The 131,340-nt window shown below is 33.9% G+C and overlaps 1 protein-coding gene across 1 annotated transcript; it reads left to right on the forward strand.

Moving 5' to 3' along the window:
- Positions 1–43,406: 43,406 nt before the first annotated feature.
- Positions 43,407–121,466, forward strand: LOC142236207 (uncharacterized). The gene is made up of 8 exons (XM_075307473.1): positions 43,407–44,834; positions 45,020–45,127; positions 61,092–61,170; positions 83,903–84,873; positions 96,364–96,498; positions 100,763–101,454; positions 109,637–109,816; positions 120,208–121,466. The coding sequence occupies exons 1-8, from the start codon at positions 44,531–44,533 to the stop codon at positions 120,346–120,348; spliced, it is 2,610 nt and encodes an 869-aa protein (XP_075163588.1). The 5' UTR covers positions 43,407–44,530; the 3' UTR covers positions 120,349–121,466.
- Positions 121,467–131,340: the final 9,874 nt, after the last annotated feature.

Here is a 131,340-nt window from a genome sequence, read left to right on the forward strand (position 1 = left end):
AACCAAATTTGACACGCATAGCTACAATGCTAATTCTACTCCCTGTGCAAAATTTCAACTAAATCGGAGCAAAAAATTGGCCTCTGTGGTCATATGAGTGTAAATCGGGCGAAAGCTATATATGGGAGTTATATCTAAATCTGAACCGATTTCAACCAAATTTGGCACTCATAGCTACAATGCTAATTATACTCCCTGTGCAAAATTGCAACTAAATCGGAGCACAAAATTGGCCTCTGTGGGCAAATTAGTGTAAATCGGGTGAAAGCTATATATGGGAGCTATATCTAAATCTGAACCGATTTGGCTGATATTTTGCAAGTTTTTCGAGACCCATAAAATATTCGGATGTACGGAATTTGAGGAAGATCGGTTGATATACACGCCAATTATGACCAGATCGGTGAAAAATATATATGGCAGCTATATCTAAATCTGAACCGATTTTTTCCAAAATCAATAGGGATCGTCTTTGAGCCGAAACAGGACCCTATACCAAATTTTAGGACAATCGGACTAAAACTGCGAGCTGTACTTTGCACACAAAAATACATCAACAGACAGACAGACAGACGGACAGACAGACAGACAGACAGACAGACAGACAGACAGACAGACAGACAGACAGACAGACAGACAGACGGACATCGCTAAATCGACTCAGAATTTAATTCTAAGACGATCGGTATACTAAACGATGGGTCTCCGACTTTTCCTTCTTGGCGTTACATACAAATGCACAAACTTATTATACCCTGTACCACAGTAGTGGTGAAGGGTATAATTAATAATTTTCGGAAATAATTGGTTTCATTGGTTCATTAAATTTTGGCTTAGATGTAAAAAAAATAATTCTATATAGTATAATTATAATATATGTAATTATAATATAATAAAAAATAAAATAAGTAAACAATAACACTATAAATCATTGATTGCCTCAATTAAAAATTAATTAAGTTTTTCGGCCAAAATAAATCCAAATTTTAATTGAATTTATATTTTGATTTGATTAAAATGTTAATTGTATCTGTTAATTTTTTAATTGAGTACGTTTTCAACTTCAGATTTTTAATTAGAAATATTTTGGCGAATTTGTGTGGGTAGCTCATTTGTATCACGAGCGAGAGTGAGTAAGTTTTTAAGTTCGTACTCATTCGTGAATTACATTTTTTCGTTTGTTTTGTAAGTATAATAGTCGTGAACGTGCGTGAGTTGCATTTTACATCGTGAGCGTGCGTGAATAGTTTTTTTATGAATCGTGTGTGTGTGGAAGTACGTTTCATTGTTCGTGAACGTGCGTGAGTAGTTTTTTTTTCGAATCGTGAGTGTGCGTGAATAAGTTTGTTGTTCGTGAACGTGCGTGAGTTGATATATCCCGTCGTGAGCGTGCGGTAGTCACTATTCTGCAATCGTGAGTGTTTATCTTTGCAGGATTTTGGTTCGTGAACGTGAGTGAGCGTGAATCAATAAAAACCTTCGTGCGTGAATGTTACGAATTCATTCGTGAGCGTGCGTGAGTGTGAGCAATTCCAAAACGGGCGTGCGTGATCGTGCGTGAATGTTACGAATTCATTCGTGAGCGTGCGTGAGTGTGAGCAATTCAAAAACGGGCGTGCGTGATCGTGCGTGAATGTTACGAATTCATTCGTGAGCGTGCGTGAGTGTGAGCAATTCTAAAACAGGCGTGCGTGATTGTGCGTGAATGAGATTTTGAATTTGTGAGCGTGCGTGAGCGTGCGTGAAAACTCCCTCACACGCACACCTCTACTTTGTATTAGAGGTGTGCGCGTGACACGAAATTCTCGTGACACGCATGAATCACGTGAGTCGTGAATAAAATCCAAAGCAACTGTCGTGAATGTGCGTGAATGGGACTGAAATAAAAATGTCGTGCGTGAGAAATAAAATCGGTTCGTGAATGTGCATGTATAAAATTTCTACAAAATCACAGCTCACGAAAAAATCTAGATTTAATTCATACCCGTATGTTAACTGAAACTAATTTAGCTATCGAACTATATTCAATTTTTGAATTTTGTTACCTTTGCTGATTTCCGTTTGGAAAATATAGTGAGTATCGTGAATTGTCGTGAGTGAAATTTCACTCACGCGCACACCTCTACTTTTTATACAAACCATGATTGAGGGTACAAAAGATTCGGCCTGGCCGAACTTACGACTTCGAAACTATTCGGTAAGCAAAATTAAACCCATTACGTGCAAACACCAGTTTCATTTTAAATTCATTCGAATATGCAAACACGCAATTATAATTCGCACGATTTCCAATGATTCTAATTATGCGATAATATGTGAAAACCAGTACAGGCCAGACTGTTTTTTTTTTCAGTGTACCTTTAATATTTCAATAATTTCGTTTGGGCCAACTATTGTAGTTTTCTGTACCATTCATATGTTCCAAAATATTTTGAATCGTTTATACAAAATTACATTACTGACATCTCTGGTAATTGATTAAGCACTTATCAATTGTATAAAATTCTCGGCTTTGGTGTATTGCACCCACACACACACACATACATACAACACAACTCTACATTTCCGATCCTTGTATTTGTCGTTCGCAGATTTTTGCTTTTGCATTGGGGCTTAATTTAATTTCCCTTAATTAACTAAATGTCAACAGTAAAATACTGGCTGTTGACAACTACTGTAATTACAACAAATTCAACATTTGTTATATAACAAACGACAACCACAATAGTAACAATAACTGCTGCAACAACAACAACTAATGGTTGGGAAAACGTGAACATTTTATATTCGCCAACAGGCAGACGACATTTGTGCAATTTACTCGACACAATCGAATGAGAATAGCGAGAAAGTGTTCATTTGGAAAATAGAATGCATCTCCGTGAATCCATCTAAAGAGAGACAGAGAGAGAGAGAAAGAGATAAGAAAAGCAAAGAATTTCTATGCTCTGTCAAATGAGAGAAAAAACGTATACCAAAATAATGAGTAAATGGGAATATGTACTTAGCCCATATAATTTAAGCCTTCAACTCATCAAGGATGAAATGTCTTAAAGAATATAACCTACCTCTCCTACACATGTTCTTAAGTTTTTTCTCGATTGTTATACGAGGGAAGTGTGGGGGGAGGGAGGGGTATTGCACTATTCAAAGGTTGTCGTTTTCTAAGCAGTTTTTGCTGTCTTAGTCGTAGCCGTTTGCGTTCACTCAACTGCAGTTAATTATAATTAAGCCAAGTTAACACCACCACTTAAGTTGACTTTAACTTACTTCAGCTCAAGCATACAATGTGCGACTCTGCAATTTTTAGTTATAGAACTGTATGGGACAAAGCATTGTAAATATGAAAACCTGAGCATACCACTTTTTGTGGGCGTAAGATATTTCCAGATATTAAATTGAAGACAAATCGGATAAAAACTACAGATCTCTGGTTACAAATTTTCAGATAAATGTGATGAAAATTACTGCTTAAATGTTCTCAAGAAATTAAATATCAAAACGTGGGCTATAAAATATGGATAGATATAAACCAAATTTAAGATATGCCTGGCCCACAAGAACTCGAATTGGGAGACCAGTCTTTATGGGAGCTATATCAAAAACTGAGCCGATACAAATCAAAATTCTTCAAAGCATGTCCGGTTCCAAAGATTTTGTCTTTACTTTAAAAAATTTGGTATTGATTCCGAGCCAAAGAAGCGGAGAATACAAGTAAGGATACTTTTAAGCCACAATGCTCTTTTAAATTTGGGTTTTGTGTACTTGCTTCTAGGAAGCAAATTTTAATTTGTCGCTTTTTCAGCTTTTTATACCCACCACCATAGAATGGTGACAGGGTATAATAAGTTTGTCATTCCGTTTGTAACACATCGAAATATCGATTTCCGACTATATAAAGTATATATATTCTTGATCAGGGAGAAATTCTAAGACGATATGACCATGTCCGTCTGTCTGTCTGTCTGGCTGTCTGTTGTAATCACGCTACAGTCTTCAATAATGAAGCAATCGTACTGAAATTTTGCACCAGCTCGTCTTTTGTCTGCAGGCAGGTCAAGTTCGAAGATGGGCTATGTCGGTCAAAGTTTTGATATAGTCCCCATATAAACCGACCTCCCGATTTGGGGTCTTGGGCTTATAGAAATCGTAGTTTTTATCCAATTTGGCTGAAATTTTAAATCTAGAGGTATTTTATCACCATAAAGAGGTGTGCAAAAAAGGGTGAGTATCGGTCCATGTTTTGGTATAGCCCCCATATAGACCCATCTCCCGATTTTATTTCTTGGGCTTATAGAAACCGTATTTTTTATCCAATTTGCCTGAAATTGGAAATCTAGTGGTATTTTAGGACCATAAAGAGGTGTGTTAAAAATGGTGAGTATCGGTCCATGTTTTGGTATAGCCCCCATATAGACCGATATCCCGATTTTACTTCTTGGGCTTATAGAAACCGTAGTTTTTATCCAATTTGCCTGAAATTGGAAATCTAGAGATATTTTCGGGCCATAAAGAGGTGTACCGAAAACGGTGAGTATCGGTCCGTATTTTAGTATAGCCCCCATAAGAACGATTTCCCGATTTAACTCCTTAGGTTTCTAGAAACCGTAGTTTTTATCCGATTTGCCTGAAATTGTAAATATTCTGGTATTTTACGCTCACAAAAACGTGTATCGGATTAAGTTTTTATCGGTCCATTTGGTAATGCCTTCATATAGACCGATTTCACTTCACTGATCATGAAAATTGCTTGAAACTCAATGTAAAATTTCCAGATTTTATTTCTCGGGTGAAAATCTACAGATTTAAGATTTCAAATCAACACGTTATTTTATAATTTTCTTGCACACTTACAGGAGATGTTTATGATTCCTCTAAAACTCAAACAAAAATGGTTTTTATAAATCCGGAATCTGATATAGTCTTCATAGGTAAAATATTTAAATTTATCTTCGTGAAGTGTACTGGTTGAAGTGAAATGCTTGATCTGTCGTCAAACCCTCTGAAATTTCAAAGGAAACCCTGATATTTGATTCATGGTGGTGGTGTTTAAGATTCGGCCCGGCGGAACTTACTGCTGTATATACTTGTTATATAGTACCAACCTTCAAATGATTACTTGTTTTTCTTCATATGCTATCAAAGTCCTTTAAAAACGAGTTAACGACAACTTTCTTTTTTAAATTAAGACTTGACTTCCAGTAGAAATTATGCTATGTTTCAAGTAAAAAACTTCATTAAAATAAAATTTTGAAAAATATGTTCTATATTTGAACGATTTTTTGCTTTGTAGGCAAGATGCAAAAGGACAACAATTTTAAAGACAATTCCATTAAATTTAAAGAGTTTTTCTGAATTATTAAAGTCAAGTTGACCTTAGCCCAAACATTTTTTTGTCATGTTATGATACCAACTTTCAAGTCAAATCACTTAATTATAAGGACAATACGACTTCATAGAAAAGTTTATCGATTTTTGGACAAGGAAAAAACTTTATATTAGAGAAATGCGTCTTCTATGCTAAGCAAAATTTGCATTCGTATTTTAAAGACATGAAATCTTTGACTTCACAACAATATTTTTTTCAGTGTTACAGCTCTTTGCGCCTAGAGCTATGACAGTTCTCTAAAAAAATTTCTTTATTATATATTTGGTCGTTATCTATACTAAAATTGTAAAGGGAAGCTAAAAATCTTCAGTTCCAAGTAAACTTTTTTTTAGAGTTTATGGATTATGCCCTCTAGAAGTCAAATCGGGAGATGAACGGATATATCAAAACATAAACCGATATAAACCGAATTTAGCGTTATTATTAACCCTTTCGACCGTAAAGATGCCTATGGGCAACTTTTTGTTTGTTTGAGACTCACTGTCAGGGTTGTTTTTGTTTTTGGCCATAAAACTGTAACGGTATCGAAAGCTACAAGTGTTTTCTAGTTGACTAAAAAAACAGCTAATTTAGTTGTTAATTAGTAAAATGTTTTTCATTAGTACACAGAAAAAAATTTCCGTAGTTAAACTAACGCCAAATTTAACTTATTTTTATTACAAAAAAATTTAATTTTATTATTTTTTGCGAAATTTTACAATAGTCCAATGAAATTTTCGTTTTTTTAAGTATGTCTCAAACATTTGGAGATCTAAACGCGAGTATAAAGTTCAATGACCGTACACATACGTTCATTTTTATACCCTCCATCATAGGATGGGGGTATATTAACTTTGTCATTCCGTTTGTAACACATCGAAATATTGCTCTAAGACCCCATAAAGTATATATATTCTGGGTCGTGGTGAAATTCTGAGTCGATCTAAGCATGTCCGTCCGCCCGTCCGTCCGTCCGTCTGTCGAAATTACGCTAACTTCCGAATAAAACTTGGCACAAGTAGTTGTTATTGATGTAGGTCGGATGGTATTGCAAATGGGCCATATCGGTCCACTTTTACGTATAGCCCCCATATAAAGGGACCCTCAGATTTGGCTTGTGGAGCCTCTAACAGAAGCATATTGCATCCGATCCGGCTGAAATTTGGTACATGGTGTTGGTATATGGTCTCTAACAACCACGAAAAAATTGGTTCACATCGGTGCATAATTATATATAGCCCCCATATAAACCGATCCCCAGATTTGGCTTGCGGAGCCTCAAAGAGAAGCAAATTTCATAAGATCCGGCTGAAATTTGGTGCACGATGTTGGTACATGGTCTCTAACAACCATGCAAAAATTGGTCCACATCGGTCTATAATTATATATAGCCCCCATATAAACCGATCCCCAGATTTGGCTTGCGGAGCCTCAAAGAGAAGCAAATTTCATCAGATCCAGCTGAAATTTGGTGCATGATGTTGGTATATGGTCTCTAACAACCACGCAAAAATTGGTCCACATCGGTCCATAATTATATATAGCCCCCATATAAACCGAACCCCAGATTTGGCTTGTGGAGTCTCTAACAGAAGCATATGTCATCCGATCTGGCTGAAATTTGGTACATGGTGTTGGTATATGGTCTCTAACAACCATGCAAAAATTGGTCCACATCGGTCCATAATTATATATAGCCCCCATATAAACCGATCTCCAGATTTGGCTTGCGGAGCCTCAAAGAGAAGCAAATTTCATCCTATCCGGCTGAAATTTGGTACATGATGTTGGTATATGGTCTCTTACAACCATGCAAAAATTGGTCCACATCGGTCCATAATTATGTATAGCCCCAATATAAACCGATCCCCAGATTTGGCTTGCGGAGCATCAAAGAGAAGCAAATTTCATCCGATCCGGCTGAAATTTGGTTCATGGTGTTGGTATATGGTATCTACCAACCGTGCAAAAATTGGTCCACATCGGTCCATAATTATATATAGCCCCCATATAAACCGATCCCTAAATTTGGCTGGCGGAGCCTCAAATAGAAGCAAATTTCATCCGATCCGCCTGAAATTTGGTACATAATGTTGGTACATTGTCTCTAACAACCATGCAAAAATTAGTCCACATCGGTCCATAATTATATATAGCCCCGATATAAAGCGTTCTCCAGATTTGACCTCCGGAGCCTTTTGGAGGAGCAAAATTCATCCGATCAAAATTTTATTTCTAGAGAAAATTTTGTCAAAATTTTATTTCTATAGAAAATTTTGTTAAAATTTTATTCGGTTCATGATCATGGTTGCAACTCGAGCCATAAATAATCTACCAAAATTTTATTTCTGTAGAAAATTTTGTCAAAATTTTCTTTCTATAGAAAATTTTGTCAAAATTTTCTTCCTAATGAAAATTTTGTGAAAATTTTATTTCTATAGAAAATTTTGTTAAAATTTTATTTCTATAGAAAATTTTGTCAAAATTTTATGTCTATGGAAAATTTCGTCAAACTGAATTATATACGTATTTGATCGATCTTTTTTGATTAAATATATACACGTATGGACTTACATACAATTTAGAAGACGGTGTTAAGATGTTTAAAGATACCTTGCCATCGGCAAGCGTTACCGCAACTTAAGTAATTCGATTGTGGATGGCAGTGTTTAGAAGAAGTTTCTACGCAATCCATGGTGGAGGGTACATAAGCTTCGGCCTGGCCGAACTTACGGCCGTACATACTTGTTTTTTTTTAGACCGCCAGTTCAAATGACATGGGTTCAAAACAAAGAAACAAAACATTTTCGTGAATCACGTGTGGCTCACCCGAAGCCATGAATGAAATTTAAACTAAATCTCGTGAATGTGCGTGAACGGGACTAAACAAAAAAGTGTCGTACGTGAGCGTGAGTAAAAATCAAATTGTGTTCGTGATTGTGAGTGAGTAAAATTTCTCCGAAATCACGCTTACGATAAAAATTCACGTGCACGATCCAACGCACGCTCACGATAAAATGCACGTTAATGAAAAAATTCAGGTTCACGATTAAATTCACATTCACGATAGAATTCCCACTCACGTTAAAACAATCACACTCACGAACAAACCCACGTTCACGATAAAATTCAAGCTCACCGATTTTCATGACCTTCACGGATTTTATCACGCATGAGATTTTAATAGAGTCCATTGTTTGCTTGCGAATTATATTTTAATTTTGCTAATGGTTCCGTCGTGATTTATGAATGTTACTTACTCATCAGTAATTGCAGTGAGTCATCAGATTTGTCGGGAATCACAAGAATTTTCGTGAATAATGGCAATAGTTGTGTCACGAACATTTTCGTGAATCAAGGATAGTGCCGTGAGTCACGAGAAATTTCGTTAATAAGGAGAATTTTAGTGAGCTACGGAAATTGTCGTGTTCCGAAAATATTCGTGAATCACGAGACTTGTCGTGAATCATGCGGAAGCGTGAGGTATAAACGTTGTTCGTGCGTGAGCGTGCGTCAGTGTGACTTTTCATTTCGTGAATTTGCGTGAGCGTGAATTCTTACCCACATGGCGTGCGTGAGTACAAATATTTCTTCGTGAATGTGCGTGAGTGTGAGTGGAATATCACTCATGTGCCAAGTTCAAGCATATATTTACTGCAATAATAACAAAAACTTTTAAAAAATCCAATAAAACATAACACGTCTATAATTACAATTGCCCAAAGTTGCCCCCAGGCAACATTCTCTTCCGCCCAAACGAATGGGCGTGGCGACCAGAAATTTTGGCTAGACGCTTCTTAAATGACTTCATCATGATTAAAAGAATAAAAAAATTTTAGCGATACCGATAAAAATTCGTGGTCGAAATGGTTAATGAATTGTGGCCAGGCCACTATGGATTGTGTGCAAAGTTCTACTATCACCCACCATCGAATTACTTGGGTTTTGGTAACAATTTCTGATGGCAAGGAATCTTCGAGATTGTATCTTAATCCACATGGCATCTATGTAAGATAAAAAGACAGAATAAATACCTTCGGAGTATATAAATAATTATGAACCGATATGAACTAATGTTTGCATGGTAATTAGAGGGTCAAATTTGAACCGAAATTTGTTATTTCATGAAGCTTCCGAAATTAAATCTTGAGGGGTCGATTTATATGAGAGTTATATATAATTATGGACAGATGGAAACATTTTGCACCGGATCGGATACGATTTCCTCTCCCAGGAGGGGCCATAGGCAAATTTGGGGATATGGGTATATATGGGGGGCGGGGTTATATATAATTATAGACCGATATGGACCAGTTTTCGCATGGCTGTTAGAGGATTAGTATATTAACATCACGCACCAAATTTCAACCGGATCGGGTGAAATTTTGCTCTTGCAAGTGTCTTCGCAAGATAAATCTTGGCCATTCCTAACAATGGTCCGATATCGCCCATATGGAATAACATCTGACCTATATCAATAACAACCACATTACCAAGTTTGAAGTTGATAGCGTGATTTCCAAATACGGACATCGCTAGATCGACTAAGAATTTAACGACGACCCAGAATATATTTATATTTTATGGGGTCTGATATAAATATTTCGATACGTTACAAAGGAATTGACACAGTATAAAAATCTAGATTTAAAATTTCATTAAAATTGGAAAAAAATGTTTAGCTTTTCTTTCTAATGAAATCAAATTGGGAGATCGATTTATATGAGGGCCATATTAAAACATGGGCCGATAAATACCTAATACCTGCGTATACTTTATATATGTGCCGAAATCGATATTTTGATGTGTTATAAACGGAAAGTAGAATACAGTATACCTCCATCGTGTGGTGGTAAGTATATTAAATAGGTTCCGGTATTTTAATTTCCAAGTATGTACACGGATGAAAAAGACTGTTTTTCATATGTTTGGCTATAAACATTATATGTTTGGAACACAAATTTTTAAACACAATATTTTTGAGTGCAAGCATATAATGTTCATAAACTAGCATAACATGTTTGGGACAAATATGTTAATATGTTAGAACATATTATGTTTGGGACATAAAATGTTTGTAAATATAATATGCTTGGATGCAAACATATATTAATTTAGAAATAGCCTATAAACATATATGTGTTTAGTAGCTTGGAGCGCTATTTAACAGGGAGCGATATTGAATTAAGTTGGTGGTTGTTGCTTGTTATTACAAAATTAACATTTTATTTTTCCTTGGGCAATTGATCAGCTACTTCTTTGATCCTTACAAACTGTGTGGTCCGCTGTTCGAATCCCCGTCCGGCAAAAGGTAAAATTAAAATAAAAAATCATACAATTGAATAATTTCTTCTACAATGTTTGTATTACAGAAAAAGGTGCTAAGAACTAAAAAATCTCGTGGAAGTGAGAAAGATGTGGGGGAATATACAATTGGGCAGAAACAAAATTTTGAGCATTCAGGTCGAAAACCTATGTTGTTAGCACCTATATTACCTGTTTACTTTCATAATTCATTATGATTGTAAATATATAAATAAATAAATAAAATTTTGAGCACAATATTGTTTGGGAGAATTTTTTAAGCATATAATATTTTTGGGTGCAAAATGCTTCCAAACATGTTATATGTTCACATAATAACATATTGTTTTTTGGAAGACAACATTATTGAATTTGGATGCAAAAATACAAAATGTTTGGAACCTAGACTACCCAAACATATATTGTTTAGACCAATATGCTTTCAAACATATTATACATTGGTAGAGATCAAACATATAAATGTTTGGGCAATACCCAAAAATATATATGCTTGAAGCAAAATATGTTTGGGAGTATATGTTACAGAAGCGATTTTTTGTGAGCGTGTAGGAAAGAGCTCATGTTAGCTGTAAGTGGCTATTCGTTACTCTTACCTAAATTTTCATCATCGCAATTTTCATTTAAAGTCCCATATAGTAGCAGACGATTGTTCACTCATTCAGTAAATTTAAGTTTTCCGAGTGTTTTACTTCAACTCCTTGGCGGAAAGACAGAAAGTCAACCATATGATCTCACACCTTTGCACAAATAAGAGTTCTTTTTATCCTTCGAAACCTCGTTTAAATCCTGTGTACATCTGTTTACCAACACACATGAACACTTTCCTATGTGGCTGTTGAAGTATGGCTATATACGGAGCTGTGTTTTTTAACCATTTTTCTCTCCTCCTCCATTTTAGCCACGTGTATGCCTCCTTTTGTGTTCATTCGATTCAGGTGAGATTTGGCGTTTCCTTGTTTGTGGTGGTGGTTGGTTGGTGGTGTTGAAGTTGATTTAAAGTTGTTGACTTTCTTCCGCTACGTTTACCTAACGTTTAAATAATTTACTGCAAATGTTGAACTGACACTCCATTTTATTGCTTGTCTTAAGGATGGCTGTTTTGTCGAGAATTTTCCTTGTAGACTTGGTTGCTTGTGGGTGGCTGTGGCTTAACTTCAATATGAGTGGCTTTTCATTGGAAAAGTTAGATTAGAGTTTTGTTTTTGTGGAGGATTACAAGTTTAGGCTGGGGATTCGTTTTCATTGGCGGGGCAGCAGATTTTAGCCGAATTTTACCGCAGCCACTGTATTATGAGGAATACTTTTCAAAAACAAGAGGCCAATCAGCAGGCGATATTGCGAGAATACCACAAGGTGAATTGTGATCACCTTAAACATGTTTCAAGAGCATAATTCTTCATGGGGGAACATGCAACATTATTGTCGCAAACATATTGTTTTCTTGGCAAAGTCAAACATGCTAGCCGAGATCATAATTTCCGTGAATATAACATTGTTGCGACAAATATCACTTGTGTTACAACAAGAACGAATTATTCTCTTATCAATTGGTCCTGTCCGTTACTATGTTTAGCTCAGTTACAAAGGACCTACTTTTTATAGCCGAGTCCGAACGGCGTTTCACGTGTTACCAGCATTACTGAGAGGGTTAAATCAACCGCTAAAGGACTTTTTGGTGTTTGGTCCAAACTTAAAACCAAAACACAATCCATGGTGGAGAGCACATAAAATACGGCCTGGCTGATTTTTCGGCCGGACATACCTCTATTCAGGCCCTATCAAAACAATATTCAAGACGAGGGCAGACATACTCTTTACTGCAAATATGAAAATGTCGGTAAATTTTAGAATATTTTTCGCCAAATTCAAGAAAATTTATAAGACATAATAATTTTTATGGCCTGAGCCACACTATGGAACAGGGTACTATGGGTTAGTGTATATGTCTGCAACACCCAGAAGGAGAAGATCAGATTACAACCCTATTGATTTTGGAAGAAATCGGTTCAGATTGAGATATAGCTCCCATATGTTATAGTCGGTCTTTAGACTTCTCATACTTGAAAAAATTTTAACTTCAATTATTTTTTTTTATAAAATATTTCAATTTCAAGAACTTTATTAAATCTTAAAACTTCATTTGTGTATAATTTTCTTACCTTTTTTAGTTCATTTAGTTAACTCCAGGGATGGTCCGAATGACCATTTTTTAGGTTTTCGAAAGTGAAAAAATTGTAAATGTCGAAAATGTCATATGTCTGCAAAAATCAATATTCGTACATAACGTACACTGAAAAAAAAAACATGCCCGGTTCCGAAGATTTTGTCTTTACTTTAAAAAAATTGGTATTGATTCCGACCCAAAGAAGCGGAGAATACAAATAATAATACTTTTAAGACACAATGCTCTTTTAAATTTGGGTTTTGTGTACTTGCTTCTAGGAAGCAAATTTTAATTTTTCGCTTTTTCAGTTTTTTATACCCTCCATCATAGGATGGGGGTATATTAACTTTGCCATTCTGTTTGTAACACATCGAAATATTGCTCTAAGACCCCATAAAGTATATATATTCTGGGTCGTGGTGAAATTCTGAGTCGATCTAAGCATGTCCGTCCGTCCGTCTGTTGAAATCACGCTAACTTCCGAACGAAATAAGCTATCGACTTGAAACTTGGCACAAGTAGTTGTTATTGATGTAGGTCGGACGGTATTGAAAATGGGCCATATCGGTCCACTTTTACGTATAGCCCCCATATAAAGGGACCCTCAGATTTGGCTTGTGGAGCCTCTAACAGAAGCATATTTCATCCGATCCGGCTGAAATTTGGTACATGGTGTTGGTATATGGTCTCTAACAACCATGCAAAAACCCATATCGGCCTTTAATTATATATAGCCCCCATATAAACCGATCCAAAGATTTGGCTTGCGGAGCCTAAAAGAGAAGCAAATTTCATCCGATCCGGCTGAAATTTGGTACATGGTGTTGGTATATGGTCTCTAACAATCATACAAAAATTGGTCCATATCGGTCCATAATTATATATAACCCCCATATAAACCGATCCCCAGATTTGGCTTGCGGAGCCTCAAAGAGAAGCAACTTTCGTCCGATCCGGCTGAAATTTGGTACATGATGTTGGTATATGGTCTCTAACAACCATGCAAAAATTGGTCGACATCGGTTCATAATTATGTATAGCCCCCATATAAACCGGTCCCCAGATTTGGCTTGCGAAGTCTCCAAGAGAAGCAAATTTCATCGAAGCCGGTTGTAATTTGGTACATGGTGTTGGTATATGGTCTCTAACAACCATGCAAAAACCCATATCGGCCTTTAATTATATATAGCCCCCATATAAACCGATCCAAAGATTTGGCTTGTGGAGCCTCTAAGAGAAGCATATTTCATCCGATCCGGCTGAAATTTGGTACATGGTGTTGGTATATGGTCTCTAACAATCATACAAAAATTGGTCCATATCGGTCCATAATTATATATAACCCCCATATAAACCGATCCCCAGATTTGGCTTGCGGAGCCTCAAAGAGAAGCAACTTTCATCCGATCCGGCTGAAATTTGGTACATGATGTTGGTATATGGTCTCTAACAACCATGCAAAAATTGGTCGACATCGGTTCATAATTATGTATAGCCCCCATATAAACCGGTCCCCAGATTTGGCTTGCGAAGTCTCCAAGAGAAGCAAATTTCATCGAAGCCGGTTGTAATTTGGAACATGGTGTTAGTATATGATCTTTAACAACCGTGCCAGAATTGGTCCATATCGGTCCATAATTATATATAGCCCCCATATAAAACGTTCTCCAGATTTAACCTCCGGAGCCTCTTGAAAGAGCACAATTCATCCCATCCGGTTCAAATTAGGAACGTGGTGTTAGTATATGGTCGCTAACAACCATACCAAAATTGGTCCAATCACACAAAAATTGGTCGATATAGGCTCATAATCATGGTTGCCACTAGAGCCAAAAATAATCTACCTAAATTTTATTTCTAGAGAAAATTTTGTTAAAATTTTATTCGGTTCAAAATAAAATTTTCATCATTTTCAAAATTTTATTTCTATAGAAAATTTTGTCAAAATTTTATTTCTATAGAAAATTTTGTTCAAATTTTATTCGGTTCATAATCATGGTTGCCTCTCGAGCCACAAATAATCTACCAAGATTTTATTTCTATAGAAAATTTTGTCAAAAGTTTATTTCTATAGAAAATTTTGTTAAAATTTTATTTCTGTAGAAATTTTTGTCAAAATTTTCTTTCTATAGAAAATTTTGTCGAAATTTTTATTTCTATAGAAAATTTTGTGAAAATTTTATGTCTACTTTGTCAAACTGAATTATATACGTATTGGATCGAACTTTTTTGATTTAATATATACCACGTATGGACTTATATACAATTTAGAAGATGGTGTTAGGAGGTTTTAAGATACCTTGCCATCGGCAAGAATTACCGCAACTTAAGTAATTCGATTCTGGATGTCAGTGTTTAGAAGAAGTTTCTACGCAATCCATGATGGAGGGTACATAAGCTTCGGCCTGGCCGAACTTACGGCCGTATATACTTGTTTTTTCTTCATATGCTATAAAAGTTCTTTAAAAACGAGTTAACGACAACTTTTTTCCTAATTAAGACTATGTTTCAAAAACGTCTTTAAAATAAAGTTTTGAAAAGCATGTCCTATATTTGAACGATTTTTTGTTTTGTAGTCAAGATGCAAAAAGACAAAAAAATTAAAGACAATTTCATTAGATTTAAATTATTATTCTGAATTATTAAAGTCAAGTTGACCTTAGCCCAAACAGTTTTCCTTTATGCTTATGATACCCATTTTTAAGTGAAATCACTTAATTTCAATGAAGTCGTATTGTCCGACTTCATAGAAAAGTTTATTGACTTTTGGTCACGGAAAAAACTTTATATTAGAGAAATACGTCTTCTATGTTATGCTCAGCAAAATTTGCATTCGTATTTTAAATACTTGAAATCTTTGACCTCACCACAATATTTTTTTTCAGTGTACGAATCTGTAAATTTCTTAATATTAATATTTTGAAACTTTTTCTCATAATAAGATTTTAATTTTTAGTTTGAAAAAAATGAAATTAATGAAGAGTACAATTGCAAAAAAGATGGTTTAGGGAATTAGTAAATAACAACGATTTAAATTTCATTTCAGTATAAATTTCAATTGACTTTAGTGCCCTTGAGAGTTCACATTCTTTTGACTGTTTAAATGCTTATTATTAACCATCGAATTAGATTAGCTTAATTTAACATTTGGAATATATTGATTAGTGTATGTAGTGAATAGGTTACATAAAACCATAATAATCATAAACAAGTATATAAATCAGTAAATTCGGCCGGGCCGAATTTTAAATACCCACCACCATGAATCAAGTATAATAGTTTACTATGAAAACTCTTCGTCGTAGTGGGTTACCGGATGATATATAGAATTGAAGGGGGTTTGATGACAAATCTTCTCCCAAACGAGCCAGCTCCCGAAGACAAACTTTAAAGATTCTACCTATGAAGACTAGATAAGATTCTGGATTTATGAGAACCAATTTTGAGTTTTAGAGAAAATATAAACATATCGTGTATATGTTGAAATGACGCCTTGATTTAAAATCTTAAATCTGTAGATTTTTCCGCATTTATTTAAATACGATGAGTAAAATCTGGAACTTTTACTTTCAGTTTGAAGCAATTTTCATGATCAGTGCGTCTGCTATACCCTGAAAGAAGTGTTTTCTTTTTTGAGAAACGCAATTTTAGACAAGCAAAGTTTTCTTTTGACACAAATTTTAGAGACAATCGTTGAATAAAATTTTATTATAGATTACTAATTTCCAGCAAATCGGATAAAAACTACGGATTCTAGAAGCCCAAGAAATAAAGCCGGGAGATCGGTGTATGTGGGGCTATACCAAAACATGGACCGATAAGCACCATTTGCTACTCACATATTTGTAATCTTAAAATACCTCCAGATTTTCAATTTCAAACAAATCAGCCAGAAAATATAGTCTCAAGACGCCCAAGAAGTAAAAATCGAGAGATCAGTCTATATGGACCGATATACCTCAATTTCAGCACTGTTATTTGTGGTCTAAAAATCCCTCTAGATTTCGAATTTCATGCAAATCATGTAATAAATACAATTTATTGTAGCTCAAGAATTTCAGGCAAAGCGGATGGTAAATATAGTTTCTAGAAGCCCAAGATGCAAAATGGGAGATCGGTCTATATGGGGGCTATACCAAAAAATGGACAGATGGGCACCATTTTCGGCACATCTTTTTATGGTCCCAAAAGAGTTCTACACTTTCAATTTCAGGAAAATCGGATAGGAACTATAGTTTCTAGAAGCCCAAGAAGCAAAATAGGGAAATCAGTCTCTATGGGGGCTATATCAAAACATGGACCGATGAGCACCATTTTCGGCACACTTTTTTATGGTCCTCAAATACCTCTAGATTTCCAATTTCAGGCAAATCGGATGGTAAATATAGTTTCTAGAAGCCCTAAAAGCAAAATCGGGATATCGGTCTAAATGGGGACTATACAAAAACATGGACCGATGCGAACCATTTTCGGCACACCTTTTTATGGTCCTCAAATACCTCTAATTTTCAAATTCAAGCAAATTGGACAAAACTACGGTTTTTATAGGCCCAAGACTCCAAATCGGGAGGTTGGTTTATATGGGGGCTATATCAAAACATGGACCGATGCGGACCATTTTCGACACACCTCTTTATGGTCTCAAAATACCTTTATATTTTCAATTCCATACAAATCGGATAGAAAATATTGTTTCTAGAAGCGTAAGAAGCAAAATCGGGAGATCGGTCTATATGGGGGCTATACCAAAACATGGACCGATATGGACCATTTTCGACACACCTCTTTATAGTCCCACAATATCTCTAGATTTCCAATTTCAGGCAAATCGGATGGTAAATATAGTTTCTAGACGCCCAAGAAGCAAAATCGGGAGATCGGTCTATATGGGGGCTATATCAAAACATGGACCTATACGAACGATTTTCGACACACCTCCTTATGATCCTAAAATACCTCTAGATTTTCAATTTCAGACAAACCGGATAGAAAATACTGTTTCTAGACGCCTAAGAAGCAAAATCTGGAGATCGGTCTATATGGGGGCTATACCAAAACATGGACCGATATAGCCCATCTTCGAACTTGACCTGCCTGCAAACAAAAAACTAATCTGTGCCAAATTTCGAGACGATAGCGCCATTATTGAAGGCTGTAGCGTGATTACAACAGACAGACAGACGGACATCGTTATATCGTCTTAGAATTTCTCACTGATCAAGAATATATATACTTTATATAGCCGGAAATCGATAATTCGATGTGTTACAAACGGAATGACAAACTTATTATCCCCCGTCACCATTCTATGGTGGTGGGTATAAAAATGAAACATGAATACCACATATTTAGCTCTTACAAAAAAAAAACACATAGCTAAATAATATACCATCATCGTTATTAAGGCATATACATAAAACACACAAAAAATAAATATCCAATGACTAACGTAAAGGAACGATCAAATGTCAAAGGACTCATTTTCTTTTATGCATTCGGCCAGTGTCAGTCATCTATACAATTCATTCATTGCATTGTGAACAGTAATAGAAATAAAAAACTCTCTCTCACACACACTCCCGCATATATGTCTACAACATATTCTTTACTTTCTTTTCTAAGAGTTATCATTCATCTATTTGGGTTTTCATTTTGCCATACATGTTTTGCATTTGCCTTCGACTGTAGCTGATAGATGTGTATGTGTGGGTGTTTGTAATGGCGATGATAGTAAACATAAAAGAAGATAAACTCAACAACATTTTCGTATAGGATTCTCAAACAAGGACATTTGTCCGATTGCAAGCAAAATAGAAATGAAAAAAAAAACATTCACGAAATAAAGGGGCATTTATAAACAAGTATGCATGGTCAGAGGTTCTGCCAGGTCGAATATTATATACACTCCATCTCACTTCTATTAAAAACGGTCATCTACAAACTAATTACTTGGAACATTTTTTTTACATTATAACAGGTTGGATGATAAGTCCCCGGTCTGACACATAGATGGCGTCGCTAGTACTAAATGCATATTATTTTTATATAGTACCAACCTTCAAATGATTTGTGTCAAAATTTGACGTCTGTAGGTCAATTAGTTTGTGAGATAGAGCGTCTTTTGTGAAGCAACTTTTGTTATTGTGAAAAAAATGGAAAAAAAGGAATTCCGTGTTTTGATAAAATGCTGTTTTCTGAAGGGAAAAAATACGGTGGAAGCAAAAACTTGGCTTGATAATGATTTTCCGGACTCTGCCCCAGGGAATTCGACAATAATTGATTGATATGCACAATTCAAGCGTGGTGAAATGACCATGGAGGACGGTGAACGCAGTGGACGCCCGAAAGAGGTGGTTACCGACGAAAACATAAAAAAAAATCCACAAAATGATTTTGAATGACCGTAAAATGAAGTTGATCGAGATAGCAGAGGCCTTAAAGATATCAAAGGAACGTGTTGGTCATATAATTTATCCATATTTGGATATGCGGAAGCTCTGTGCAAAATGGGTGCCGCGCGAGCTCACATTTGACCAAAAACAACAAAGTGTTGATGATTTTGAGCGGTGTTTGCAGCTGTTAACTCGTAATACACCCGAGTTTTTCCGTCGATATGTGACAATGGATGAAACTCCTGAGTCCAATCGACAGCCGGCTGAGTGGACAGCGACCGGTGAACCGTCTCCGAAACGTGGAAAGACTCAAAAGTCCGCTGGCAAAGTAATGGCCTCTGTTTTTTGGGATAGGCAGGAATAATTTTTATCGATTATCTTGAGAAGGGAAAAACCATCAACAGTGACTATTATATGGCGTTATTGGAGGGTTTGAAGGTCGAAATCGCGGCAAAACGGCCCCATATGAAGAAGAAAAAAGTGTTGTTCCACCAAGACAACGCACCGTGCCACAAGTCATTGAGAACGATGGCAAAAATTCATGAATTGGGCTTCGAATTGCTTCCCCACCCACCGTATTCTCCAGATCTGGCCCCCAACGACTTTTTCTTGTTCGCAGACCTCAAAAGGATGCTCGCAGGGAAAAAATTTGGCTGCAATGAAGAGGTGATCGCCGAAACTGTGGCCTATTTTGAGGCAAAACCGAAGGAGTACTACCAAAATGGTATCAAAAGATTGGATGGTCGTTATAATCGTTGTATCGCTCTTGAAGGGAACTATGCTGAATAATAAAAACGAATTTTGACAAAAAATGTGTTTTTCTTTGTTAGACCGGGGACTTATCAGCCAACCTGTTAAGTGAGTCCATAAGGAGTACAACGAAATTCCCTAATGTCGCGATCGGTTTATATACCGGCAATGTATAATTAGGTCTACCTTTGTGTGGTTATTACACGCAAAAAATAATTCGTTCCTCCCAAACGAAATTTTATACAAAAAAATATCGTTTCCCATCTGAAGTTTGTGTCGAAGAAAATAATATACTTTTTGTGATAAATGTTGATTCTTTTAATAGATGTAAAACCAATTTCATAAATTTCATAACTCAATTTTTGTTTAATTTCTGTATAATTGCATCTCCCTTTAATCTTTGTCACTTCCGCGAGGTACATTTAGTTCCTAGCACCTTTTTCTGCAAAACAAACAATGTAGAAGAAATTATACGATTTTATAATTTTGTTATATTTTACCTTTCGCCTGGACGGAATATCAAACTATCCACTGGGCTACGTAGCTGTATGTTATTGTCATCATCAGATAATTATGGCTATAGCCATCCATACACAAGCAACTCATACACGAACTGATGTAAAGAAACTTTAGTTAACAGAAACATACCCCTTAGTTGGCCACTTTTTTTATACCCTCCATCATAGGATGGGGGTATATTAACTTTGTCATTCCGTTTGTAACACATCGAAATATTGCTCTAAGACCCCATAAAGTATATATATTCTGGGTCGTGGTGAAATTCTGAGTCGATCTAAGCCTGTCCGTCCGTCCGTCCGTCTGTTGAAATCACGCTAACTTCCGAACGAAACAAGCTATCGACTTGAAACTTGGCACAAGTAGTTGTTATCGATGTAGGTCGGATGGTATTGAAAATGGGCCATATCGGTCCACTTTTACGTATAGCCCCCATATAAAGGGACCCTCAGATTTGGCTTGTGGAGCCTCTAACAGAAGCATATTTCATCCGATCCGGCTGAAATTTGGTATATGGTGTTGGTATATGGTCTTTAACAACCATGGAAAAATTGGTCCACATCGGTCCATAATTATATATAGCCCCCATATAAACCGATCCCCAGATTTGGCTTGCGGAGCCTCAAAGAGAAACAATTTTTATCCGATCCGGCTGAAATTTGGTACATGGTGTTAGTATATGGTCTCTAACAACCATGCAAAAATTGGTCCATATCGGTTTTTAATTATATATAGCCCCCATATAAACCGATCCCCAAATTTGGCTTGTGGAGCCTCTAAGAGAAGCATATTTCATCCGATCCGGCTGAAATTTGGTACATGGTGTTGGTATATGGTATATGCAAAAACTGGTTTACATCGGTCCATAATTATATATAGCCCCAATATAAACCGATCCCCAGATTTGGGTTGCGGAGCCTCAAAGAGAAGCAAATTTCATCCGATCCGCCTGAAATTTGGTACATGATATTGGTATATGGTCTCTAACAACCATGCAAAAATTGGTCCACATCGGTTCATAATTATATATAGCCCCCATATAAACCGATCCCCAGATTTGGTTTGCGAAGTCTCCAAGAGAAGCAAATTTCATCCAATCCGGTTGTAATTTGGAACATGGTGTTAGTATATGATCTTTAACAACCGTGCCAGAATTGGTCCATATCGGTCCATAATTATATATAGCCCCCATATAAAACGTTCTCCAGATTTGACCTCCGGAGTCTCTTGGAGGAGCAAAATTCATCCGATCCGGTTCAAATTAGGAACGTGGTGTTAGTATATGGTCGCTAATAACCGTACAAAAATTGGTCCAATCACACAAAAATTGGTCCATATCGGTTCATAATCATGGTTGCCACTAGAGCCAAAAATAATCTACCAAAATTTTATTTCTATAGAAAATTTTGTCAAAATTTTATTTCTAGAGAAAATTTTGTTAAAATTTTATTTCTGTAGACATTTTTGTCAAAATTTTCTTTCTATAGAAAATTTTGTCAAAATTTTTATTTCTATAGAAAATTTTGTGAAAATTTTATTTCTATAGAAAATTTTGTTAAAATTTTATTTCTGTAGAAATTTTTGTCAAAATTTTATGTCTACTTTGTCAAACTGAATTATATAGGTATTGGATCGATCTTTTTTGATTTAATATATACCACGTATGGACTTACATACAATTTAGAAGATTATGTTAGGAGGTTTTAAGATACCTTGCCATCGGCAAGCTTTACCGCAACTTAAGTAATTCGATTCTGGATGGCAGTGTTTAGCAGAAGTTTCTACGCAATCCATGATGGAGGGTACATAAGCTTCGGCCTGGCCGAACTTACGGCCGTATATACTTGTTCGAATATAACTTTTTAAAATTGAAAAAATTGTTTGGGAAAGTAGGGAACTTTTTTATCCTTGTAGGGTAAACCGAACATTTTCCTGGCAATACTGACTATGAGCTATAGTCAGATTGAGACAAAACACCCATAAACATGTACCCCTTAATTTTCTTAAATATTCAACTGCGGTTTATTTCCCAGATCTAAAGGGTGATACGGTCAAAATTTGGTCAAGGGAAAACGCGTGTAAATCGGTGAAATCGTTTATTTAAAAACTCAAATTAAATTTCTTTTTCAAGTTCAATTAGTATAAAATTCAGGAAAAATATTCAGTTAGGCTTTCGCTTTTCCAAATCCGAATTGCCGGGCCTCACGCTTGACACCTGCCATCAGATTTTGTACAGCCACCTTGTCCACCTTCTTCGCCGCAGAAAGCCAGTTTGCCTTGAACTGCTGTTCGTCCTTAGCAGTTTTTTTGGTCTTCTTTAGGTTCCGCTTGACAATAGCCCAGTATTTCTCAATTGGGCGGAGCTCTGGCGTGTTGGGAGGGTTCTTGTCCTTGGGAACCACCTGCACGTTGTTGGCGGCGTACCACTCCATGGCCTTTTTACCGTAATGGCAATATGCCAAATCCGGCCAAAACAGTACGGAACAACCGTGTTTCTTCAGGAAAGGCAGCAGACGTTTATTCAAACAATCTTTCACGTAAATTTCTTGGTTGACAGTCCCGGAAGCTATGAAAATGCTGCTTTTCAAGCCACAGGTACAGATGGCTTGCCAAACCAGATATTTCTTTGCGAACTTTGACAGTTTTATGTGCTTGAAAATATCTGCTACCTTTCCTCTTCCTTTTGCCGTATAAAACTCCTGTCCCGGAAGCTGCTTGTAGTCGGCTTTGACGTAGGTTTCGTCGTCCATTACCACGCATCAAACTTCGTCAGCATCGTCGTGTACAGCCTCCGGGATCGCGCTTTGGCCGTCGTATTTTGTTTATCATCGCGATTTGGAGTCACTACCTTCTTGTAAGTCGATAGTCCGGCTCGTTTTTTGGCTCGATGCACGGTTGTAGACGATACACCCAGCTTATTTGCGGCATCTCGGAGAGAGAGGTTAGGGTTTCGCTTGAAACTACCGGCAACTTTATTTGTCGTCTCAGCGGCTTCCGGTTTTCGATTTCCCCCCGATCCAGACTTCCTGGCTGTCGACAAACGTTCCCCAAACACTTTAATTACATTTGTAACGGTTGATTTGGCAACTTTTAGCGATTTTGCCAGCTTTGCGTGCGAGTAGCTCGGATTTTCGCGATGCGCGAGCAAAATTTGAATACGCTGCTTTTCTTGCTTGGACGGTATTTTGACAACAGAAGAGTGAATTCCAAAATCAAAATAGGAGCAACATTCTACACACACACACCTTCAAAATGAGGGGTTTTAGGTTTTTTAAATGCAAAATTGAAAGAAATACGTCAAGTTTATATTGACCAAATTTTGACCGTATCACCCTTTATATCAATGTTACCCCACAAATGCTTATCATTACTAATTCAGTAAGGGTGGTTTAGGGTATGATATAGTCGGCCCGCCCGACTTTCTACTTTACTTACTTGTTTTTTCGTATTTTTGATTCTAGGAAACAAATTTTAATTTATTATTCTATCAGTTTTTTTAATTTCCAAATTGAGACTCTACTTCAAGTAGAAATAATATGTTTTAAGTAAAAACGTCTTTAAAATAGATTCTGGAATACATGTCCTATTTTTGAACGCTTTTTTGCTTTGTAGTCAAAAGCAAATTTAAAGTCCATTTAATTAATTTTGAAGAATTTTTCAGAATTATTAAAATCTTGTTGACCTTAGTCAAACAAACTTTTCTTGAATGTAAAGATACCCATTTTTAAGTCGAATGACTTAACTATAAGAACAAAACGACTTCATTGAAAAGTCGATCGAGAAATGCGTCTTCGAAATTGTGGGAGTTATTGTGAAACAAAAAAATTGGGCAACCGTGCTTCTGCTTCCACTGTGCATCAATTTTTGTGTTCGAATACTTTGATCATACTAATAAGTAGCCCAGCATTGTTAGAGTTATCGTCACCATCAATATCAAAATCATCACCATTAGACCATGAGAGTTATTATGGTCGTCAACATAGGACCATGTGACAGTTACTGTCGTCCAAAAAACAAACTCACATTCGTCCATTTATCCATTGAGGACTTTATTCATACATGAACTTTTACATAAATTGCCATCAAGATGACGGCACGTGCAAATGCGATAAGTCTCTGGAAAGTGGCTTATATGGTTAAAGGGTATTTTTTACTGCCAAGAGAAGAGTCTGGTCATAAGAAAGGGAAAAAGAAATGGAATGAATTCAACAGTTGCCTATCTGTAAAACCAGGCATTCACAGGATACGTTTGTACAACCAATAATAATCGCCTGTAAAATCGATGGATGTATTACGATGATACGTATATGGACATGGAGTTGATGGAAAGCATTGACAAATGTTATGTAGCCCTTCATTGAAATATTAAAACGAAGGAATTTTTCATTTTTTTTCTTCTGCTTTTAAGACCACTTTGCCGCGAAAAGCCATAGAGAGAAGAAGTCACCAATTATTGCGAAAAGATATAACAACATGACAACAGGGGTCATCACACTCCAAAAAAGAGGTCTGCATTTAAAAGCAATTTAAAGGAATTTTTACAATACTTCAGTTAAAATTATCCCAGTATGGAAACGATTCTTTTATTTTAATAATTTTGTGTTTACTTTAGTTTCGTGAACTATAATACAAACAAGTATATACGAAGCTTATCTACGCTCCACCATGGATTGCGTAGAAACATCTACTAAAGACTGTCATCCACAATCGAATTACTTGGGGTGCGGTAACATTTGCCGATGGTAAGGTATCTTAAAACATCCTAACACCGTCTTCTAAATTGTAAGTTAGTCCATACGGGGTATATATTAAACTAATTAAACTAACCGCTTAATTACGTATATAATTCAGTTGGACAAAATTTTCTATAGAAAAAAAGTTTTGACAAAATTTTCTATAGAAATAAAATTTTGATAAACTTTTCTATGGGACTAAAACTTTGATAAAATTTTCGATAGGACTAAAATTTTGATAACATTTTCGACAGGACTAAAATTTTGAAAAAAAATTCTATAGAAATAAAATTTTGACAAAATATTCTATAGAAATAAAGTTTTGAGAAATTTTCTATAGAAATAAAATGTTGACAAAATTTTCTATGGAAATAAAATGTTGAAAAAATTTTCTATAGAAATAAAATTTTGATCAAATTTTCTATAGAATTATAATTTTATTGTTGTTTTTGATTTCAGCTTGAAACCATGCATTGACTAAACTACAAGTGTAGTTTAACCAACAGAGGAAAAGTATGCTTGTCAAATTTATCTATCAGAATAAATTCGGGTAGTTCACTAAACCCACAATTAATTACACTTGAACCTCCCGAAAAAAGGTTTTTGATAGTCGGCTATTGCCTAAGCAATTTCGCAAGCATATTTCTAATCCTTTGCCTTGAAAATTTGCTTAGACAATAGCCGACTATCAAAAACCTTTTTTTCGAGAGGTTCAAGTGTAATTCATTGTAGTTTTAGTGAACTACCCGAATTTATTATGATAATTGGTTGATAGTTTTGCTGCAAGTAGAGGATGCTGATGAGGAATGTGGTAGTTCCGAAACAGATGTCTATCCGACCATCCAAAATACCGCAGAGCAACTTTCGTGCTGCATGCGATTCCTGAAGAAAATATTCTAATGAGGATGTACCCAGCAACAAAATTTGGAAGTTCTTCCAAAGGCACAACTTTAAAAGCACTTCCAAAAGATGCACTCCCAATGATGTTCTTTATTTTAACTACCCATGAAGTTATTTATCAATTTTTATACCCTCCACCATAGGATGGGGGGTATATTAACTTTGTCATTCCGTTTGTAACACATCGAAATATTGCTCTAAGACCCCATAAAGTATATATATTCTGGGTCGTGGTGAAATTCTGAGTCGATCTGAGCATGTCCGTCCGTCCGTCCGTCTGTTGAAATCACGCTAAATTCCGAACGAAACAAGCTATCGACTTGAAACTTGGCACAAGTAGTTGCTATTGATGTAGGTCGGATGGTATTGCAAATGGGCCATATCGGTCCACTTTTACGTATAGCCCCCATATAAACGGACCCCCAAATTTGGTTTGCGAGGCCTCTAAGAGAAGCAAATTTCATCCGATCCGGCTGAAATTTGGTACATGATGTAAGTATATGGTCTCTAACAACCATGCAAAAATTGGTCCACATCGGTCAATAATTATATATAGCCCCCATATAAACCGATCCCCCGATTTGGTTTGCGAGGCCTCTAAGTGAAGCAAATTTCATTCGATCCGGCTGAAATTTGGTACATGGTGTTAGTATATGGTCTCTAACAACCATGCAAAAATTGGTCCACATCGGTCCATAATTATATATAGCCCCCATATAAACCGATCCTCCGATTTGGCTTGCGAGGCCTCTAAAAGAAGCAAATTTCATCCGATCCGGCTGAAATTTGGTACATGGTGTTAGTATATGGTCTCTAACAACCATGCAAAAATTGGTCCACATCGGTCCATAATTATATATAGCCCCCATATAAACCGATCCCCCGATTTGGCTTTCGGAGCCTCTAAGATAAGCAAATTTCATCCGATCCGGCTGAAATTTGGTACATTGTGTTAGTATATGGTCTTTGACAACCATGCAAAAATTGGTCCACATCGGTCCATAATTATATATAGCCCCCATATAAACCGATCCCCAGATTTGGCTTGCGGAGCCTCTAAGAGAAGAAAATTTCATCCGATCCGGCTGAAATTTAGTACATGGTGTTAGTACCTATATGGTCTCTAACAACTATGCAAAAAATGGTCTACATCGGTCAATAATTATATCTAGCCCCATATAAACCGATCCGCCGATTTGGCTTGCGGAGCCTCTAAGAGAAGCAGATTTCATCTAGCACTATGGCCGTTAACAACCATGCGTAACTAGGTCCATATCGGTCTATAGTTATATATAGCCCTCAGATAAATCGATTCCCAATCACACAAAAATTGGTCCATATCAAGTTCATAATTGTATATAGCCCCTATATAAGCGACCCCCATATTTCAATTCCCTACGTACGGTGCAAAAGTCCATATCGATTCGTAATTATTTGTAGACTTACATACCTTTTTGTCTAATATATACCACACTCAAAAAAAAAGTGAACTCACTATTTCACTAAAGCCAATTTAACTATATTTTAGTTCATGAAATTATTATATTTGGAGAAAGTTTCATTTACTCTAATAATTTTTTGCGTACGTTAGTTAAATGAACTAAAAGACGGTAAAAAATTGTACACAAATGAAGTAAATAGTTTTACTAAATTCGTACTTCTCACAAAATAGTTTATTATTTCTTTAATTTTGTAAATTTTACTACAACAGCGTCCATCATGAACTTCGTATGTCACTAAAGACGTTCTTGCAATTTTGAACTCCAATTTTTTCCTTCAAACTACAAAATTTTCTTTAAAAAGTGAAAAAAATTATTTATGTCTAATAAATTTTCTTGAATTTGTCGAAAAGTATTTACTTATTTTTGTGATATCGGCGTGATGCCAGCGCTTGTAATACTGTTTAGTTAAAAATTTCTAAAACTATTCAAAATTTTCTAAAATTAAACAAAAGTTTTCTTCCTTGTGGGTTCACTGTTTTTTCAGTGCACGTGTGGACTACCTCACAATTTAGAAAACGATTTAAGATACCACAACCCAAGTAATTCGACTGTGTATAACTGTCTTTCGTAGAAGTTTCTACGCATCCATGGTGGAGGGTACATAAGATTCGGCCTGGCCGAACTTACGGCCGTTTATACTTCTTTTGTTTCAAATAGGTTAGAAACAGAGTAAGAATTAATAAAATGGTATAAATCATTTAAATTTTGTCGAAATAAATGCTAAATTCAATCTCAAAAAATTGTGAATTTTTGAAAATATTTAAGGTCAAAAGTTTCCAACAAGCTTTAGAATACATTAAAAATTATAACAAATTATAAAAATTATTTATTTGACAAAATATAACAAAATTTTTTAATTTACATCCAAAACACTGAATTCGGATTACACCTAAAGAAGTGATGCAAATTCAGTGCAACGGCTGTTGAAATGGAGGACTTCCGTCCTATGACAAGCCCATGTTAAATTCATCGCTTCTGCGTCAATTTTGCACCACTTCCGGATCCAAAAAAACATTTTCATTACTTTTTTGGCGACGCTTTTTTTGCTGGGTATATTTCATGTCCTTAAAAGACGAATACGAATTTAGCTTAGTATAGAATATAAAGATATAAAGTTTTTTTCCTTGTCCAAATGTCGATAAACTTTTCAGTGAAGTCGTTTTGTCCTTAAATTTAAGTATTACGAGTTGAAACTGGGTGCCTTTATGTTTAAGTCGAGGCTGAGTTTGGAAATTTAAGTTGTTTTTGAAAGAACATGAAGAAAAAAGCTGAAAATGAACATGAAGAAAAAAGCTGAAAAGCGAGCATCATACGTTTACAACTAAAATTGTTTGATTAAACAAAGTTTCTTTAAATGCGCTTATGTGTTCACAACACACTGCACCATAAAAATGCATGATTAGCTCTACGCGATAATTGTGTGCTAATGATTATAAGAGCTACATGACCCAGTGGATGGTTAGGTTAGGTTAGGTTAGGTGGCAGCCCGATGCATCAGGCTCACTTAGACTATTCAGTCCATTGTGATACCACATTGGTGAACTTCTCTCTTATCACTGAGTGCTGCCCGATTCCATGTTAAGCTCAATGACAAGGGACCTCCTTTTTATAGCTGAGTCCGAACGGTGTTCGGTCGAAGAACCTTGTGTATGCAAGGCGGGCATGCTAAACATTGCACCACGGTGGCTCCATCCGGTGACCCAGTGGATAGTGTGTTGGCTGCCACGGTGACCCAGTGGATAGTGTGTTGCGTTGCAAAGTTTGTGGTCCGATGTTCGATTCTCCGACAGTAAATCTGGTAAAGTGATTGTCAAATTGGTCAAGGCATTTATATCCCCAAAATACATTGAATATGAATATTGTTCCCTTAAATTAAAAGCATTCTCTTTTTTGACACACATTCACTCTCTCTCTCTATCTGAAACATTTGCAGTTAACAAATTTATTCTCCCATTTTCATTTAACTTAACATGCATCTCATTGTTATGATGGTCCAACAGACTATGGTAGTTTTCTTCCATGGCATCATTAAAACAAGAGCCCATTGATATACCATTCTGCAACAATTGAAGTATTTTTTTTTTTTCATTTTAAGCCTAAATTACACAATGAGCTGGTGGATCGTTCTCCAACACAAAGAGAGTTGAGAGTGAGGGGGAAAAATAAACATATTTCTGTTAACAATGATGAAAACCCTTTCAAATGATTGATAAAAACAAAAAACGAAAAAAATCGAGAACTCATCCATAGTCCATTATCCAAAGATGGCTTTTGTTGTTGTATTGTTTATGGCTTTCATGGCATTGTCATTGGCCGTTGTGTCTGTTTTATTGTTCCAGAAGAAATATGCATTAAAATATTGTTGAAAAATTGATTCACAATCCATTTTCATTTTCTTGTTTTTTTTAAGATAAATATCAAAAAATTTATTCACAAGTAATATAAATAGATTACACGTAAAACAAATGAAGAATATAAAAATGGCAAAACCGTCTGTCCGTCCCCTTTTGGAGTACAAGAAAGGGGAAAGAGTCGCCTATATGTTACTGAATCAGTGGGGTTTGAGACCTGAAGACTCGTAATGAATTTGATGTGCATCTGGACCTTGGAAGACATGTATTGCTGTGGACGTAAAATGTTACAAATAGATGTGAAACCTGAACCGATTTGAATAGAATTTTGTACACTTCGTTAGAGTTTCAATAGTAAACACAACAATAAGTATACTTGAATATAAAGATTAAAGTTGTCATTAACACGCTTTTAAAGGACTTTGGTGTCACATGAAGAAAAAAGCTTAAAAAAACGAATAAATTGATGTTTCCTAGAATCAAATACGCAAAACTCAAAATTAAAAGAGAATTGTGTCCTAAATGTATCCTTACTTCAATTATCCGCTTCTTTCAATCCACTCAAAAAAGTGAACCCTATATAGGCTCTAACGCTAATTTAATTCTATTTTAGTTCTTGGTTATATTTTGAGAAATTTTCCTTGACCTTAAAAATTTTTATACCAACCACCATAGAATGGTGATGGGGCTATAATAAGATTGTCATACTATTTCTAACACATCGAAACATCGTTATCAGACTATATAAAGTATATATATTCTTGATCAGGGAGAATTTATTGGACGAAATAACCATGTTCGTCTGCCTGTCTGTTGTAATCACGCTACAACCTTCAATAATGGGTTATCGTTCTGAAATTTGGAATAGATTTGTTTTTTGTTTGCAAGTTCGAAGATAGGTCCAGGTTTTGATATAGTCCCCATATAAACCGACCTGCCGATTTGGGGTCTTGGGCTTATAGAAACCGTAATTTTTATCCAATTTGCCTGAAATTTGAAATCTAGAGGTATTTTGGAACCATTTGGAACCTCCCAATCTTATTTCTTGATCTTCTAGATTCCGTAGTTTTTATCCAATTTGCCCGAAATTTGAAATCTGGTGGTGTTTTAGGACCACAAACTGGTGTGACGCAAATGGTAAATAACATATGTATCGGTGCATGTTTTGGTATAGCCCCCATATAGACCGATCTCTCGATTTTACTTCTTGAGCTTCTGGAATCTGTAGCTTTTATCCAATTTACGTGAAATTGGAATTCTCAAGGTATTTTAGGACCATAAATAGGTGTGGCGCTGATGGTGAGTATCGGCCCATGTTTTGGTATAGCTACCATATAGACCGGTACCCAATTTTACTTCTTGGGTTTCTAAAAACCGTAGTTTTAATATAATTTGCCTGCAAATGGAAATCTAGAAGTATTTAAGGACCACAATTAGGTGTGTTGAATATGGTGTGTATCGGTCAATGTTTTGGGAATAGCCCCTATATAGATCTACCGGGCTTCTAGAAACCGTAGTTTTTATACGAGTTGCTTGGAATTGTAAGCCCTCCATATATACCGATTGCACTGCTTGAAACTGAAAGTAAAATTTCACTCCTCGTAATTATTTAAATAATGCCGGTAAAAATCTACAGATTTTAGATTTCAAATCAAAGTGTTATTTTGCCATTTTCTTGCACACTTATACGAAATGTTTATGATTCTTCTAAAACTCATTCAAAATTGTTTTTTATAAATCCAGAATCTGATCTAGTCTTCGTAGGCAGAATCTTTAAATTTTTCTTCGGAAAGGTACTAGTTGAACTGGTCTGCTTGGGAGAATATCTTTTATCGAATTGTGAAATTGGCGTGACATATACGTTTGTAATACAGTTTAGTTAAAATTTTCTTAAATTAGCCTAAATTTTCTAAAATTTTCCAAATTTTTTTTTCCTGGTGGGTTCACTGTTTTTTTTTTGAGTGTACTAAAATCATTAGTGTCAAGACAAAATCTTCGGAATCGGGTATGTTTTTATACCCACCTCCATAGGATGGGGGGTATATTAACTTTGTCATTCCGTTTGTAACACATCGAAATATTGCTCTAAGACCCCATAAAGTATATATATTCTGGGTCGTGGTGAAATTCTGAGTCGATCTGAGCATGTCCGTCCGTCCGTCCGTCCGTCTGTTGAAATCACGCTAACTTCCGAACGAAACAAGCTATCGACTTGAAACTTGGCACAAGTAGTTGTTATTGATGTAGGTCGGATGGTATTGCAAATGGGCCATATCGGTCCACTTTTACGTATAGCCCCCATATAAACGGACCCCAAAATTTGGCTTGCGAGGCCTCTAAGAGAAGCAAATTTCATCCGATCCGGCTGAAATTTGCTACATGGTGTTAGTATATGGTCTCTAACAACCATGGAAAAATTGGTCGACATCGGTCCATAGTTATATATAGCCCCCATATAAACCGATCCCCCGATTTGGCTTGCGAGGCCCCTAAGAGAAGCAAATTTCATCCGATCCGGCAGAAATTTTGTACGTGATGTTAGTATATGGTCTTTAGCAACCATGCAAAAATTGGTCCACATCGGTTCCTAATTATATATAGCCCCCATATAAACCGATCACCAGATTTGACCTCCGGAACCTCTTGGAAGACCAAAATTCATCTGATTCAGTTGAAATTTGGTATGTGGTGTTACTATATGGCCTCAAACTCCCATGCAAAAATTGGTCGATATCGGTCCATAATTATATATAGGCCCCATATAAACCGATCCCCAGATTTGACCTCCAGAGCCCCTTGGAAGAGCAAAATTCTTGCCATTCGGCTGAAATTTGGTACGTGATGTTAGTATATGGTATCCAACAACCATGCAGGAATTGGTTCCTATCAGTCCATAATTATATATAGCTCCCATATAAACCGATCCCCAAATTTGACCTCCGGTGCCTTTTGGAGAAGCAAAATTGATCCGATCTGCTTGAAATTTGGTACGTGATGGTAGTATGTGATATTTAACAACCATGCCAAAAGTGGTCCATATCAGTCCATAATCGTACATAGCCCCATATAAACCGATCTCGTGATTTGGTTTTGGAACCTCTTGGAGAAGCAAATTTCATCCGAGTGAGTTGAAATTTGGTACATTGTGCTAGTATATGGTCGTTAACAACCATGCCTAACTAGGTCCATATCGGTCTATAGTTATATATGGCCCTCAGATAAATCGATCCCCAATCACACAAAAATTGGTCCATATCAAGTTCATAATTGTATATAGCCCCCATATAAGCGACCCCCATATTTCAATTCTGGCTCTCTACGTACAAAAAGTCCATATCGATTCGTAATTATTTGTAGACTTAACTATACATAACTTTTTTGTCTAATATATACCATGTATGGACTAAATCATAGTCTTTCGTAGAAGTTTCTACGCAATCCATGGTGGTGGGTACATAAGATTCGGCCTGGCCGAACTTGCGGCCGTATGTACTTGTTTTTTTTTTTAAGTGTGTAGTTATTTCTATTTTCTAAGTGTACTAAGTGTACGGTGTCAATCCCTAAAGAATGTCTATGTAAAATGTGTTATTTATCTCTTTAGATTATTTTTTGTATGCTTTGGGATTGTGTATTTTAATTTACATACAGTGGGCAGCAAAAGCTAAATTTTAATGCCTAAAATAAGGGGCTGCCGCTTTACTTAACCTACCCCCAGAAAAAAGACAACGAATTTGTTTATAGCCGATTTAACTCTATTTTAGTTAATTATGTTAACGTTATTTGATTTTAGTTCAATTTCGCCAAATGTGAGAAAATTTTTCTTATATTATTTTTTTTTCTTACTTTAATGACATGAACTAAAAATGAGAAAAAATTATTAAAGTACACAATTATGAAAATAGTTCACATTTATTTCTAAAAAAAATTTCTTCAATTTGACAAAATTATTAACTTTTTTGTATCATTTTGCAATTACTAAAATATTTTAGTTCAAATTTTCAAATATAAACCTACAATTTCTTTCATGGTGGGTTCACTTTTTTCTGTGTGTATACACAACTGAAGCATGAAATTTTTGAGTTTTCCACAAAATAGTTAGGAATTTCCTAAAATTTGTAAATTTTACCAAAAATGCGTGTCTTGAACTTCGTATGGAGCTAACTCACATTTTCTTTCCTGGTGGATTCATCCTTTTCTTTTTTTAGTGTATAAGGATATTTACTTAGGTGAATATTTGGGTTAGTTCATTTAAAAAAAAGCTCATCCCGATGAAATTTTCTTTATTCCAGAATAGAATTAAATTAGTTTCAGTGTGCTGGAGGATTCACTTTTATGTGGTTTAGTTAAAATATATATATTTTTTTGTAATCAAATTAACCATTTTTGCCCTGGTACTCATATATACAAAATATTGCGAATAGAATGTTTTCCCTGTCTGTATTCTATGGACCCAGCCAGCTTCTGTTACAGATCTTTTGATACGAAATAAAAACCAACAATAACAACATATTAAAGTTTTATGATGCCAGTTGTTAACACCCCCGGTACTGAGAGGCAACACATTGGCATTGAGTACATGTGGGTGTACTCTCGTGTTTAATGGCTGTTAAAATGCTAAACAGGCATCGCACGCTTTATGTTATATTAGCAGAACGAATTCAATACAAAAGAGCGACTTAAACAAAATCTCAATGAGTTGCTAATGTGTGGGTAATGCAAAGTGCCATGCCATATGCATGTATTTTAAATTTTTTTCTACTTTGCCTATTCTATGTTACCCTGCAAGCAATTGGGTGTTTGTTTTATCGTCTTTCGCAGAAATGTCAGTACTTCGAACCGCCACGAAGTTTTCTGGTAGTAAAATCTCAACCACAACAACAATAAAAACAACTATCGCGTGGGGTGTTTCCGTTTCGAAACAAATTCGACTCTAACCGCTATCAAAAATCTAAATATAAACTCCTTACATCGACATGGCTAATTTTTCAATAACACCTCTTTGAGAGTGCATATGTGTAAAAATCCACTATAAACTAACAAGTGTGGGTAGCACAGAGGGAGAGCCTCTGATTTGAAAACGAAAGGTTCCGAGTTCAACGCTCGGAGCGGACGATCATCATAAATCACGCTAACTTCCGAACGAAACAAGCTATGGTCTTGAAATTTGGCAGAAGTAGTTGTTATTGATGTAGGTCGGACGGTGTTGCACATGGGCCATATCGGCCCACTTTTACGTATAGCCCCCATATAAACGGACCCTCAGATTTGGCTTGCGGAGCCTCTAAGAGAAGCATATTTTAACCGATCCGGCTGAAATTTGGTACATGGTATTTGTATATGGTATCTAACAACCATGAAAAAATTGGTCCACATCGGTTCATAATTATATGTTATATAGCACCCATATAAACCGTTCCCCAGATTTGGCTTGCGAAGCTTCAAAGAGCAACAAATTTTATCCGATCCGTCTGAAATTTGGTACATAGTGTTTGTATATGGTCTCTAACAACCATGCAAAAATTGGTCCACATCGATTCATAATTATATGTTATATAGCCCCCATATAAACCGATCCCCAGATTTGGCTTGCAGAGCCTCTAAGAGAAGCAAATTTCATCCGATTCGGTTGAAATTTGGAACATGGTGTCTAACAAACGTGCCTTGCCGTGCTTGCCATCGACAAGCGTTACCGCAACCCAAGTAATTCGATTGTGGATGGCAGTGTTTAGAAGAAGTTTCTACGCAATCCATGGTGGAGGCTACATAAGATTCGGCCTTGCCGAACTTACGGCCGTATATACTTGTTATTTTTTAAAAAAATAGCTATCGCTTTTTTGACTTCTTTTAGCCACTGGTTCGATTCCCCGAGAATACTATCGCGTAGTGGAACATTTGTTCCCGAACGGGGACACTAATTTGATAAGAAGATGATATCACCTATGAAAGTTTTGTCTTCTATGGCGAAACTACTTCGATACACTTTCGATAGAAAATGTTTGCAGGGTATGTACGAGTAGGAATAGGTCATGTGCTTAATGTGAGTGCGAGTGTGTGTATGTGTATATACCTTGATTTTATTATGCTCGACATCCAATTTTAATTACCAAATGAAATGTAGAACAAGTGCTATCTTTTGTGCTGCCATACTAATGTCATTTAATATAGTGTCACTTTATTAAATGAAGTGCAATGTTGATGGCCTGCCTCCCTTGATACAAAAAAAAAACTTTCATAAATGGGTCAAGAGCAAATTTTTCTATTCAATTAAATTCTGGCAAAAATTTTTTTTAATAAAGTCATATTTTTTGCCGTTAACAACAACATTTCATTTTAGAAGCTATTATGGTAACTACATATATCCCAAACAAAAGTATGGAAAACTGTTATTGCAAACGTGGGTTTTTTGTTATAGTGTTTTTGAATTTCTTCGAAAAGTTAAAATATTTGTTACTAAAAAAATGTTACAAAATTTTTATTCTTGCCACAAACAAAAAACTTTTTATTCCAAATTCACTATCGGTTTCGTTAATATCAAGCGCTGTTTCTGAGAGGCCATGGCTTTTATGCCACAAATGTGACAAATTTAGCAGAAGTTTAGTAGAAAAAGAATATACGGCCGTAAGTTCGGCCAGGCCGGATCTTATGAACCCTCCATCATGGATTGCGTAGAAAATTCTACTAAAGACTGCCAACCACAATCAAATTACTTCGGTTGTGGTAACAATTACCGACGGCAAGGTGTCTTAAAACTTCTTGACATTGCCTTCCAAATTCTATGGAGTCTATGCTACATAAAAATAGGCAGATGAAATACCTGTGAATAATTATAATTAGAGGAACAAATTTCAACCGCATTGTATGAAATTTATTCTTCAATAAAGTTTCAGAATTCAAATTTGGTTGCCGTTTTATATGTACGATTGACACTCGGGCCAAAAATAATCTAATCATAATTTGAAGTCTTCCAAATTTAAAAAATCCAAATAAATTTGACAAACATACTTTTCCTTTGTTGGTTAAGCTACTCTTGTAGCTTAGTCAACGCATGATTTTAAGCTGATATCAAAAAAACAATAAAAATTTTATTTCTATAGATAATGTTGTCCTAATTTTATCTCTTATTGCTTTGATTTCAGCTTAAAGTCATATGTTGACAAAACTACAAAAATAGCTTAACCAACAGAGAGAAAATTTTATTTATATCAAAACTTTATAGAAAAATCTGCCAAAGTTTTATTTCTATAGAAAATGTTGTCAAAATTTTATTCCGATAGAAAATTATGTCAAAATTTTATTTCCATAGAAAATTTTGTAATAATTTTATTTCTACAGAAATTTTTGCTAAAATTTTATTTCTATAGAAAATTTTGTCACAATTTTAATTTGATAGCAAATTTTGTAATAATTTAATTTCATAGAAAATGTTGTACTAATTTTATTTCTATAGAAAATTTTGCTAAAATTTTATTTCTATGGAACATTTCGCCATAATTTTATTTCCATAGAAAATTTTGTCCACATTTTATTTCCATAGAAAATTTTGTAATAATTTTATTTCTACAGAAAATTTTGCTAAAATGTTATTTCGTTTTGTATTTTTATACCCTCCACCCTAGGATGGGGGTATATTAACTTTGTCATTCCGTTTGTAACACATCGAAATATTGCTCTAAGACCCCATAAAGTATATATATTCTGGGTCGTGGTGAAATTCTGAGTCGATCTGGGCATGTCCGTCCGTCCGTCTGTTGAAATCACGCTAACTTCCGAACGAAACAAGCTATCGACTTGAAACTTGGCACAAGTAGTTGTTATTGATGTAGGTCGGACGGTATTGAAAATGGGCCATATCGGTTCACTTTTACGTATAGCCCCCATATAAACGGACCCCCAAATTTGGCTTGAAATTGCTCTAAGAGAAGCAAATTTCATCCGATCCGACTGAAATTTGGCACATGGTGTTAGTATATGGTCTCCAACAACCATGCAAAAATTGGTCCATATCGGTCCACTTTTACGTATAGCCCCCATACAAACGGACCCCCAAATTTGGCTTGCGGAGCCTCTAAGAGAAGCAACTTTCATCCGATCCGGCTGAAATTTGGACCGTGGTGTTGGTATATGTTCTCTAATGACCATGCAAAAATTGGTCCACATCGGCCCATAATTATATATAGCCCCCATATAAACCGATCCCCAGATTTGACCTCCGGAGCCTCTTAGAGGAGCAAAATTCATCCAATCCGGGTGAAATTGGGTACGTGGTGTTAGTATATGGTCTCTAACAACCATGCAAGAATTGGTCCATATCGGTCCATAATTATATATAGCCCCCATATAAGCCGATCCCCAGATTTGACCTCCGGAGCCTCTTAGAGGAGCAAAATTCATCCGATCCGGGTGAAGTTGGGTACGTGGTGTTAGTATATGGTCTCTAACAACCATGCAAGAATTGGTCCATATCGGTCCATAATTATATATAGCCCCCATATAAGCCGATCCCCAGATTTGACCTCCGGAGCCTCTTGGAGGAGCAAAATTCATCCGATCCGTTTGAAATTTGGAACGTGGTGTTAGAATGTGGTCTCCAACAAATATGCAAGAATTGGTCCATATCGGTCCATAATTATATATAGCCCCATATAAACCGTTCCCCAGATTTGATCTCCGGAGCCTCTTAGAGGAGCAAAATTCATCCGATCCGGGTAAAATTGGGTACGTGGTGTTAGTATATGGTCTCCAACAACCATGCAAAATTGGTCCATATCGGTCCACTTTTACGTATAGCCCCCATACAAACGGACCCCCAAATTTGGCTTGCGGAGCCTCTAAGAGAAGCAAATTTCATCCGATCCGGCTGAAATTTGGACCATGGTGTTGGCATATGTTCTCTAATGATCATGCAAAAATTGGTCCATATCGGTCCATAATCATATATAGCCCCCATATAAACCATTCCCAGATTTGATCTCCGGAGCCTCTTGGAGGAGGAAAATTCATCCGATCCGGGTGAAATTGGGTACGTGGTGTTAGTATATGGTCTCTAACAACCATGCAAGAATTGGTCCATATCGGTCCATAATTATATATAGCCCTCATATAAGCCGATCCCCAGATTTGACCTCCGGAGCCTCTTAGAGGAGCAAAATTCATCCGATCCGGGTGAAATTGGGTACGTGGTGTTAGTATATGGTCTCTAACAACCATGCAAGAATTGGTCCATATCGGTCCATAATTATATATAGCCCCCATATAAGCCGATCCCCAGATTTGACCTCCGGAGCCTCTTAGAGGAGCAAAATTCATCCGATCCGGGTGAAATTGGGTACGTGGTGTTAGTATATGGTCTCTAACAACCATGCAAGAATTGGTCCATATCGGTCCATAATTATATATAGCCCCCATATAAGCCGATCCCCAGATTTGACCTCCGGAGCCTCTTGGAGGAGCAAAATTCATCCGATCCGGTTGAAATTTGGAACGTGGTGTTAGAATGTGGTCTCCAACAAACACGCAAGAATTGGTCCATATCGGTCCATAATTATATATAGCCCCCATATAAGCCAATCCCCAGATTTGACCTCCGGAGCCTCTTAGAGGAGCAAAATTCATCCGATCCGGGTGAAGTTGGGTACGTGGTGTTAGTATATGGTCTCTAACAACCATGCAAGAATTGGTCCATATCGGTCCATAATTATATATAGCCCCCATATAAGCCGATCCCCAGATTTGACCTCCGGAGCCTCTTGGAGGAGCAAAATTCATCCGATCCGGTTGAAATTTGGAACGTGGTGTTAGAATGTGGTCTCCAACAAACACGCAAGAATTGGTCCATATCGGTCCATAATCATATATAGCCCCCATATAAACCGTTCCCAGATTTGATCTCCGGAGCCTCTTGGAGGAGGAAAATTCATCCGATCCGGTTGAAATTTGCAACGTGGTGTTAGTATAAGGCCGCTAATAACCATGCCAAAATTGGTCCATATCGGTCTATAGTTATATATAGGCGATCCCCAATCACACAATAATTGGTCCTTATCGGTTCATAATCATGGTTGCCACTAGAGCCACAAATAATCTACCAAAATTTTATTTTTATAGAAAACATTTTCAAAATGTTATTTCTATAGAAAATTTTGTAAAAATTTTATTTCTATAGAAAATTTTGTCAAAATTTTATTTCTATAGAACATTTTGTCAAAATTTTATTTCTATAGAAAATTTTGCCAAAATTTTATTTCAATTTTCAATATACCACGTATGGACTATGTGGCATATATTACGGTGGTAGGAAGTTTTGATGGCAAGGTATCATCGGCAAGTGTTACCGCAACCCAAGTAATTCGATTGTGGATGACAGTCTTCAGTACAAGTTTCTACGCAATCCATGGTGGAGTGTACATAAGCTTCGGCCTGGCCGATCTTACGGCCGTATATACTTGTTTATTGTTGCTTTTACTTCAATCATATTTGTTGTTCTGATCTCAGCTTAAAAACCATTGCGTTGACTAAACTACAAGAGTACCTTAACCAACATATAATTTGTAATAAACTTTCATAAAAAAATTTTGTAATCATTTTATTTCTACAGAAAATTTTGTCAAAATTTTAGTTTGACAGAAAATTTTGTAATAATTTTATTTCTGTAGAAAATTTTATCAAAATTTTATTTCCATAGAAATTTTTGTCAAAATTTTATTTCTATAGAAAATCATTTTATTTCTACAGAAAATTTTGTCAAAATTTTAGTTTGACAGACAATTTTGTAATAATTTTATTTCTGTAGAAAATTTTATCAAAATTTTATCAAAAACAAGTAAGGAAAGTCTAAAGTCGGGCGGGGCCGACTATATTATACCCTGCACCACTTTGTAGATCTAAATTTTCGATACCATATAATATCCGTCAAATGTGTTGGGGGCTATATAAAAAGGTTTGTCCCAAATACATACATTTAAATATCACTCGATCTCGACAGAATTTGATAGACTTCTACAAAATCTATAGACTCAAAATTTAAGTCGGCTAATGCACTAGGGTGGAACACAATCTTAGTAAAAAAATATGGGAAACGTTTAAATCTGAAGCAATTTTAAGGAAACTTCGCAAAAGTTTATTTATGATTTATCGCTCGATATATATGTATTGGAAGTTTAGGAAAATTAGAGTCATTTTTACAACTTTTCGACAAAGCAGTGACGATTTTACAAGGAAAATGTTGGTATTTTGGCCATTTTGTAGAAATCAGAAAAACATATATATGGGAGCTATATCTAAATCTGAACCGATTTCAACCAAATTTGGCACGCATAGCAACAATGCTAATTCTACTCCCTGTGCAAAATTTCAACTAAATCGGAGTTAAAATTTGGCCTCGGTGGTCATATGAGTGTAAATCGGGCGAAAGCTATATATGGGAGATATATCTAAATCTGAACCGATTTCAACCAAATTTGGCACGCATAGCTACAATGCTAATTCTACTCTCTGTGCAAAATTTCACCTAAATCGGACCAAAAAATTGGCCTCTGTGGTCATATGAGTGTAAATCGAGCGAAAGCTATATATTGGAGCTATTTCTAAATCTGAACCGATTTCAACCAAATTTGGCACGCATAGCTCCAATGCTAATTCTACCCACTGTGTAAAATGTCAACTAAATCGGAGCAAAAAATTAGCCTCTGTGGCCATATGAGTATAAATCGGGCGAAAGCTATATATGGGAGCTATATCTAAATCTGAACCGATTTCAATAAAATTTGGCACGCATAGCTACAATGCTAATTCTACTCCCTGTGCAAAATTTCAGCCAAATTGGGTAAAACTCTGGCTTCTGGGACAGTATTAGTCCATATCGGGCGAAAGATATATATGGGAGCTATATCTAAATCTGAACCGATTTCAATAAAATTTGGCACGCTTGACTATAGTACTAATTGTTCTTCTTGTGCAAAATTTTAAGTAAATTAGGGTAAAACTCTGGCTTCTGGGGCCATATAAGTCCATATCGGGCGAAATATATATATATATAAGGGAGCTATATCTAAATCTGAACCGATTTCTTCCAAAATCAATAGGGATCTATTCTGAGCCAAAACACATACTTGTGCCAAATTTGAAGTCGATTGGACTAAAACTGCGACCTAGACTTTGATTACAAAAATGTGTTCACGGACAGACGGACAGACGGACAGACGGACATCGCTATATCGACTCAAGAGCTCACCCTGAGCATTTTTGCCAAAGACACCATATGTCTATCTCGTCTCCTTCTGGGTGTTGCAAACATATGCACTAACTTATAATACCCTGTTCCACAGTGTGGAGCAGGGTATAAAAACAAAAAAAAAAATAATTTGTAATAATTTCATTTTCATAGAATATTTTGTAATAATTTTATTTATATAGAAAATTTTGCTAAAATTTTATTTCTATGGAACGTTTCGCCATAATTTTATTTCCATAGAAAATGTTGTCCACCTTTTATTTCCATAGAAAAATTTGCTAATTTTTTTCTATAGAAAATTTTGTCAAAATTTTATTTCCATAGAAAATTTTGTCAAAATTTTATTTCGATAGAAAATTTTGTCAAATAATTTGTAGTAAATTTACTTTCATAGAAAATTTTGTAAAAATTTTATTTCTACCGAAAATTTTGTTAAAATTTTATTTTTATAGAAAATTTTGTCAAAATTTTATTTCCATAGAAAATTTTGTCAAATTTTATTTCTATAGAAAATTTTATCAAATAATTTGTAGTAACTTTACTTTCATAGACTATTTTGTAATAATTTTATTTCTACAAAATTTTGCTAAAATTTTATTTCTAACTGTCGAACATTTCGTCATAATTTTATTTTCATAGAAGATTTTGCCAACATTTTATTTATATAGAAAATATTGCTAAAATTTTATTTCTATCGAACATTTCGTCATAATTTTATTTTCATAGAAGATTTTGTCAACATTTTATTTATATAGAAAATTTTGTAATAATTTTATTTCTGTAGAAAATTTTGCTAAATTTTTTTTTTTGGGGGCAATATATAATTACACTGAAAAACACATGGTACCACATGAAGAAAGGGACTGAAAAAACGTATAAATTAAAATTTGTTTCCTAGAACAAAGTACGCAAAACTCAAATTTAAAAGACAATTGTATCTTAAGTGTATCCTTACTTCAATTCACCGCTTCTTTGGCTCGGAATCAATACCAAAACCATTAGTGTAAAGAGAAAATTTTTCTAACTGGATATACATTTTTGTCACTGTGCATTTGAAAAGTTTTGATTGTCTATCATAACTAGAGTTAATTAGAATATACTATTATGTGTGTATGTTATTTATACAAATTCTATCTAAACTTGAATTTTGTTTTTAATTTGTCATTGCAGTTGATATTTTGCCTTCGATTGTCCTCTCAAACGTTATCAATACCAAAAACAGACATCACTGAAGTATTTCTATGAACAATGAAATTATTAGGCAAATCGTAAACAAAAACAATAACAACAACGAGAATAAAGCAAAGGATACAAAAATCAAAACTCAAAAAATCCAGCATTTGCATATTAGCTATTGTTCAATTCCATCAGATTATGAATGAAATGAGCCCATGATGAAGTAACAGGAAATTTCAATATGAGAAAATAATCTAGTGGGCCAAGACCAAGAGAATAGAATAGAGTCACAATATTAGCAGCAAGAATCATGGCAAATCATCTCTAGTCTACCAAAGGAAGTGACCTCAGCTCAATGGTACATAAGTAGAACAACAAACAGTCCAAAATCATAGGCCACTAACAATTTATTAAACATTGTGAGTGTGGTAATATTTTTTCATCGCGGCATAGAATCGAAGTAAAGAGATCCTGAGTAGGTTGAAATAATCTGCAGACAAAAATCTCAATTTTATCGCCAGCAACAAAAGGACCAAGAACATCATCAGTGCTTACAACACCCGCACAGTCTACCAACAATTTCATAGAAAAAAAGGCATTCGGTCATATGAATTTACTCATGAACCCACTCATACACACACATATTCATACGAACATTCATCATATTGTGCGTTCCGGATATGAAGGCATTCAAGGATAAAAAAAGCTTTTTATTGAAATAATCCGGCTTAACGTTAAAGCAGCTATTCTTCCTCTTTCCCCTGCTAATATTTTTGAAGAGAACAATAGCGGGAAAATCCTTCATACATACACACACATACACATATAAATAGAAGGTAGATTTTTTGCATTCATTTCATGGCATCAAAAGTCTATAAGTCATTGCGTCAGTTGTAAAGTCAGTCAGCGGTTTCGTTTATTCAACTGGTTGAACTCCAAGGACACTTGGCCGCAAAAACCAAACCAAGCAAAGCATCTAAGCAGCATATCCGTGTAATCAGCCATCGCCAACAACAGCAACAACATCAACTTCCCCTTTACCATCTTCTCTTCACCCAACCATATTGCAGAGCAGAAACGTGGCTACATAGCTACGTTCTAGCCTACATCCAAACAACGCCTTTATGCTGAACTACACCAATAATAACAACCACACAACCACCACCATAACCCCCAACAATAATAATAGTAGCGGTGGCAACAGTGCTTCCATAGTCATTGCCTCTAATATCAATCCTGCCTCGGGCCTAGGAAAGATATCCAGTAAAAACCTGCAGACCAGTATGAAGCTGTCAAAGCTATCTAACCAAACCAATTCACAGGATCCTCAAGCTGTTAATTCGCGAATTTTTGTGGGAAATTTGAATACGTTTCAATGTTCCAAGACCGATGTGGAGCGTATGTTTCAGATTTATGGCCGTCTTGCAGGTTAGTAATTGTGTATCCCCTACCTCCTCCCACCCACAATTTTGTCTATAGGAAATAACAAAAATGTCTTTCTTGGCCTTGTCCATGTAATGGGACTGAGCTACAAGAAAATTTTAATTAAATTTTGTAATAATTCTTGGGTTTTTTTCCTCTCTCTCACTTACTCTTTGGTTGTCTCTCTTTAGGCATATCCATGCATAAAGGTTATGCATTTGTGCAATTCACAAATCCGTTTGATGCTCGCAATGCCTGTCTGGGTGAAGATGGTAAAATGGTCTTAAGTCAGACATTGGGTAAGTCTCTTGAAGAATAAATGGTTTTTTTTTAAATTGTTTATGGATGTGTGTGTCTGTGTCATTATAAGGGGAATTTGTTGTATGTATTGTAGGGCATGCGAAAAAATATTTGAGATTCTTGCAAATTCGACCGAATTTCAAATATCTGTGCTTAAATTTTCCATTATATCCATGTAGACGCCTTTGGCTTATGGACACTTAGGTCCTTCTAAGGATTTGCAACATCCAGAAGGATTTGCAACATCCAGAAGTAAACGAGATAGAGACATGGTGTCTTTGGCCATGTCCGTCCCTCCGTCTGTTGAAATCACGCTAACTTTCGAACGAAACAAGCTATCGACTTGAAACTTGACATAAGTAGTTGTTATTGATGTAGGTCGGATGGTATTGCAAATGGGCCATAGCGGTCCACTTTTACGTATAGCCCCCAATAAACGGACTCCCAGAGTTTGGCTTGCGGAGCCTCTAAAAGTAGCATATTTCACCAGATCTGGCTGAAATCTAGTACATGGTGTAAGTATATGATCTCTAGCAACCATGCAAAAATTGGTCCATATCGGTTCATAATTTATATAGCCCCCATATAAACCGATCCCCAGATTTGACCTCCGGAGCCTCTGGTAAGAGCAAAATTCATCCGATCCGGTTGAAATTTAGTACGTGGTGTTAGTATATGGTCTCTAACAACCATGCAAGAATTGGTCCATATCGGTCCATAATTATATATAACTCCCATATAAACCGATCCCCAGATTTGTCCTCCGGAGCCTCTTGGAGAAGCAAAATTCATCCGATCCGGTTGAAATTTAGAACGTGGTGTTAGTATGTGGTCTCTAACAACCATTCAAAAATTGGTCCATATTGGTCCATAATTATATATAACTCCCATATAAACCGTTCCCCAGATATGATCTCCGGAGCCTCTTGGAGAAGCAAAATTCATCCGATCCGGTTGAAATTTGCAACGTGGTGTTAGTATATGGCCGCTAATAACTATGCCAAAATTGGTCCATATCGGTCTATAGATATATAAAGCCGATCCCCAATCACACAAAAATTGGTCCATATCGATTCATAACCATGGTTGCCACTCGAGCCAAAAATAATCTACCAAAATTTTATTTCTATATAAAATTTTGTCAAAATTTTATTTCTATATAAAATTTTGTCAAAATTTTATTTCTATGGAAAATTTTGTCAAAATTTTATTTCTATAGAAAATTTTGCCAAAATTTTATTTCTATAGAAAATTTTGTCAAAATTTTATTTCTATAGAAAACTTTGTCAAAATTTTATTTCTATAGAAAATTTTGTCAAAATTTTATTTCTATAGAAAATTTTGTCCAAATTTTATTTCTATACAAAATTTTGTCAAAATTTTATTTCTATAGAAAATTTTGTCAAAATTTTATTTCTATACAAAATTTTGTCAAAATTTTATTTTTATACAAAATTTTGTCAATATTTCATTTCTATAGAAAATTTTGTCAAAATGTTATTTCTATAGAAAATTTTGTCAAAATTTTATTTCTATAGAAAATTTTGTTAAAATTTTATTTCTATTGAAAATTTTGTTCTTTGTTTCTCAATACGGTTTTAACTTGTCCTGACAAAATGTGAAAACATGCACCTGGTTTTGCTGCCCGCTGTATATGTTTTCCGTTTGGGCAAAAATGTCCAGAATACCTCCGTCTTCCGTGTAAAATCGCCACCGCTTAATTTGAATTTATATTTTAGGGACATGAAATATTTGACCTCACGACAATATGTTTTTCAGGAAAGGCCCCTCGGCTCGATTTTTTGAAAATTGGATAAAAGTTCTCGGATTTGCTTGAAAGTATCAAGGAAGTTTAGTCTGCTACTTTATTGTACGATATTTGGTCTGAGAAGGGCGGACTGTAGGGCGGACTTGCCCTACAGGTTAGGAAAATTGATAGGAAACATAGACGGTGCTTTGTTTTATGGTATATGTTCGGGAAAGGCATCTTCTCCTACACCCTAAAAAAAATTTGCTTCTGTAACATATACCCCAAACACATTTTGCTTCAAGTACATATATATATTTTCAGGGTTGGTCCAAACAAAATATTGTTTGTATTGTTCAAACATATTATGTTTGACCTTAGAGCATACACTGGTAGAAAAAATTTTAATGAAATTTTCTTTGTGTGGTTATATTTTTAAGGCGCCAATTGGTTACTTCCATTATTTTACTTGCAGCTTACTCTCTAAGTTTCTCTTTCTAAACACATATATGTTTATAGGCTATTTCTAAATTAGTATATGTTTGCATCTAAGCATATTATATTTACAAACATTTTATGTCCCAAACATAATATGTTCTAACATATTAACATATATGTCCCAAACATGTTATGATAGTTTATTAACATTATATACTTGCTCTTAAAAATATTGTGTTAAAAAATTTGAATTCCAAACATGTAATTTTTACACCCAAACATATGAAAAACAGTGTTTTTCGTCTGTGTATATTGTAAATAATTTTAGTATGCTAAATTTTTTAGAAACTTATAAATATTTACAATTTTCTCCGATTTATTGGACATGAAACATAAAGTGTAGTAGCCCAGCAAAAAAAATTTTGAAGTTCATCCAAAGGCACAACTTTAAAAGCACTTTCAGAAGATGCGCTCCCAATGATGTTCTTTATTTTAACTACCCAGGAAGTTCTTTTAATTCAATTGTTCATACTTTTAATGGGTAATTTAAACTTTTTTGGTTTCAAATACGTTAAAAACAGAGTAAGAATTCATGAAATGGTACAAACCATTTAAATTTTGTCGACAAAAATGCTGAATCCAATCTGAAAAAATTGTGCATTTTAGAAAATATTTGAGGTCAAACATTTCCGGCAAGCGTTAGAATCCATTAAAAATTATAAAAAAAAATTATGAAGATTATTTATTTGACAAAATATCATAGAATTTTTTAATTTACATCCACAACATTGAATTCGGATCATACCTAAAGAAGTGATGCAAATTCAGTGCAACGGCTGTTGAAATGTAGGACTTCCGTCCTATGACAAGCCCATGTTAAATTCATCGCTTCTGCGCCAATTTTTCACCACTTCCGGATCCAAAAAGAACATTTTCATTACTTTTTTGGCGATGCTTTTTTTTTGCTGGGAGGATAACTAATTTTCCGGTATGTTAAAGAGAGAGGAGGTATCCACAGAAAAAATGGACCTCGTGCGAAAATTGAATTAAATTATACTACACATTTCGAGATTTCCACAAAGCCTTGTTAAAACCAGGAAAATTTAATGCTCTGTTGTACTTTTTACCTCACAAAATTATATCCCCCCTTATCATTTTAACCATTCATTCTTACTATTTCTGGGAATCGTACGTAAAGTTTCTTTTTCATTGAACTTTAAACCTACGTTTATTTCATAAAATGATTGAGACATACTCGTACTTAAAAAAAAGGAAAATTTCATTGGGCTTTAGAAAAGGTCCAAAAAAATTATAAAAATTTCCAAAAAATACGTTGAATTTGCGTTAGCTGAACTACGGATTTTTTTCAATGTTTTTTCCACTATGGTTACTGGGCAACAATGGTAGCGGTAAAAATCTTATCTGATCCCTGCAAACAAATTCCGATAATATTATGTTGCTCATCCAATATGATCGTTACAACCATATCTCTTCTCAACGTTTGTAAGACCTTTCAATCCTACTGGTGGAAACCAAATTTGTTTATTGGTTTCCAACATTTTTCGTTGGACATTAACTTTTGAATTATTTTGCCATAAAGCAGTAAGAAATCAAGTGCAGTCGGTTGAATGAAGCAGAAGACCCAGAAAGGACTCAATTTCCATTCATTCATCCATCCAAGCATGTTTAATAAAATATCAATTTATTTTCATTGCACTCAGTCCTCATACGATATTTTCCTCACCATTTCACTTTGTACCATGATGTATGTGTGCAACTACTTGATGACTGAATATTTTCCAAAAACAAAAAAATGCAGATGCGTTATCGATTTCCTAGCAAAGATATAAAGATTTAATGAAATTTCACACGTTCTTCTTTACCATAAAAAGGTGCTATGGAATATCTTACATGCTATCATGCGTTAGTACATTCCACAAAATTTTCCTTTGGATGTTGATGACATTCTCTTTTCTAAGGCGTTCAATATTCGTTCATATTGTTTTGCAGTTATTGGACTGATGTAGTAGTAGTGTACACGAATTAATTGTAATAAGCTGAGATTTTTTTATGAATCTTGCAAGACTTCCTCATAAGAACAAAAATCCTGATCAGCCAGATCATTCGTCATCGATCGGAACAATTGATAATCAGAAGGACCAAAGAAATAGCACTTCCCATTATAATGTTTCAAAAAAATGTTTGAGGGTTTTGCCATATGTGCAGTTGCAAATATTGTCCTCATATATCACGCAAAGATTGGCTTAATATAGAATTCTAGAGAAAGAGAAATTTGACAAAATTATCTATAGAAATAACATCTTTACAAAATTTTCTATAGAAATAAAATTTTGACAAAATTTTCTATAGAATTAAAATTTTGACAGAATTATCTATATAAACCAAATTTTTACAAAATTTTCTATAGAAAAAAGAAATGTTGGAGATTTTTCTATAGAACTAAAATATTGACAAAATTTTCAATAGAAATAAAATTTTCAATGTGAATAAAATTTGGACAAAATTTTCTATGGAAAATTTTCTATGGAAGTTTTGACACAATTTTCTATAAAAATAAAATTTTGACAAAATTTTCTATGATAATAAAATTTTGACAAAATTTTCTATGATAATAAAATTTTTACAAAATTTTCTATAGAAATAAAATTTTGACCAAATTTCTATAGAAATTAAATTTTGACAAAATTTTCTATAATAATAAAATTTTTACAAATTTTCTATGGAAAAAAAATTTTGACAAAATTTTCTATGGAAATAAAATTTTGACAAAAATTTCTATAGAAATAAAATCTTGACAAAATTTTCTATAGATATACAATTTTTTGAAATTTTCTATAGTAAAAGGATATGTTGGAGATTTTTCTACAGAACTAAAATGTTGACAACATTTTCTATAGAAATAAAATTTTGACAAAAATTTCTATTATATGAATGAAATTTTGATACAATTTTCTATGTGACTAAAATTTGGACAAAATTTTCTATGTGAATAAAATTTGGACAAAATTTTCTATGGAAATAAAATTTTTACAAAATTTTCTATAGAATTAAAATTTTGACAAAATTTTCTATAGAAAAAAAAATTGCAAAATCTTCTATAGAAATAAAATTTTGACAAAATTTGCTATAATAATAAAATTTTTACAAAAGGTTCTATAGAATTCAAATTTTGTTACACATTTTTATAGAAATAAAATTTTCTGTAGAAATAAAATTTTGACAAAATTTTCTATAGAAATATAATTTTGACAAAATTTTTTATAGAAATAATATTTTGACAAAATTTTCTATAGAAATAAAATTTTGATAAAAAAGTTTGATAAAATTTTCTATGTGAATAAAACTTGAACAAAATTTTCGATAATAATAAAATTTTGACAAAATTTTCTATAGAAATAAAATTTTGACAAAATTATCTATAGAAATAAAATTTTGACAAAATTTTCTATAGAAATAAAATTTTGACAAAATTTTAATTCTATAGAAAATTTTGTCAAAATTTTATTTCTATAAAAAAATGTTATTTCTATAGAAAATTTTGTCAAAATTTGAGAAATAAAATCAAACTTTTATTCACATAGAAATTTTCTATAGAATTAAAATTTTGACAAAATTAGAAATAAAATTTTGGCAAAATTTTTTATGGAAATGAAATTTTGACAAAATTTTCTGTAGAGATAAAATTTTGACAAAATTTTCTATAGAAATAAAATTTGGACAAAATTTTCTATAGAAATAACATTTTTTTATAGAAATAAAATTTTGACAAAATTTTCTATAGAAATAAAATTTTGATAAAATTTTCTATGTGAATAAAAGTTTGATAAAATTTTCTATGTGAATAAAATTTGAACAAAATTTTCTATAGAAATAAAATTTTGACAAAATTATCTATAGAAATAAAATTTTGACAAAATTTTCTATAGAAATAAAATTTTGACAAAATTTTCTATAGAAATTAAATTTTGATAAAATTTTCTATGTGAATAAAAGTTTGATAAAATTTTCTATGTGAATAAAATTTGAACAAAATTTTCTATAATAATAAAATTTTGACAAAATTTTTTATAGAAATAGAATTTTGACAAAATTATCTATAGGAATAAAATATTTGAAAAATGTTTTATAGAATTAAATTTTTGAAAAATTTTCTATAGAAATAAAATCTTGACAAAATGTCTACAGAAATACAATTTTGACAAAATTTTCTATAGACATAAAATCTTGACAAAATGTCTACAGAAATAAAATCTTGACAAAATGTCTACAGAAATAAAATTTTGACAAAATTTTCTATAGAAATCGAATTTTGACAAAATTTTCTATAGAAATACAATTTTGGATAAATGTTTTACAGAAATAAAACGTTGACAAAATTTTTATAGAAATAAAATTTTGACAAAATTTGTTTTAGTCATAGTATGATTTTAAGCTGAAATCAAACAAATATGAAATAAAATTTGGACAAAATTGTATATAGAAAGAAAATGTTTATTGTTTGTTTTGATTTCGGCTTAAAACCAGGTGTTGACTAAGCTACAAGGGTAGCTTAACCAACCGAGGAAAAGTATGTTTGTCAAATTTATTTTGGATTTTTTTTTTAATTTAGTAGATTTGTGGTAAACTAGTCTTTTTTTGGTAGATTATTTTTGGATCGTGGCAACCGTACTTCTGAAACTCGCAAACTACCTATCGCAAGTTGAAACCCAAAGAGCTCACTCCGAAAAAGCTTAGGAAGTGATTAAGCTGCACTATTCTCCAAAGTGGTTCTGATAATTTTGGATATCATTTATTTGTATCGAAACATTTTAATATTTCGCACCAAACTATCCTTTTCTAACCATCCTCGATGCATTTCACTGAATCCAGCCCCGCTGCCACAGAGGATGGGTAAAGATAAATACTGCGAGTCTTCATAAAAGTGCGAATTTATCACTGAAAACATATTTATGCACTTAACGCATACAGCTCATGAGATATCATCATCACATCGTATCTTGTAGTCATGGAAAAAAAACAACAACAACAACATGGGAAAAACAACGGAAATTTTATTTGCCTGCAGTGATATAAACTATGGAGCAGAAAGGGCCAAAGACTGTAAAGGAGAAATTCAAAGCCGAAACACATATTTGAATATGAAACTGAGAAATTTATAGGATTTAATTTTATTTACAAAGAAAGCCCAATTCAACGTGAATAAGGCTTCGGGAAGTATTTTGACTCAAAAGAAAATGCGATTTAAAAAGGTGTCCCCTTTTTTCGTTACATGAGTGAGTAGTCTTGCCAAAATACTTTAAACCATTTAAGTGCTTATTTCTGTTTAAAAAAATGCGGAAATCCTCTTTTTTGTATTTTACCCTTAATCTTAATTATCCTTTTAGAAGGATTCTAGTAGCCATGCAACGTTTCAGGACAATGTGGAGGTGGTAGGTGGAAAAAACAACAAAACTAATTGTGGCATAGAAAAGAAAATAAGCAACTGAAGTAGGGATGTCCTTTGAGAGGTGCGAAGTCTTTATGGAAGAAATGTTACCAATTTATTTTTTAATTAAAAATTAAATTGGATTTTATTAAATAGAACTAAATTCAATGCCATAATTAAATCAATTATTTAATTTTGTGATTGAAGAAAAAATGCCTTTTCTCTGCGGCAGTTATTTAATATTTATTTATATGGTCTTCAAATATTATTTAAAAATCATGCAATTCTTCCCAGCGATCATTGTGATACGGTCACACTGGGCAGATATCAAAAGGGAATTTATCGCCGCAGTTGAACCAGCAAACACTTTTAGCTCATATTGGATACGTAGGATCATGGTAGGAGTATTTTCAAATAACGCCATCCAGATTAGGGTGTCCGAGTAACCGGTTTTTATACCCTCCACCATAGGATGGGGGTATATTAACTTTGTCATTCCGTTTGTAACACATCGAAATATTGCTCTAAGACCCCATAAAGTATGCATATTCTGGGTCGTGGTGAAATTCCGAGTCGATCTGAGCATGTCCGTCCGTCCGTCCGTCTGTTGAAATCACGCTAACTTCCGAACGAAACAAGCTATCGACTTGAAATTTGGCACAAGTAGTTGTTATTGATGTAGGTCGGATGGTATTGCAAATGGGCCATATCGGTCCACTTTTACGTATAGCCCCCATATAAACGGACCCCAAAATTTGGCTTGCGATTGCTCTAAGAGAAGCAAATTTCATCCGATCCGGCTGAAATTTGGTACATGGTGTTAGTATATGGTCTCTAACAACCATGCAAAAATTGGTACATATCGGTCCACTTTTACGTATAGCCCCCATATAAACGGACCCCCAAATTAGGCTTGCGATTGCTCTAAAAGAAGCAAATTTCATCCGATCAGGCTGAAATTTGGTACATGGTGTTAGTATATGGTCTCTAACAACCATGCAAAAATTGGTTCATATCGGTCTACTTTTACGTATAGCCCCCATGTAAACGGACCCCTAAATTTGGCTTGCGATTGCTCTAAAAGAAGCAAATTTCATCCGATCCGGCTGAAATTTAGTACATGGTGTTAGTATATGGTCTCTAACAACCATGCAAAAATTGGTTCATATCGGTCCACTTTTACGTATAGCCCCCATATAAACGGACCCCCAAATTAGGCTTGCGATTGCTCTAAAAGAAGCAAATTTCATCCGATCAGGCTGAAATTTGGTACATGGTGTTAGTATATGGTCTCTAACAACCATGCAAAAATTGGTTCACATCGGTCCATAATTATATATAGCCCCCATATAAACCGATCCGCCGATTTTGCTTGCGGAGCCTCTAAGAGAAGCAAATTTCATCCGATCTGGCTGAAATTTGGTACGTGGTGTAAGTATATGGTCTCTAACAACTATGCAAAAATTGGTCCACATCGGTCCATAATTATATATAGTCCCCATATAAACCGATCCCCAGATTTGACTTGCGAAGCCTCAAAAAGAAGCAAATTTCAACCGATCTTGCTGAAATTTAGTACATGGTGTTAGTATATGGTCTCTAACAACCATGCAAAAATTGGTTCATATCGGTCTACTCTTACGTATAGCCCCCATATAAACGGACCCCCAAATTTGGCTTGCGATTGCTCTAAGAGAAACAAATTTCATCCGATCCGGCTGATATTTGGTACATGGTGTTAATATATGGTCTCTAACAACCATACAAAAATTGGTTCACATCGGTCCATAATTATATATAGCCCCCATATAAACCGATCCGCCGATTTTGCTTGCGGAGCCTCTAAGAGAAGCAAATTTCATCCGATCCGGCTGAAATTTGGTACGTGGTGTAAGTATATGGTCTCTAACAACTATGCAAAAATTGGTCCACATCGGTCCATAATTATATATAGTCCCCATATAAACCGATCCCCAGATTTGACTTGCGAAGCCTCAAAAAGAAGCAAATTTCAACCGATCTTGCTGAAATTTAGTACATGGTGTTAGTATATGGTCTCTAACAACCATGCATAAATTGGTCCATATCGGTTCATAATTATATATACAATATAAACGGATCCCCCGATTTGGCTTGCGGAGCCCCTTGCAAGAGCAAAATTCAATTAGGTTAGGTTACTTATTTAAATAAAAAAGGATTCTATTTGTACAAGTCCTATCTATTGCCTGCCATCCAACGGAAAGAAAAACAAAAGAGATTTCCTTTTGTAACAATCTGTCAAAAGAAAAATATAAATTGATCGATTGTCAGTTATTAATAATCGATCGAGAACTGTTACGATATCTATTGTCAACAAAAGTGCATGTAACTGATAGGAATGTTCGTCGACGACGATTTACGGTTCAACAACCATGTTTGTTTAATGTACCTCAGGTTTTCCTAGCCGACTATACTCCTGAGACTGCAGTTACTCAAATCAAATGGTAATAGTCTGAAAAAAAAAAAAATAAGAACTCAATATCTTGTTCTTTTAAAAGACAATACTGGACACTGGCTCGGAAAATGGATCTCTTTGCATTGCCATTAGTATTCCAGAGTTTCTGGTATTATTTTCGTCCTATATCAATTTTGTTTGCTGGCAGCCCGCAGAAGAAGCCCAAAGTATTTTCCACAAATAATCCTATTTGCAATTAATTCTATAAAACGTAAGATCTCTATGACTACTTTCGATCTTTTGTTTATATTGTCCAGCGCCTTTATTGCTGCTGGACTATCAATGAGAATGCTGATATCGTTACTAAATAGCGGCCTAATCGAAAGGAGTTCTGCAGCTTGCAATAGTGAATATTTCTTTTTAAAAGATGCTGCATTCGTCGTCTAAATTAAAAGTCTCCAATTCCCACATCTTTACAGTAAATACCGCACCCTTTGCCCTCGCTCATTTCAGTTGCATCTGTAAAGATGTTCAGATCCCCGTAACGTATCGCATATCATGTTGAGACATAGTTAGTTCTTATATGGTGTCCAACTGACAATCTGTGTGACATATACCCCAAACACATTTTGCTTCAAGCATATCTATTTTCAGAATTGATCCAAACAAAATATTGTTTGTATTGTTCAAACATATTATGTTTCACCTTAGGCCATACACTGGTAGAAAAAAATTTTAATTAAATTTTCTTTGTGTGGATATATTTTTAAGGTGCCAATTGGTTGCAGCATACTCTTTAGGTCTCTCTTTCTAAACACATATATGTTTATAGGCTACTTCTAAATTAATACATATTTGCATCCAAACATATTAAATTTACAAACATGTTATATCCCAAACATAATATGTTCTAACATATAAATATATATGTCCCAAACATGTTATACTAGTTTATGAACATTATATGCTTGCACTTAAAAATATTGTGTTAAAAGATAAAAATATATTTTTTATACCCAAACATATGAAAAACAGTATTTTTCGTCCGTGTAGCGAGTTCAAGTATTTTAGTCGAACGAGTATGACCTGTCTTCCTGATATGTAGGTATATTAAAACTTGTGATAAAAAACATTATTCGTAAAAACATCTCTTTTTTGTGCATGGCGCACTGAAAAAAATATTGACCTAATATGGAAGATTATGCATCTTAAATTTTAGGACTCGAAATTTACGCAATGCTAAGGACGAAATTCTTTAAAATAATGACATTTTAATTGAAAGAAAGTTTATAATCCTTGTTTCAAAATTTTTTTTCATTAAATTTAGGACACAAATCTTGAAATTTTGCGACCCTCTGTTGAAGTTGTAGATCTTTGAAGTAAGGCAAATGTTCCTTAAAATAAAGAAAAACATTTTTAATTTAAAGAAATCGTCCTTAACGCAACTGACATATTGAATTTTTAAATTTAAGATAAATATTTTTTAAAATATAGGCTAAGACTTATTTTAAGTTTTTGCATCTTTGGTTTAAAGCTTTTAAGAAAACAGTTTTTACTTTGAAGTACTTGCCATAATTTAGATTTTGAAACTGGAATTTGTTTGTACATGCATTCCTTTATTAATATATCGCAAACAGAGAATAAAAATTCGATGAATGAGATCTGTATCCAATTTTAATTTTATCTATCCTAGATTTAAAGCCAGGGAGGTCCCTAAAAAATGTCTTTATTTTAAAGAAGCCGCATCTTTGGCTCGGAATCAATACCAAAATCCTTAAAGAAAGGTCAAAATCTTTGGATCCAAGTAAACTTTTTTTGAGTGCATATATGCCTTTTATGTGTATGCTTAAGTTACTTAAGCATAACATACCCACAAGTTGAGATTGGTATTCTACTAAGGACCCAATATAACCCAATTTACATCCATCAAACATCTTCCGATTTTCATGTAATCCGTTTCAAGGTAAAGTTTGAAAGTTTTTGTTTCATTTAATTTAAAATTGCAAGATTTCGTAAAAAAAAGTGTTCTCCAGCGGCATCCCTAACCATCACGGAAGACAAGAAAAAATGGAAAAATGTTGCTTCCTTGACAGCCTGACTCTATGGCGGTATAAGAAGGGATTCTTTTTTGAATTTCCGGCGAACACCCTCATAATAGCAATCCAGTCTTATGTTAGTGTGAGTTTGATATTATTCCACCTTTTGGGCTAGGCCCTCATTTTCCTTAGTTTCTTAGTTAAACTGCACACTTTTGTTTTTTTTTCAACCCTAAGGAGCGATTTTTTTTTGTTCTTGTGAAACCATAGGCATGGCGCTCCTTCAAAACAAAATTAAAGTACACGTAATTCGAAAATCATAGAAATTCATTGTGAATACTTCGTATGGTTCTGTATTTTCGCATGAAATATTTTTTTAGGCTTTGTTAATGTAAATGTTGCTCTGTCACACCCTTTTCACCATGATTTCATAAGGCAAATATGAGTGCTTGTATTAAGTTCTTTTTTTTTAACAAAATTAAATTTCACTACCTTCTGTGTCTCAATGTGTTTATCTCTTTTCAACTTTGACCATTAAAAGTTGAGAGGCTATGCCATGAAAGATTGCTTGCAAAAATGCCAGCTAACAGGGGTCTGTAGTCAGTTTTATTAAGACAAATGGTTTTGGTGATTGATTTATGAATTGCTGTCCTTTTGCTCATAAATGGGATAGTTTAATATTTTATTAATTTTTTTTTTACATAAAACGGATAAATTTGAAACTTCTGGGATGAAAGACAGGCTTCTTAAAAAATAAAAAAATATATAACTTCTCAATAATGAATACCCTCGCTGGTATGGGTCACGGTCTTCAAGTACATAGGCTACCAGTAAATAGAAATATTGCTATTGATGAAGTAGATACCTGCACCGAAAGAAAAATTACTTTCTTCGGAAATAAAAATGTTGACTTATGATATTCCACCTTGGTTACAAATTATTTTCTTTAAGAGCTTATAAATCTGAATTTATTACAAAGATTGCAACATTTATCTCTAATCTTTTTTCTTTGTGTATAGAGGATATGGGTACGGTATTTCGGGATGCCTCCTGATTGGTTCCTGCGATTTGATTCAAATTCAGAATGTGATTTCACCATGTGTCATCTAACCACCACTACTGCTGGTGGGTATGTTAGATTCGGCCTGGTCGATCTTTCAGCTGTATATACTCGTTTTGTTATACCCTCCATCATAGGATGGGGGTATATTAACTTTGTCATTCCGTTTGTAACACATCGAAATATTGCTCTAAGACCCCATAAGGTATATATATTCTGGGTCGTGGTGAAATTCGGAGTCGATCTAAGCATGTCCGTCCGTCCGTCCGTCTGTTGAAATCACGCTAACTTCCGAACGAAACAAGCTATCGACTTGAAACTTGGCACAAGTAGTTGTTATCGATGTAGGTCGAATGGTATTGAAAATGGGACATATCGGTCCACTTTTACGTATAGCCCCCATATAAAGGGACCCTCAGATTTGGCTTGTGGAGCCTCTAACAGAAGCATATTTCATCCGATCCGGCTGAAATTTGGTATATGGTGTTTGTATATGGTCTCTAACTACCATGCAAAAATTGGTCTTCATCGGTTCATAATTATATATAGCCCCCATATAAACCGATCTCCAGATTTGGCTTGCGGAGCCTAAAAGAGAAGCAAATTTCATCCGATCCGGCTGAAATTTGGTACATGGTGTTGGTATATGGTCTCTAACAACCGTGCAAAAATTGGATCACATCGGTCCATAATTATATATAGCCCCCATATAAACCGATCCCCAGATTTGGCTTGTGGAGCCTCTAACAGAAGCATATTTCATCCGATCCGGCTGAAATTTAGTATATGGTGTTTGTATATGGTCTCTAACAACCGTGCAAAAACTGGTCCACATCGGTCCATAATTATATATAGCCCCCATATAAACCGATCTCCAGATTTGGCTTGCGGAGCCTAAAAGAGAAGCAAATTTCATCCGATCCGCCTGAAATTTGGTACATGATATTGGTATATGGTCTCTAACAACCATGCAAAAATTGGTCCACATCGGTTCATAATTATATATAGCCCCCATATAAACCGATCCCCAGATTTGGCTTGCGAAGTCTCCAAGAGAAGCAAATTTCATCCAATCCGGTTGTAATTTGGAACATGGTGTTAGTATATGATCTTTAACAACCGTGCCAGAATTGGTCCATATTGGTCCATAATTACATATAGCCCCCATATAAAACATTATCCAGATTTGACCTCCGAAGCCTCTTGGAGGAGCAAAATTCATCCGATCAGGTCGCTACCAACCATACCAAAATTGGTCCAATCACACAAAAATTGGTCCATATCGGTTCATAATCATGGTTGCCACTCGAGCCAAAAATAATCTACCAAGATTTTATTTCTATAGAAAATTTTGTCAAAAGTTTATTTCTATAGAAAATTTTGTTAAAATTTTATTTCTGTAGAAATGTGTGTCAAAATTTTCTTTCTATAGAAAATTTTGTCAAAAGTTTTATTTCTATAGAAAATTTTATTTCTATAGAAATTTTTTTTAAAATTTTATTTCTGTAGAAAATTTTGTCAAAATTTTATGTCTACTTTGTCAAACTGAATTATATACGTATTGGATCGATCTTTTTTAATTTAATATATACCACGTATGGACTTACATACAATTTAGAAGATGGTGTTAGGATATTTTAAGATACCTTGCCATCGGCAAGCGTTACCGCAACTTAAGTAATTTGATTGTGTATGGCAGTGTTTAGATGAAGTTTCTACGCAATCCATGATGGAGGGTACATAAGCTTCGGCCTGGCCGAACTTACGGCCGTATATACTTGTTTTTTTTTTGTTCTTAAATATAATATAATAGTTTTAATATAATACAATTACACGGACGAAAAAGACTGTTTTTCATATGTTTGGGTGTAAATATTATATGTTTGGAACTCAATTTTTTAAAACAATATTTTTAAATGCAAGACATATATGTTAATATGTTAGAACATATTATGTTTGGGACATAAAATGTTTGTAAATATAATATGCTTAGATGCAAATATATATTAATTTAGAAATAGCCTATAAACATATATGTGTTTAGAAAGAGAGACCTAGAGAGTATGCTGCAAGTAAAATAATGGAAGTAACCAATTGGCGTCTTAAAAATATATCCACATAAAGAAAATGTCATTAAAATATTTTTCTACCAGTGTATGCCTTATGGTGAAACATAATATGTTTGAATAATACAAACAATATTTTGTTTGGACCAATCCTGAAAATATATATGTTACAGAAGCGATTTTTTTAGGGTGTACGGCCGAATATCGCTATAGGAGACACTACCACCTACTGTGTCCATATTATCAGGAAATAAAGTTGAAAATAATAAAAGTCTTTTGTTTATATGCTTTTTGTGACTGCTGGTTGTTGCATTGATAAAAAAATGACCATATTCGTATATAGAAAACAATAACTAGACCATAAAAGACAATGAAGTCAAATATGCGGCTAAAGAATGAACAAAACAAAACTCACAACAACTGAAAAAATAACGAAAAATCCAAAAGTTTTATTACAAACTTTCGTAGTTTGCCCTTCTGTAGTCGACTGGCAGGACTATTATCACCCGCTCTGACCATAAATTAAACTCCAAAACAATGGTCTGACAAAGGCACAGACACATTAGGACCAAAACAAAAGCATATGAAATACAATTTGTAGAAATAAAGTGCAAAAATATTATCCGTAAAGAGAGCAGTGTACTGCTCATATGAATATCTGAAACATTTTCTAGAGTTGCATATTAAATTTTTAACTTTTTTCCTCTTCTCATTTTTTTATAATCAACAATTTTAGATGTCAACATGGTGGCAGAACCCAAAGCCCATCAAGTGGGCCGAAAAAGGCAAAATGTTAATAAAACTGGAAATGATTGGTGAGTACATCAGAGAAATGAAAAAAAGAAGAAGAAAAGAGGGAGCTAACGTACTAACCAGCGAGTAAAAATATATTTAAAATTGTTTGAAATATGTTATTTTACGACATTTGGCTTTATTATTAAAACTATTTTAGTCCTAATCTCTCATTTACAAAGACCGGTAGGAATGCACGGCCTAGTCTTTGTACAAAGCATTTTAATAATCATTTCAAAGATTTTTGTATTCTCCTTCAAAGGAGAGATATTAGTCTGAGATCACATAAAGTATACATACACTCAAAAACAAAAAGCCAACTCTCTATTTCACTAAAGCCAATTTAACTTTATTTTAGTTCATGGAATTATTATGTTTCGAGAAAGTTTCCTTTACTCTAATAATTTTTTGCGTACGTTAGTTAAATTAACTAAAACAAGTAGATACGGCCGTAAGTTCGGCCAGCCCGAAGCTTATGTACCCTCCACCATGGATTGCGTAGAAACTTCTACTGAAGACTGTCATCCACAATCGAATTACTTGGGTTGCGGTATCACTTGCTGATGGCAAGGTATCTTAAAACTTCCTAACACCGTCTTCTAAATGTCAAGGTAGTCCATATGTGATATATATTAAACTAAAAAAGGCCTATTAAATACGTATATAATTAAGTTTGACAAAATTTTCTATAGAAATAAAATTTTGACAACATTTTCTATAGAAGTAAAATTTTAACAAAATTTTCTATAGAAATAAAATTTTAACAAAATTTTCTATAGAAATAAAATTTTGACAAAATTTTCTATAGAAATAAAATTTTGACAAAATTTTCAATAGAATTAAAATTTTGACAACATTCTCTATAGAATTAAAATTTTTACAACACTTCTATAGAAATAAAAATTTGCCAAATTTTCTATAGGAATAAAATTTTGACTAAATTTTCTATATAGAAATAAAATTTTGACAACATTTTCTATAGAAAAAATTTTCTATAGAAATAAAATTTTGACAAAATTTTCTATAGAAATAAAATTTTGGTAGATTATTTTTGGCTCGAGTGGCAACCATGATTATGAGCCGATATGCACCAATGTTTGTTGATTGGGGATCGGCTATATATAACTATAGACCTACACCCAGAAAAAAGTGACCCCTTCTTTAAGTTAAAATGAACTCATTGTGAAGAAAGTTGAACTTCGTATAGCGCCAAAGACATTTTTATTTGTTTGAACGATGTGATTTTAGTAGAAACTAGGTATAATGCTTTCCATATATTAGTTAACATTTTCCTATATTTATGTACCACTATACTACAGAATGAAAAAATTTAACTGATTTGAATTCGTATATGGAATGATTTTATTGAAATTTTTCATTCATTTGGACAAATCTTACACATTTGTGGTAAAACTTTTACTTCATCATTAGAACTGCTTACCTTCGTTTTTAAATACAATTTTATTTATTTATATAAGCAATTTTATCTTCAATAAAAGACATGTTTTATTAATATATTGAATATATTTATTAAGAATCAACAACATCGAATCTCCTTGAAATATTAGTTTATTATTCCGCTGTTTCCAATTTTCATGTGATATTATCAACTGTAAAACGCACTTTTTCTTCTTCTTGTACTTTTCACTTTTAATAAGTTGCTGCCTAACGATTTTGTCCTCCTTTTACAATTCCAATACCTACAAATATAAAAAATCATAAACCATTTTTGTAACAAAAGGTTAGCGTCACTGAATATTACCTGATAATTGAAGATTCCAAAATGAAGACAAATGAAAGGGTTGTTATTCTGCTGGTGTTTTCTTTCTTTATATACCATCACGAACACTGATAGATTTATTTTCAAAAAACGGAAATTTTTCTCACTAATTTAAAATAATAAATATTTTATATATTTTACTTGTTATTTATTATATTATTTTACAATATTATTTTTTAACAATCTTTCCGTATACCACAACAACGCGATTCCAACTAAAACAAGTATATACAGCACTAAGTTCGGCCGGGCCGAATCTTAAATACCCACCACCATGAACCAAATATTAGGGTTTCTTTTGAAATTTCAGGAGGGCTTGAGGACTTGGGGACACTTCCCAAAGATAAATTTAAAGATTTCACCTATGAGGACTATATCAGATTCTGGATTTATAAGAACCATTTTTGTTTGAGTTTTAGAGGAATCATTAACATCTCTTGTAAGTGCGCAAGAAAATTATAAAATAACGTCTTGATTTGAAATCTTAAATCTGTAGAAGTAAAATCTGGAAATTTTGCATTGAGTTTCAAGCAATTTTCATAATCAGTGCGCCTTCTACACCCTCAAGAAGTGAAGTCGGTCTATATGGAGGCATTACCAAATGGACCGATAAAAACTTAATCCGATACACGTTTTTGTGAGCCTAAAATACCAGAATATTTACAATTTCAGGCATATCAGATAAAAACTACGGTTTCTAGAAACCCAAGGAGTTAAATCGGGAGATCGTTCTTATGGGGGCTATACTAAAATATGGACCGATACTCACCATTTTCGGCACACCTCTTTGTGACCCGAAAATACCTCTAGATTTCCAATTTCAGGCAAATAGGATAAAAACTTCGGATTCTAGAAGCCCAAGAAGTAAAATTGGGAAATCGATCTATATGGGGGCTATACCAAAATATGGACCGATACTCACCATTTTCGGCACACCTCTTTATGGTCCTAAAATACCTCTAGATTTCCAATTTCAGACATATTGGATAAAAATTACGGTTTCTATAAGCCCAAGAAATAAAATCGGGAGATCGGTCTATATGGGGGCTATACCAAAACATGGACCGATACTCACCATTTTTGGCACACCTCTTTATGGTCATAAAATACCTCCAGATTTCAAATTTCAGGCAAATTGGATAAAAACTACGATTTCTATAAGCCCAAGACCCCAAATCGGGAGGTCGGTTTATATGGGGACTATATCAAAACCTGGACCGATATAGCCCATCTTCGAACTTGACCTGCCTGCAGACAAAAGACGAGCTTGTGCAAAATTTCAGCACGATTGCTTCATTATTGAAGACTGTAGCGTGATTACAACAGACAGACAGACGGACAGACGGACATCGTTATATCGTCTTAGAATTTCTCCCTGATCAAGAATATATATACTTTATATGGTCGGAAATCGATATTTCGATGTGTTACAAACGGAATGACAAACTTATTATACCCCCGTCACCATTCTATGGTGGTGGGTATAAAAACAACCCACGCGTAAACATATCGATTATACCCACGCGCAAACACATCGATTGCGATGACAGGTATCGATTACAGGTAGACAATAGAAATATAGGAAAATTTCCTATATTCTAACAAGTGTGTTTCCTTAAGTTTTGATTGGATTGCATACTTCTTAGTACGAATGAACTAAAATATTTTTCTATGCCAAGTGTTGTTAGTATGTATGAAAAACTTTCTATTATAAAGGAAGTCGCAATTATCATTTTATAAGAAATTTTACTAATTTTGAGGAAACTTGGTTTTAGTTCGGGTTTTAATTATTTTTACGAATGCTTTGTTATCGGTGAATAAAATTTTCTTGTTCAGTAGTAAATTCTTATACCCAGCGAAGAAAATAGTATGAGTAAAATTCCATGCCTTATTCTAGTTAATGAACTATTCCTAACTGCTTACAGTATAGGATTTTTTTACTGAAACGAGTAAATTTTATTATTTCTCACAAAAATTTACCTTAATGGAAATAAAATGGATAAACTATATTGATGAAAAATTTTTCCTTTAGTTTCGAAGGCACTTTTTTCTGGGTGTATATGGACCAATTTTGGCATGGTTATTAGCGGCCATATACTAACACCACGTTGCAAATTTCAACCGGATCGGATGAATTTTGCTTCTCCAAGAGGCTCCGGAGATCAAATCTGGGGAACGGTTTATAAAGGGGGCTATATATAATTATGGACCGATATGGACCAATTTTTGCATGGTTGTTAGAGACCATATAACACCACGTACCAAATCTCAACCGAATCGGATGAATTTTGCTCCTCCAAGAGGTTCCGGAAGTCAAATCTGGGGATTGTTTTAATGGGGGCTATATATAATTATGGACCGATATGGACCAATTTTTGTATGGTTGTTAGAGACCATATACTAACATCATGTACCAAATTTCAGTCGGATCGGATGAAATTTTCTTCGCTTTGAGGCTCCGCAAGCCAAATATGGGGATCGGTTTATATGGGGGCTATATATAATTATGGACCGATGTGAACCAATATTTGCATGGTTGTTAGAGACCATATACCAACATCATGTACCAAATTTCAGCCGGATCGGATGAAATTTTCGTCTCTTTGATGCTCCGCAAGCCAAATTTGGGGATCAGTTTATATGGGGGCTATATATAATTATGGACCGATGTGAACCAATTTTTGCATGGTTGTTAGAGACCATATACCAACACCATGTACCAAATTTCAGCCGGATCGGATGAAATTTGCTTCTCTTTTAGGCTCCGCAAGCCAAATCTGGAGATCGGTTTATATGGGGGCTATATATAATTATGGACCGATGTGGACCAATTTTTGCATGGTTGTTAGAGACCATATACAAACACCATGTACCATATTTCAGCCGGATCGGATGAAATATGCTTCTGTTAGAGGCTCCACAAGCCAAATCTGGAGATCGGTTTATATGGGGGCTATATATAATTATGGACCGATGTGGACCAATTTTTGCATGGTTGTTAGAGACCATATACAAACACCATGTACCAAATTTCAGTCGGATCGGATGAAATTTTCTTCTCTTTGAGGCTCCGCAAGCCAAATCTGGGGATCGGATTATATGGGGGCTATATATAATTATGGACCGATTTGAACCAATTTTTGCATGGTTGTTAGAGACCAGATACCAACACCATGTACCAAATTTCAGCCGGATCGGATGAAATATGCTTCTGTTAGAGGCTCCACAAGCCAAATCTGGAGATCGGTTTATATGGGGGCTATATATAATTATGGACCGATGTGGACCAATTTTTGCATGGTTGTTAGAGATCATATACCAACATCATATACCAAATTTCAGCCGGATCGGATGAAATATGCTTCTGTTAGAGGCTCCACAAGCCAAATCTGGGGATCGGTTTATCACAATGGACTGAATAGTCTAAGTGAGCCTGAAATTTAATCGGGCTGCCACTTTAACCTATGGGGGCTATATATAATTATGGACCGATGTGGACCAATTTTTGCATGGTTGTTAGAGATCATATACCAACATCATATACCAAATTTCAGCCGGATCGGATGAAATATGGTTCTGTAAGAGGCTCCACAAGCCAAATCTGAGGGTCCCTTTATTTGGGGGCTATACGTAAAAGTGGACCGATATGGCCCATTTTCAATACTATCCGACCTACATCGATAACAACTACTTGTGCCAAGTTTCAAGTCGATAGCTTGTTTCGTTCGGAAGTTAGCGTGATTTCAACAGACGGACGGACGGACGGGCGGACATGCTTAGATCGACTCAGAATTTCACCACGACCCAGAATATATATACTTAGAGCAATATTTCGATGTGTTACAATTGGAATGACAAAGTTAATATACCCCCATCCTACGATGGAGGGTATAATAAAACAAAAAGATTTACTAAATTCGTACTTCTCACAAAATAGTTCAATATTTCTTTAATTTTTTTAAATTTTACCAAAAATGCGTCCATCATGAACTTCGTATGTCACTAAAGACATTCTTGCATTTTTGAACTCCATTTTTTTCCGTCAAACTACAAAATTTTCTTTAACAAGTGAAAAAAATTATGTATGTCTAATAAATTTTCTTAAATTTGTCGAAAAATATTTACTTATTTTTGTGATATCCACACAAAGAAAATTTCATTAAAATTGAGCCGACGAAAATTTTTCATTGATACAATGAATCATTTTCATTCATATAATATTCGTTAATAGTACGAAACGTTTCGTTGACTAGAAAGAACAGAAAATTTCTAAAATTAACAAAAAGTTTTCTTCTTGGTGGGTTCACTGTTTTTCCAGTGTATACTCGATTGTTGGTAAATTCTGAGTCGATTGATATTTTATTGGTTATATCAACCACCAAAACGAAAGAAATAACTGACAAATTATCTAAACATATAAAAATAATGTATGTTAACTGCTCGAATTCCAACTAACCATTTCTCTGGGTGTAAAAATATTAGTGTAATGACAACATTTTTGAAACCGGACAGTCCATTGTCATATATAGACCCCATATAAAGAGCCTCGTGGAGGAGCAAATTTCAATCGAACCGGTTTAAATTTATTTAGCCATGTTAGTCTATTCTCTCTAATAATCATGTGGAAATTAGTCCATATTGGTTCATAATTGTTTAGAGGATTTTCTAAGCCTAACATATACCACGTAAATACGGTGAAAGTTTGACCAGGCCGAATATTCCTCCATGAATTGTGTACAAAGATCTCCAAAGACTCTAAAGACTCCACAATCGAATTACTTGGGTTACAATTACCAATGACAAGGTATGTTAGACCTTCTTAACATTGTCTTCTAATTTGAAAGGCAGAATCAATACATATATACAAATCTTTAGTTCTTTTAAGTTTTTCATATGGAAGAGTCTATAAATGGCCAGAAAATAATAATTATAAAATTGGAAGCACCTCAATTATAGTGTCCATATTTTACACAGGCGAAAAAGACTGTTTTTATACCCGCCACCATAGAATGGTGATGGGGGTATAATAAATTTGTCATTCAGTTTGTAACACATCGAAATATCGATTTCCGACTATATAAAGCATATATATTATTACGTTTTTATATTTAGGCGTTTTTAATTACCCGACAATTAAAACACAGTTCTTTTAAATAACGACAATCTAAAATTTATTTACTATGACTTCACACTTTAAAATTCGTTCACACTGAAGTTATTCGTTTGACGCTTTAATTAAGACTGACTCGTTAGCAGCATGCGAGCGCTTTTATATATGACGGTGTGGCAATACGAGAACATTCTGGTAGCACTACAATATTCTGGCAACGCCAGAACATTCTTAGACAATGCTAGAAGGATCTACGACCATTAAGTTGTTCATCTGGTGGCTGCCAAACACATCCACACTCACATAGATATATGCTCGCATTACTACAACAACAACAATGATGACAATAGACAATGAGATGAAATGAGAATGCAGAATAACAAAGCAAAGGGGTTGCTATTCTATGAGAGAGTAGGAACTAACATTTCGGTAAGCAAACAAAAGAACATAAAAGAAATTCAGGAAAATACTAGAAAATGAATAGATGATTCCAACAAGTGATAGCGAAATTTTATCGTTACAATTTGAAATTTTAAATTAACGGAAACTAATTTAAATAAACTTATATCTATAATTATCAAATTCGTAACAATATTCTTGATCAGGGAGAAATTCTAAGACGATATAAACATGTTCGTCTGTCTGTCTGTTGTTATCAAGTTACCGATTTCAATAATGGCGCTATCGTCCTGCAATTTGGCACAGATTCGTGTTTTGTTTGCGCAGGCTATGGGCTATATAGCTCCCACATAAACCTAACCCCCCCCCCCCTCTCTGATTAGGGGTCTTGAACTCAGAAACCGTATTTTCTATCCAATTTCCCCGAAAATTGGAAATGTGGGAGTATTTGAGGACCGAATATGGCGCATCGGTCCATGTTTTGGTATAGCCCCCATATAGACCGATCTCCCGATTTTACTTCTTGGGCTTCTAAAAACCACAGTTTCTATTCGCTTTTCCTGAAATTGGAAATCGAGAGATATTTTAGGACCGTAAATAGAAGTGCCGAATATGGCATGCATCAATCTATGGTTTGCTATAGCCCCCATATAGACCGATCTTCTGATTTTGCTTCTTGAGCTTCTGGAAACCGTAATTTTTATCCAATTTTCCTGAAATTTTAAATCTAGATGTTTTTTAGGACCGTAAATATGTCTTCAGGAAATGGTGAGCATCCGTCTATGTTTTTTGGTATAGCCCCCATATAGACCGATCTCCCGAGTTTACTTCTTGGGCTTCTGGAAACCGTAGTTCTTTGTCCAATTTGCCAGAAATTTGAAATCTATAGGTTTTTTAGGACCCTAAATAGGTGTTCCGAATATATTGTGTATTGGTACAGATACACAATAAACTCGCCCTCCGATTTGTGGTCTAGATTCTGTAGGTTTTTCAGAACCACAATTAGGTGTGCTGAAGTTAGTGTGTATTGATGCATGGTATAGCACCCATACACCCTCAAAAAAAGATCGCTTCTATAGCATATACACCAAAAACATTTAGCTTCAACCATATACATTTTCAGGATTGGTCCACTACTATTCTGCACAAAGTTGTAAGTGCAGAATTCAGCGCTACCTCTTCTAAACGTGTAAGTAGATTCTACGCCCGCTATAAAGGGCGACACACTTAATAGTTTTTATACCCTCCACCATAGGATGGGGGTATATTAACTTTGTCATTCCGTTTGTAACACATCGAAATATTGCTCTAAGACCCCATAAAGTATATATATTCTGGGTCGTGGTGAAATTCTGAGTCGATCTAAGCATGTCCGTCCGTCCGTCTGTTGTAATCACGCTAACTTCCGAACGAAACAAGCTATCGACTTGAAACTTGGACAAGTAGTTGTTATTGATGTAGGTCGGATGGTATTGCAAATGGGCCATATCGGTCCACTTTTACGTATAGCCCCCATATAAACGGACCCCCAAATTTGGCTTGCGATTGCTCTAAGAGAAGCAAATTTCATCCGATCCGGCTGAAATTTGGTACGTGATGTTAGTATATGGTCTCTAACAACCATGCCAAAATTGGTCCATATCGGTCCATAATTATATATAGCCCTCATATAAGCCGATCCCCAGATTTGACCTCCGGAGCCTCTTAGAGAAGCAAAATTCATCCGATCCGGTTGAAATTTGGTACGTGGTGTAAGTATATGGTCTCTAACAACCATGCAAGAATTGGTCCATATCGGTCCATAATTATATATAGCCCCCAATAAATCGATCCCCAGATTTGCCCTCCGGAGCCTCTTGGAGGAGCTAAATTCATCCGATCCGGGTGAAATTGGGTACGTGGTGTTAGTATATGGTCTCTAACAACCATGCAAGAATTGGTCCATAACGGTCCATAATTATATATAGCCCCCATATAAGCCGATCCCCAGATTTGACCTCCGGAGCCTCTTGGAGGAGCAAAATTCATCCGATGCGGTTGAAATTTGGAACGTGGTGTTAGAATGTGGTCTCCAACAAACACGCAAGAATTGGTCCATATCGGTCCATAATTATATATAGCCCCATATAAACCGTTCCCCAGATTTGATCTCCGGAGCCTCTTAGAGGAGCAAAATTCATCCGATCCGGGTAAAATTGGGTACGTGGTGTTAGTATATGGTCTCCAACAACCATGCAAAAATTGGTCCATATCGGTCCACTTTTACGTAAAGCCCCCATACAAACGGACCCCCAAATTTGGCTTGCGGAGCCTCTAAGAGAAGCAAATTTCATCCGATCCGGCTGAAATTTGGACCATGGTGTTGGCATATGTTCTCTAATGACCATGCAAAAATTGGTCCATATCGGTCAATAATTATATATAGCCCCCATATAAACTGTTTCCCAGATTTGATCTCCGGAGGCTCTTGGAGGAGCAAAATTCATCCGATCCGGTTGAAATTTTCATCGTGGTATTAGTATAAGGCCGCTAATAACCATGCCAAAATTGGTCCATATCGGTCTATAGTTATATATAGGCGATCCCCAATCACACATGGTTGCTACTCGAGCCAAAAATAATCTACCAAAATTTTATTTTTATATAAAACATTGTCAAAATGTTATTTCTATAGAAAATTTTGTCAAAATTTTATTTCTATAGAAAATTTTGTCAAAATTATATTTCTATAGAAAAATTTTTCCAAATTTTATTTCTATAGAAAATTTTTTCCAAATTTTACTTCAATAGAAAATGTTGTCAAAATTTTATTTCTATAGAAACTATAAACTTAATTATATACGTATTTAATCGGCCTTTTTTAGTTTAATATATACCACGTATGGACAATGTGGTATATATTACGGTGTTAGGAAGTTTTAAGATACCTTGCCATCGGCAAGTGTTACCGCAACCCAAGTAATTCGATTGTGGGTGACAGTCTTCAGTAGAAGCTTCTACGCAATCCATGGTGGAGGGTACATAAGCTTCGGCCTGGTCGAACTTACGGCCGTATATAATTGTTTTTCAGCGGTGTATTATCCCTGAGGTGGGATAATCCACCAACTTAAAAATTCAAATCGTAACGGATACTTCAATGTTAAAAATGGTTTCTTAATTCCAAAAAAAAAAAAAACTTTAAACCACATACGCTAAATCCTTAAAATAAGTCTGGCCTATATTTGAAGCGTTTTTATCTTAAATCTAAAGTTTCAATATTTCAGTTAATTGAAGGACAATTTCTTTAAATCAAAAATGTGTTTCATTACTTTAAGGAAAATTAGCCTTAGGTCAAAGACATGGGACTTTAACGGAGGGACGCAAATTTACAAAATTTGTGTCTTAAAATTAATGAAAAAAAATTTAAAGCAAAAATTATAAACTTTATTTTAATTAAAATTAATTTTATTGAATTTAAGAAATTTGTCCTTAATATTTTATAAATTTCGCATCCTAAAATTTAGGTTGCGTAATCTTTAATATCACATAAATATTTTTTTTTTCAGTGTACTGATCATAACCCAATTGGATTTCAGCATATATTATGGACAAAATTAAGTATTATATATTTCTTAACGAACCTCGTTGGCATTACCTGGAAAATTCACCCTCATATGTCTGTGTTTGCGTGTCATCATTATCCTGACCATCAACTACTGCCAAATGTCAGCGAGTTTTTTGTTGTTATTGCTCCACCAGAGTGTGTAAACTGTCAGTATTGTACCAGTGTTGACAGGACACTCCAACTCATACGTTTTCATCATGGTGACCATGACAAAAATACATGTCTGCAGCGGCGAAACGCACATACTTTGCAGTTGACAAACTAATGGTGCACATGAGGTCGGAACATTGGTAAAGGTCTCATTTTTGGGCTATTTCATATGCATAGTTTGGTTATAAAGTCAAACAAATATGGATGCACTGGCCAAATGACCACCAATGTTGAAATGTCTCATAGCGAAGTCGTTCGGTTGATGGTGGCGGGGAGGAAGGTCAGAGCTATCAGAGACAAAGACATTTAAGTGATGAATTGTTGTATTGTTTGTTGTTTGCCGACTAAAAACCAAAAAAAAAAAAAAAACAACCAACAGCAAACAAATGCCGGCTACAACAGAAACTCCCTTCCGGACATCAAGAAATATGCTTACAAACGTCAGAAATTTTTGGCTATCCACCTCACACACTAGCACACATACCCTAGAATTGGTTAGGAATTCCTTTTGGAAGTTTCGTTTCGCCATAAATGCAAACACTGCAAACCGAAATAGACCAACAGCAAATAGAAATGATCTGTGGCATGGCTGAACTTTTTACAGAAACACAAAAATGTTTAATGACTTGTAAATAAAATGCTTGGCCTCTTTGCCAGAGTTATGCTAACCGTATGCGTTTCCTAAATTAAGTTTGCACTTTAACGAGGGGCTAATACAAAAATAAAGCCCCACACATGGAACGAAATGAACTGACAACATTACTGGGTCGACTTTTTTTGGGAAAATTCAAAAATTAGTGGACTTACATTTAAATGAGTATTGTAGAATATATTGTAGAAATAAAAGTTTAACAAATTTTTCTATAGAAATAAAATTTTGACAAAATTATTTATAGAAATAAAATTTAAACAAAATTTTTTATAGAAATAAAATTTTGACAAAATTTTTTATAGAAATAAAATTTTGACAACATTTTCTATAGAAATAAAATTTTGACAAAAATTTCTATAGAAATTAAATTTTGACAACATTTTCTATAGAAATAAAATTTTGACAAAATTATTTATAGAAATAAAATTTAAAACAAAAAAAAATTGTATAGAAATAATTGTTGACAAAAGTTTCTGTAAAAATAAAATTTTGACAAATTTTTCTATAGAAATGAAATTGCTACAAAAAATTTTGACAAAATTTTCTATGGAAATAAAATTTTGATAAAATTTTCTATGGAAATAAAATTTTGACAAAATTTTCTATAGAAATAAAATATTGACAAAATTTTTTATAGAAATAAAATTTTGACAAAATTTTCTATAGAAATAAAATTTTGACAAAATTTTCAGCAGAACTGAAATTTTGACAAAAAGTTTCTATAGAAATAAAATGTTCTATAGAAATGAAATTGCGACAAAAAATTTTGACAACATTTTCTATAGAAATAAAATTTTGAAAAAAAATTTCTATAGAAATAAAATTTAAACAAAATTTTGTATAGAAATAATATTTGACAAAAGTTTCTGTAAAAATAAAATTTTGACAAAATTTTCTATAGAAATGAAATTGCTACAAAAAATTTTGACAAAATTTTCTATGGAAATAAAATTTTGACAAAATTTTCTATAAAAATAAAATTTCGACAAAATTTTCTATAGAAATAAAATATTGACAAAATTTTTAAAAAAATAAAATTTTGACAACATTTTCTGCAGAACTGAAATTTTGACAAAAAGTTTCTATAGAAATAAAATTTTCTATAGAAATGAAATTGCGACAACATTTTCTATAGAAATAAAATTTTGAAAAAAAATTCTATAGAAATAAAATTTTAACAAAATTTTAACAAGTTTCTATAGAAATAAAATTTTCTATAGAAATGAAATTGCGACAAAAAATTTTGACAACATTTTCTATAGAAATAAAATTTTTAAAAAAATTTTATAGAAATAAAATTTAAACAAAATTTTGCATAGAAATAATATTTGACAAAAGTTTCTGTAAAAATAAAATTTTGACAAAATTTTCTATAGAAATGAAATTGCTACAAAAAATTTTGACAAAATTTTCTATGGAAATAAAATTTTGACAAAATTTTCTATAAAAATAAAATTTCGACAAAATTTTCTATAGAAATAAAATATTGACAAAATTTTTTATAGAAATAAAATTTTAACAACATTTTCTGCAGAACTGAAATTTTGACAAAAAGTTTCTATAGAAATAAAATTTTCTATAGAAATGAAATTGCGACAACATTTTCTATAGAAATAAAATTTTGAAAAAAAATTCTATAGAAATAAAATTTTAATAAAATTTTCTATAGAAATCAAATTATGGAAAAATTTTCTATAGAAATAAACTTTGACAAAATTTTCTATAGAAATAACATTTTGACCAAATTTGTTATAGAAATAAAATTTTGACAAAATTTTCTATAGAAATAAAATTTGTACAAAATTTTCTATAGATATAAAATTTTGACAAAATTTTCTTTAGACATGAAATTGTGACAAAAAATTTTGACAAAATTTTCTAAGGAAATAAAATTGTGACAAAATTTTCTGTAGAAATAAAATTTCGACAAAATTTTCTACAGAAATAAAATTTTGACAAAATTTTCTATAGAAATAAAATTTTGACAAATTTTTTTATAGAAATAAAATTTTGACAAAATTTGCGACAAAAAATTTTGACAACATTTTCTATAGAAATAAAATTTTGAAAAAAATTTCTATAGAAATAACATTTTAACAAAATTTTCTATAGAAATAAAATTTTAACAAAATTTTCTATAGAAATCAAATTATGAAAAAATTTTCTATAGAAATACAATTTTGACAAAATTTTCGAGAAAAATTAAAGTTTGACAAAGATTTCTATAGAAATAATATTTGACAAAAGTTTCTATAGAAATAAAATTTTGACCAAATTTTCTGTAGAAATAAAATTTTGATCAAATTTTCTATAGAAATGAAATGTTGACAAGAGTTTCTATAGAAATAAAATTTTAACAAAATTTTCTATAGAAATAAAATTTTGACAAAATTTTCTATAAAGATAAAATTTTCACAAAATGTTATTTCTATAGAAACTCTTGTCAACATTTCATTTCTATAGAAAATTTGATCAAAATAAAATTTAAAAAAAATTGTCTATAAAAATAAAATTTTAACAAAATTTTCTATAGAAATAAAATCTTGACTAAATTTCCTATAAAAATAAAATTTTGACGACATTTTCTATAGAAATAAAATTTGGATAAAACTTTCTATAGAAATAACATTTTGTCAACATTTTCTACAAAAATAAAATTTTGACAGAATTTTCTATAGAAATTATATTTGACAAGGTTTTCTATTGTAACGAAATTTTGAAAACATTTTCACAAAATGTTCTATACAAATAAAATGTTGAGAAAATTTTCTGTGAATTAAATATCATTAAATTTCGTTTATACTACAAACATTTAAAACTCGAAACACTTACAATTCAAGGGATATTTATGAACCAACAAATTGTCGCTAATAGGATCATGATATATAGTGTTGCAATTATTGAAAACAAAATATTTGTTTTCATACTAACTGCGAAAATTTGATCAAAATTTTCTAAATAAGATTTTTTAAATTTGGTTGGTCTGGTAAGACGTTTGGCAAGCTATGCTATATAAATATAACTTATGTGGATAATTTTCTATTGATGACTATAACACGTACATAGCTCAGTGAGTGGTTATTGTGTTGGCTTACAAAGTGCATGGTCCGCGGTTCGATTCTCCGTCCAGGCGAAAGGTAAAAAAATTTTAATAATTTATAAAATCGAATAATTTCTTCTACATTGTTGGTATTACAGGAAAAGGTGTTAAGAACTAAAAAACCTCGTGGATGTGAGAAAGATGTGAGGGAAAATGCAATTGGCAAGAAAACAATGTTTTTTTTTTTTTTTTTTTGAGCTAGTCTTTATGAAATTGTTTTTACATCCCGGAAAAGAATAAACGTTTATCACAAAAAGTATATACTTTCTTCCAAATACACTTCCTTACAGCGAAAAGCAAATGAGAAACGAACTTTGTTTGTCTAAAATTTCGTTTAGGAGCAAATGAGAAACGAACTTTGTTTGTCTAAAATTTCGTTTAGGAGGAAAGAATTATTTTTTTGCGTATAGCAACCATGTGAACTCGACTTTTCATGTTTTCGAATTTGTCAACATTTTGTAAGATAGAAACCACTTTACTACATTTTTCGTAAGGTCGATTATCCATCTTTCTGACATAAACTGCGGTTAAACCGGTACGTAATTTTGTCTTGAGTGACAATATTTGAACCATATAGCATTCGCCTTACAATCCGAAATCGACTTCACGATATTTTTTTAAAACGTCACACTAGCTTACAAAAACAGAAAAAAACCTGAAATTTCTGAAAGGCTGAATCTTATGTACCCTTTAGTTTGAATTACGTACAAAGTCCTACTAATGACTGTCATCCAAAAACTCCGGAAATAACATAGAATTTCAGAATCAGTTTAGATTTGTTCGAATTGGCTATCTTTGGTATGAATAATAGCCTTTAAACGGCCTATAAAGCCATCAAACTCTTCACGAAAGTGGCTCTGCGGTATTTTGGCCCATTCTCGGCAAAGATTATACATAATTTTTTTTTTCTCACCTGTATAAGCTTTTATATACGATATTACAAAAATTCTTAAATGTTCACATGACCCGTTCAGGACAATTTCCATTACGAATATTTCCACCAATGTTTGTTTTTTTTTTTTTTAATTCTGCCACTGTTATTTCCTTGTAAGGCTCTATATAGGAACACATTTTGATTACAGCAATCTCAGAGAAATCATTTAGTCCGCAGCTGTTTATGCTGTTTTTCTAGGCAAATGATCCCTTCATTGCAAGGACAATTTACTGGACAAATATGCGAACGTATGGCCATGAATACTGTCAATTTGTCAAATTCCCAACTTAAGAGAAATGTATATGGTGAGCGAGAGAGAGAGAGAGAGAGAGAAAGTGGGAGGGAGGATAGTATTTTAAGGCCCCATTGCAAAAAGGCAATGTTAAATTTAATTAAAATACTCGCTCATGTGAGCCATGAAATTGTATATTTAATTTAAGAAATTCAAAAAAAAATCAACTTTTAATGTTAGTTTCTTACTTACCGAGTAGCTATGGGGCCACCATGAGCCATATGAGCTGCCTTTGATGCCAGTGTGCGATATTGAATTCTCCAGTACCACCAAATAAATTTATTCTGGCACTGAAGGTTCTACAATAACGTCAGCTCGAGTATTTGTGTTGATTAAATGTTCAGGGTGAACAGAAATAGCTTTTCTTTTGCCATGAATGTTGAAGGAAAATTGTTTATCATAGTGATGGTGGTGGTGGATTTCACCAAATGTCCTGCACATTCCATATACATATACTTAAGTGCCTTTATATATATTGTAGTTCATTAATATATTTCACTGCCAATAAGCCAAGGTTCATCAATCATCGATTATTTTCATTCGAGACTGTTAGACAAAAATTGCAGAAATCCTTTTGGTGAGTTCACATGGTTGAGTTTTAATTTAAAAATTGTGTCTGTTAGTTTGTGTAACATAATTTTTCACAAACCAAGGAAATTTTGACAAAATGTTCTATAGAAATAAAATTTTAACTAAATTTTCCAAAGAAATAAAATTTTGATAAAATTTTCTATAGAAATAAAATGTTGAGCAAATTTTCTATAGAAACAATATTTTGACCAAATTTTCTATAGCAATAAAATTTTGACCAAATTTTCTATAGAAGTAAAATTTTGAAAAAGTCTTCTGTACACGGATGAAAAAGACTGTTTTTCATATGTTTGGCTATAAACATTATATGTTTGGAACACAAATTTTTAAACACAATATTTTTGAGTGCAAGCATATAATGTTCATAAACTAGCATAACATGTTTGGGACATATATGTTAATATGTTAGAACATATTATGTTTGGGACATAAAATGTTTGTAAATATAATATGCTTGGATGCAAACATATATTAATTTAGAAATAGCCTATAAACATATATGTGTTTAGTAGCTTGGAGCGCTATTTAACAGGGAGCGATATTGAATTAAGTTGGTGGTTGTTGCTTGTTATTACAAAATAAACATTTTATTTTTCCTTGGGCAATTGATCAGCTACTTCTTTGATCCTTACAAACTGTGTGGTCCGCTGTTCGAATCCCCGTCCGGCAAAAGGTAAAATTAAAATAAAACAAAAATTATACAATTGAATAATTTCTTCTACAATGTTTGTGTTACAGAAAAAGGTGCTAAGAACTAAAAAATCTCGTGGAAGTGAGAAAGATGTGGGGGAATATACAATTGGGCAGAAACAAAATTTTGAGCATTCAGGTCGAAAACCTATGTTGTTAGCACCTATATTACCTGTTTATTTTCATAATTCGTTATGATTGTAAATATATAAATAAATAAATACAATTTTGAGCACAATATTGTTTGGGAGAAGTTTTTTTAAGCCTATAATATTTTTGGGTGCAAAATGCTTCCAAACATATTACATGTTCACATAATAACATATTGTTTTTTGGAAGACAACATTATTGAATTTGGATGCAAAAATACAAAATGTTTGGAACTTAGAATACCCAAACATATATTGTCTAGACTAATATGCTTTCAAACATATTATATATTGGAAGAGATCAAACATATAAATGTTTGGGCAATACCCAAAAATGTATATGCTTGAAGCAAAATATGTTTGGGAGTATATGTTACAGAAGCGATTTTTTGTGAGCGTGTAGAAATAAAATTTTGGCCTAATGTTCTATAGAAATAAAATTTTGACACAATTTTCTATAGAAATAAAATTTTGAAAAAATTTTCTATAGAAATAAAATTTTGACAAAATTTTCTATAGAAATAAAATGTTGAACAAATTTTTGATAGAAATAAAATTTTGACCAAATTAAATTTTGACAAAATTTTCTACAGAAATAAAATTTTGACAAAATTAAATTTTGACAAAATTTTCTACAGAAATAAAATTTTGACAAAATTTTCTATATAAATAAAATTTTGACAAAATTTTCTATAGGTATAAAATGTTGACAAAATTTTCTATAGAAATAAAATGTTGAGCAAATTTTCTATAGAAATAAAATGTTGAGCAAATTTTCTATAGAAATAAAATGTCGAGCAAATTTTCTATAGAAATAATATTTTGACCAAATTTTCTTTAGCAATAAAATATTGACCAAATTTTCTATAGAAGTAAAATTTTGACTAAGTCTTCTGTAGAAATAAAATTTTGCCAAAATTTTCTATAGAAATAAAATGTTGACAACATTTTCTATAGAAATAAAATGTTGACAACATTTTCTATAGAAATAAAATGTTGACCAAATTTTTTATAGAAATAAAATTTTGACAAAATTTTCTATAGAAATATAATTTTGACAAAATTTTCTATAGAAATGAAATTTTGACAAAATTTTCTATAGAAATAAAATGTTGAGCAAATTTTCTATAGAAATAAAATGTTGAGCAAATTTTCTATAGAAATAATATTTTGACCAAATTTTCTATAGCAATAAAATATTGAAAAAATTTTCTATAGATGTAAAATTTTGACAAAGTCTTCTGTAGAAATAAAATTTTGTCAAAATTTTCTATATAAATAAAATTTTGACAAAATTTTCTATTGAAATAAAATGTTGACCAAATTTTTTATAGAAATAAAATTTTTACCAAATTAAATTTTGACAAAATTTTCAACAGATATAAAATTTTGAACAAATTTTCTATAGAAATAAAATTTTGAACGAATATTGCATATAAATAAAGTTTTCTATGGAAATAAAATGTTGACAAAATTTTTTATAGAAATAAAATTTTGACCAAATTAAAGTTTGACAAAATTTTCTACAGATATAAAATTTTGAACAAATTTTCTATAGAAATAAAATTTTGAACGAATATTCTATAGAAATAAAGTTTTCTATAAAAATAAAATTTTGTCAAAATTTTATCAAAGTTTTCTATAGATATAAAATTTTGACAAAGTGTTCTATAGAAATAAAATTTTGACCTCATTTTCTATAGAAATAAAATTTTACCAAATTTTCTATAGAAATAAAATGTTGACCAAATTTTGTATAGAAATAAAATTTTGACAAAATTTTCTATTGAAATAAAATGTTGACCAAATTTTTTATAGAAATAAAATTTTGACCAAATTAAATTTTGACCAAATTAAATTTTGACAAAATTTTCAACAGATATAAAATTTTGAACAAATTTTCTATAGAAATAAAATTTTGAACGAATATTCCATATAAATAAAGTTTTCTATGGAAATAAAATGTTGACAAAATTTTTTATAGAAATAAAATTTTGACCAAATTAAAGTTTGACAAAATTTTCTACAGATATAAAATTTTGAAAAAATTTTCTATAGAAATAAAATTTTGAACGAATATGTTTCCGTTAAATAAATTTTGTTTAATCGGCTCGTGGGCGCCGGAAACTATGCTATATAATTATAACTGTATGACTGTTTGCGTTGCTTGTGCGTTGGTGGCTATAGCGATAATTGTCTGTTGATGACAATAACAGCTACATAGCCAAGTGGTTAGTGTGTTTGCTTACAAATTGCATGGTCCGTGGTTCGATTCTCCGTCCAGACGAAAGATAAAATTAAAAAAATTATAAAATCGAATAAATCCTTCAACATTGTTCGTATTACAGAAAAAGGTGCTAAGAACTAAAAAAATCTCGTGGAAGTGAGAAAGAAGTGAGGGAAAATGCAATTAGCCAGAAAAGATTGTCTTTTTGAGTTAGTCTTTATGAAATTGTTTTTACATCCTGGAAAAGAATAAACGTTTAGCACAAAAAATATATTATTTATTTTATTATTTAATTTAAACTTATTTATACGGGCACTAGCAACTAGAGGCTATCGGCCTACAAAAAGTATACACTTTTCTTCCATATAAACGTCCTTACAGCGAAAAGTAAATGAGAAACGATCTTTGTTTGTCTAAAATTTCGTTTGGGAGGAAAGAATTATTTTTTTGCGTGTAGAATTATAGATGGATATGAACCACTGTTTGCATGGTTCAGGGAGAAATTCTAAGATGATTGTGCACTGGAGGCATATATGAGTAGCCCCTTTTTTATTTTTCGAAAAAAAAAAAAATAATTTTCGAACAAATGTTTATTTTTTTATCAAATAAAACAAAAATTCAAGCTTGAGATCGTTGGAAATTTTTTTTTATATTTGATATAATAAAAAATCGAATAAAACCAAATTATCTAACTTATTTTTTTTTATGCTAAATATTTTTGAGCTTATTTTCACATATCTAAAACTCTTTGTTTATAATAATTATTTGCCATTTCTGAAACACTTATTTAATAATCCACGAGATAGTATGTCTGCCACCAAACAAAAGCCCTCCCATTCGGCAATCTTCTTTGCTATTCCTATTAAATGGTTTTGTAACAAAAATTAAATATTTGCTCTATAACGTATGGCAAAAAAAAGCTTAACACACCATATTTTTCACAAAGTTTACACAGCAATCAATAGCTGTCGAGAATAATTTTGAAGTGACCATTATGCGCTGAAGGACTAACGTGGCATCGATATTGCTGAAACTCCCTTGTAAACCAATACCCAGCCATCCATAAATATTTATCGATTGTCGGCAACTATATCCCTTGGCCATGGCTATTTGGTGGGATTTTTGTTGTTGTTCTGTTTTCGAGTTTGGAAAGGGAGCTAGAGTGCCGAAGTTTTTGCCTTAAATGACCCTAAGGCCATGGAGAGAGGGATGGAGGAGTTTATAAACGAATCGATTCTAACACACACAGAAAACAAATTTGTTGTGCCAACCAATTTTTTTGCCAACCGATTTATTTGGTCCCATCTACCATCAGAATATAACCGACAATATTTGTTAGAGCAACCAATTCTTGTCTGGCACAACAATACATAAATTGTTTGGATAACTAAAATTTGAGCACACTAACACTCTAATTGGTAATCCCAACCAATAAAATTTCATTCGTTTGTTAAAACAACTAATTATTTTTTCGGACAACCTTATGAAATTAAGAAACCTTCCTTTGAATTATGTTTAATTTATATTTAATTTTATTACATATTAATATTTTTTGTATTGATTATTGAGCTAATAAAAATTCGTCATCTGTACAATATTTTTGAACTGGGAAAGAAACTTCACAAAATAGCTAGTTGCGATGTTTGCAAACCAATCTGCATAATTTTCAGGCGCAAGGAGGTCCTCGCCCTATAAGAAATCTTCTAAACTTGTTATCTCCGATTTCATAAATCTTATTGGTGGACAGTTCTCAAAATATTTTGCTTTTAAAGCCTGAAAGAAAAAAATACCTAACGAAATTTTTGCGTTAATATCAAATTTGGCATGATCGCGGTCTGATGGCAAAATTTGTCTAAAAGTACACGCCTTGCATGATTACATATACCATTCGGTTTGAGTCGCAGAAGTAAAGCCAATGTATCCGAAACACCTACAGAACTTAGAACTGAATGGAAATGTTTCAGTTGCGGTACTTATAATTACCGGATCGATTTTCAGCGTGACTCTGAACTCAGGCATGGATCATGAAATGTTGTCGTTACATCGGAAGTCGTCACATTTGTTGGGATATCCCAAAAGGGAAAAAGGTAAAGAGTGAGGAGTATTAATTTAATTTGATGTTTAAATTACTTACCACTTAAGAATACAGCTAACCAATTTAAAAATATACAAAAAATCTCTCAGACTTGGCCACTATGAAAACGCGCACCTTCTAACGTGGACGGTTTTCTAACTGGACACCTGCCAAATGTGGACAAAAGTTAGACGACCGTTTGTGTCTTCCATTCACTGTATATGTATAATTCACAGCAATCCTTTATGGACAGAATGTTCTCTAAATTTGAGTAAACGTCATCAAAATATTGAATTGACAACAATATATTTGTTGTCATATATGTATATGTAATCCATAGCAACCAATTCCCTTAATAACTATCAAATCTGTTAACACAACCAACTTAGTTGTTAAACAGACCTTCAGTTGGGCATGGAAGCATATTGGCAAAAGAAGTCAGTTAGCACAACGGGGTGCAATAAATTGAAATGGTTGCTTACTTCAATATATAAATAACGACCAATACTTGGTCGTGTGTACCAACTTTCGGTCACACCGCTATTATATTGGTTATATAAACTATCTAACAAAAGAAATAACTAACAATTATTCCCCACAATTAAAAATTGTGGGTCTCCACTATCTAATAGTTGTCGTAATCGAATTCCAACCAATCATTTCTCTGGGTGCAGGACGAAATATTTTTGGGAGCAAAGTCAATGTTTGCTGGGTCACTCCCAAACGGATGGTAATTTGTAAACAATGTCCTGTTAAATGGAGCGACAATAAGCGCATCAATTTATTTGCCTAGCCAATATTGTTGATATTTCGACAATTGTTTTAGTCTTTTTTGTCCACAATCCAGGATTCCCTTGCAATGTGTGTGATTGTGACGGGGGGTCTGAGGTGCGGGACAATTAATTCACAATTCAATTAAAAGGGATCAGCTAGAAAATCCTATTCCAACAAATTAGATTCTTATAACTTTTCCTTTCTCCTTTTTACTCTTATTTCCTTACAGGGACTATTTTTATGATAGCTACTATTCGTCGACCATTCATCGAGGCAGTGCAATACGCCAGAAAAAACGCAAACGCCTTATGAGCACCAATTCCAGTCGCATAGTTACTCTAAGTGATGCTGTCAATAGCAATAATATCAATGTTGCCATGGCGGCAGCCACTATGGCTCAACAACAACAACAATTAGTCCAACAACAGCATCAGCAACATCATCAACATCAACAACAACAACAGCAGCAACATCACCAGCAACAGGCTGCTGTAGTGGCTATGGCTGCTATGGCTAATTTATTGCCACAACAGCAAATGTTGATACATCATCATGGACAACAAAGTCTGTTGTCCAATACAAATGGTGCAGCGGCAGCAGCAGCATGTAATGGTACGACCACGGCTCCACATCATGCTAGTCTGAATATGTATTTGCAACAACAACAGCAGCATCAACAAATCAAACAGCAACAACATGCTGCAGCTGTGGCAGCTGCCCAATATGCTGCCGCAGCTACCAATGGTCAGTTGCAATTGAAAATGTCATCGCCCATGATAACAGCTCCCACGGGTCAATCGGCAGCTGCAGCAGCGGCGGCGGCAGTAGTGGCGTCCACATCCTCATTGCTAGGCCATGACAATGATCAAATGTTAGCAACCACAGCCCCATCTGCCACACATCAGACACACATAATGCAACAACAACAGCAGCAGGCTGCAGGGACTCACAATATGCAGCCATTAACGTTGACATTGTCACCACAACAGCAGCACCAACATCATCATCATCATCAACAACAACAACAACAGCATTATAACAATCTACAGCAACAGCACTATCCTAAACACAACAACAATACTCACCAAAACCAACAACAGCAACAACAACAGATTTTGTATAACCAACAGACAATGCAACAGCATCCGATCCAGGATCAATTAGCAGTGACCCAGCCATGGGGACCTTTCAAAGTCTACAGTAAGTACTCATATGCCATTGATTTATGTCCAAATAGCCTCCCCCCCAAGCAATATCAAAGGACAGGTAGGGACATACATTCACAAATGCAACAACAACAAATAGACAAATCCATATACGGTCGAAATTCGGCCCAGCCAGAATTTTACAAAAAAAAAAAACCAGTAAGGAAAGTCTAAAGTCGGGCGGGGCCGACTATATTATACCCTGCACCACTTTGTAGATCTAAATTTTCGATACCATATCACATCCGTCAAATGTGTTGGGGGCTATATATAAAGGTTTGTCCCAAATACATAAATTTAAATATCACTCGATCTGGAAGAATTTGATAGACTTCTACAAAATCTATAGACTCAAAATTTAAGTCGGCTAATGCACTATGGTGGAACACAATGTAAGTAAAAAATAAATATGGGAAACGTTTAAATCTGAAGCAATTTTAAGGAAACTTCGCAAAAGTTTACTTATGATTTATCGCTCGATATATATGTATTAGAAGTTTAGGAAAATGAGAGTCATTTTTACAACTTTTCGACTAAGCAGTGGCGATTTTACAAGGAAAATGTTGGTATTTTGACCATTTTTGTCGAAATCAGAAAAACATATATATGGGAGCTTTATCTAAATCTGAACCGATTTCAACCAAATTTGGCACGCATAGCTACAATGCTAATTCTACTCCCTGTGCAAAATTTCAACTAAATCGGAGTTAAAAATTGGCCTCTGTGGTCATATGAGTGTAAATCGGGCGAAAGCTTTATATGGGAGATATATCCAAATCTGAACCGATTTCAAGCAAATTTGGCACGCACAGTTACAACGCTAATTCTACTCCCTATGCAAAATTTCAACTAAATCGGAGCAAAAAATTGGCCTCTGTGGGCAAATGAGTGTAAATCGGGCGAAAGCTATATATGGGAGCTATATCTAAATCTGAACCGATTTTGCTGATATTTTGCAAGTTTTTCGAGACTCATAAAATATTCGGATGTACGGAATTTGAGGAAGATCGGTTGATATACACGCCAATTATGACCAGATCGGTGAAAAATATATATGGCAGCTATATCTAAATCTGAACCGATTTTTTCCAAAATCAATAGGGATCGTCTTTGAGCCGAAACAGGACCCTATACCAAATTTTAGGACAATCGGACTAAAACTGCGAGCTGTACTTTGCACACAAAAATACATCAACAGACAGACAGACAGACGGGCAGACAGACAGACAGACAGACGGACATCGCTAAATCGACTCAGAATTTAATTCTAAGACGATCGGTATACTAAACAATGGGTCTCAGACTTTTCCTTCTTGGCGTTACATACAAATGCACAAAGTTATTATACCCTGTACCACATAAATATATATATATATATATATATATATATATATATATATATATATATATATATATATATATATATATATATATATATATATATATATATATATATATATATATATATATATATATATATATATATATATATATATATATATATATATATATATATATATATATATATATATATATATATATATATATATATATATATATATATATATATATATATAGTTTTGAATGGCAACAAACATTGATAGAAAAAGCTTCGTAAAATTAATGAAGTTTGTCATTAAAATTTACCTAATGAAACAATTTCATATATACGATGAAACTTTTCGTTATTGTTACGGTTTTTCTAATAAATAACGAAATATTTCGTTCAGTTAATGAAGAATATCATTATTTTAATGATTAGCTCAATTTTATGGGATTTTTCGTCATTTTTATGAATTTTATTGAGAATAAAATGCAAAAAAACATTCTTTTGATACTACAAAAAAAAATTACTTTTTCATAGTATTTAGGAAAAGCATCGTACATTATATGAAAATTTTTTCATTTCATTTCATTTATTTTTTTTCACATGATAGGTCGAAATTTATTGACCCACATTGGATCAAACCCCCCCGAAATGAATGAATATTTTTATATAAATAAATATATATTTTTAGCTGCATAGAAAAATCTTATCGAAGATGTTGAAGAAAGCTGGAGGTTTTATTTTGAAAAACGCTTACCTATAAAACTTGCACAAATCATAGAATACTAGTTGAAAAACCCGTCAAACGACGGTCGGAAAAAAAAACAAATTATTTTTGTTCTCGCACCACAAATTTCATTTTTGGAAAATGTATTTCTGCTTTTTATGTGTGTTTGTTGTTCTTTTTGTGAACATGACTCGCTTTGTTTGGCCATAGCAACAACAACGAAACAGCCAAACACACATGTGTAAATGAAATGGCGCAAAACCTGCGAAAAGAACCTGCCTAATTCAGTGATGGAAGCAATAAAGAGATTTTTCCAAACGTGCATATTCTTTTAAAAATTTTGGTCACTTTGCCAGTTACTCAGGAATGGAAAATACAATTTTTAAGAAAGCTACTTCTTACTAAATTTCAACAAAAATTTCACTGGAAGATTATTGTCAAGTGACTGAATTTTAAAGAAAATAAAATTTTGACAAAATTTTCTATAGAAATAAAATTTGTACAAAATTTTCAATTGAAATAAAATGTTGACAAAATTTTCTATAAAAATAAAATTTTACAAAAATTCTATATAGAAATAAAATTTTGACAACATTTTCTACCGAAATAAAAAATCGATAATATAGAATCGCATTCTTTTTTCGACTAAAACGTTCTTGAAGTTCAATAAAATCCTGTTTTTGACTATGTCTTTTACAAAATCGAGATTTTTTTCCCACATGAACATGTCTGTTTTGCCATATTTGTAAAATACTATTAGCAAATAAGGTTGATAAAGACTTTCTCAAAATATTAAAATATTTTGTCAAAGCTATTGCACCATAAATCTGATATCGACTCAAAAATGTCTACACAAAAGGTACTAAATCATTCGCGGGGGTACTACGGTACTGACCGGGGTGAAAATGGTTTGAAAAAAGTACTATAGTACTGCATTTTCCATCCCTGCAGTTACTACGTGCTCATCCGAACGTTCATTTTCAACAATGAAGAGATTAAAGACGTATCTTAGAAATTCGACTAGCGAGAGTAGACTCAAAGGATTGGCATTAATGTCGGTTCATCGCCGAATAAATGTGCCGACTGAAGAAGTCATTGATTTATTTGCTGCCCAAAAAGCCCGTCGGCTCAATTTAATATTATAACAAGTATATACAGCACTAAGTTCAGCCGGGCCGAATCTTAAATACCCACCACCATGAACCAAATATTAGGGTTTCCTTTGAAATTTCAGGAGGGCTTGAGGACTTGAGGACACTTCCCGAAGATAAATTTAAAGATTTCACCTATGAGGACTATATCAGATTCTGGATTTATAAGAACCATTTTTGTTTGAGTTTTAGAGGAATCATTAACATCTCTTGTAAGTGTGCAAGAAAATTATAAAATAAAGTCTTGATTTGAAATCTTAAATCTGTAGAAGTAAAATCTGGAAATTTTACATTGAGTTTCAAGCAATTTTCATGATCAGTGCGCCTTCTACACCCTCAAGAAGTGAAGTCGGTCTATATGGAGGCATTACCAAATGGATCGATAAAAACTTAATCCGATACACGTTTTTGTGAGCCTAAAATACCAGAATATTTACAATTTCAGGCAAATCATATAAAAACTACGGTTTCTAGAAACCCAAGGAGTTAACTCGGGAGATCGATGTTATGGGGGCTATACTAAAATATGGACCGATACTCACCGTTTTCGGCACACCTCTTTATGACCCGAAAATACCTCTAGATTTCCAATTTCAGGCAAATAGGATAAAAACTTCGGATTCTAGAAGCCCAAGAAGTAAAATCTTGAAATCGGTCTATATGGGGGCTATACCAAAATATGGACCGATACTCACCATTTTCGGCACACCTCTTTATGGTCCTAAAATACCTCTAGATTTCCAATTTCAGGCAAATTGGATAAAAACTACGATTTCTATAAGCCCAAGACCCCAAATCGGGAGGTCGGTTTATATGGGGACTATATCAAAACCTGGACCGATATAGCCCATCTTCGAACATGACCTGCCTGCAGACAAAAGACGAGTTTGTGCAAAATTTCAGTACGATTGCTTCATTATAGAAGACTGTAGCGTGATTAAAACAGACAGACGGACATCGTTATATCGTCTTAGAATTTCTCCCTGATCAAGAATATATATACATTATATAGTCGGAAATCGATATTTCGATGTGTTAGAAACGGAATGACAAATTTTTTATACCCCCGTCACCATTCTATGGTGGTGGGTATAAAAATATTGTATACATACCTATGCATAAATAAAATTTTCTACACATGAGATTATATGAATATTTTTTTTTTAAGTTGAACACCCCCCCCCCCCCCCCCCAATTAAAATCCTGGCTACGGCCTTGCCCTCCACCATAGGATGGGGGTATATTTACTTTGTCATTCCGTTTGTAGCATATCGAAATATTGCTCTAAGACTCCATAAAGTATATATTCTGGGTCGTGGTGAAATTCTGATATCACGCTAACTTCCGAACGAAACAAGCTATCGACTTGAAACTTTGCACAATTAGTTGTTATGGATGTAGGTCGGATGGTATTGCAATTGGGCCATATCGGACCACTATACGTATAGCCTCCATATAAACCGACGCACAGATTTGGTTTGCGGAGCCTCTTGGAGGAGCAAAATTCATCCGATTCGATTGAAATTTGGTACGTGATCTAAGTATATGGTCTCTAGCAACCATGCATGAATTGGTCCATATCGGTTAATAATTATATGTGGCCCCCATATAAACCCATACCCAGATTTGAGCTCCGATACCTTGCCATCGGCAAGTGTTACCGCAACCCAAGTAATTCGATTGTGGATGACAGTCTTTAGTACAACTTTCTATGCAATCCATGGTGGAGGATGCATAAGATTCGGCCTGGCCGAACTTACGGCCGCATATACTTGTTTATAACTCATTTTTTCATATTTTTAATGGATTATTTTTACTTTGTTAAAAAAAGAGTAATAATTAAAAAAATGGTACAAATTATTAAAATGTTGTCGAACAAATGCGAAATCCATTCTAGAAATATTGCAAATTTTTAAAAAATATTTGAGGTCAAACGTTTCAGACAAGCCTTAGCATGAATTAAAAATTATGAACAATTATAAGAATTCTTTTTTTTTTTTTTTTGAAAGACTGAATTCGGATCACACCTTAAGAAGTTGTGCAAATTCAGTGCAACGGCTGTTCAAATTGTGGACATCCGCCCTATGACTAGCCCATGTTAAATCCATCGTTTCTGCACCAATTTTCCATCACTTGCGGATACAAAAACAAAATTTGTACTACTTTTTGGGCGACTCGTTTCTTGCTGGAGATTGAAACATATTACAAATGTTTTATCTATTTTCCCTTAAACATACATTTTCATAGAACATTGCATTAAAATTTGAGAAAGGTTTCTTAAGGAAAATATTAAACGATTTTAAATGAAGCAAACGTCATTTATTCGATTGTTAAATTTAGTCTATGTTTGGAAATGGTTTATTTTTATACCCTCCACCATAGGATGGATGGTATATTAACCTTGTAATTCCGTTCGTAACACATCGAAATATTGCTCTAAGACCCCATAAAGTATATACACGCAAAAAAATAATTCTTTCCTCCCAAACGAAATTTTAGACAAACAAAGTTCGTTTCTCATTTGCTTTTCGCTGTAAGGAAGTGTATTTGGAAGAAAAGTATATACTTTTTGTGATAAACGTTTATTCTTTTCCCGGATGTAAAAACAATTTCATAAAGACAAACTTAAAAAAATCATTGTTTTCTTGCTAATTGCATTTTCCCTTACATCTTTCTCACATCCACGAGATTTTTTAGTTCTTAACACCTTTTCCTGTAATACCAACAATGTAGAAGAAATTATACGATTTTATAAATTTTTAAATTTTTTTTTACCTTTCGCCTGGACGGAGAATCGAACCGCGGACCATGCACTTTGTAAGCCAACACACTAACCACTGAGCTATGTACCTGTTATGGTCATCAATAGATAAATATCCATATAAGTTATATTTATATAGTATAGCTTGCGGCGCCCACGAATCGAATAAACAAAGTTTATTTAACAGAAACAAACATTTAGTTTGGCACCGTGGAGCAGTGGTTGCTACGTCCGACTTGCATGTCAAGGGTCGTGGGTTCGATCCCTGCTTCGACCAAAGTTTTTTTTATTTTTTGTTTTTTTTTTACATATATTCCAGATATGTTCGGAAGATTCCGAAAAATGTTCAACATTACATTGTAGTATATTAAAATTTGAACTGTAAAATGTGTCTCATTGAAGACCTAAAGTCAGAAAAGAAAAGTGTTTGATATAAACGAAATGGACTGTGTTGTTTTTCCAAAAATAACTTTTTTTATTGAAAAAATAAACATTTTGTAACAAACGAATTTTTTCGGTGATAAAAGTTTAAAATTTTCGAAGCAATTCAAAAAACTCTAGCAAAAGAAAAACGTTTTCGGTACACGTTTTCCAAACGTTTTTTTTCTTTGCGTGTATATTCTGGGTCGTGGTGAAATTCTGAGTCCATCTAAGCATGTCCGTCCGTCTGTTGAAATCACGCTAACTTCCGAACGAAACAAGCTATCGACTTGAAACTTGGCACAAGTAGTTGCTATTGATGTAGGTCAGACGGTATTGAAGATGGGCCATATCGGTCCACTTTTACGTATAGCCCCCATATAAAGGGACCCTCAGATTTGGCTTGTGGAACCTCTAACAGAAGCATATTTCATCCGATCCGGCTGAAATTTGGTATATGGTGTTGGTATATGGTCTCTAACAACCATGCAAAAATTGGTCCACATCGGTCCATAATTATATATAGCCCCCATATAAACCGATCCCCAGATTTAGCTTGCGGAGCCTACAAGAGAAGCAGATTTCATCCGATCCGGCTGAAATTTGGTACATGGTGTTGGTATATGGTCTCTAACAACCATGCAAAAATTGGTCCACATCGGTCCATAATTATATATAGCGCCCATATAAACCGATCCCCAGATTTGGGTTGCGGAGCCTCAAAGAGAAGCAAATTTCATCCAATCCGGCTGAAATTTGGTACGTGATGTTGGTATATGGTCTCTAACAACCATGCAAAAATTGGTCTATATCGGTGCATAATTATATATAGCCCCCATATAAACCGATCCCCAGATTTGGCTTGTGGAGCCTCTAAGAGAAGCATATTTCATCCGATCCGGCTGAAATTTGGTACATGGTGTTGGTATATGCTCTCTAATAATCGTGCAAAAATTGGTCCACATCGGTCTATAATTATATATAGCCCCCATATAAACCGATCCCCAGATTTGGCTTGTGGAGCCTCAAAGAGAAGCAAATTTCATCCGATCCGGCTGAAATTTGGTACATGATGTTGGTATATGGTCTCTAACAACCATGCAAAAGTTGGTCCACATCGGTCCATAGTTATATACAGACCCCATATAAACCGATCTCCAGATTTGGCTTGTGAAGCCTCAAAGAGAAGCAAATTGCATCCGATCCGGCTGAAATTTGGTACATGGTATTGGTATATGGTCTCTAACAACCGTGCAAAAATTGGTCCACATCGGTCCATAATTATATATAGCGCCCATATAAACCGATCCCCAGATTTGGGTTGCGGAGCCTCAAAGAGAAGCAAATTTCATCCGATCCGCCTGAAATTTGGTACATTATATTGGTATATAGTCTCTAACAACCATGCAAAAATTGGTCCACATCGGTTCATAATTATATATAGCCCCGATATAAACCGATCCGCAGATTTGGCTTGCGAAGTCTCCAAGAGAAGCAAATTTCATCCAACCCGGTTGTAATTTGGAACATGGTGTTAGTATATGATCTTTAACAACCGTGCCATAATTGGTCCATATCGGTCATAATAATATATAGCCCCCATATAAAACGTTCTCCAGATTTGACCTCCGGAGCCTCTTGGAGGAGCAAAATTCATCCGATCCGGTTCAAATTAGGAACGTGGTGTTAGAGTATGGTCGCTAACAACCATACCAAAATTGGTCCAATCACACAAAAATTGGTCCATATCGGTTCATAATCATGGTTGCCACTAGAGCCAAAAATAATCTACCAAAATTTTATTTCTATAGAAAATTTTGTCAAAATTTTATTTCTATAGAAAATTTTGTCAAAATTTTATTTCTAGGGAAAATTTTGTTAAAATTTTATTCGGTTCATAATAAAATTTTCATCATTGTCAAAATTTTATTTCTATAGAAAATTTTGTCAAAATTTTATTTCTATAGAAAATTTGGTTCAAATTTTATTCGGTTCATAATCATGGTTGCCACTCGAGCCAAAAATACTCTACCAATATTTTAATTCTATAGAAAATTTTGTCAAAAGTTTATTTCAATAGAAAATTTTGTTAAAATTTTATTTCTGTAGAAATTTTTGTCAAAATTTTGTTTCTATAGAAAATTTTGTCAAAATTTTTTGATTTAATATATACCACGTATGTACCTACATACAATTTAGAAGATGGTGTTAGGAGGTTTTCAGATACCTTGCCATCGGCAAGCGTTACCGCAACTTAAGTAATTCGATTGTGGATGGCAGTATTTAGAAGAAGTTTCTACGCAATCCATGATGGAGGTAGGCTTGCCAGATGGCCGGGATTCGCCTGGATTGTCCCGGAATTTCGTCTCTAGGAAGTGTCCCGGATCTTTCACAAAATTTACCAAATATCCCGGAATTTCAATTACTCAAGGCATATGTTTTATTTTTTTTTACATTTCTTAAAAATGAAAACGATTTAAAATTAAATCGCTTTCAAAAATATTATTGGTTTTGGATTTTCATACATTTTAAATGTACATTTGTTTGTCCGATTTTGTACCATTTCATTTAATCTCACTACTTTGAGAAAAAAATCAAAATCATCAGCTGTCACTTGAGTAGTAAATGTAAAAAAAAAAACGCAAATATCTAATTCACGTTTTTCTGCAAAATGCATTTTAACAAATTATAAGTCAAGTTTGTGCTCCCTGCCATCATTTCAAAGTTCGATTTTATCCTATGATTACCATAGACCCTTTAGTGACACTATAACAATCCCCAATTCGGATACGAAATATACCTAAAACCATGTCCATGGCGATATCCAAATTCCCAGTCCAGTCGAAAGCCACTACAAAAGAAGCAGCGATTGTCACCTCAGAGCTTAAGTTTGTTTGCCAAACCCGAAAGTAATATGCCAGTAAATATGAGTTTCGGTTTCCGTTTAAAAAAAAATATTCCCAAAATTATTTACGTTTTATATAAAATCGTCGCAGCCATCTTGGGAGAAAGTTTCAGAGGCTCCAATATATTTAGGAATTTCTAAGCTTGCTGACAATTACGACTACGCCATGGCGTTTATGCAAATTTATAAAGTGATAAAACATGGGGAACTAATATCGAAAAATATGACTGTTTTTGCTTGTCCCGACAAATCCCGGAATGTACGGCGCAATGTCCCGGATTTCGGCAACCATCATCTGGCAACCCTAGATGGAGGGTACATAAGCTTCGGCCTGGCCGAACTTACGGCCGTATATACTTGTTTTTTTTTTACATATATTCCAGATATGTTCGGAAGATTCCGAAAAATGTTCAACATTACATTGTAGTATATTAAATTTTGAACTGTAAAATGTGTCTCATTGAAGACCTAAAGTCAGAAAAGAACATTGTTTGATATAAACGAAATGGACTGTGTTGTTTTTCCAAAAATAACTTTTTTTATTGAAAAAATAAACATTTTGTAACAAACGAATTTTTTCGGTGATAAAAGTTTAAAATTTTCGAAGCAATTCAAAAAACTCTAGCACAAGAAAAACGTTTTCGGTACACGTTTTCCAAACATTTTTTTTCTTTGCGTGTATATTTTGGGTCGTGGTGAAATTCTGAGTCCATCTAAGCATGTCCGTCCGTCTTTTGAAATCACGCTAACTTCCGAACGAAACAAGCTATCGACTTGAAACTTGGCACAAGTAGTTGCTATTGATGTAGGTCGGATGGTATTGCAAATGGGCCATATCGGTCCATTTTACGTATAGCCCCCAAATAAACGGACCTCCAGATTTGGCTTGCGAAGCCTCTAAGAGTAACATATTTCATCCGATCTGGCTGAAATTTGGTACATGGTGTAAGTATATGGTCTCTAGCAACCATGCAAAAATTGGTCCATATCGGTCCATAATTATATATAGCCCCCATATAAACTGATCCCCAGATTTGGTTTGCGGATCCTCTAAGAGAAGCAAATTTCATCCAATCCGGATGAAATTTGGTACATGGTATTAATATATGGTCGCTAACAACCATGCAAAAATTAGTCTCTAACAACCATCCATATCGGTGCATAATTATATATAGCCCTCATATAAATCGATCCCCAGATTTGACCTTCGAAACCTCTTGGAAGAGCAAAATTCATCCGATTCGGTGGAAATTTTGTACGTGGTTTTAGTATATGGTCTCTAACAGCAATGCAAAAATTGGTCCATATAGGTCCATAATTATATATAGACCTCATATAAACCGTTTGATCTCCGGAGCCTCTTGGAGGAGGTCCGATCCGGTTGAAATTTGGAACGTGGTGTTAGTATATGGCCGCTAATAACCATGCCACAATTGGTCCATATCGGTCTATAGTTATATATAGCCGATCCTCAATCACACAAAAATTGGTCCATATCGGTTCATAATCATGGTTGCCACTCGAGCCTAAAATAATCAACCAAAATTGTATTTCTATAGAAAATTTTGTCAAAATTTTATTTCTATAGAAAATTTTGTTAAAATTTTATTTTTATAGAAAATTTTGTTAAAATTTCATTTCTATAGAAAATTTTGTCAAAACTTTATTTCTATAAAAAATTTTGTCAAAATTTTATTTCTATAGAAAATTTTGTCAAAATTTTATTTCTATAGAAAATTTTGTCAAAATTTTATTTCTATAGAAAATTTTGTCAAAATTTTTTTTCTATAGAAAATTTTGTCAAAATTGTATTTCTATAGAAAATTTTGTCAAACTGAATTATGTACGTATTTAATCGGTCTTTTTTAATTAAATATATATAACACATATGGATTTACTTTAGAAGAAGATGGTGTTAGGAGGGTTTAAGATACATAGCTTGACATCGGCAAGCGTTACCGCAACCCAAGTAATTCGATTGTGGATGGCAGTGTTTAGAAAAAGTTTCTACGCAATCCATGGTGGAGGGCACATAAGCTTCGGCCTGGCCGATCTTACGGCCGTATATACTTGTTGATTTTTATTTCCCTAACCTATAATATCTACGCGTATAAGTCCTCTATTTCTATAACCATAACCACATTATACAATATTGTTGATTCTTTACGTCTGAATTTATATTTGTATTTTACAGGCAATCCGGACACATTAATTTGTGGCAATTGTCGAGAATGTTTCAACGAACTGGCTGAATTATTAGACCACAAGAGGAGTTATTGCAAACTACGTTTCACATGCAAATGCCAGGATATAACAACGATGCCAACAAGTAAGTACAAATATGTACAACAAAAAGGATATTGCATGCGAGCATACATGCAATATTCTAACATCTCTGCATTTCATATCTCCCCCTCACCGAAAGAAGATTGGTGAGTATAGGAATATTGTTATGGTGATGAACAATGATGGTGTTTATAGTCTTCATTGGAACACATTCTCCTGCTTCATGGCACACAGCCCTTGTGCAAGTCGTCCTTGCTCAAAGTATATTGAAGGAGAAAATTTTCAGAAGTAACGGCATCATTTAGATGCTATAGATGAAATAGAAGGACATTTTGTAAAGATATTGTAGTTAGGGTAATTAATTCATTATTGTTTAACACTTATGTTGAACAATAGCTTTTGGGCCTTTGGTTTAGCAATCGGAGAATTTTTGTCATGCCAGCAGATCCATGTGTTGAAAGCGAGTAGATAATGAATCAATGAACGAATGGCTTTAAAGAAAAAGTAAATACAGCCAAATCTTAAATACCACACTAAAAAAACAATAGTTTACTTAGTTCCAAAGATTTAAGAATTTTGGTATGATTCCGAGCCAAATATGCGGTGACTTTAACCCTTTGATTACCGATGTCCACTTAGGAGGACATTCGAAAACGACACCAAACACTATTTTCCCAGTTAGTTTCCCTTTATTTCTTAATGTTGTTTTAAAGTAGAGGCTTTAAACTAAATAAGCTAGAAATATTTTTCATATTGGTGAGTACAAATATAAACTTGTTTAACAATAACCTAAAAATACGAAAATTTGAGACCATTTTTCTACTCTCTGTATCTAGTAAATGAACGTCCATACAAAACCTATAGCTGATGTTTTTTTCGTGTTCGCTTTTGTAGTTTTTCTCTCCAACTTCGAAATATATTATAGCTCTTATTTTCGTAAGGCCGTTTTGTCACAATTCATGAATCAAGTTTTCAGAATAAACTCATATAGCTCCTAAAGCAATTGAGCTAGGTCCCCACAATTACAATTTTTGTTCTATATGCTGTTAGTAAAAAAAAAACTAAAGTTTATAACATTAAGTTTATTTCGTTAGTGAAAGAGTTAACATAAATACATTTTTAGCAACGTATGTAGCTTTAAATCTAGGATCAATAAAATTAAAATTAGAATAGAAATTTCATTTATCGAATTTTTGTTCTCATACATACAAACAAATGCAAATCCAAATTATAACCGATACTTCAAAGTGAAAAATGTTTTCTTAGTTGCAAAACAAAACTTTAAACCAAAGATGTCAAATCCTTAACTTAAGTCTTGGTCTTTATTTAAAAAATGTTTAACTTAAATCTAACGATTCAATATTTCAGTTAATTTAAGGACGATTTCTTTAAATCAAAATGTGTTTCGTTACTTTAGGGAAAACTTGCTTTACTTTAAAGACATACGCCGTAACGGAACGATGTACATTTTCACAATCTGATTAATAAATTTAATAAAAACAAGTATATATTTACGGCCATAAGCTCGGCCAGACGTAGGATTGCGTAGAAACTTCTACTAAATACTGTCATCCACACTCGAATTACTTAGGTAGTGGTTGTGGTTATATTTACCGATGGACAGTTAGTTTAAAACTTGTTAACACCGTCTTCGCAATTGTAAGTTAGTCCATACGTGGTATATATTAGACAAAAACAAGTATATACGGCCGTAAGTTCGGCCAGGCCGAAGCTTATGTACCCTCCATCATGGATTGCATAAAAACTTCATCTAAACACTACCATCCACAATCGAATTACTTAAGTTGCGGTAACGCTTGCCGATGGCAAGGTATCTTAAAACCTCCTAACACCATCTTCTAAATTGTAGTCCATACGTGGTATATATTAAATCAAAAAAGATCGATCCAATACGTATATAATTCAGTTTGACAAATTAGACATAAAATTTTGACAAAATTTTCTACAGAAATAAAATTTTAACAAAATTTTCTATAGAAATAAAATTTTCACAAAATTTTCTATAGAAATAAAAATTTTGACAAAATTTTCTATAGAACGAAAATTTTGACAAAAATTTCTACAGAAATAAAATTTTAACAAAATTTTCTATAGAAATAAACTTTTGACAAAATTTTCTATAGAAATAAAATTTTGACAATGTTGAAAATTTTATTATGAACCGAATAAAATTTTAACAAAATTTTCTCTAGAAATAAAATTTTGACAAAATTTTCTATAGAAATAAAATTTTGACAAAATTTTCTATAGAAATAAAATTTTGGTAGATTATTTTTGGCTCTAGTGGCAACCATGATTATGAACCGATATGGACCAAGTTTTGTGTGATTGGACCAATTTTGGTATGGTTGTTAGCGACCATATACTAACACCACGTGCCTAATTTGAACCGGATCGGATGAATTTTGCTCCTCCAAGAGGCTCCGGAGGTCAAATCTGGAGAATGTTTTATATGGGGGCTATATATAAATATGGACCGATATGGACCAATTCTGGCACGGTTGTTAAAGATCATATACTAACACCATGTTCCAAACTACAACCGGATTGGATGAAATTTGCTTCTCTTTTAGGCTCCGCAAGCCAAATCAGGGGATCGGTTTATATGGGGGCTATATATAATTATGGACCGATGTGGACCAATTTTTGCATGATTGTTAGAGACCATATACCAACACCATGTACCAAATTTCAGCCGGATCGGATGAAATTTGCTTCTCTTTTAGGCTCCGCAAGCCAAATCAGGGGATCGGTTTATATGGGGGCTATATATAATTATGGACCGATGTGGACCAATATTTGCATGGTTGTTAGAGACCATATACCAACACTATATACCAAATTTCAAAAATATGCTTCTGTTAGAAGCTCCACAAGCCAAATCTGAGGATCCCTTTATATGGGGGCTATACGTAAAAGCGGACCGATATGGCCCATTTTCAATACCATCCGACCTACATCGATAACAACTACTTGTGTAAGGTTTCAAGTCGATAGCTTGTTTCGTTCGGAAGTTAGACGGACGGACATGCTAAGATCGACTCAGAATTTCACCACGACCCAGAATATATATACTTTATGGGGTCTTAGAGCAATATTACGATGTGTTACAAACGGAATGACAAAGTTAATATACCCCCATCCTAGGTTAGGTTAGGTTAGATTAGGTTAGGTGGCAGACCAATGTATCAGGCTCACTTAGACTATTCAGTCCATTGTGATACCACATTGGAGAACTTTTCTCTTATCACTGAGTGCTGCCCGATTCCATGTTAAGCTGAATGACAAGGGACCTCCTTTTTATAGCCGAGTCCGAACGGCGTTCCACATTGCAGTGAAACCACTTAGAGAAGCTTTGAAACCCTCAGAAATGTTACCAGCATTACTGAGGTGGGATAATCCACCGCTGAAAAACTTTTTGGTGTTCGGTCGAAGCAGGAATCAAACTCACGACCTTGTGTATGCAAGGCGGGCATGCTAACCATTGCACCACGGTGGCTCCCCCGTCCTATGGTGGAGGGTATAAAAATATAGCGCTCTTCTTTGTTGCGTTACATATCAGCCACTCTGTATAAAATGGATTTTTTTGTGTATTAATTCAAATTAAAATGTGGAAAAAGAGACTCCCTTGTCCAAATATCTAATAACAGTTCTCAGACATTAAACAACGCTAGATAGTTTTAGAATTTCACCGTGGTGATGCTTAAGTCGGAAACCCAATTTTCAGCGTATTCCATTTTTGATAGCAGTCTTATTTTATCCACTTGGCCCCTGTTGGAGGGGATTAAACGAATAAATCATAACAAAGTATCGCTATTAATTGAATCCCATAGCCTTGTGGCGTAATATTGTTAAAATATTTGCAATAACCATTCCTCTCATCTGTCTTCCATATTCATGGTCATGCCTTAACTCCTTCTTGACTTTATAGTCATTTGCATCCATAAACATGATACATGACCGGCTGTGGTCAACACCAAAACAGGAGTTAGGCAGGCTGCAGCAATATGTTTAAAATGTTACAAAAATTGAGTTGTTTATGAGTCTGAGACTAAACATAAATATTTGCTCAGTACCCAAGGAGACAGAGAGAGAGAGAGAGAGAGAGAGAGAGAGAGAGAAGGGTTAGTAATGCCTTATGCAATAAAATGAATTTCAACAATTTTCGTTCTGCATGTTCTGAATGGCCTTCATTCAACCATCCAACCATCGTTTGTCCCTTATTTGATTGCCCCAACAATCAACGTAGTCTAATATTTTGTTTCTGTTCTTAACTTTCACTTTAGAAAATCCAGCCATTGGTGCTAAATTATTGTGTGCCGTATGCAAGGATGCCTTTACCAATCCATGGGATCTAATGGTGCATGCCCAGGCAGCACATATGGTTAACATTTATGAATTGGGCTCGGAACCTAATAACAACAGTAGTAATGCCAACAACAACAACAACAACAGTAACAGCAACACTAGCTCAAATAATGTCAAAAACAGCCCTTCATCTATGGAAGAGGGAATTGTGACAGTAGAGGCCAATGCATCGGTGTCACCATTGTTAGCAACAACGCCCATATCCAATGAATTCAATAGCATCAACGGCCTGCATTCGTCCAACAACAATGACGCCAACAACAACAACAATAATACCAATACCAAGAACCACAATGGCATCACCACCACTATGTTGCGTGAAGCAAATTGTTTCACCCCCTGTCCGGGTAAAATATCATCTCAATCCTCCACCCCACCATCACCAACAATGGCAATGACGGCCAATATAAGCGGCACGGATGTTGGAGTAATGAGTTCTGCCAACGGTGACAATGGCTATAATGAGACAAGTGAAAGCAGCATTGTAGTACCCCTTCAACTGGGTCAGCACCAGCACCATCATCATTCTCACACAAGAGATACAGATGCTAATTTGGAGCTCAAATTTGATATTAGCTCAAGTCCCATTGCCACAATTAACAACAAAGAGGTAAGTTCCGGCTCGTGCAATAAAAACCTAAACGAAATTCTTTCAATGTACCCACAAAGAAAATTTCCATAAAATTGAGCCATCCAAATTTTGTTCATTGACGTAAGGAAAATGTTCATAAATACAATAAAAAATTTCATTAATAATATAAACCAAGTGTATAAGTTTTGTAAGTGTTGGAGTTTATTAAGATCAGTTAATAAATAAGAGCAGTACATATATACTGAAGTTAAATTTAAATCTGCACGTTTCGAGGGAATAAATTCGTAAAATATTATTATACAAAAAAAAAAAAACAAGTATATACGGACGTAAGTTCGGCCAGGCCGAAGCTTATGTACCCTCCACCATGGATTGCGTAGAAACTTCTTCTAAACACTGCCGTCCACAATCGAATTACTTGGGTTGTGGTAACGCTTGCCGATGGCAAGGTATCTTAAGACCTCCTAACACCGTCTTAAATTTTCTATAAAAATAAAATTTTAACAAAATTTTCTATAGAAATAGAATTTTGGTAGATTATTTTTGGCTCGAGTGGCAACCATGATTATGAACCGATATGGACCAATTTTTGTGTGATTGGGGATCGGCTATATGTAACTATAGACCGGTATGGACCAATTTTGGAATGGTTGTTAGCGGCCATATACTAACACCACGTTCCAAATTAGAACCGGATCGGATGAATTTTGCTCATCCAAGAGGTTCCGGAGGTCAAATCTGGAGAATGGTTTATATGGAGGCTATATGTAATTATGGACCGATATGGACTAATTCTGGCACGGTTGTTAGAGACCATATACTAACACCATGTTCCAAATTTCAAACGGATCGGATGAAATTAGTTTCTCTTAGAGGCTCCGCAAGCCAAATCTGGGGATCGGTTTATATGGGGGCTATATATAATTGTGAACCGATGTGGACCAATTTTTGCATGGATGTTAGAGACCATATACTAACACCACGTTCCACATTTGAACCGGATTGGATGAATTTTGCTCATCCAAGAGGCTCTGGAGGTCAAATCTGGGGAACGGTTTATATGGGGGATATATATAATTATGGACCGATATGGACTAATTCTGGCACGGTTGTTAGAGACCATATATTAACACCATGTTCCAAATTTCAACCGGATCGGATGAAATTTGCTTCTCTTAGAGGCTCCGCAAGCCAAATTTGGGGATCGGTTTATATGGGGGCTATATATAATTATGGACCGATGTGAATCATGTTTTGCGTGGTTGTTAGAGACCATATACAAACACTATGTACCAAATTTCAGCCGGATCGGATGAAATATGCTTCTCTTAGGGGCTCCGCAAGCCAAATATTAGGTTCTGTTTATGTGGAGGCTATACGTAAAAGTGAACCGATATGGCCCATTTGCAATACCATCCGACCTACATCAATAACAACTACTTGTGCTAAGTTTCAAGTCGATAGCTTGTTTCGTTCGGAAGTTAGCGTGATTTCAACAGACGGACGGACGGACGGATGGACATGCTTAAATCGATTCAGAATTTCACCACGACCCAGAATATATATACTTTATATATACTTTATGGGGTCTTAGAGCAATATTTCGATGTGTTACAAACGGAATGACAAAGGTAATAAGCATCGTTTTGAGGTCTGAGAACAAGAAAAAGTCGCTGGGGGCCATATCTGGAGAATACGATGGGTGGGGAAGCAATTCGAAGCCCAATTCATGAATGTTTGCCATCGTTCTCAATGGCTTGTGGCACGGTGCGTTGTTTTAGTGAAACAACACTTTTTTCTTCTTCATATGGGGCCGTTTTGCCGCGATTTCGACCTTCAAACGCTCCAATAACGCCATATAATAGTCACTGTTGATGGTTTTTCCCTTCCCAAGATAATCGATAAAAATTATTCCATGCGCATCCCAAAAAACAGAGGCCATTACCAGCGGCAATGTAAGCGGACTTTTGAGTCTTTCCACGCTTCGGAGACGGTTCACCGGTCGCTGTCCTCTCAGCCGACTGTCGATTGGACTCAGGAGTGTAGTGATGGAGCCATGTTTCATCCATTGTCACATATCGATGGAAAAACTCGGGTGTATTACGAGCTGCAAACACCGCTCAGAATCATAAACACGTTGTTGGTTTTGGTCAAATGTGAGCTCGCGCGGCACCCATTTTGCACAGAGCTTCCGCATATCCAAATATTGATGAATGATATGACCTTTAAGGCCTCTGCTATCTCGATCAACTTCATTTTACGGTCATTCAAAATTATTTTGTGGATTTTTTTTGATATTTTCATCGGTAACCACCTCTTTCGGGCGTCCACTGCTTTCACCGTCCTCCGTGCTCATTTCAACACACTTGAATTTTGCATACCAATCAATTATTGTTGATCTCCCTGGGACAGAGTCCGGAAACTCATTACCAAGCCAAGTTTTTGCTTCCATCGTATTTTTTCCCTTCAGAAAACAGTATTTTATCAAAACACGAAATTCCTTTTTTTCCATTTTTTTCACAATAACAAAAGTTGCTTCACAAAAGACGCTCTATCTCACAAACTAATTGACTTACAGACGTCAAATTTTGACACGAATCATTGAAGGTTGGTACTATATACAAATAATATGCATTTAATACTAGCGACTCTATCTATGTGTCAGACCGGGGACTTATCAGCCATCCTGTTAAAAACGTCGCCAAAAAAGTAGTGAAATTGTTCTTTTTGGATCCTGAAGTGGTTCAAAATTGGCGCAGAAGCGTTGAATTTAACATAGGCGTGTCATAAAACGGATGTCCACCATTTCAACAACCGTTGCACTGAATTTGAATCACTTTGTAGGATATGTTTTGGGTGTGAATTAAAACATTTTGTGATATTTTGCAAAGTAAAAAAAATTATTAAATTTTATGATTTTTAATGCAGTCTAACGCTTATCTGAAACGTTTGACCTCAAATATTTTCAAAAAATCACAATTTTTCTAGACTGGACCTAGCATTCTTATGTACAAAATTTGAAAAATTTTTTCCATATTATTAACCATCTAATGCCCCAATTTTGTTGCCAGCTGTGTAAATATTCAATGTCAACGATACAAAATCAAGAAAACGACACAAGAAAAATTTATACGGTAAAATTGAGTATATGCTGCAAAGCCCCTTGAACAGTTTTAACTAAGTTTTCTTTTTATTTTACACATTTTTGTTGGCTTAAGGCGTGATTTACTAAAAGCTTCCTCATTTAACGAAGCAATAGGCATTAGAGGGTTAATTCTTGCACTGTTTTTAATATTTTTGAAACAAACAAATATAAAATTACCCATTAACCATATGAAAAAAGTGAGTTATAAACAAGTATATACGGCCGTAAGTTCGGCCAGGCCGAAGCTTATGTACCCTCCACCATGGATTGCGTAGAAACTTCTACTGAAGACTCTCACCCACAATCGAATTACTTGGGTTGCGGAAACACTTGCCGATGGCAAGGTATGATAAAACTTCCTAACATCGTCTTCTAAATTACAAGGTAGTCCATACGTAGTATATATTAAACTAAACAAGTATATACGGCCGTAAGTTCGGCCAGGCCGAAGCTTATGTACCCTCCATCATGGATTGCGTAGAAACTTCATCTAAACACTGCCATCCATAATCGAATTACTTAAGTTTCGGTAACGCTTGCCGATGGCAAGGTATCTTAAAACCTCCTAACACCATCTTCTAAATTGTATGTCCATACGTGGTATATATTAAATCAAAAAAGATCGATCCAATACGTATATAATTCAGTTTGGCAATGTAGACATAAAATTTTGACAAAATTTTCTACAGAAAGAAAATATTAAAAAATTTTCTATGGAAATAAAATTTTCACAAAATTTTCTATAGAAATAAAAATTTTGACAACATTTTCTATTAAAGAAAATTTTGACAAAAATTTCTACAGAAATAAAATTTTAACAAAATTTTCTATAGAAATAAACTTTTGACAAAATTTTCTATAGAAATAAAATCTTGGTCGATTATTTTTGGCTTGAGTGGCAACTATGATTATGAACCGAATAAAATTTGAACAAAGTTTTCTATAGCAATAAAATTTTGACAAAATTTTCTATAGAAATAAAATTTTGACAATGATGAAAATTTTATTATGAACCGAATAAAATTTTAACAAAATTTTCTTGACAACATTTTCTATAGAAATAAAATTTGGTAGATTATTTTTGGCTCTAGTGGCAACCATGATTATGAACCGATATGGACCAATTTTTGTGTGATTGGACCAATTTTGGTATGGTTGTTAGCGACCATATACTAACACAACGTTCCTACTTTGAACCGAATCGGATGAATTTTGCTCCTCCAAGAGGCTCCGGAGGTCAAATCTGGAGAACATTTTGTATGGGGGCTATATATATTTATGGACCGATATCGACCATGTTCCAAATTACAACCGGATTGGATGAAATTTGCTTCTCTTGGAGACTTCGAAAGCCAAATCTGGGGATCGGTTTATATGGGGGCTATATATAATTATGAACCGATGTGGACCATTTTTTGCACGGTTGTTAGAGACCATATACCAATATCATGTACCAAATTTCAGGCGGATCGGATAAAATTTGCTTCTCTTTGAGGCTCCGCAAGCCAAATCTGGGGATCGGTTTATATGGGCGCTATATATAATTATGGACCAATGTGGACCAATTTTTGCATGATTGTTAGAGACCATATACCAACACCATGTACCAAATTTCAGCCGGATCGGATGAAATATGCTTCACTTAGAGGCTCCACTAGCCAAATCTGGGGATCGGTTTATATGGGGGCTATATATAATTATGGACCGATGGGAACCAATTTTTGCATGGATGTTAGAGACCATATACCAACATCATGTACCAAATTTCAGCCGGATCGGATGAAATTTGCTTCTCTTTGAGGCTCCGCAAGCCAAATCTGGGGATCGGTTTATATGGGGGCTATATATAATTATGGACCGATGTGAACCAATTTTTGCATGGTTTTTAGAGACCATATACCAACACCATATACCAAATTTCAGCCGGATCGGATGAAATAGGCTTCTGTTAGAGGCTCCACAAGCCAAATCTGGGGATCGGTTTATATGGGGGCTATATATAATTATGGACCGATGTGGACCAATTTTTGCATGGTTGTTAGAGACCATATACCAACACAATGTACCAAATTTCAGCCGGATCGGATGAAATATGCTTCTTTTAGAGGCTCCACAAGCCAATTCTGAGGGCCCCTTTATATGGGGGCTATACGTAAAAGTGGACCGATATGGCCCATTTTCAATACCATCCGACCTACATCGATAACAACTACTTGTGCCAAGTTGCAAGTCGATAGCTTGTTTCGTTCGGAAGTTAGCGTGATTTCAACAGACGGACGGACGGACGGACGGACGGACGGACGGACGGACATGCTTAGATCGACTCAGAATTTCACCACGACCCAGAATATATATACTTTATGGGGTCTTAGAGCAATATTTCGATGTGTTACAAACGGAATGGCAAAGTTAATATACCCCCATCCTATGATGGAGGGTATAAAAAGGCCAATTAAATACGTATATAATTAATTTTAAAGTTTCTATAGATATAAAATTTTGACAAAATAAAATTTTGACAACATTTTCTATAGAAGTAAAATTTGGAAAACATTTTCTATAGAAATAAAATTTGGAAAAAAATTTCTATAGAAATAAAATTTTGACAAAATTTTCTAGAGAAATAAAATTTTGACAAAATTTTCTAGAGAAATAAAATTTTTACAAAATTTTCTATAGAAATAACATTTTGGCAATGTTTTGCATAAAAATAAAATTTTGGTAGATTATTTTTGGCTCGAGTGGCAACCATGAATATGAACCGATATGGACCAATTTTTGTGTGATTGGAGATCGGCTATATATAACTATAGACCGATGTGGACCAATTTTGGCATTGTTATTAGCGGCCTTATACTAACACCACGTTGCAAATTTCAACCAGATCGGATGAATTTTCCTCTTCCAAGAGGCTCCCGAGATCAAATCTGGGAACGGTTTATATGGGGGCTATATATGATTATGGACCGATATGGACCAATTTTTGCATGGTCATTAGAGAACATATACCAACACCATGTACCAAATTTCAGCCGGATCGGATGAAATTTTCGTTTCTTAGAGGCTCCGCAAGCCAAATTTGGGGGTCCATTTATATGGGGGCTATATATAATTATGGACCAATATGGACCAATTTTTGCATGATTGTTAGAGAACATATAGTAACACCATGTACCAAATTTCAGCCGGATTGGATGAAATTTTCTTCTCTTAGAGGCTCCGCAAACCAAATCGGAGGATCTGTTTATATGGGGGCTATATGTAATTATGGACCGATATAGCCCATGTGCAATACCATCCGACCTACATCAATAACAACTACTTGTGCCAAGTTTCAAGTCGTTAGCTTGTTTCGTTCGGAAGTTAGCGTGATTTCAACAGACGGACGGACGGACGGACGGACGGACATGCTCAGATCGACTCAGAATTTCACCACGATCCAGAATATATACTTTATGGGGTCTTAGAGCAATATTTCGATGTGTTACAAACGGAATGACAAAGTTAATATACCCCCATCCTATGGTGGAGGGTATACAAATGTATTTAAAACCCAGAAAAACAGGGTAAGCACTAGTGATTCTTTCAGTAATACCGGTAATCAAAAAGTTCCTACTTGCAGTATTACCTGGGATTTAAAAATAATAACTTACCTGTGTAGGCAAAAAGTGATATTAATGCCGCTAATCAAAATCATATCTTGAGGTCCGGGTTCGGCTCTACAGTATGCACCGTTAATAGTAGCGATAAATAAACCAAATTACATTTCAGAAAAAAATTGCCAATAAAATATACCTTTCTTTTCTAAAGTTGTATAGTACATAATTTATATTACAAAATAACATCATTGAATAGATCCATGTCGTGGAGCGTGGTGTAGTGTGTTGGATTATAAAACAACAGAGGTAAGGTCGCACTTTTTGGGTATCTTTATGGTAAAGATATTATTTTTGGAGAGCTGGTATTCTTGCGAAGAAGTACTTATTTTTCGACTGCTGGTATGCTTGCACGGAAGTACTTTCCTCCAATGTCATGCCCGTGTAAAAGTATTACTACTGATATATGTACAAGGGAATTGTTACCAATTTGGCGCAGGCATACTTGTACTCATACCTGGTAATAGGAGTTTCTGCTGGGAAGAACTTCCTGTGTAGTTAAAATAAAGAGTATTTTTGGAAGTGCTTTTAAAGTTGTGATTTTAGAAGGACTTCCAAATTTTTTACTGGGAGAAAAAAAAACGGGTAATTCACTAAATCTAAATTGAAATACACTTGAACCTCCCGAAAAAGGGATTTTGATTTGCCTAAACAAATTTACAAGCATATCACTTTTCCTTTTTTTCGGGATATTCTAATGAAATTTACTTTGGGTTTAGAGAATTACTCGGTATTACCAGGCTTGGATGAAATTTGCACTTCCAAGAGAGAGTTTTTACGTGGGCTATATTTATAAGTGGCCCTAAATGACCCCTTTCCAATACCATCTGACCTACATTAATATCAACTACTTGAGCAAAGTCGATAGCTGTTTTTTCGGTAGTTAGCGAGATTTCAACAGACGAACGACCGGATGGACATCGCTAGATCGACACAGTGGTATACTTTGAGGGGTCAGAGTCCAATATTTCGATCTGTTACAAACCCCCATCTTATGATGGAGTGTATAAAAATCCGGATATACATGTACATATATAAAAAAAATATTATTTGATATATGGGCATGGTCAAGCTTTTCATATAGCCCTCCCATATAAACTAACCTTCCGATCTGGGGTCTAGGCACCGCATATATTTATTATAATTACAAGTTATAATAAATGTATATAACAAAATTCAGGCTAGCGGCTTTAGTGGGGCATACATAACGTGTGCGGACTATAAATAATTAATATAAATACATTTTTTATTATATAATATTTTTTTTCATGAATAATACGCTCATTAAGCTACACATCTTCCTAAAGTGGATACTTTGCCCCACATACTTTGTAAATTTCACATGCAAAATTTTTCTCTATAAAATTATTAATTTTTTTCCCTATTATTTTCATTTCAGGAATCCTCCAACCATCGTGATGATGCTGCTATAGATGCACATTTATCGGATGATATCAAATTGGCCAACATAAATGGTTCACTATCATCGCGTGGCAGTACACCCACCATTCTGGATCATGATAGTTGTGACATATCACAGCCACCAAAACGAGCCTGCATTGTACGGACTTTAAGCATTGTAAGTGGATAAAAGGATTTTCTCCATATATTTCATGGTATTTATTCAATCGATATGGATTTATTTAAATGCTATCACATGTTAGCAAGGGGATAGGTCGATATGCAAGAGTGTGAATTTGCGAAGGGAGTGGAGTGGAGTATTTTCGCAATAAAATTAATATTTTCAATTTCAATTAATTATAAAACCGCCACTGGTAACAGTAAACAGTCAAATTAAGTGGAAATAATTGAAAACCTTAAAAGGACATACAAGTGAACATTAGGGTAAATTTCCCTTCATTAATGAGAACAAATGATATAACATAGACAGCCTTTACCCACCATTTTTCAAATTTGGATCCAATTTTAAACATATGGGAATATAAATCTATTGTCTTCATTATTGGTAAAATTAACAAATTTTAAGAAATTCGGAACTATTTTGTGAGAGACACGAATTTAGTAAATCTTTATGCTTCATTTGTGTATAAGTTTTCCCCCTTTTTGTACCCACCATCATAGAATTGTAATGGGAGTATAATAAGTTTGTCGAAATCTCGATTTCCGGCTATATAGAGTATATATATATATATTCTTGATCAGGGAGAAATTCTAAGAGGAGAAACAACCATCGTTGTCTGTCCGTCTGTCTGCCTGTTGGGGCTATCATCCTGAAATGTGACACAGACCATTTTTTTTGTCTACAAACAAGTGAAGGTCGAAGATGAGCTATATCGGTCCAGGTTTTGATATAGTCCCCATAATATAAACCGACCACCCGATTTGATAATTTTTCTTGTCTACAAACAAGTCAAGGTCGAAGATGAGCTATATCGGTCCAGGTTTTGATATAGCCTCCATAATATAAAACGACCGCCCGATGTGGGGTCTTGGGCTTCTAGATACCATAGTCTTACGTTTGTCGAAATATCGATTTCCGGCTATATAGAGTATAACAGGTTGCATAAGTCCCCGGTCTAACAAAGAAAAACACATTTTTTTTTTTTGTCAAAATTCGTTTTTATTATTCAACATAGTTCCCTTCAAGAGCGATAAAACGATTATAACGACCTTCCAATTTGTTGATACCATTTTGGTAGTACTCCTTCGGTTTTGCCTCAAAATAGGCATCAGTTTCGGCGATCACCTCTTCATTGTAGCCAAATTTTTTCTCTGCGAGCATCCTTTTGAGGTCTGAGAACAAGAAAAAGTCGCTGGGGGCCAGATCTGGAGAATACGGTGGGTGGGGAAGCAATTCGAAGCCCAAGCCATGAATTATTGCCATCGTTCTCAATGACTTGTGACACGGTGCGTTGTCTTGGTGTAACAACAATTTTTTCTTCTTCATATGGGGCCGTTTTGCCGCGATTTCGACCTTCAAACGCTCCAATAACGCCATATAATAGTCACTGTTGATGGTTTTTCCCTTCTCAAGATAATCGATAAAAATTATTCCATGCGCATCCAAAAAACAAGTATATACAGCACTAAGTTCGGCCGGGCCGAATCTTCCTTTGAAATTTCAGGAGGGCTTGAGGACTTGAGGACACTTCCCGAAGATAAATTTAAAGATTTCACCTATGAGGACTATATCAGATTTATAAGAACCATTTTTGTTTGAGTTTTAGAGGAATCATTAACATCTCTTGTAAGTGTGCAAGAAAATTATAAAATAACGTCTTGATTTGAAATCTTAAATCTGTAGAAGTAAAATCTGGAAATTTTACATTGAGTTTCAAGCAATTTTCATGAAGTGAAGTCGGTCTATATGGAGGCATTACCAAATGGACCGATAAAAACTTAATCTGATACACGTTTTTGTGAGCCTAAAACACCAGAATATTTACAATTTCAGGCAAATCAGATAAAAACTACGGTTTCTAGAAACCCAAGGAGTTAAATCGGGAGATCGTTCTTATGGGAGCTATACTAAAATATGGACCGATACTCACCGTTTTCGGCACACCTCTTTATGACCCGCAAATACCTCTAGATTTCCAATTTCAGTCAAATAGGATAACAACTTCGGATTCTAGAAGCCCAAGAAGTAAAATCGGGAAATCGGTCTATATGGGGGCTATCCCAAAATATGGACCGATACTCACCGATGCAATTCGGCACACCTCTTTATGGTCCTAAAATACCTCTATTTCCAATTTCAGACAAATTGGATAAAAACTACGGTTTCTATAAGCCCAAGACCCCAAATCTGGAGGTCGTTTTATATGGGGACCATACCAAAACATGGACCGATACTCACAATTTTTGACACACGTATTTGTGGTCCCACAATACCTCTAGATTTCCAATTTCAGGTAAATTGAGTACAAACTGCGGTTTCTATAAGCCCAAGAAGTAAAATCGGGAGATCGGTCTATATGGGGGCTATACCAAAACATGGACCAATACTCACCATTTTTGGCGCACCTCTTTATGGTCATAAAATACCTCTAAATTTCCAATTTCAGACAAATTGGATAAAAACTACGGTTTCTATAAGCCCAAGACCCCAAATCGGGAGGTCGTTTTATATGGGGACCATACCAAAACATGGACCGATACTCACAATTTTTGGCACACGTGTTTGTGGTTCTACAATACCTCTAGATTTCCAATTTCAAGTAAATTGAGTAAAAACTGCGGTTTCTATTAGCCCAAGAAGTAAAATCGGGAGATCGGTCTATATGGGGGCTATACCAAAACATCGACCGATACTCACCATTTTTGGCACACCTCTTTATGGTTATAAAATACCTCTAGATTTCAAATTTCAGGCATATTGGATAAAAACTTCGAATTCTATAAGCCCAAGACCCCAAATCGGGAGGTAGGTTTATATGGGGACTATATCAAAACCTGGACTGATATAGCCCATCTTCGAGCTTGACCTGCCTGCAGACAAAAGACGAGTTTGTGCAAAATTTCAGCACGATGGCTTCATTATTGAAGACTGTAGCGTGATTACAACAGACAGACAGACAGACGGACAGACGGACCGACGGATAGACGGACATCGTTATATCGTCTTAGAATTTCTCCCTGATTAAGAATATATATACTTTATAAAGTCGGAAATCGATATTTCGATGTGTTACAAACGGAATGACAAACTTATTATACCCCCGTCACCATTCTATGGCCAGCGGACTTTTGAGTCTTTCCACGCTTCGGAGACGGTTCACCGGTCGCTGTCCACTCAGCTGACTGTCGATTGGACTCAGGAGTGTAGTGATGGAGCCATGTTTCATCCATTGTCACATATCGATGGAAAAACTCGGGTGTATTACGAGTTAACAGCTGCAAACACCGCTCAGAATCATCAACACGTTGTTGGTTTTGATCAAATGTGAGCTTGCGCGGCACCCATTTTGCACAGAGCTTCCGCATATCCAAATATTGATGAATGATATGACCAACACATTCCTTTGATATCTTTAAGGCCTCAGCTATCACGATCAACTTAATTTTACGGTCATTCAAAATCATTTTGTGGATTTTTTTGATGTTTTCGTCGGTAACCACCTCTTTCGGGCGTCCACTGCGTTCACCGTCCTCCGTGCTCATTTCACCACCCTTGAATTTTACATACAATTATTGTTGATTTCAATTATTGTTGATTTCCCTGGGGCACAGTCCGGAAACTCATTATCAAGCCATGTTTTTGCTTCCACCGTATTTTTTCCCTTCAGAAAACAGTATTTTATCAAAAAACGAAATTCCTTTTTTTCCATTTTTTTTCACAATAACAAAAGTTGCTTCACAAAAGACGCTCTTCTCACAAACCAATTGACTTACAGACGTCAAATTTTGACACGAATCATTTGAAGGTTGGTACTATATAAAAATAATATGCATTTAATACTAGCGACGCCATCTATGTGTCAGACCGGGGACTTATCAGCCAACCTGTTATATATTCTTGATCAGGGAGAAATTCTAAGAGGAGAGACAGCCATCGTCGTCTGTCCGTCTGCTTGTTGGGACCATCATCCTGAAATGTGACACAGATATTTTTTTTTTTTTTTTGATCTACAAACAAGTCAGGGCCGAAGATGAGCTATATCGGTCCAGGTTTTGATATAATCCCGATAATATAAACCGACCACCCGATTTGATAATTTTTTTGTCTACAAACAAATCAAGGTTAAAGATGAGCTATATCGGTCCAGATTTTGATATAGTCCCCATAATATAAACCGACTATGGTGTCTTAATCCGATTTGCCTGAAATTGAAAATCTAGAGATAGCTTAGGACCACACATAGCCTCGTCGACTATGGTGTGCATCGGTCCATGGTTTGGTATAGATTCCATATAGATCGATCTCTCGATTTGACTTCTTGGCCTCCTACATGCCACAATTTTATCCGATTAGCATGAAATTGTATTTAAAGTCCACAAGTAGATGTTCTAAATATGGTGTGTATCGGTCCATGTTTTGGTATAGCCCCCATATAGACCAATCTCCCGATTTGACTTCTTGCGTTTGTAGACGCCGCAATTTTTATCCGATGTGCATAAAATTGGAAATATACTCGTATAGTTATTCTAGGTCCACAAAAAACTGTGTCGAATTTAGTTTTTATCGGTCTACACTGAAAAAAAAAATATTGACCCAATATGGAAGATTATGCAACTTAAATTTTAGGACTCGAAATTTTTGCAATGTTAAGAACAAAATTCTTTAAAATAATGACATTCTAATTAAAAGAAAGCTTATAATACCTGCTTCACATTTAGGACACAAATCTTGAAATTTTGCGTCTCTCTGCTGAAATTGTAGATCTTCGAAGTATGGCAAAATTTCCTTAAAATAAAGAAAAACATTTTTTTAATTTAAAGATATTGTCTTTAACTCAAATGATATATTGATTTTTTAAATTTAAGATAAAATCGCTTCAAATATAGGCTAAGACTTATTTTAAGGATTTGCATTTTTGGTTTAAAGTTTTTTAGCATTAAGAAAACTGTTTTTACTTTGAAGTACCTGGCATAATTTGGATTTTGAAATTGGAATTTGTTTGTAAATAAATACCTTTATTAATTTATTATAAAAAGAGTATACAAATTCGATGAATGAGATCGGTATCCAATTTTAATTGTATTGATCCTAGAAGTCCGTAAATAATGACATTATTTTAAAGAAGCCGCATATTTGGCTCGGAATCAATACCAAAATCCTTAAGGGAAGGTCAGAATCTTTGGATCCAAGTAAACTTTTTTTTTGAGTGTATGTTTGGGTAAAACTAAAATATAGGCCGAATTACCGATTTCTCTTCTTGAGGAAATGTAAGTCCCACTGGTCATCCAAATTGCCAGAAACTTAATTTGCAATTTCCCAATTTTACTTCTTTTACTCCTTCGAATAATGAATTATGCAGAATTTAGTTTTCTATTCAAGGCGTTATTTTATTTTTTCCATGCTTATAAAAGATGTTTACGATTCCTCTCAAACTGAAGCAAACATTTTTCTTATAAATTTGAGGTAATCACCATATATACACGCAAAGAAAAAAATGTTTGGAAAACGTGTACGGGAAAAGTTAGAGTTTTTTGAATTTCTACAAAATTTTGTCTTACAAAATTTTTAGTTTTGTAATAAAAACAAGTGAGTAAAGTAGAAAGTCGGGCGGGTCGACTATATCATACCCTAAACCATCCCTACTGAATTAGTAAACATAAGCATTTGTGGGGTATAATTGGTATAGGTTTTGGAGAACATAAAAGGGGGTACATGTTTATGGGTGTATTTTCACAATCTGAGCAGAAATGTCTAATATTAGGAGCTATAGTTTATTTTGCATCAAAACAGTTAGTATGCCACTAATATTGAGTCCATTATTAAAAAAGAGGAAATCGGTCAATTAGTTGTGGGCAATAAATCCAAATTTGTTCAAATAGGGCAATAGATTTATGTAAGAACTACATGTAAGTCTAAATACGATCAACTAGTACACCAAAATTTGAAATTTGGATAACATAGGTTAATAAATAAGAGTATTTTGCCCAAATATGACAAAATCGAGCGATGCATATATATGGGACCTATATCTAAATCTGAACCAATTTGTATAATATTTTGCAAGTATGATTTATACCACAGAAGGTCACTTTGTGTAAAATTTGAGTACGATCAGTTAATAAATGAGGCCCCTATGGTCAAAAATAAGGTTATTAGGGGTGAATTTTTCAAAATCGGGCGATACATATTATGGGAGCTATATCTAAATTTGAACCGCTTTCGATGAAATTTTGCACATACAGTTGGTGCTATAGAAGATTACATTTAGCCAACCTTGGTTACGATCGGCTGATAAATAAGGGTTTTACCGCCAAATTTGTCAAAATCGGGCGATACATATATATGGGAGCTGAACCGATTTTGATTATTTTTGGAACGTATTGTCAGTACCATAAAAGATTAGAGTAAGCCAAGTTTTAGTAAGATCGCTTAATAAATAAGGTTTTTATGGCCAAATTTAGGAAAATCGGGCGATACATATATATGGGAGCTATATCTAAATTTGAACCGATTTAGATGAAATTTTGCAGACTTTAAGAACGATGAAAAAGATTACCTTTTGCCAAATTTGGTGACGATCCGTTTGAAAACAAACGCAACGTGACCCCATTTGTCGAAATCGGGCGATACATATATATGGGAGCTATATCTAAATTTGATCCGATTTCTTCCAAATTCAATTCGTCCTTGTGCCCAAAAAACTCCCTGTACCAAATTTCATCAAAAGCGGTTAATAATTGCGACCGGAATCCTGTGAACAACAAATACATGGACGGACGGACGGACACCAAGCGCTAGATCGACTCAGGAGGTGATTCTGAGTCGATCGGTATATATTTTATGGGGTCTAAAATCAATATTTCTGGTAGGCACATTTTTTGGCCGATCAAACTTATTATACCCTGACCACTATGTGGTTTAGGGTATAAATATTTTTTGATCCAAAAACACAGTCCATTTCGTTTATATCAAGCAATGTTCTTTTCTGAATTTAATAAGACAAATTTTGTGGTTTCATAATAAAAATTTAATATGGTAGTATGCAATGCCCAACATATTTTCTGAATCGTCCAAAAATATTTTGAATATATGAAGCAGGGATTGAACCCATAGCTCCACGGTGGCCAACTGAAGGTATTTTTCTGTTAATAAATACATTGGCTCGTGAACGCCGAAAATTATGCTTTTAAAACTGCTTGACGGTAATCGCTGCTTCTGCGTTAATGGCTATAGCAATAATTGTCTGTGATGACATTAACAGCAACGTAGACCAGTTGATAGTGTGTTAGCTTACAAACTGTATGGTCCGCGCTTCGATTCTCTGTCCAGGCGAAAGGTAAAATTTAAAAAATTTATAAAATCAAATAGTTCCATCTACATTGTTTGTATTACATAAAAAGGTGCTAAGAAGTAAAAAACTTCGTAGAAGTGAGGGAAGTAGGCAGAAAGGATTTTTTTGAGTCTTTATGGAATTGTTTTTGCATCCTGTAAAAGAATCAACGTTTACCACACTTTTCTTCCAAACAAGCTTTATTCCAATAATATTTCGTTTGGGAGGAAAGAATTATTTTTTTTTGCGTGTAGATACATTAAATTTAACTTCTTGAGTTAGTATATCCAAAATATACACCTGAAATTCAATTAATTTTCAAGTAACCCGCTACACGCAAAGAAGGAATATGATCACCTCAACCATGTTTCAAGAGAAATATATTATTTTTGGATGGTGACCATGTAATATGTTTATTGCAAATATATTGTTTTCTCGCCAAAAATAACATGCTTGCCGAAATCAGACACATAATTTCCGAGAAAATAACATTTTGCTCTTGAAACATGGTTGAGGTGATCGTATTCCTTCTCTGGGTGTATGACGGGGATTTTCATGGTGGTGGATATTTAAGATTCGGTCCGGCCGAACTGCTTCATATACTTGTTTTAGTTCATTTAAGTAACGTACAGACAAGAAAACTTTCGCAAAACATAACACAATTTTTTGAGTGTAGGTATAATATAGTCGGTCCCACCCTATACGGACGAAAAATACTGTTTTTCTTATGTTTGTGGGTAAAAATTATATGTTTGGAACTCAAATTTTTTAACACAATATTTTTAAGTGCAAGCATATAATGTTCCTAAACTAGCATAACATGTTTGGGATATATATGTTAATATGTTAGAACATATTATGTTTGGGACATAAAATGTTTGTAAATAAAATATGCTTAGATGCAAATATATATTAATTTGGAAATAGCCTATAAACATATATGTGTTTAAAAAGAGAAACCTGGAGAGTATGCCAAGTATATACGGCCGTAAGTTCGGCCAGGCCGAAGCTTATGTACCCTCCATCATGGATTTCGTAGAAACTTCTTCTAAACACTGCCATCCACAATCGAATTACTTAAGTTGCGGTAACGCTTGCCGATGGCAAGGTATCTTAAAACCTCCTAACACCATCATCTAAATTGTATGTAAGTCCATACGTGGTATATATTAAATCAAAAAAGATCGATCCAATACGTATATAATTCAGTTTGACAAAGTAGACATAACATTTTGACAAAATTTTCTATAGAAATAAAATTTTCACAAGATTTTCTATAGAAATAAAAATTTTGACAAAATTTTCTATAGAAATAACTTTTGACAAAATATTGTATAGAAATAAAATCTTGGTAGATTATTGTTGGCTCGAGTGGCAACCATGATTATGAACCGAATAAACTTTGAACAAAATTTTCTATAGTAATAAAATTTTGAAAATCTTTCTCAAAATTTTGACAAAATTTTCTATAGAAATAAAATTTTGACAAAATTTTCTATATAAATAAAATTTTGGTAGATTATTTTTGGCGCTAGTGGCAACCATGATTATGAACCGATATGGACCAATTTTTGTGTGATTGGACCAATTTTGGTATGGTTGTTAGCGACCATATGCTAACACCTCGTTCCTAATTTGAACCGGATCAGATGAATTTCGCTCCTCCAAGAGGCTCCGGAGGTCAAATCTGGAGAACGTTTTATATGGGGGCTATATATAATTATGGACCGATATGGACCAATTCTGGCACGGTTGTTAAAGATCATATACTAACACCATGTTCAAAATTACAACCGGATTGGATGAAATTCGCTTCTCTTGGAGACTTCGCAAGCCAAATCTGGGGATCGGCTTATATGGGGGCTATATATAATTATGAACCGATGTGGACCAATTTTCGCATGGTTGTTAGAGACCATATAACAATATCATGTACCAAATTTCAGGCGGATCGGATGAAATTTGCTTCTCTTTGAGGCTCCGCAAGCCAAATCTGGGGATCGGTTTATATGGGCGCTATATATAATTATGGACCGATGTGGACCACTTTTTGCCTGATTGTTAGAGACCATATACCAACACCCTGTGCCAAATTTCAGCCGGATCGGATGAAATATGCTTCTCTTAGAGGCTCCACAAGCCAAATCTGGGGATCGGTTTATATGGGGGCTATATATAATTATGGACCCATGTGGACCAATTTTTGCACGATTGTTAGAGACCATACACCAACACCATATACCAAATTTCAGCCGGATCGGATGAAATATGGGTCTGTTAGAGGCTCCACAAGCCAAATCTGAGGGTCCCTTTATATGGGGGCTATACGTAAAAGTGGACCGATATGGCCCATTTTCAATACCATCCGACCTACATCGATAACAACTACTTGTGCCAAGTTTCAAGTCGATAGCTTGTTTCGTTCGGAAGTTAGCGTGATTTCAACAGACGGACGGACGGACGGACGGACATGCTTAGATCGACTCAGAATTTCACCACGACCCAGAATATATATACTTTATGGGGTCTTAGAGCAATATTTCGATGTGTTACAAACGGAATGACAAAGTTAATATACCCCCATCCTATGATGGAGGGTATAATAATGGAAGTAACCAATTGGCGTCTTAAAAATATATCTACACAAAGAAAATTCCATTAAAATTTGTTACTACCAGTGTATGTCCTAAGGTGAAACATAATATGTTTGAATAATACAAACAATAGTTTGTTTAGACCAATCCTGAAAATATATATGCTTGAAGCAAAATGTGTTTGGGATATATGTTACAGAAGCGGTGTACTTGTTTAAAATTAGACTTTATGACACACTTAGCCTGTAATTTATAATCTAATAGTATTCTCAAGTATAAAGAACTGAATGTTAAGACCAACCCTAATATATAACAAATCAAATTTTGACCGAGACTGAAACTCAAATTGAAAATGAAATAAAAATATTTATAATTGCAAAATATTTCTCATGTTTCTTCTTTTTTCTCACTCTATCTCTCTCTCTCTCTTTCTTTTTCCAAACACTAAATGGCCTATCGCATAGGAAGCTACCACCAGCAACAGTGGAAATATTCCAACAACATCAGCCACACTTGGCTTAATAACCAACAGTTTGGCCATAAACTTGAATAGCAGTACCGCCGTTGCGACCACACAACCATCCGCCGCTCTAACGCCACAATAGAGCATCCCACAAATTCGAACCGCTCAAATTCGTACATTTAAATATACGAAAAACCGCAGGAAAAACTCAACAATAAACATAGGCAGCAGCAACAACAACAACAACAACAGAAATCAGCATCAACATCTCGCTCATCGAGGACATCACTTCCAGAAATCCTCCACTGTGGATAATAAACGACAACGAGTTGTTCACACTGTTTTGTTTTGTGCATCCAGCTATAATAGGGGCATGAACACAACGCCGCCTTCGATAATCTCACAGTGCTGTGTATGGGGAGGAGATCCGAGTAAATATCTCGCAGGACAACAACACTGATGCCTTTCTTCATCATCCATCGTGCGGCAATGCCTATCTACTCGCAAAACGTACAAATGATAAAGCCCACTTCAAATGAACGTCAAGATTATAAATAATTTAAGCTTTCCATTGCAGAGTTTTTCCAATTTTCCTCAAAAACTCTAACAATGGCAAAAAGAAAGTAAGGAATTGTTTTGTAACTGCATTTTATTTGTGAGCTTACTGGTGATGTGAACCACCACATTCACAACCACCAACAATGAAAAAAAGAAGAAGAAAAAAACACAAACAAATATTTTAAAAATTTTTGACGCCAGCTATCTGCGTCTGTTGATGATGACTTTAGAGTATATATATATATGCCAATGAAGTAGATGTAAGTCCATGTATGCAAAATTTTCAGTGTATTTTTAGATGATAGCTACGCCCAAAAGAAAAACTACTTTCCGCCGTAACGAAATTAGAGACAAACGAAATTCCCCTTTCTGAAGTATTTTTTTCAGCAGTAAACAAACTTGAATTTTATCTCTTTTATTTGCTTTTAAAACATTTTTCTATTGTCGCAAGGCAAATTTATTTATCTAACATTTCGTTGTGGTCAGGTTACTAGCTAATCCTGTGAAAATTAATTATTTAATTGAAGACTAAAGAGTTGATGGAGTAAGGGAAGTCTAAAATCTGGTGGTGCTAAGTGCAGTATAACCGTATTCCATTACACTGAAAAACGATTACACAGCCGAAATTTTTGGATGCACAATTTACAAGATATTAAGGATAAATTTGTTTAAAATAAAAACATTTTAATTTAAAAAAAGTTTTTAATTTTTGTTTAACAATTTTTTTATTAAATTTAGGACACAAATTTTGGAAAGTTGCCTCACTCCGTAAAGGTCGTATGTCTTTGAACTAAGGCAATTTTTCCTTGTGGTAAAGAAACACATCTTTTATTTAAGATATCGTCTTTAAATAAACTGAAATATTAAAATTTTACATTTAAAATAAAAGCGCTTCAAATATAGACTAGGGCTTATTTTGAAGATTTAGCATCTTTGGTTTCAAGTTTTTTTTTTTTTGGAATTAAGAAAACATTTTGTACTTTGAAGTAGCCGTTATAATTTTGATTTTTAAAGTGAAATTTGCTTGAACGAGACTAGCTGTATTAATATACCGGGAAAGGAGAATGAAAATGTGATAAATGTATCCTAATTTTAATTTTATTGGTCCTTGATTTAAAGGCAAAAAATTTATTTATTTTAAAGAAGCCGCATCTTTGGCTCGGCATTAATAAAAAATCCTAAAGGGAAAGTTAAAATCTTTGGATCCAAGTAAACTGTTTGAGTGTATGCAGATTCAAATCTAGCTAATAACCCAATCTAAAGTTTAGGTCACGCAATTAGCATATTATTAAGGATAAATATCTCTAAAATAAAGAAATTTTAATTAAAAGAAAGTTTAAAAGTTTAAAATTTTTCTTCTTTATATTTAGGCCAAAAAATCTTTGAAAATTCCTTTCGGCATCTTCCAAATTTTCCTTAGTGTAATAGAAAAAATTTTTTATTTAATAAAATAATCTTTAAATTAATTTGGATTAAATTTAAAAAAGTGCTAAGACTTATAATAAATATATTGCATTTTTGGTTTAAAGATTTTGTTTTTTGTTTGAAATTAAGAAAACATTTTTATACCCTCCACCATAGGATGGGGGTATATTAACTTTGTCATTCCGTTTGTAACACATCGAAATATTGCTCTAACACCCCATAAAGTATATATATTCTGGGCGTGGTGAAATTCTGAGTCGATCTGAGCATATCCGCCCGTCCGTCCGTCTGTTGAAATCTTGCTAACTTCCGAACGAAACAAGTATCGACTTGAAACATGGCACAAGTAGTTGTTATTGATGTAGGTCGGATGGTATTGCACATGGGCCATATCGGTCCATATAAACGGACCTCCACATTTGAATTGCGGAGCATCTTGGAGGAGCAAAATTCATCCGATCCGGCTGAAATTTGGTACATGGTGCTCGTATAGGGTATCTAACAACCATGCAAAAATTGGTCTATATCGGTTCATAATTATATATAGCCCCATATAAACCGATCCCCATATTTGACCTCCGGAGCCCCTTGGAGGAGCAAAATTCACCCGATCCGGTTGAAACTTGGTACATGGTGTTAGTATATGGTATCTAACAAACATGCAAAAATTGGTCCATACTGGTCTTAATTATATATAACCCCCATTTAAACCGATCCTCAGATTTGACCTCCGGAGCTCTTGGAGGAGCAAAATTCATCCTATCCGGTTGAAATTTGGTATGTGGTGAAATTCGGTACATTGTGCTAGTATATGGCCGCTAACAACCATGCCAAAATTGGTCCACATTAGTCTATAATTATATATAGCCGATCCCAAAAATAATCTATAGAAAATTTTGTCAAAATTTTATTCCTATAGAAAATTTTGTCAACATTTTATTTCTATAGAAAATTTTGTCAAAATTGTATTTCTATAAAAAATTTTGTCAAAATTTTATTTCTATAGAAAATTTTGTCAAGACTTTGTTGCTATAGAAAATTTTGTCAAAATTTTATTTCTATAGAAAATTTTGTCAAAATTGTATTTCTATAAAAAATTTTGTCAACATTTTATTTCTGTAGAAAATTTTGTCAAAATTTTATTTCTATAGAAAATTTTGTCAAGATTTTATTTCTATAGAAAATTTTGTCAAAATTTTATTTCTATAGAAAATTCTGTCAAGATTTTATTTCTATAAAAAATTTTGTCAAAATTTTATTTCTATAGAAAATTTTGTCAAAATTTTATTTCGATAGAAAATTTTGTCAAAATTTTATTTCGATAGAAAATTTTGTAAAAATTTTATTTCTATAGAAAATTTTGTCAAAATTGTATTTCTATAAAAAATTTTGTCAAGATTTTATTTCTATAAAAAATTTTGTTAAAATTTTATTTCGATAGAAAATTTTGTCAAAATTTTATTTCTATAGAAATTTTGTCAAAATTTTATTTCTATATAAAATTTTGTCAAGATTTTATTTCTATAGAAAATTTTGTTAAAATTTTATTTCCAAAGAAAATTTTGTCAAAATTTTATTTCTATAGAAATTTTGTCAAAATTTTATTTCTATAGAAATAAAAAAAAAAAAAATTTTCGGCCTTTTTTTGTTTAATATATAACCCGTATGGACTAACTTACAATTGAGAAGACGGTGTTAAGAAGTTTTAAGATACCTTGCCATCGGCAAGTGTTACCGCATCCCAAGTAATTCGATTGTACACGTTTCTATGCAATCCAAGATGGAGGGCACATAAGATTCGGCCTGGCCGAACTTTCCGCCGTATATACTTGTTTTTCTTTTTTTTTTTGTTGAATGCAGATGGTAGATAATTTCATATTTTACACCCATTTTTCTACAATTGTCTCAATATTTTACGCAGATAGTATATTAATAAGTCTACTTAAGTAAACCACCACTAATATTTATAGGGTCGTGGTTTCAACTCCAGTTTAAATCGAACACCGCGTGGACTCGGCTTTAGGATGAAGGACCCTTGTCAACGAGCTTAGCATACACTGACAAAAAGCTTGACCGGTTCCAAAGGATTTGTCTTTACACTAATTAATGTGGTATTGATTCTGAGCATAAGAAGAGGAGAATTGAAATAAGGTCAATTTTAAGACAAAGTTCTCTTCTAAATTTTGATCCAAAGTTTTTGACCTTCCTTTAGGGATTTTGGTATTGACTCTGAGCAAAAGATGCGGCTTCTTTAAAATTAATACATATTTTAAGGACCTATCTAACTAATATAGGATGAATAAATTTTAAATTAGGATACAGATTTCATTTATCGCATTTTCATTCTTTTTTGCCATATATTAATGATAAAAAAAAAAAAAAAACATTTAAAAAAATCCCAAATTATAAGAGTTACTTCAATGAAAGATATTTTTTCGTAATTGTAACAAAAATTTTTGAGCCAAAGATTCAAAATTTTCAATATAAGTCTTAGTCTATATTTGAATCAATTTTTTCTTAAATGTAAAGATTTAATATATCAGAGAATTTAAAGATGATTTCCTTAATTTAAAAATGTTATTCTTAACATTTTTTATTTACTTTAAGGAATTTTTTTCTTAGTTTAAGGACCTGCACTTTTAAGGGAGTGATGCAAATTTGCAAGATTGGTATCCTAAATTTAACGAACATTTTTAAATTTTTTTTTAAGCAAAGATAATAAACTTACATTTAATTACAATTTAATTAGTTTAAATAAATTTATCCTTAATATTGTGTAAATTGCGGCATAATCTTTCATATTAGGTCAATTTTTTATCAATGCAAGTAGTTTCACTGGAATGTGAAACGCCGTTCAGACTTGGCTATAAGAAGTCTGAACGGCTTTTGTCAATGAGCTTAGTATAGAATAGGGCAGCACTCAGTGATATGTTAAGACAGAAATTCACCACCTGTGGTATCATAATGTATGATTTAGTCTAAATGAGAAAATTTTAGAAACAGCTTTTATATATATTCGAATTGGCTACCTTTGGCACGAATTATGACCGATAAAGCCCTGACACCCTGCATGAAAGTGGCTATGTGGTATTTTGGCTCAGGCGTAAAGGATTGAGAACTGGAGATTTTGGTGGCCGTTGTGCGGTGCAAATGACATCAGGTAGCTCAACTCAGTTATATCCTGAACATAAAATTTCAAGAAATTGTTTTCAATAAAATGGCTGTAAAATAATTGTTTGGTTAGTGAGGATCTCAATTATTTTTTTTTTTCAGAATTCTACACACTGATAGAAAAAGTTTCGTTATATTAAAGAAATGTGTCATTAAAAGTGAGACAATGAAACAAATTCGTAAATTTGTTAATCAACGTAACGTTTCGTACTATTAACGAATATTTTCATTGTATCAATGAAAAATATTCGTTTTAATGAAATTTTCTTTGTGTGTATAAAACCTTGATATTATTTATTAAGGTTTTATACATGTGCCTCGTTTTCAAAAACAAGGTTCTATCTTTTAGGGCGAGTGGCACTTTGTTTGCCCCTTCTTAGAAATTCTCATTGGTAACGCTGAATTCAATACACTCACAAATAAAAGTTAATTAAAAAATTTCATTGAGACAATGATCATGAATTGTGTAGTGTGACCAAACACAAATTCCACTTCTTCCCCCTTTATCATCACTCACACATGCATTCCTATTAGCATACAGTACTCTGTTTTGATTCACTTGCATTTTCAGTGCATTCATATTTTATTTTGTTGACGCAGGTCAGTCACACACTTGGTAGTGACTGAGTTGAATGCACTCAGTGGAGTTCTAATTAGATGTTGGTGGCATGTGGTTTAGAGTTGATAATATCTTCAAAAAAAGAAAATGGAAAATCTGTAAATGAGTTCTGCATCCTAATTTTGTAAAATCTCGAAAATTTCCAAAAAAAAAAATCTTTAGATTTAAGAACCCACATCTTTGGCTTGGAATCAATACCGCAATTCCTAAGTGAAGATCAACATCTTTGAATCCTAATTAATCGTTTTTTCAGTATTCGTGATTCCTTATACTTTTAGCTATTTCCACTTAGTTTTTTTATTTTTTATTTATTTTTAAAAAAATTCCAATCAACGAGAATCCATCGATTACGATCTGCGAGTATTGTAGTTTTTCTCCTCGAATTTTTCCGAGGTAATCTGATCGTCTACTTCCTGGAAATATTGCAAAATGTAGCAGAGTAAAATAGATATTTTAGAAATCTTTTCTCAGAAAAGAAGTTAACATAGAAAACATTTAACAATAGTTGAGATATACAAAAAAATTATATTAAATTTTAAGACATATCATTTTTATAGTTAGTCCATAAATAGTATTCAAAATGCAAAACATAGACGTAATAATATTCGAAATAACTCCATTATATCAATACCAGGTATAGAAAATATGGATTAGATATTAATAAAGGTGTTTATCTAGATATGCTAAATATTTACACACACATATAAATGAGTATATACATAAATATTAACAAAAACATAAATATTAACTTTAAAAACATACTAAATATATAAATGAAACGTAATGATTTTTTTCTGAGTCGATCTAGCGTTGTCCGTCCGTCTGTCTTTTGAAATCACGTTAACTTCCTTACCAACCAAGCTATCGGCTTCAAACTTGAAACAGGATGGATTGTATTACGAGAGGGCCCATTTTTAGGTATAAATCGATTGCAATTCAGCAATTTTTAAAATTCGTCATGTGATGTTAATATCGGTTCTCTAACAAACGTACACCTGAAGTGGTTCATATCGGTTCATAATTTTATATATATATATATATATATATATATATATATATATATATATATATATATATATATATATATATATATATATATATATATATATATATATATATATATATATATATATATATATATATATATATATATATATATATATATATATATATATATATATATATATATATATATATATATATATATATTATATATATATATATATATAATAATATATATATATATATATATATATAGATATATATATATATATATATATAGATATATATATATATATATATATATAGACCTGATATAAACCGACCCCAGATTTGACTTTCTGAGTCTCATCGAATCCGGTAGAAATTCATCAGTATAACCTGCCAATAACCATGCAATACTTCCATAATTATATACACCCAAAGAAAAAATTTCCCTTTCTCCCATTACTTTTTTATATCTTTTAGTTTTTGATGGGGGTATAATAAGTTTGTCATAACCTTTGTAACAAATCGAAATATCGATTTCCGGCAAAGGGGGAAGTCTTAATCAGGGAGAAATTCTAAGACGATTCCAGCATGGCCGTCTGTCTGTCTGCTATTATCACGCTACAGCCTTCAATAGTTTGGAAATTTTATACACTAATAGAAAATATTAACGAAATGTGTCGTTAAAAGTCAGCCAATGAAACAAATTCGTTAATACAACGAAATTGTTCGTTATTATAACGAATTTTCTGTAAATCAACGTAACGTTTCGTACTATTTACGAATATTTACATTCTATTAATGAAATTGTTTCGTTATATCAATGAACATTTTTCGTTGGCTTAATTTAGGGTCTTGGTCTCCTTGAAACCGTACTTTTCATTCAATTGGCCTGAAATTGGGAATGTACAGGTATTTATGGATCACAAATAGTTGTATCAAATATAATGTGTATCGGTCCATATTTTGGTATAGCCCCCATATAGGCCGATCTCCCGATTTGAATTGTTGGGCTTCTACATATGAAAATGTTTATCCAATTTGCCAGAAATTAGGAATCTAGAGGTATTATTGGCCCATAAATAAGTGTGCCAAATATGGTAAGTGTCGATTTATGTTTTGGTCTAGCCCCCATATAGACCGATCTCCCGATTTGGCTTCTAGAAACGGACGGGGCCGACTATATTATACTCTTCATCACTATGTATACCAACATTTTTTATACCTTCTTAAGACCTTCAAACTTGCCAGGATCATATACCAATATTTAAATATGAACCGATTTGGACAACATTTTTTAAACTTTCACAAATGGTCTAGACTCTAGACTTAAAACTTAAATTGGTTAATGACCGACACGGATCACAATGTTAGTAAAAAATATTGGAAATATTTAACTTGTATAAAATTTCGCAAATCCGCATTTATGATCGATATATACGAGTTAGAGTATAGGTAAATTTTAATAATTTTTGCGAGTTTTCGACTTAACAGTGACGATTTTACAAAATCGGAAGAACGTATAGATGGGAGCTTTGTGTATTTATGAGCCGATTTTGATAAACTTTGACACACATTGCTAAAATTTTAATTGAACTATCAGTGCAATACTTTGAAACTTTGGCCTCCGTGGTCATATGAATCTAAATCGGGCGAAAGATATATGTGGAAGTTATATCTAAATCTGAACCGATTTTGACCATATTTGGCATGTGTAGCAAATATGTAAGTCCTACTCTCTGTGCAAAACATCAAGTTTTTCGGAGTGAAATTTTGACCTCTGGGGCCATATAAGTGCGTATCGGACGAAAGATATATATGGCAGCTATATCTAAATCCGAACCAATTTCAACAAACTTTGGCATGCATGGTAAAAATGTTATTTCCATTCCTTGTGCACAATTTTAAGTAAATCGGAGGGGAATTTTGGTCATATGACTGTAAATCCGGCGAAAGCTATATATGGGAGCTTTATCTAAATCTGAACCGATTTCAATCAAATTCGGTACGCATATTTATAATGTTAATTCTACTCCCTGTGCACAATTTCACGTAACTCGGGGTAAAACTTTCGGGGTAAAACTTTGGCCTATGGGGCCATAGGAGTGTAAATCGGGCGAAAGCTATATATGGGAGCTATATCTAAATCTGAACCGATTTCAATCAAATTCGGTACGCATATTTATAATGTTAATTCTACTCCCTGTGCAAAATTTCACGTAACTCGGGGTAAAAACGTTGGCCTATGGGGCCATAGGAGTGTAAATCGGGCGAAAGCTATATATGGGAGCTATATCTAAATCTGAACCGATTTCAATCAAATTCGGTACGCATATTTATAGGATTAATTCTACACCCTGTGCAAAATTTCACGTAACTCGGAGTAAACCTTTGGCCTCTGGGACCATAGGAGTGTAAATCGGGCGAAAGCTATATATGGGAGCTATATCTAAATCTGAACCGATTTCAATCAAATTCGGTACGCATATTTATAAGATTAATTCTACACCCTGTGCAAAATTTCACGTAACTCGGACTAAACCTTTGGCCTCTGGGACCATAGGAGTGTAAATCGGGCGAAAGCTATATATGGGAGCTATATCTAATTATGAACCGGTTTTCAACCAAAGTCGGTGTACATATTTAAAAATGTTAATTCTACTTCCTGTGCAAAATTTCACGTAACTCGGAGTAACCCTTTGGCCTCTGGGGCCATAGGGGTGTAAATCGGGTGAAAGCTATATATGAGAGCTATATATAAATCTGAACCGATTTGATGATATTTTGCAAAATCTACGATACTCGCAAACTATTCGATTCTACGAAATTGGAAGAAGATCGAATAATAAATACGTCATTTATTACCAGATTATAAATATATATGTCAGCTATATCTAAATCTGAACCGATATTTTCCAAAATCAATAGGGATCGTCTTTGAGCCGAAAAAATGCCAAATTTGAAGACGATCGGTCTTAAACTGCGAGCTAGACTTTGCACACAAAAATACATCAACAGACAGACAGATAGACGGACATCGATAAATCGACTCAGAATTTAATTCTAAGCCGATCGGTAAACTGATGGGTCTATGACTACTTCTTCTCGGCGTTACATGCAAATGCACAAACTTATTATACCCTGTACCACAGTATTGGTGAGGGGTATAAATAGTTGGGTCCAATATGGTGAATATCGGTAGTGTTTTCGTATAGTCCCATACAGACCGATCTCCTGAGTTGAAAAGCCTAAGAATATAGGAAATCGCAATTGTTCTAGATTTTCCTGAAAAATGTATATCTAGAGGTATTTTAGATCGTAAAATATATATGCCGAATAGACACTATATTCGGCCCATGTTTAAATATAGCCACCATATAGACCGATATATTGATTTGAGTTTTTGGGCTTTAGAAATCTAGAGATATTTGAGGACCACAAAAAAAGGTGTGTTGAGTATAGTATATATCGGTCCATGTTTTGGTATCGCCATTGCCGTATCTATACATTTTTAACCAGGGGGCTATAGCCCCCCTATCTATACTACAGTAACAATATATAATGGAAAATCATATATAGGTTTTCACTTTCTAGGGGGGAGGAGGGTAATGTTTTTTTTTTGGAGGGAGCTAAGCCCTCCCACCAGAGGCTTTACTACGCGTATGGGTATAGCCTCTTATAGACCGATATCACGATTTCACTTCTTGTTGTGATAGAAGGCTCACAGATTATCCTTTAAACAAATTTTTCTTAAAACCAGAATCAGATATAGTCCGCATATATAAAGTTTACATTGGAAGCCTATCATTCGAACCGATCTTGTGAGTTAGTTTGTTTCTTAAAATCCATCTGTAACCTGCTACGAGTTTTCAAAGGAAAGTTTCGGCCCGCCGAAGTTAAGGCCGTATATAATGATTTTTTCTGTACTAATGAAATGGGAAATAAATTTAGAGTACAAATGGGCTCAAATAAATTCGATATTTAATATATCTAAAAAAGCATAACTATGATATTTAATCATTTACCTAACCAAAAACCTTAGTTTCATATATCAAATAACAATTAAAAATTGTTCTATTTAAATAAAATGTCATTGCCATTATCATGAACTTAGTATTCGTGTTAATTACACTTTATTATTAATAAAAAAAAAAAAAACAAAACAAAAATAATAAATAAATAAAATATATATCAAGTATTACAAATATGTAGTTAGTCAGTATTTTACAAAAACAAATGTAAAACATTATTACATATATATAAATATATAGCAACTAGTCCTATTCATTTAGTTAATTGGAAAAAACTGGAGGGAAGATTATTAACCCTTGTGCGCTCCTTGGATAAGTGCCCTTTTCACGTGCGAATTATAGC

This window comes from Haematobia irritans, chromosome 4 (assembly GCF_050003625.1).
Source record: "Haematobia irritans isolate KBUSLIRL chromosome 4, ASM5000362v1, whole genome shotgun sequence".
Taxonomy (NCBI): Eukaryota; Metazoa; Arthropoda; class Insecta; order Diptera; family Muscidae; genus Haematobia; species Haematobia irritans.

What these genes read in the sequence shown, in the direction of transcription:
- LOC142236207 (XM_075307473.1), top strand. Translation starts at nt 44,531, where the DNA reads ATGCTGAACTACACCAATAATAACAACCACACAACCACCACCATAACC. An exon ending in GGTCTTAAGTCAGACATTGG is followed by an intron (nt 45,128 to 61,091) that starts GTAAGTCTCTTG and finishes CAACAATTTTAG; the next exon opens with ATGTCAACATGGTGGCAGAA. An exon ending in AATAAAACTGGAAATGATTG is followed by an intron (nt 61,171 to 83,902) that starts GTGAGTACATCA and finishes ATTTCCTTACAG; the next exon opens with GGACTATTTTTATGATAGCT.